Source organism: Silurus meridionalis, chromosome 6 (genome assembly GCF_014805685.1).
Source record: "Silurus meridionalis isolate SWU-2019-XX chromosome 6, ASM1480568v1, whole genome shotgun sequence".
NCBI classification, from domain to species: Eukaryota; Metazoa; Chordata; class Actinopteri; order Siluriformes; family Siluridae; genus Silurus; species Silurus meridionalis.
Window position 1 is genome coordinate 15,639,135 of NC_060889.1, and position 109,425 is coordinate 15,748,559.

At 37.5% G+C, this 109,425-nt stretch overlaps 12 protein-coding genes, 1 long non-coding RNA gene and 1 other non-coding gene across 18 annotated transcripts in view; 7 read left to right on the forward strand and 7 right to left on the reverse strand.

Moving 5' to 3' along the window:
* Positions 1-811, forward strand: part of LOC124388127 — a 1,211-nt gene extending 400 nt beyond the window's left edge. Inside the window, exons 2-3 of the long non-coding RNA XR_006926338.1 lie at positions 19-135; positions 727-811. This is a non-coding gene — a long non-coding RNA (uncharacterized LOC124388127). The remainder of the gene's footprint in view (positions 1-18; positions 136-726) is intronic.
* A 180-nt stretch (positions 812-991) lies between these two features.
* Positions 992-8,726, forward strand: LOC124387519 (E3 ubiquitin-protein ligase TRIM21-like). The gene is made up of 7 exons (XM_046851929.1): positions 992-1,133; positions 1,263-1,348; positions 1,466-1,517; positions 1,608-1,634; positions 1,727-1,753; positions 1,832-2,345; positions 8,116-8,726. The coding sequence occupies exons 1-7, from the start codon at positions 992-994 to the stop codon at positions 8,120-8,122; spliced, it is 855 nt and encodes a 284-aa protein (XP_046707885.1). The 3' UTR covers positions 8,123-8,726.
* Positions 3,865-8,250, forward strand: LOC124388125 (E3 ubiquitin-protein ligase TRIM21-like). Its single transcript, XM_046852807.1, has 10 exons — positions 3,865-3,961; positions 4,049-4,099; positions 4,319-4,432; positions 5,958-6,041; positions 6,145-6,399; positions 6,531-6,656; positions 7,195-7,246; positions 7,327-7,353; positions 7,480-7,506; positions 7,603-8,250. Exons 1-10 carry the CDS (start codon positions 3,959-3,961, stop codon positions 8,103-8,105), a joined length of 1,242 nt encoding a protein of 413 aa, XP_046708763.1. The 5' UTR covers positions 3,865-3,958; the 3' UTR covers positions 8,106-8,250.
* A 1,110-nt stretch (positions 8,727-9,836) lies between the features above and the next one.
* On the forward strand, positions 9,837-14,448 carry mpdu1b (mannose-P-dolichol utilization defect 1b). The gene is made up of 7 exons (XM_046852859.1): positions 9,837-10,181; positions 10,701-10,766; positions 10,867-10,999; positions 11,743-11,828; positions 11,929-12,047; positions 12,159-12,269; positions 13,827-14,448. Exons 1-7 carry the CDS (start codon positions 10,058-10,060, stop codon positions 13,947-13,949), a joined length of 762 nt encoding a protein of 253 aa, XP_046708815.1. The 5' UTR covers positions 9,837-10,057; the 3' UTR covers positions 13,950-14,448.
* Positions 14,449-20,032: 5,584 nt separating this feature from the next.
* sox19b (SRY-box transcription factor 19b) lies at positions 20,033-23,233 on the reverse strand. Of its 2 annotated transcripts, XM_046852574.1 has the most exons (3): positions 23,059-23,233; positions 22,204-22,965; positions 20,033-21,841 (listed from the first exon to the last, which is right to left on the reverse strand). In XM_046852574.1, the coding sequence occupies exons 2-3, from the start codon at positions 22,842-22,844 to the stop codon at positions 21,595-21,597; spliced, it is 888 nt and encodes a 295-aa protein (XP_046708530.1). In that variant the 5' UTR covers positions 22,845-22,965; positions 23,059-23,233; the 3' UTR covers positions 20,033-21,594. The 2 variants fall into 2 exon arrangements, with proteins under 2 accessions (XP_046708530.1, XP_046708529.1); XM_046852573.1 differs by having other exon boundaries at positions 22,204-23,233.
* Positions 23,234-31,085: 7,852 nt separating this feature from the next.
* Positions 31,086-35,864, reverse strand: eif4a1a (eukaryotic translation initiation factor 4A1A). Its single transcript, XM_046852174.1, is given in 12 exon segments — positions 31,086-31,538; positions 31,624-31,703; positions 31,833-31,922; positions 32,159-32,296; positions 32,511-32,654; positions 32,908-33,017; positions 33,392-33,560; positions 33,958-34,097; positions 34,360-34,407; positions 34,410-34,491; positions 34,663-34,708; positions 35,827-35,864. Coding segments are annotated over 12 exon segments (1,215 nt in total). The 5' UTR covers positions 35,850-35,864; the 3' UTR covers positions 31,086-31,393.
* On the reverse strand, positions 33,204-33,345 carry LOC124388180. The gene has a single exon (XR_006926362.1). It is a non-coding gene; the product is annotated as a small nucleolar RNA SNORD10 (small nucleolar RNA).
* A 725-nt stretch (positions 35,865-36,589) lies between the features above and the next one.
* On the reverse strand, positions 36,590-45,597 carry senp3b (SUMO specific peptidase 3b). Its single transcript, XM_046852826.1, has 11 exons — positions 45,441-45,597; positions 43,326-44,057; positions 43,080-43,232; positions 41,446-41,557; positions 41,116-41,263; positions 40,957-41,004; positions 38,307-38,384; positions 37,938-38,075; positions 37,707-37,790; positions 37,402-37,452; positions 36,590-37,201 (listed from the first exon to the last, which is right to left on the reverse strand). Exons 2-11 carry the CDS (start codon positions 44,017-44,019, stop codon positions 37,091-37,093), a joined length of 1,617 nt encoding a protein of 538 aa, XP_046708782.1. The 5' UTR covers positions 44,020-44,057; positions 45,441-45,597; the 3' UTR covers positions 36,590-37,090.
* A 4,451-nt stretch (positions 45,598-50,048) lies between these two features.
* tnk1 (tyrosine kinase, non-receptor, 1) lies at positions 50,049-61,306 on the forward strand. Its single transcript, XM_046850767.1, is given in 17 exon segments — positions 50,049-50,511; positions 53,705-53,757; positions 53,853-53,953; positions 53,956-53,991; positions 53,994-54,041; positions 54,163-54,233; positions 54,318-54,506; positions 55,892-56,044; positions 56,275-56,552; positions 57,482-57,608; positions 57,823-57,969; positions 58,241-58,335; positions 58,637-58,855; positions 58,993-59,054; positions 59,154-59,635; positions 59,816-59,911; positions 59,993-61,306. Coding segments are annotated over 15 exon segments (2,208 nt in total). The 5' UTR covers positions 50,049-50,511; positions 53,705-53,757; positions 53,853-53,886; the 3' UTR covers positions 60,131-61,306.
* Positions 61,307-61,712: 406 nt separating this feature from the next.
* Positions 61,713-72,135, reverse strand: LOC124386800 (phospholipid scramblase 2-like). Its single transcript, XM_046850771.1, has 9 exons — positions 71,998-72,135; positions 69,241-69,308; positions 67,075-67,284; positions 66,532-66,620; positions 66,400-66,442; positions 65,955-66,175; positions 64,359-64,520; positions 63,424-63,585; positions 61,713-63,257 (listed from the first exon to the last, which is right to left on the reverse strand). The coding sequence occupies exons 2-9, from the start codon at positions 69,251-69,253 to the stop codon at positions 63,198-63,200; spliced, it is 960 nt and encodes a 319-aa protein (XP_046706727.1). The 5' UTR covers positions 69,254-69,308; positions 71,998-72,135; the 3' UTR covers positions 61,713-63,197.
* Positions 72,129-77,291, forward strand: LOC124386798 (protein ALP1-like). 3 transcript variants are annotated; one of them, XM_046850770.1, is made up of 2 exons: positions 72,129-72,261; positions 76,258-77,291. In XM_046850770.1, the coding sequence occupies exon 2, from the start codon at positions 76,328-76,330 to the stop codon at positions 77,216-77,218; it is 891 nt and encodes a 296-aa protein (XP_046706726.1). In that variant the 5' UTR covers positions 72,129-72,261; positions 76,258-76,327; the 3' UTR covers positions 77,219-77,291. The 3 variants fall into 3 exon arrangements, with proteins under 3 accessions (XP_046706726.1, XP_046706725.1, XP_046706724.1); XM_046850769.1 differs by lacking the exon at positions 72,129-72,261 and adding an exon at positions 74,602-74,703; XM_046850768.1 differs by lacking the exon at positions 72,129-72,261 and adding an exon at positions 75,507-75,663.
* A 646-nt stretch (positions 77,292-77,937) lies between these two features.
* On the reverse strand, positions 77,938-87,624 carry LOC124386801. 2 transcript variants are annotated; one of them, XM_046850772.1, is made up of 3 exons: positions 87,474-87,624; positions 79,914-80,057; positions 77,938-79,207 (listed from the first exon to the last, which is right to left on the reverse strand). In XM_046850772.1, exons 1-3 carry the CDS (start codon positions 87,598-87,600, stop codon positions 78,519-78,521), a joined length of 960 nt encoding a protein of 319 aa, XP_046706728.1. In that variant the 5' UTR covers positions 87,601-87,624; the 3' UTR covers positions 77,938-78,518. The 2 variants fall into 2 exon arrangements, with proteins under 2 accessions (XP_046706728.1, XP_046706729.1); XM_046850773.1 differs by lacking the exon at positions 87,474-87,624 and adding an exon at positions 80,358-80,518.
* An 8,385-nt stretch (positions 87,625-96,009) lies between these two features.
* phf23b (PHD finger protein 23b) lies at positions 96,010-102,988 on the reverse strand. Its single transcript, XM_046852519.1, has 5 exons — positions 102,184-102,988; positions 100,894-100,925; positions 100,704-100,796; positions 99,103-99,706; positions 96,010-97,413 (listed from the first exon to the last, which is right to left on the reverse strand). The coding sequence occupies exons 1-5, from the start codon at positions 102,209-102,211 to the stop codon at positions 97,220-97,222; spliced, it is 951 nt and encodes a 316-aa protein (XP_046708475.1). The 5' UTR covers positions 102,212-102,988; the 3' UTR covers positions 96,010-97,219.
* A 1,560-nt stretch (positions 102,989-104,548) lies between these two features.
* Positions 104,549-108,636, forward strand: elp5 (elongator acetyltransferase complex subunit 5). Its single transcript, XM_046852014.1, is given in 9 exon segments — positions 104,549-104,829; positions 104,938-104,998; positions 106,692-106,772; positions 106,853-107,064; positions 107,366-107,386; positions 107,389-107,540; positions 107,660-107,758; positions 108,150-108,250; positions 108,436-108,636. Coding segments are annotated over 9 exon segments (891 nt in total). The 5' UTR covers positions 104,549-104,774; the 3' UTR covers positions 108,545-108,636.
* The last annotated feature ends 789 nt before the right edge of the window (positions 108,637-109,425 follow it).

Sequence of the window (109,425 nt, forward strand, 5' to 3'; positions counted from 1 at the left end):
AAATGTCTTTTTCCCCAGACAATGTTATCCAAGGCCCGACAAAGTCTTCCATCAAAACATACACAAGAATCACCAGATAATGCAAGATTTGTACAGTCTGCTCCCTGGAATAAACCTGATCTTAGTAATAAAAAGGTGATCTAAGTGTTTAAACTTGTTTCAGCTGCATATATATACATGACTATGTTCTTGGTCTTAACTTAAGGTATAATATGTAATCCTGTGTTTAGCTAGTTTAACATTAGACTGTCCTTTTATGTACCAAGGTGTGTCTCACATCCAGTAAAAACTTTTTTTTTAACCATGTGGTTTTTGTAAAAGAGAAATTCACATGGTTATTTATTTCCCAAAATAAAATGAAGAAACTATTATCTAAAACTTTTGCTATGTGTCCACAGGAACAGTTTTAATTGCATGATGTGTGCATCATGGCAGATTTTGGTGCTTGATATGAGACTTGCCGCATCAGTAAAACAAATGTTTATTGATTAAAAATAAGTTTATTTTTTTCTTTTCTTTTATATCTGCATGAAGAAAGGACGTCATGAATAAATTTGTGTTGTGTTGAATGTTTTCATTTATATGTTTTATATATATATATATATATATATATATATATATATATATATATATATATATATATCAGCCCTTTAGCTTGATGCTTCATTTTTCTCTGTGTGTTATTTGCTGTGCAATTTTTGTAGTAATGTATTATATCTGCTGTAGCCCAGTCTAACACGAATCCGAAGCCTGGGGGAATGTTTTCAGTTGCTCACAGACATGGCCAAAGAGCTAGAAGATATCAGCAAGGTACAGGCTATTAATTACAGTATACAGCACAATGCATTCTGAATTAGAAAGCAGTTAAAATACAATACATAAGGAATTACAATGAAATTAACTTTCTGACCTCTAGGAAAGAAATAAAAGCTCAGAGGAGGTGCAAAAAAGGTACAAGAAGGATCCAGAAGAAGATTCTGTGCCAGATGATATGGAGAGCAGCAAGAGTCTTGTTCTGTTATGGGCTAAAGAACTGGACAGGCTAGACCTGTCAATAGAAGTGACAAAGAAAGCATTAGTGGAAGCAGAGGTTACACAAATGAAGAATAAAGATGTGTGTTATACTCAACACAGTGAGAGGCTCATGAAGTGGGCACAAGAATTACAGACTCTCACAGAGGTTAGAAAAAAACACTATATAAATATATCAGAATGTGACCTTACATGACTTTAATAATTATTGTGTTTATGTGTGAGTTCAGAATTTAGCTTAATACATAGACATCTAGATGAAGTTCTTCCTTATCTGGAGTTTGTGGTGTGGTCTCTTCTCTCACAGGATACAGAGGTGAGATGATATGACAGCACGAGTTTACAAACTTTTAATATATGCAGAAGTCTGATTGAGACAATAAGTCATTCAATTTTTTATTAAACTTTGAGTTCAATTACATTTTCCCTCCAGGAGCATGTTTCAAAAATATGGCTACCAGCTAAGCAGAGAGAATGGAAAACAAGTAAGAGATTTTTCATTCTTTCTCAGTGGTGAATCTGATGCACCCTTTATTAACTTTATTGATAGTTTTGTTTAACATTTTGTATTCCAGCCAAACAGAAATATATCCCTAATTCAGGTAAGAATGCAGCCTTTCAATAAATCTTTTTAAGATTGATGCACACATCATGATCAAGCCATATTCAAATACTAATCCAATTTTTCTTTCAGTTTGGCAGTGGATTCAGAGTGCCTCAGGTAACAAACAAACAAATGTTTATATATCGTATGAATCAGTTGGAATTATATTAAGGAAATGTGTCATCTCTCTGCCAGTTAATGTGCATCTAGATTCCAATTCATGCCACCCCTGGTTATGTGTTTCTGAAAACAAACAAGAAGTGTATGAATTGCATGAGGCGCCTCGAGAGCAGCAGTTGGATAGTCCTGAACAGTTTGACAAACAACCGTTTGTCCTAGGACTCAACAGATTCTCCAGTGGGAGACACTACTGGGAGGTGAATGTACCAGCAAAAGGATCATGGAGGTTAGGGGTAGCGGCTGCATCTGCTCAAAGAAAAGGCCGCTTTAACGTTGCTCCAGGATCAGGGTACTGGACTATTTGCAGCAGATCTGAGACTCTCCATGCATGCACTGATCCCCCTACCAAGCTGCCGAATTCTGTACCACTTCAGGTGGTTGGGGTTTATGTGGACTATGAGGAAGGACAAGTGTCCTTTTATAATGCTAAAAGCAGGTTCCAAATGTATACTTTCACCCAGACTTTTAGAGATGTGCTTTTCCCTGTTTTTGCTTGTTTGGATGGGAATACTGTACTAAAAATCTCTACATTATAAATTGTCTGTACTTGTTGTAAAGCAAGAACTCACAAGGGCATAATTAACTTCTTTCTTTGTTCTTTGTCCTGCACATGCTGTTTATAAAACATTTTTGTTTATCATAAGATTTTGATGAAGTTTTGTTTTAACATATTTCAAGGAATTCGTTTAATTGAAATGTTTGTGTTTATTACATTTATTTTTTAATCTTATTGTTAACTGTTTGTTTTTTATTTTACTCAATAAATCTCAATATTTATGCTGGTGAGTAGTTAATTTACAAAGTATATATAGAAGTTAATATAAATGAAGGATGCCTTAATTAATTGCAGTGTCTGGTGAATACTGAAGAATTTAACTTTCAACATCTGGCTGTTTGCTGAAATGTCTACATTACATAAAAAGTGGTACAAATCAATTGTGTAGACTATGTTGCAAAGCTTGTTGCTTAAGTGTAACTTTAGCTGACTTTTAGTAACCTCTTTGTTTTGTTCTCTTTGTGTAACCTGTGCAAATGTGACCTGGACAGAATACGGTTTCTCACACTGTGCACATACACACAAACATTAAAAAAATAAGTGAACCAGCATGTTTAAAAGATGTGATCTGTGCTTCAGGGACTTTGGAACCTGCAAGATCATGCTGCAGTCTAAAGAACATTCACTTAGACACTGAAGAGAAGACACTGTAATAACAATGTCTGCAGTCATTTATATAATACAGAGCCCAGCTGGAGACATCCCTACTTAAAAAAATATCTATGACATGTAGGAACAAGATCCTAATGCATAGCTGCAAGTTAGTAATGCATCATTTTGCATGTGATAACCTGACCATTAAATTAAACTTTATATTAAACTCCTGCCACAAAGGTGGATGCACATAATTGTCTAGAATGTCTTTGTATTCAGTATCTTTAAGTACACTTCACTGGTGATAATGACCAAATCGCATGAAAATCCCCTACAGCCATATTCCAAAATCGAGTGGACAAACTTCCCAAACGGTTGAAGGTTATTATAAAAGCAAAAGAGAATAAACTTTATAATTGGATGTTGAACAAACACATGGTTATGATGGTCATGTGTTCGCATACTTTTGGCAGTATAGTGCATAATATCCTGAGCAGCAGCAGTTCCCTGATCAGGGCTTTATATACTGACTAAATAATGAGCTATTTCATGATCTAAAGAGTCTGTTGGACTGACTAACTATGTATCTATCTATCTATCTATCTATCTATCTATCTATCTATCTATCTATCTATCTATCTATCTATCTATCTATCTATCTATCTATCTATCTATCTATCTATCTCAGAATTCCTAATTAATACCTACAACTTTTCTAATTAGATCTTTAAATGAATATCATGACTATGAGGTAATAATGTATTATTTAGCATAAACATGAGAAATTTTGTTTCATTTGTGGAATCTATGTTTATTCTCCCATAGATACAATCTATCTTAACTGTACCTTTGTAATACTGTTGGATCATGCTGTTTTCAAAACCTTTGTACCCATATCATGTGGCATAAAAAATTATTACCCCTTTACTGGCACACACCTTTAGTTCACTGCTTCAGGGAACACTTTATTTCCGTCGTCAACAGAGGAAACAATGGTACGTTCTAATTCTAATCAGTAAAACATAATATAAGTTCCTTTTCTTGTTTAGAATCAGTCTTGAATATATAATCTATTTTTCCAGAGAAAAAGAGGAACATACTCTACGGCAGAGAAGTCATCACCCGTCTCTGCGGTAGGGTTCACTAAGAATTTATTACAGCGTAACGTCCACCTGAATGAATAACATCTAATATTGTGTGTAATGTCTGTGCCAGACTTATAATCATATTTACTTAATAAATTAATTTTCAGATTTAGATGTATTGCTTTAGACTTTAATCTTTGTACGGTTTATTTTCATTCATTATAATTTACTATTGAAAGTTAACAAAATAAAACATTTTTTCCCCAGACAATGTTTCCCATCAATTGGCAAAGCCTGCCACCAGAAACTTCACGGGAATTTAAAGAAAATGCAACAGCAGCACAATCTGCACCCTGGAATAAACCTACTCTCAGTAATAAGGTGATTTCGGTTTCTGAACTTGTTTCCACTTGCATCTATGTATACACCATGAGTGCTTGTTTTTTATACAAATCTTAAATTTGCAAGGTTATGAATTGGCTAGTTGTTTTACATTTTTTCTCAGCTGCTTTGGAACATTTCTTGAATCATCCTTAATATTTGCAAACCAGTAAGTGCATTCTCAAAACAACAGATAACATTGGCTTTCTTGCAAAAGCCTGTACCTTTCTCAAAATCCTTAGTTCATCTCTCAAAAGTAAGTATTTGTGTTAATGAAAATCTCATTCCCATCAGAATGAAAAGTCCTTTTTTTCATTGTTCACAAACAAGATCATTAAAATGTTTAGTCATGTTGTCAGTAAGTTCTGCATTTCTTGATATAAACTATGGTTTGGATTGCAGTGATTGAAAATGCACAAAATTGTAATTTCTTCTGTATGGTATCTATGAATTTCAGCAGCACAAATTCATTTATTTGATTGCATATTTGATTAATATTGATTGCAAGAGACTGGACAGGATACACACTTTTACTGTACTGTACAAGTGTTTGTTCGTTTCTTAGTTGTTCATCCATGTTCAGATTTTATAATTCTTTGTTTTGCTCTGTCTGTATACACTCTCCAATTGAAGGTTCACAAGATTCACCTTTAACTTGTTTTAGAGAACTAGTTGATTATTGGTTGATCTGATGCCGTACACTCTGCTTCATTAGTGATATTTAAGATTCATCTGCACAATTCAGCAATTCAAGAAACATTTAACAAAAAAAAAGTTTAATTATACAATGACTTATACAATGAATCTGATTTGGGGGTTAAGACTATTTAGGTGAAACCAGTATAATATATTTTGATCAACATGAACATAAACAACTAATAATGTAGGAAACAGTAGACAATTGTACACAATTCATTAAATGAATGTACAAAAGCATTCGCAATTTGACAAAGCAACAAGAAATGTTATTATGCTGAGCACAAACGACTAAATGATGTGGAGGTTGAACAAGTAGGTTTGAGAATTTCATTTACGATCTGAGAAACGCTCCAAAGCAACTGAGAAAAACTGTAATCATGGCACAGGTTAAAGGCTTAAACTTAGAACTGGACTTTTCCTCCATTAACCATGGTGTGTCTCAATTCTCATAAACAGTCACATAACAAGGAAATGCAGTAGGTTATTCATTCACCTAAACCTTTATAGCTGATTTTTTTCCTTAAAAAATGAATTTGATCAGTAATGCATTAACTGCCTTTATTCTGGTTAAAATCATTATGTGTACCAACTATAGTAATAATTTATAGTGAGTACAAATCTGTTGTAAAACTTTATGCAAACCTATAGAAAATTCAGATGTTTAAGAATGAACCCTTTTCCCCAAGAGTGCACATAATTACTGTTAACAAAAAAACGTTTTCTTAGTCTATTTAGCTTCTTTTTTCTTTAACATTGTGCTAATATTTATTGTAATAAGCTCTAATAAATAACTGTTTTTAATTGTGAAACTTTTTATCTGCTGTAGCCTGACCTGGTACAAATTCGAAGCCGGAATGAATGTTTTCAGTTGCTCAAAGACATGGCCAAGGAGCTTGAGGATATCAACAAGGTATTTACAGGGAATTCCAATATCCGGGTGTACATGTTTATTTTCACTGTGAAAAGTTTATGTACAGAAAACTAAAACAGTATTATTATTTTTTTAACTACAGGGCAGAAATAAAAACTCACTGGAAAGGCACAAAAAAGTTTCAGGAGAAGATTCTGTGGTGGTTGATGTAGAGAGCAGCAAGAGTCTTATTCTGTCATGGGCTAAAGAATTGGACAGGATTAGTATGTCAAGAGGAGTGACAAAGAAAGCATCAATCGAAGCAGATGTTACACAAATGAAGAATAACAATGTGTGCGATATTCAAGACAGTGAGAGGCTCATGAAGTGGGCACAAGAGTTGCAGAATGTCACAGAGGTTCGAAATAAATGCAAAGTGAAGAATAAAATGAATGAGTATGATCTTAGGTAACTCAGTAGAGTGTGTGTGTGTGTGTGTGTGTGTGTGTGTGTGTGTGTGTGTGTGTGTGTGTGTGTGTGTGTGTGTAGAACTTGAAACTTAAAGATGAAGACTTAAAGCAGATTTTTACACATCAAAAAAGGCTTGTACAACTAGCTGAAGTTGTTCCCTTTCTGGAGTTTGTGGTGTGGTCAATTCTCTCATGTGACTCTGAGGTAAGATGATGATTTTATATATAATCATTATATATTATATGCACAAATGTATTGGGACACCTGACTATTCCAGTCATATGTGGTTCTTTCCAATACTTCTTGGAAGCACACAGTTGTGTAGGATGTCTTATAAATTATAATATTACATTAGATTTTCCATTTATTTGATTTCAAAGATCCAAACCTGTTCTAGCATGACAATGTTCCTGTAAGCAAAGCAGAGTTATTGCAACATTGGTTTACATGGGTTGGAGAGAACTGCTATTGAGTTCTGACCCTCAACCCTACTGAACACCTTTGGGATAAACTGGAATGTGGACTGTACCACAGAGCTCAAACCTCAAAAACAACTTTCCAGAACAGTGCAGGTTATTATAACAGCTAATAAGGACTGAATGTGGACTGGTTTATTTAAAAAGCTCATACAAATCTTATGCTCAGGTCTCCACAAACCTGTGTATATTAAAAATATGTGTATGTATATATATTTGTCACAATAAAAGAATGACATTACATTATAAAAATGTTTTTCTTCCAGGAGGATGTTTCAAAAATATGGTTGCCTGCTAAGCAGAAAACATGGAAGACAAGTAAGAGCTTTTATTCTTTTAAAAAGATAACAATGGATCAGATAGAAGCTCTACTGACAATTTTTACATTTGTGTTTTAGGCAGCCAGAAATATATTCCTACTTCAGGTAGGACCCAATAACTACAACAACAACAGCAATACAATTCATAATAATAATAATAATAATAATAATAATAATAATAATAATCAAGGATCACGTCATATTTGAATACTAATCCTGTTTTCCTTGAAGTTTGGCAGTGGATTCAGAGTGCCTCAGGTAACAAACAAAGAAGCAAACAAACAAACAAAAATTAAATGATAATATATGAATCAGTTGGAATTATATTAATGAAATGTGTCATCTCTCTGTCAGTTGATGTGCATCTAGATTCCAGTTCATGCCACCCCTGGCTCTGCGTGTCCAAGGACAAATTGAAAGTGTATGAACTGCATGAGGCGCCTCGAGAGCAGCAGTTGGATAATCCTGAACAGTTTGACAAACAACCGTTTGTCCTAGGACTCAACAGATTCTCCAGTGGGAGACACTACTGGGAGGTGAATGTACCAGCAAAAGGATCATGGAGGTTAGGGGTAGCGGCTGCATCTGCTCAAAGAAAAGGCCGCTTTAACGTTGCTCCAGGATCAGGGTACTGGACTATTTGCAGCAGATCTGAGACTCTCCAAGCATGCACTGATCCCCCTACCAAGCTGCCGAATTCTGTACCACTTCAGGTGGTTGGGGTTTATGTGGACTATGAGGAAGGACAAGTGTCCTTTTATAATGCTAAAAGCAGGTTCCATATGTATACTTTCACCCAGACTTTTAGAGATGTGCTTTTCCTGTTTTTGCTTGTTTGGATGGGAATACTGTACTAAAAATCTCTACATTATAATATACAGATGTATTTGATCTGTATTGAAAAGTAAGAGCTCCTGCAAGTTCAGTAGAACTTCCACTGCATATATGACTGTTTCTCTGCTCCCAAATCACATGATGATTAAAGGTCTATAGGTAAATTGATTGTGTAGTAATTTTTAACTTGCCTTGTATTTTACATCAAGACAGACAGATTAAATAAGGAGAAGGATATTGCTGTTGTGAACATCATTCAAGAATGCAAGATGGGGAACTGAATGATTATATATACCACTGTTCCTTACCAGTGTAAAATAGAGGTGGACAAACAAGTGTGTAGGACAAATAAGGAAATTATTAAATAGGTACAGAAGTGGCCACAGCACTTATAGCTGTTATTCAGTAAAAAAATAAAAATAATAATAATAATAATAATAATAATAATAATAATAATAATGATAATAATAATACATTGCAGTTACATTGACTAATACAAAGAAGTTACTGTTTTGCACTAGGATGTTAAGACACTAATTGTTATCAATTATGTTAATTAATATATATGATCTGATGCTGTTATTTTCTATACTGCATAATATATCTATATATTTGAATAAAATCTTCTTATGGTTGCAAAATATTTTTCGAAAATATGTTTATTCCGGAGGTGGTTTCGTTTCGTCAGAGTACCATATTGTATGTGTCCTGATATCATGTATTTATTACATAAGAAAACTAAAATCTCTTTAAACAGGAGCAGTGCATATGTGCATGACACTAAACACTTCAGTCATACTTGATGTAAGTTAAAGTAAGTAATGTGGTGAGATATTAAATATGTCAGGCATCTGCAGTCTATACAATATTTATCAAACTCATTTCAGAGAGTAAGGATTCATAATAGCTAATCAGTTTGGGAAAGTAAGGTTTAGGGTGTGATATGAAATTATAGAGCTACCCTGCTCAAAGCTTAGTTTGGTGAGGTATTAGCTGCCAAAACACAGCCTGAGCTGGTTAAACTGGTAGATTCTCTGTGGCAACTGCCTAATTTCTTGATTTATTAGTAAAACAAATAGGCTTTAATTGTCATTCCAACCATATACAGTAGAGTACAGTGGAACGAAACAACGTTCCCTCAGGACCACAGTACTACAGAAGACCACATAGATTAACCAAAAAGAACACAAAACACAGAACTACTCAAAACTCAATACTAACTACAAATCTAACTACACCAACTACAAAACTAACTAGTGTGATTTATAGGTTTATACAGTATATAATTCAGTTTTAGTTGTTTACTAAACAATGGACATTGTCCCAAAGCAGCTTTACAGAGATAAAGAGGTTATCAAATGTTAATGTATATATTAGAGCCTATAAGTTTATTGCCTATAAGTTCATCCCTAATGAGCGATCTATTGGCAACCATGGCAAGAAAAATTTCCCTGAGACAGTATGAAGAAGAATCCCTGAGAGGAAACTTGAGAGGACTCAAATGGAAACCCATCCTCATGTAATGTCTTTTCCTTATATCTCCATCACTGTTAAAGTGTATTGTAAAGTGATGGACGCTTAAATTCAGAACTGTTCATGCAAACTGCACTCCTAAGCCATTGCAGGAGTTTATATTTATTACAATATATATATATATATATTGTTTACGTCTAATAAAAAGGCAGTTAGGTGAAGTACCGGTCTTAACCGCAGAGAGGCAGTAACACCCGACACTGGCGTCTGAAGCCTAAAACATCTACCCGAAGAAGAATAGCCACTCGTCTCTTCTAGCTCAGAAATCCTGCACACTTCCTCTTGATGACTTTAAATCGGTGATATTATAACAGGTTCTCAGTGATGTTGGACTTCGGTCGGTTTCCGGGTCACAGGCTTTAAGACGAGAGATTAATTCCTGCAGTTGGATTATACTGAGAGAAGGAGGAAGGAAGGAAGAGTTTCCAAACACTTTAACACAATGGCGACGAGCGAGAAAGCCGTGTCTGCATCCTTCATGGAGCCTTTCAGAGAAATCCTGGTGAATTATTTAATGCCCGAAAAATGTTACGACGAGTTCTTCCTGAATTTTAATTTTCTACACGGTGAGATGGCTGATCACTTCTATACTACCGTTGTTCAAAAATGGGGGTTTTTCCATGACTTTGAGACGGACGTTTTAAAAATGGTGCACATTGTAATTGTAAACATGATAGAAAAATGAATGAAATGTGTTTTAGAGAGCTCATAGTAGCTGTCACTGAGCTGCAATGTCACTTTTCTGATCCTTGCTAAAGCTTAAAATGGAGAATAAGCCAAATTATATTATATACATTTTCTACACAGTCAAACTATCTAACTATTTTCTTATTTTATAGAAAAAAAAACAACACCGCTTCCAATGTTACATATACTGACTTTAATGCTGTAAGGCTGGTTTGTGTACGCGGTGTGGGTTGGAGGCGTGGCTTTACACAGGGCACGATTTTATTGGCTGCCTCAGGCTCGCGCCCTCCTCTCATCACCTGTGTTCTGAAATGCAAATGATATGATACAGTGATACACACGCACACAATGTCCCTTTATTTATTCTGTCTGATCATGTGTTTGATAATTTTTCACAGTGGACTGCCTGAAGATAATAATTAGCAAAGGGTTAGGCATTGGGATCATCCTTGGCTCTGTACTTGGTAAGCAAAAGCCTCTGCTTTCACTTTTTCATTTTGAGTTTTCTCTTTAATTTCTGTCCAAGTTTTTGTGTTACTTATGGCTGTCCTCCTTGTTCTGCAGTGAAATTGCCTCAGATCTTGAAGCTGCTCAGTGCTAAGAGTGCAGAAGGACTAAGTTTTAATTCTGTGATGCTGGAGCTGCTGTCCCTCACAGGCACTATGGTCTACAGCATCGCTAAAAGCTTTCCCTTTAGGTACGCCTGGATGTCACAGCAAAGACAGTTTTTCCAAAAATAAAAAAAGAAACAACTGTTGTATCTGCTCAGTGATCACTGAACACTGTATGATCACTGGGGAACACTCATTCATTCATTTATCTATTCATTTAACAGCTGCTTCTCTTGCTTAATGTTGTCTATACTGGTAATCTATAAACATTGGTGTTCTAGTCAAAGTTCTGGTGTGTTGATCATAGGTATACTTAGAGATTCAGTCTTTCAATGCTGCTATAGTTAGGGACCTTTATAAAGTCCTTAAATCTTAACGTCGGAATTTATACATTTCATTCATTTATGTATGTATGTGAGGAGGATTGATATAAGTTGTCACACTTACTTTGTTAATGTACAGTGGCAATGTTAATCATTGCCTAACCCTTAACCACAGGGCTGCTGATTGCTAGATGTTTTGGATGAAAATAAAGTTTTGGAAACACCAGCAGTGCCTCTAGCTACACTCATACCAAACCACACTCATTAACATGCCACAAACTTGACAGCGTATATGTATACTGTGTATACGTGTATTTTTCAGCTCGCTTGCACAGATCATCATTATCTTGTGGGAATTTGTAATCCGTTTTGTAATTTGTATGTAATTCTTAATGTAATGTAGGTAATATTTAAGAAGTATAAGAAACATTCAGGGCGTGTGTGTGTGTGTGTGTGTGTGTGTGTGTGTGTGTGTGTGTTCTTTTTACTGCACTTTTTATTTACAGTGCCTGGGGTGAAGTGTTCTTCCTCATGTTGCAGTCATTGGCTATTGGATTTCTTATCCAGCATTATAAAGGATGCACAATGAAAGGTATGAGATGATAATTATTGTTATAATAATAACAATAATTATAATGTATTCATATCATAATTTAGCTCTAATGTGCTCATTTGTTTGTGGATATTTACAGGATTGGGCTTTCTAGTTATCTTTTTTGGCCTGTTGGCTGTCCTTGTTTCTCCTCTCACCCCCATGTTTGTCGTCACCACCATGCAAGCCTCGAACATGCCAGCTATAATCTTAGGACGGGTGGGTGACCAGAATTCTCACTTTTTAACTGAATTATGCCAAAATGTAGTACACTCAACAATATCCAATGACAGCGTGAACTCAGCTTTGTGGGTTTTGTTTGTTTTTTAGCTCATTCAGGCAGGTGCCAACTATAGGAACGGCCACACAGGACAGCTGTCAGCTGTATCTGTTTTCCTTCTGTTTGCTGGTTCTTTGGCACGTATATTCACTACAGTGCAGGTATGTTTACAGAGCACATTTTGTTTATTCCAGCTGCATCTCTTGCTTAATAATGTATATAAAGATGTATGTGAACAGTGATGATTCAAGTCAAGATTCTGGTCTGTTGATTGTAGGTAGAATTGAGTCCAAGAGATTTATTGCTGCTATATTTATGGGTCTTGATGTCTGCAGTCACCTTGTGTTCAGATGCCAGTTTTTTCTTGTGTTTTAAGCGCATATGCATGATCGCTACAAAGCCTATGTTTCAAGACAAGTCAGAGGCTTTTATTGTCATTTCTACTATACACAGTGGTACACAGTACACAGTAAAAATGAGACAACGTTCCTTCAGAACCCTGGTGCTACACTAAACAACATAAAGCTATAACACACAACATAAAGCTACATAAAGTGCATCGAGTGCAACCTAGTGCAGACGAAAAACAGTACAGACAGACAACACAAGACAATACTTTGAATATACAATACCGTGCAAAGAGGACTATAAAAACTGTTTAATTGTGTTTATGAGATAAATCATATAACACTTTAGCCATCTTTATTGTAATCTGTTTCTGGGAATAATTAAATTCTCTGGTTTCTTCGCCAGATTAATTTTGATCTTTTTATTTAATTTTCCGGACTATAAGCCGCTACTTTTTCCCCACGCTTTGAACCCCGCGGCTTAAACAATGAAGCGGCTAATTTATGGATTTTTCCTGGGTTTTTCCCGGTTTCACAAACTTCAAGCCAAAAAACTGAGCCCCATAACATTAGACCAATGAAATTGGCGAACAGGTTCAGGTAAACCAATGAAACTCTTTATATTAAATCAGACACGCTCCCACTGAATCAGGCCGCACCACATCATAAATATGGATGAGGTTCCTCTGACGTTTGACCTGCTGCTCACTCGAACTGTCAACAGGAAATGCGACTCATTTGTCACGCTGAAAACAACCGGGCATGAAAAAACGCACTTCACCTGTGTTCTGAGCTGCACGGCATTGTGAGAAAAGATTCACCGATGGTGATTTTTAAACGCATGACGATGCCAAAAGAAAAAACTCTGAGAGAAATTGTTGTGAAAGGAAGAAGGAAGACAGTGAACAAGGACTTTCTTGGTAGGCTACTGTTTAGGTACAAGTCGTGTTACAGACACTGTCTTTCCTTAAAACCTTTGTAAAGTTCATTAGTTTTAATGTAGACACCTGCGGCTTGTTTATGTTCAAAATAAAACTCTTTGTAAAATTTAGTGGGTGCGGCTTATATTTGCCTGATTGTCCGGAAATTACGGTAGTAAAAAAGGAAATCTAGACATAAATTAACAATGCATCTAAATGGATATATTGCATTAAAGCTATTTTCTTTACCTAAAGAGCATAGGAATGTGGCAGTTTAAGAAAATTGATACCCTGACACTGACACCTTACCCTAGTTTTTGTTTTTTAACAACTATTGCATAATTTTCCGCATTAGGAGTACTTCAGAATTGTTTACTCACACTAACACTGATTATTGCCCAAATGTTTCTCATTTATCTGTTTTGTTTTGTTTTTTTGTATGATTTTGCAGGAAACAGGTGACTCCCTGATGGTTCTTTCCTATATCATCTCATCCAGTTGTAATGGACTAATCGCTGCTCAGGTTCTGTATTACTGGAATGTCAGTCCAGTAGTTAAAAAAAAAGCTGAGTAAAACAGTGAGGAGCTGTGGCACCTAGTGCTCTATGTCCACTCCAGATAACATGCTGCTTTAAGCAACTTGTAATATTGACATCAATGGTTTAAAGCAACATGGTTGCACAGTGTTGCTACATATACACTGTAAGCAAGGAGCAAGTGGAGTGGTACACCTGCAATGCTCTGAAGAGAAGGGTATCCAGCTTATTAAAAAGCATATGAACTGTTGGACCAAAAAGAATCAGAAGGACCCCTTTTTCTCATCAATTGATGATCTTTCCATTGAGTATATAAGATTATAGGTTGCAATACCCATCCTGTTTAGTTTTCCTTCTTACCTTATCATTTATTCGGCTCAGGGAAAGATGTATTTAAATTTTATAAAGCAGTGTAGCATGGAAATGCCTTTTCCTGTTTTTTTTGGGTATGTTGCATATATTCCATATTTGTTTTAAATGATTTATTCCAGTAGCTGCTAAGGTAAACAATTACAAATAAAAACAACAAAAATGTGACTTAAATTTCCACAAAGGTTTTTTGTTCATGAGAAATGTTAGTGTTATTGTGACGATTTTGTCCATTTAGTACAAAAGTTACCTCAGTGTTTTCGTTCAAACGCATCTAAATTGTGAACAGAGAAATGCTCGATATTCTTTATACGCTTCGGAAAGTTTACTGCAAAATGGAATAGAATTCCATGTAGTAATAATCAAATTGAATAAAATGTGGTAAAATATATATATATATATATATATATATATATATATATATATATATATATATATATATATATATATATATATATATATATATATATATATATATATATATATATATATATATATATATATATATATATATATATATAAATAAAGATATCTGAGTAATGCCTTTGCCCTCTGTCCTTGTAACACGCCTGTTTTGCCAGGCATAAAGTACCAACAAAGTGGTGAGTTGGACAAATTGACAGGGTTGTTGGGGGAAAAAAAACATTCTTGGATTAAATTTTCCTTACATTAAATTTGTTAGTTTGTGCGTTTTGACATTTCATTTTAATTCCATTTTAATATTTTAAGTTTCTCTAATGATTTAGTTTTTTGTGTGTGTTTTTTCCCCCTGAAGTCAGTGGGCCCAACAACATGAATTCATTTTCTGAATTAAAATGCAGTTAAACCAAATCCGTGTGATCAAGTCTGATGCATTTTAACACAGAAGACTATGTAGATATTGATGCATTTAACCTGCAGAGGGCAGCAGACTGCCTGCTGGTTTACTAAACACATTCTTAAACTCTACCCTCTATCCTCACAATAGCTTCTGTGATCCCACTTCAAGCCGACATTAATCTCTCTCTCTCTCTCTTTCTCTCTCTCTCTCTCTTTCGCTCACTTCCCCCTGGCAACTTTCACTAGTGTCACACAGTGATGTATCATGAAATGGTATCTTTTTTTTTTTTTTCTTTTTCTTCCAAGAGTTAAACCAACACAGCAATTCAAATCCATCCGCATTGCACAATTTCCCATGCTTAAAAACAAATAGCCATAGTTCTGTCAATACACCTAATCCAGCCAAGATCAAACCTGACAAAACGTGGCATTAGAGTAAGCCACAGAAAGTGTAATGTGTTTTACTTCCGTAAATGAAGAATCAAATACAAGGATGAAACCGAGAGTGTGTGATAGTGAAGTATGTGTTCAGATAAACTTGGTTTTTATCACTTTGTGTTCTTGGGAGGTCTGCTCTTGAGGTGGCTTCTCCAGTACTGAATGGTCTGTCGGCTTTTCTTTCTTTCTTTCTTTTTTTTTTTTTAAGCACAGCTGTTCAGATCTCTTCAGTGTGTGGGCCAAGCGCTTATCTCCCCCCACCTGAGAGTGCATTTTCTATGTACATATCTTATAATCAGTGGAACAAACCACTGCCCTGCCTTTGTTTGGTGACGATAACGGCCAGACATTCGTGTGCCAGACCGGTTTGTCACAGATTTTTTTCTAAGTTCTAAAATTAATCTCTTGTTTTTCTGAACACAGTGAGCACACATGTACATACACACACACTTTAAACTATATAAAGGAGATCAATGGAATATAAAAATTTTAATGAGTACAATTTTTTTTTCATTATAGATCTCTCTCTCTCTCTCTCTCTCTCTCTCTCTCTCTCTCTCCCCCTTCCTCCCTCCCTCACTCTCTACGTTGTTGCTGCAGGACCAGTCTAGTCCTGGGTGTGGCTCATTAGTGTTAGCTGTCAGTCATTCTCTCCACACTTGGCAAACACTATTAGGTGCATTAGCTTTGGTCTAATGTACACATTCTTTGTCAGTGCCTTCTGCAGCTGCTCACCAAGGTGGGCTCTGACCTCATACCTTTAGGTACCGTCAGGTATAAATCTCCCGGTTCAGTCTTAGCCTTTAAAACCAATAATGAAAAATTGAAAGCAAACAGTGTTTACTCAAGTTTTTGCGTAAAAGCTCCAGATTGGTACTCTTAATGAGGCCTTCAAATTAGAATCATGGATGCCTTTCATATATTTTTTTACATCTATCGTGTATATTTAGACCAAAAACCTTGGTTTCACTGCAACTTTGACAGAAAAGTCTTGTTACATGTGGAACTGTCTTATCTTGATAGTAGTTCATCCCCAGCTTGCCAGTGGTGAGGCAAATGAATAGCTGGTGTTTGTGTATGACTCAGTGCCAGTCGTTTGAAGTTGAGTCTCTGTGTTTCAGTGACTTGCAGGAACCCATGTTTCTGATCTGATCACAAACTGTGTTCTAAACAACTACACCACCTCACCAGCTCAACATGTCATCCACACCAATCAGCAGTAACAAAAATGCAACCCTTGACAGCAACTGTTGAGAGATTTGGCAGAAACTTCCCTCCCACGGTGAGGAGACAGGCCTTTGCCAAATATATTCATATTAAGTTTTGCTTATTAATGATGGCTCAATAAGGATGCATACTCTTCTCTTGTTTTTTTTTTATTTTTGTTTATCTTTTTTATGGTTTGCTTAAATGCCAATTGCTGATAGTTATTGATAGTAAGGTGGATGGATGTCCGCACATACCCATATCAGCCAGACATAACAGACGTTATCAGGTCATATCTTTCCCCCTCCTCTTGCAGAGCTACACTGCTATTGCGTGAGAGCGATGTTCAGCTGTGTTGTGTGAGGGTGAGTCAAACATGCATGTGTACAGCGTTGGTGGCATTTCAACCAACCGGATCAGTTCTATTAAAAAGACAAGGGAAAAAACTACGCCCACTCACTCACCTGCGTGCAAACAACATTTCGGGCAGGTCTGTCAACGCATTGTGCAAGTCAGTGATTGAGTAGTTCTCTCTCTCTCTCTCTCTCTCTCTCTCTCTCTTTCTGTGTGCTCTTATTAAAAACCAATAGGTTTACTCTACAAAACAAAGTATTTTGAACTAATCTGTATTTCACATAGTTTTTCACAATTCACTTTTTAGTATGACTGTGTATTAATGTGCCTTAATTATACTTCCTTAGAATAAACCCAGATTGGTAATTACCCTAGTTAGAAATACCCAGTGAATGTGAATGAAAAAAAAGGGAAGGGTGGTGGTGGTGGTTTCAAAGAATGGGACACACTAATTTTACCCTGGGAAAAAAAACTAGTCAGTGGAACCCATATAAACCATTTAATGAGCTACTTTTTTTTATTATTTCAGAGTTTTCACACATTTGCTCTTTCGTAGAGCAAAATGTGTGTGAAATGAGTTTTAATTCATTAGTTGATGGAACATGGAGGGGTGTTGATCTTGATCTTTTTTTTTTCTTTACTGTCCCTTTGGGTGAAACCTCACTGGCATCCCTTTACAAATCAAAGCCTGGGAATAGATAAATCAGTTCATTTGTTAATTATGACTTTTAATGAGCGTGTGAGCAGGAAAATGAACACTGATCTGTCCTTTTAACCTCACCAGGGTGTTTTTTTTAAATAAGTTAGATTTTCCTGTCTGTAATCCCTCAATTGAACAAATTACACTACAAGTACACAGTCACACGTTCTCTTCCCTGTGTGTGTGTGTGTGTGTGTGTGTGTGTGTGTGTGTGTGTGTGTGTGTGTGTGTGTAGTGCGTGCGGAATGGGCGCGGCATGTAGTCTTCCCTAGGAATGCAGGTAAATACGCGCCGTTTCTAAGGTAACTTTTAATGTCGGTTTGCCTGTATACAATATTGGCCCCATATGCGCATAACCTGTTGCAGATAAACCGGAACTCTTTATGGTAATATAAACCGCAGTCAAACCGTTTCATGGACAATGTGTGAACCGCCTATAGTTAACTCAACCGACCCCCCACCCTCCCGTGGCAGCTTCCGCTAATTGTCGTAATCTCCCCGCGCACTTGCTTACCGGCCTGCGGAAACCATGGTAACCGCTTGTTGAAGCCTGGCTGCTTGTTGCTAAGAGATCGTACACGTTATAAGAGAAAATCCTGCTTCCCGCTTTTAGGGCTCTGTTGCGGTACGCACATGTTTGTGGCCAACTTCCAGCTGCTTTATCGTTGTTGTTTTTTTTCTTCTTTACGTGCTGACGTCAGGGATTTCAGGGTCAAATCACGGAGAAGTTGCGTTTCACTGCAAATGGCGTTTAAGTGTTTCATTCGCAATACGATTCAAAACCAATGCGCTCATTTTCGTCGCTCAGGCTGAAATCAACAGCTGAATGAACTCTCATAACTTATAGTGCTTTAGAAAAGTGAGGGGGAGAACATCCGCCGGTGGAACATCTCCATGAGCTGGAGGTTATAGAGCTGTGGATAAACGAAGGCTGGAGGATTTATGCTGTTAAAGCGAAATGTGTGTGTGTGTGTGTGTGTGTGTGTGTGTGTGTGTGTGTGTATCCCATGATTCCTGTGCGCCCTGCACCCCTCCCGTGGGCCTCCGATTAGCCCAAGCGGACTCTTGTATTTCCATGAGAATAGTGGATCTTGGTGAAAGGGTTAAAGTCCGCGGAGGAGAGGGGGGAGAGGACGGCAACACTAATTTTCTGCGCGGCGGGGAGCGCTAAAAAGGGAACAAAGCGATGCAGGGGAGGCGCTGAGGATTGGGCTCCTTTACTATGCACACCTGCGAGCTGAAAAGCGGCGGCCAATCTGCCTCAGACACGGCCAATTACGAGCCGGACCCAAGAGCCGCTTTCACTCCGGAGAAGGATGGGAGAGCGCTGAGGGGGAGGACAGCAGAGTTTTCAAAAGAAGAAAAGAGGAGAGATTTAAATCGATTGGCCCTAAATTATTCGAGCCCTCTGCCTTGTGACGGATGAGTCCCCCTAACTTTCACTGCAAGTGGCTCAGAGAATCCTCCTCTTATCTTCTCTCCTGAGGTTCAATATGGCACACTTACGGAGTTAATCTTGTGCCAAAATAATGTAATAAACAAAATGACCAGATCCGCAAAGTTATAGCTAATTGCAATGCAAAAAAAAAAAATCAAACTGGCAAAAAAAAAAAAAAGGTTTAAAATCGCACGTGCGAATCGGATTGCCCTGCAGATCTCGATTCCTAGAAGTATCTCCATGTGTGCTTTGAAAAGTTCCTGCAGAAATATATATTTTTTAATGTTGTATACAAGCAAAAATATCCAGCTACACAGATGTCTATATTCCCCCCTCCAACAATCTGCTCTCCTGGGAAGTTTTGATCCCCCAGGCTACTAACTGAACCCACTGAAAAAGATTAAAATGTATTTTTATATAATTTATTTGTGTTTACATTATTTCTCCAGAGTGAGAGGAAGAGTGTGAGCACTATATATTCTTACTTTTTTAGGAGCACATTTTACAAAATATGTGAATGATGTCTGTGCTTAGGAAAAGAACCCCAAAATATTCACTATTTAACCATTTATTGTTGTAGCTTTCTATTTTGTATTTCCTACTTTTTAAAATCCCCTGTACATTGTGTAAAGTACATGCTACAAGTATAAAGCACCTTTCTATAAAAGTGTAGCAGTTAAAGATCCTAGAATTAATTGAAAGTGTGTGCGCACGCAAGTGTGAACGAAATTGTCTGAATTTTGGTGAAATTCTGACAGTTATGTAGACCGTGACAAGATTCATACCAAACACAAAGATTTCTTTTACAATTTATTTAACTTTTTTTTGTTTATGCAAAAGACCCTTATAAGGGCCATAAAAACTGTACAAAGGCTATTTACAGACAGTATTAAAAGGACTTTAAAAATTACATTGAAACGGCAAGTTGCACACTCGCCTGGAAGGCAAATGTAAACATTCACTCATTTCATTACTTTAATATAAATTACATTAAAGTTCTTAACTCATTAGTGACCTCTAGATTCCTACACTAAAACTTGTTTGAAAAACGGAAAATGCTAAACTGACAGAGTTAGACCATAATATAACACCCCAAAAAGGCATCATGCTCCGAATTAGCTGCACTTAGCAGGACCTGCATGCTACTATGCCATTTGAATTATGTAAATCTGGCATTATACAAGCAATAAGCAGGCTCCTCATGCACCCAAAGGATGTACAAATTATTTTCAAAAAGATACAACCTCCTTTTCCAGTTTTCACTAGTAAAGCCTCACCACACTGACTCCTAGTCATAGACAGTCATAGACAGACTTGGTCTAAGGCAAGACCTGGTACTAATAGGAGGGTAAAGAACAGTGCATTCAGATTGGTTTAAAAATTAAAAAATAAAAACATCAATCAAAGGGGAATGTCATAGTGCTAGTCTTATGCTAAAAAGTAAATGCATTGGACATTTTATTGCTGAAATGATGGATTTCTTTGTATAGACTACATCCCATGGTAACTTTGATAGTTCATTTGTGCAACTAATGCATACCCTACTCTGTTAAAAAAAAAAAAAACAGTGTGGGAGTAAGGTATTCTTAATTGTCAAATAATTTGCCATGACAACACCAAGATATTGGGATCCTTCCTGTGCTTCAAATAGTAAGCAGAATGTGTATGGCAACTTTTAAAAAGATAATGCTTATGTTTCCTTCTTAAGCTGTTAATTTCAATAACCTGTATTTCACATTACTGTTTAAAAAAAAATAATAATAAAAAAAATAAAAATAAAACTGGCTTACACTACCGTCACATGATTTGAACATCACTGACTATAGTGATCATTAGCAGACTGGATGTTTGTGCTTATATCCCCAATTTTATGCCCCATTTTGGTTTTCGATCATGATTGCCTTTTACTGCATGAATGTCCCCAATCCCTGTTAATGAAGCACAGCATAAAAGGCACACAATCAGATTTTTTAAAAGTCTATGATATGTACAAAGGGAATGTCCTACAAAAAATATTTTTTTTTAAAAAGTTAACAGCCACACAATTACATACATGTCATACCCATCTCTCTCAGGATGGTCTTATGGAAAGAACCTCCAGACTGAATTAATGGTGAAATTCTGGGCAGGAAAAAATGTAAAAATTAAAATAAAAACACAAAAAAAAAGCCTAGAGGAAGGGAAGAATAAATCTACAGGGGGGGAAAAACTGAGCAAGATCACTCAAAGAGGTAGAAAAAGTTCCTATGTGCAACAGGTACTCACAACATCCACCAAGAATCCATACAGATTACTTGTTGCACTACAAGTCTACGTCGTGATCCAGCTGAGCTAGTCCCAGTCTTTTCTCTTCTCCAATTCAGATGTGTGTCAGGGGCACAGTACTGCCCAGATAGTGCTGCTGGACACTTGTGTAACCCCTCTGTGCTGTAGGGTCCCCTACATCACCTCCAGGGATGTACATGCTGATCATGTCCCTAAGGTCACCTTGAACTGCCCCACGGTGGTGGTTTGATGCTCCGGTGGGTGAGTGAGTGAAGGCCTCCGGCTTGACCATAGACATTACAGGACTGGGCTGCTGGGGACTGCTGCTGTAGGACATTGGGCTGAAGGGTAGGGGGGGGGGTCACAAGAGTATGATTAGAAACCAAAGGAAAACAAATCCAGATAATTGTGTGTGTGTGTGTGTGTGTGTGAACAGTTTACAATTATACAGAAATTAAAAATTCAAAAAGGACATTTATTGAGCCATGCAATACAAATTACAAACAAATCTGATTTTAGTACGTGCTAAAGAATTCACAGCTTTGGTTTAACATGCTTTAAAAACAAACAAACAAACAAACAAACTAAGCAGCACTCTGACAGTAAGTAATACTATAATCCTAAATACTAATATATTTAAAAGGATATATTATACATACTTTGAACAAAGTTGTGTGTTTATTGTGATGTATAAGATGAATACCTGTAAGAGTTGGCGCCATTCATATAGGTCTGGGACATGGGCGCTGCGTACTGGAGTGGAAGCTCGTACCGGTGCAGTTGTTGCTGGTAAGCCAGAGCATCACCCTGCACCGCCGCGTAGCCTCCAGCAGGACCCCAGCCGTAGCTGTCCACACGCGGACTTCCACTCTGCGCATGCGCCGCGGCCAGCAGGCTGCCTCCCGGGAGCGGAGGGTACTTGGCGGCGGGGTTGTCCTTTTTCACTGGCGGCTTGCTCTTGCGCCGAGGTTTGTACTTGTAGTCGGGGTACTCCTTCATGTGCGCGGCGCGCAGCCGCTTCGCCTCGTCGATGAACGGCCGCTTCTCGGCGTCAGTCAGCAGTTTCCACTCGGCGCCCAAGCGTTTGCTGATCTCAGAGTTGTGCATCTTTGGGTTCTCCTGGGCCATCTTGCGCCGCTGAGCCCGCGACCACACCATAAACGCGTTCATGGGCCGCTTCACCTTGTCCATGGGGTCCGCGCCGGGCGGGCACGCGCTCTTCGGAGCCGCCTGGGGCACGTTTCCGCCGGCGACGCCGTGCTGCGACATGATTTGGCTGTTTGGGTGAGGATTAGGCTGACCCGACTGGCTCTTGAGCTCGTGCTCCATCATGCTGTACATCATGGTGATCTTCCCACGGAGGCTTGTTCGAGTCAAAAGTTAAGGATCAGCCGAAATAAACTCAAGGCAAATAGGGCGCAGGTGCAGCTTATTGCCTCATGCTATATACACTAGTCGAGTTTGCCTGAACCCAAAAAAATACAAGACAAAAAAACACCTCTAAAGATTAAGAAAACAATAAAAATAAATAAACTTCCACGCGTCATAAAAAGTTTACCATTCCGACGCTTTGATTCGTTAAGGCGATTTTTTCACTCAGACCTTTTTTAAGGTAGTCTGAAAGAGAGAAAAACTAAATCACAGCTACAAACTCTACAAAGCCACCTGTTGAACAGCGATTGACTCTGTGAATAATAACCGGGGGCATGACAAAAAAACACTCTCTACCCGCTCGTGGTTTTAGGGAAAATTGTATTCCACTGATAACCAATCAGAGCGCGCGCTCCTTCCCTCATCTAATTTACATAAAGGCCATGTAGTGCAGGGGGCGGGGCCTATGCGCACTTGTTGCTTCAACTCAGCTGGACTGGGCCGCTTTTTACAGACTATTTATTTAATGAAGAAATAATTATTTTATCCAATCTAATAGAGCCTCGATAGAAAATTTATGAAGTCTCCACATCCACACATTCAATATATTGTCATTATTTAGTGCGTTCCTTTTTTTGTCAGTTCTTAATGCATTGTTCCCACACAAATCCCACAAAAATAGTAGCCAATTGCAAGTTTTCCCCCCTAATGTGATCATCTAAATAAAAACGAAATAGGACACAATTTATTAAACAAAATGCATTTTTTTGCCTAATATATATTCCAACATTGCTGAATTGTAATTTGTAATTCATACTTCAGTCCTTTGATTTGTTTTCAGTTCAGCCGGTCTGTTTCTGTACAACTTTACCTACATTGACTTTTTTTACTTCAGATGTCGATGACATTTATTTTTACAGTCTTTAATCTAACCATGAGATCTCTGACTCATTTTTCTGGATAAAGGATTAAGACATAGGCTGTAAATTGTGTGTATATATATATATAAAAGTACACAGAAAAAAAAATATTCAGGACTAATGATTAAACCTTCAGAAACCTGACAATCAATGCTAATTTTAATCTGCAGACCTGGCACTGTATTTTTGGATATTGCCAATCTGCAAATTGTGCATTGTATTTTTGGACATTTTCCCCAGTACACCTTCTTTTAGTGAAATGCATTACTTTTGCATTGTCCAGAAACAGTGTAGAACAATAATAAATAAAGTAGTGTTGTGCTAACTGTTAACATGCACTTAATAGCTGGTGGAACATGTCTTTTAATTATGGAACTAATTTCATTGAGATGTGTCAGAAGGCCATAACTACACACAAACAACATTCCAACTTAAATCTGTGTGGATCATTTATGATATGTGCATTTCAAGTGTTTCTGGAGGTGTGAGATTTTTAGCATATCAGCCACAACTCAAGCCAGAAGGAAAAGGGTGTGGGTGCAAGATGGTAATTTTTTTTTGTGCAGACAAAGGTGTGTGATGGAGTTTGCAGAAGTATAAGTTGTGAAGTCATTTTAAGATTGACCGTTACACCCTAATGTCAATCAAGCTGTGAATTGTGGGGCTCCACTCTCCCGTTTCCGTATCCAAGACAACGTCTTTTTGGAGTTTTTCCAGGACTATCTTCCCTTTTCTCCTCTCCGCTTCCTCTCTCGCTCTCACTCTCTCTCCTTTTGTGCTCAGATTAATCAGTCTGATTCTGAACAAAGACAACTCAGCAGCTCAAAGTTGGAGCTTTACATTCATAATGCCTCCTCTCACCACCACTCCTACCCACCTCCACAAAATACACACATACACACGTGCACATATACATAGTGAATAAGGCATATATCCTTATGTGTGCATACACATGCAGCACCCCCAGCTGGCTGTGACCATTCTGGTATTCTCTAAAGCCCATGTTTTAGGAGTTGAAAAGTGTAAGTCTTAAACAAGTTGGGACAAAGCTGTTATTCCATGCCGTGCAAAAGAAAAGCACTGATGAGTGGGTTTTAAGCTCTTCTACCAGAGCTATCAGAATGGTATCAACTGTACAAGCATAGCATTAAATTGACAAACACTCCTTCCTTCACAACTGTAACAAGCTAATTTTCATTCCTGTACATTGGAGTACATGATATTTTGACTGTTGCTAGTTAAACATTAAAAATTACAAAATGAAGAGAGAAAACAAATGTTTCATAACTTTTAATAAACTGACCATAAACTTGACTTTTTTCAAAATGTGATTAATAGTTTTTTTAATGATTGAAATATTTTGTTCTAAATAGTGTCCTCAGATCATGTGAAGAAAAAAAGTCAAACCAGAATATCTGAAAGACTCATTTGAAGTGTCTTAGGAAACTCTTGAATGATGCAAGATCATGTAGATGAACATTTATAAAGTAAATATAGTGTTTGGATTAACTGGTTAAATTTCAATGTTGTGATATCAATGTTTTAAACTGGGCTTTAATATAAAAAAAATGCTGTTTATTTTAAATATATAAAAGCTTTTCATTGAATTGATTGACAGCTTGTTGTCCTTTGCACAAAACAGTAAGACTGAGAGAGTTTTGGCACAGATTTTTGTCTTGACCGTTACTTCTCACGTTTGGCATTGTAAAGCCGTTGGAATGGTAGTTTCAGGATCATTAAGTGTGATCACTCTGACACCTTGGTGACTCTCCTAAGTGTGTAATATCACATCTTCTCTCACTTTAGAGGTGCAAATAGTCAGTAGTCGAGTCGAACTACAATCTCTTGTTGGCAGCCTTCACTGACAGTGGCTAAATGCAGATTATAATGGGTGAACCACAGCAAAATTTACATTGGAAATATATTAGTAGAATTTGGAAGTGTTGCTCCTGCTGTGAGAGTAAAACCAGCCAAGGAAAGAGTGACCTTGCACAACATCTACTGCTCCTACATAAGACAGTCATGGGTCATGTAATTGTAATTTAGTAAATTGTTACCATTGGGGAAAAAAATCATTTGAACAATGTTCACACTGTGGTAAAATACATACATAAATTATTAGGTACTTTACTAATAAAGTGCTTTCATATAGACAATTGCATGAACCCTGTATTACTTTCATCAATTTTTTTCCAGTTTTGTCATAATGGTTGAATGGTATTTAAAAGGAAACACAATACTATCTTGTCCACAAAGACTATAAATAATTTAGATTTGTGTAGCATCTGTCTGATCCTATTTTATCCCCATTATAGCCCAGTGTCAGCTGTAAAGTTTCCAGAATTGTAATGGTAAGAAAAAGATTTTGTTATGAACTGGAAACAAATCTGAAAGGATGGAAATGAAGAGGGATGAAATGGAAATGAAGTGGGATGAAAATGAAGAGATGAGGTGCATGATGCATCAGGGAAGCCAGAATTAAGAAGGAAGGATGAGGAGAAGATAAAGAAGCAAACAGGAGCTCAGAGGGGAAGAGGGCTAGTTGGAAAGAGCGCAGTTTGTCCCCGAGTCCTCCCTGACAGGCCAGCTGAATGGGGCTTCTGTTCTCCCTCTTCTCATGTAAATCGGCCCTTCAGTCTTGCAGCCATCCGTCACTGCACAGAAGGAGCCTGGCAGGCCCTTTACGAGCCTCCCACTCGCATAATCCCCTCTGCCACAATTGCGCCCCCAGCAGGGGGGTGAGCTGTGGTGGGGGAGGAGGGATGGAGTGGTGGCAACCATGGGGGTTGCCATCCAGACACGGTGAAAGTGTTGGAAGGGCCACCTACACTGAGGACGCATAATCAAAACAACATCCAACCTGGGGGGAAGGGGTTTCGGGGGGCTCTCTGGGTTTCACTGGAGGCCAGCAATGGTAAGAGCAGAGCAATGCAGCTTTAGAAAACCTAGGACAGGGGAACAGTGTGGAATGAATGAAACGGAGGAAAATGAGACAGGAGTACATGATGCGGGAATTAGCATAGAGTTTCTTTGATGGATAGATGAATAAGACTATGTCTTTGTGAGCAGCACATGTGTGACAGAGGATGGTGGTGGTAGGAGTGACAATTTGACTGAAGTGATCAGAAGTTGTTAGCATGGAATTAAAATGACATACACGCAATGCCACAAAGCATTGGCATGCAGAGAGAGGAATAACACTTTTATAAAGCCAGGCAATGTGCTGGACTGAGGTGCCTTACTTAGTACACTGTCCATTTAACCTTTTCTTACCACAACCCTTAACTGCTTGTCTGCCCCCTAGTGGGCTTTATTATAGTGACCGTTCGTGACTTTTATAAACCAGAATAGATTGTTTTTTTTGTTTTTACACAGGCTGCAACTGTATAGCCTAAACTGATACCAGAATTAACTTGACTATCAAATAATAAAAAAATTTATTCTCTCCATGGTGGGTGGTTGAATGGGTTCCCATATAACTTCTTCTTCTGGCTGCTCCCATTAGGGGTCGCCACAGCAGATCATCCGTCTACATACTAATCTGTCCTCTACATCTACCTCTTTTAACCCAACTACCTGCATGTCTTTCCTCACCACATCCATAAACATCCTCCTTGGCCTTCCTCTATTTCTCCTTCCTGGTGGCTCCATCCTCAGCATTTTCCTACTGATATACCCCATGTCCCTCCTCTGCACATGTCCAAACCATCCCAATCGAGCCTCCCTCACCTTGTCTCCAAAACATCCTACATGCGCTGTCCCTCTAATAAACTAATTTCTAATCCTGTCCATCCTCGTCACTCCCAACGAAAACCTCAACATCTTCAGCTCTGCTACCTCCAGCTCCACCTCCTGTCTTTTACTCAATGTCACTGTCTCTAAACCATACAACATCGCAGATCACACCAGAGTCCTATAAACTTTCCCTTTCACTCTTGCAGATACTCTTCTATCACAAATCACTCCTGCTATCACTCTTTTTCACCCACTCCACCCTGCCTGCACTCCTTTCTTCACTTCTCTAACACACTCTCCATTACTTTGCACTGTTGACCACAGGTACTTAAAGATACCTTTCCCCTGTAGTTACTGCAGGTCTGCACATCTCCCTTATTTTTTAAAGATCAGTACCAGCACACTCCTTCTCCATTCCTCAGGCATCTTCGCACCTTCCAAAATTTTGTTTAACAATCTTGTTAAAAACTCCACTGCATCTCTTCGAAACATCTCAATGCTTCTACCGATATGTCATCTGGTCCAACCAACTTTCCACTCTTCATCCTCTTAATAGCTCGCTCTCACTTTACTTACCTTACTAATCCTATCCACTTCCTGCTTCACCATCTCCACACCATCCAACCTTCTCTCTCTTATTTTCCTCATTCATCGGCTGTTTAAAATACTCCCTCCATCTTCTCAACACACTTTTTACAAATCAACACATTTCCATCTCCATCCTTTATTGCTCTAACTTGCAGCACATCCTTCCCAGCTCGGTCCCTCTGTCTGGTCAATCAGTATAAATCCTTTTCTCCTTCCTTCATGTCCAACCTCTCATACAGCTCCTCGTATGCCTTTTCCTTGGCTTTCGCCACATCCCTCTTTACCTGCTGCCACATCTCCTTGTACTCCTGCCTACTTTTCTCATTACTCTGTGGATCCCAATTCTGTTTCGTCGACCTCTTTCTCCTTATGCTTTCCTGCACTTCCTCATGCCACCAACACATCTCTTTATCTTCCTTTCTATTTCCAGATGTCACACTAAGTACCTTTCTAGTTGCCCAATCATTCTGCACCTCTTCACCACCACTGAGCCTCTGTCTGACCTCTTCCCTGAACCTCACACTACACTCTTCCTCCTTCAGTTTCCACCATCTTATTCTTCTTTCAGGCCTCACTCTCCTCCTCTTCTTCTTCACCTCCAAAACCATTCTACAGACCACCATCCGATGCTGTCTAGCTACACTGTCCCCCGCCAACACCTTACAGTCTCCAATCTCCTTCAGGTTGCATCTCCTACATAGAACATAGTCCACCTGTGTGCACCTTCCTCCACTCTTATACATCACCCTATGATCCTCCTTCTTCTTAAAATATGTGTTCACCACTGCCATTTCCATCCTTTTAGCAAAATCTACCACCATCTGCCCTTCCACATTCCTCTCCTTAAAACCATACCTACCATCACCTCCTCATCACCTCTGTTCCCTTCACCTACATGCCCATTAAAGTCTGTCCCAATCACCAATCATTCTTTCGCAGGTACACCATCTACCACTTCATCTAATTCACTCCAGAATCTTTCCTTCTCCTCCATCTCACAGCCAACTTGTGGAGCATAGGCACTGATGACATTTATCATCACCCCTTCAACTTCCAGAAACTTCACTACACTCTTACTGTACTCTTCCTTCAGAATCACCCCTACACCATTTTTCTTTCCACCCACAGCATAATAAAAAAGTTTAAATCCACCTCCAATGTTCCTGGTCTTACTTCCTTTCCACTTGGTCTCCTGAACACACATCGGCCTTTCTCCTCTCTATCATATGAGGTAACTCTCTTCTTCACCAGTCATAGTACCAAAATTTAAAGTTCCAATCCAAACCTCCACTCTTCTACACTTCTCCTTTCTCTGCTGTCTCTGTAGAAGTCTTCCTCCTCTTTGTCTCCTCCTTCAGCCAACAGTAGCCCAATTTCCACACTGGTGGCTACCAATACCTGTGGGGGTCATTGGTAACTCGGGCCTCGACCGATCCGGTATGATTCGTGATCCGCATATTTGATTTGGCACATTTTAAGCTGGATTCCCTTCTTAACGCAATCCTGCCCATTTATCCGGGCTGAGTGCGCACTGGCTGTGTTTCCATATAACTACTTCTCAGTAGAAAATATATCTGGTGTGTTGTCCAGCAAGAGACACAACACAGCAAATTTGTTTAATCTTTAACACACTTGAGTAAACTGATCAGACATCCACTTTTAAAATCACCTTCAATCTCTGAAAATCTACAAGCTAAAGGCCATCTTGATATGCGAGGTTTAGATTGTATGAAATGCAAAATCACAAACCTGTATGTTATGACTTGTGACCTCAGCAACCAGTGTTTGACATGCCTTTATTTATCCTGTCTACCATCTACACAGCATTCATTTCTATAATTAAAACTAATCAAGGTAAAACAGCATTCCTCCTGCATGTGACGTCATTACAGCATGCCCCAAGCTTACACCAGCAAATTTATTCATCACTAGTATCACATGAATAGTCAGCATGGAAAAGAAAACATCCAAAAAGGTTTGCATGGTCAGTATTTACTTCAACTAAAATACTAACGATTTGGACGGACAGCACCATGTCCTAAATATTTTGTCCCATCAAATGTGATCAGTTTTTATGCTTACAACCTGTATGAGTCGGAGTTTTCCACTAGATAAAGTGGACTGCTTGTTTTGTACCAAACTTTTATTAGGCTTAGAGACTATACCTTGGCATGGTGCCTCAAAGGACTCCCAAGAAAACGTGTTTGACTAGATAAAAAGAAATACCTTTATTTAAGAAATTAAAATAAATACTATACAGAATCCAATGTAGAAAAAGTTTAATACATGGCTTCTGTCTGAAAAAGGTTATCACATTTTAATAAATTCATTTAAAAAAACAGCACTGAGCAATGTAAACTGCACAGCCAAACCTCCGCTCCCACTTCACAAGACAGGTTTCTTTAAACCAGGAAAAAAAAAAAAAAAATTCGTTAGAAGCTCTACATAATCATTTGTGGTTTGGTCCTTTAAAAAGACCCCTCCAATCTCTTTTGGTGAGGTAGGTTACTGGAGCAACACTCCTCAATACAGGACGTACACAAAATCTATACAATACACTATGGGGTGATAATGTCCCAACACCGAGCCGTGTGTGGCATGGGTGAAACAAGAAACGTCCTTAAAAAGACAATGCTACTGCAAAATGGCACTATACAAGTTAAGATGTAAAAACCATGTCCGGCAACAACGCTTATTAATTTAGAAATGTTTCTAACAAATGTGATGGCAGTGTTTTTGTTCAAGCACTACAAGAGGGGAAAACAAAGCACAAAAGCTCACACTCCACCCTGAAAGCACAGAAGATTTAACACTTTGAATGCAAGACAGATCTTTGTCCAAATACCTGGCTGAGCAAGATGAGAATTTTACACTCATCATTGTAAGTTCAGCCATACTTTTCCATAAACTATTAGAGCAGCCACAATGTATGGCATAATGGCATGTCAAATAAACAGGTCCACTTCAACCATTTGGTGCTCAGCTCTTTAGTCAATAGATACAAATATACAGAACAATAAAATAAGTGGATGGAACATGTCAGAGGGATAGCATCACTGCACAAGGCTCACTCCAATTTAACCAATCATTGTTAAATGCTAAAAAGAACACTCAAGAAAGTCTTTTCAAAGTCACACATAAGGCATATTTATGTCTTTCTGTGTACAATGATAATTGTTTGGGCAATGTTGTGGATTTAGAGGGGAAAGGAGCATGTACAAGTCCAGATATATAGGAGACAAAGAAATGAAATGGGAGAAGAATAGTGGGAAGATGGTTTTAGATCAAGTCAGCCACATTCATTGGCATTTCTTCCACAGTGGTGTTGTAGAAGGTCTCAATGTCCCGGAGTGTGCGCTTGTCATCCTCAGTCACCATGTTGATAGCGACACCCTTTCTGCCAAAACGACCACCACGCCCAATTCTAAACAAAATAAAATCATGGTTAGATCCTACAAATCACTTTATTAAAAATATATTTTTGGACCGGTGCTGTGCTCATTACTTGCCTGTGGATGTAATTCTCCCGGTTTGTGGGCAAGTCGTAGTTGATGACCAGAGAAACCTGCTGCACATCAATGCCACGAGCCTGGAGGACAAAGAGTATTAATTTTAAAAATGCATTTCAGCACCACATTGCATATGGCAGGCTTTTAAAAAGTTTGCTTACATGTTATAAGCATTACTATCCATTAACTAACTTAACAGACAAACCTACCAGCAGGTCAGTGGTGATTAGGACACGACTGGAGCCAGAGCGAAACTCCTTCATAATTAAATCTCGCTCCTTCTGATCCATGTCTCCATGCTAAAGAAGAAGAAAAAAAAAAAAGCCAGCTCATGGTTAGTAAAACAGTTCCAAATATATCTGTGTCCATAGCATGAAACAGTCTTCTGCTCACTGTACTGAGTAGACTGGGATGAATATGGACTGCATTTTTTCTTCCCTTAACAGATATAGAACAATGTGCCACTTACAGACACTGCCTTGCCCAGTTGTTAAGGGGGGTGGGAGTTCTTATACACAGGTGAGAATTTACTTACCAAAGCAGACACTGTAAAGTCTCTAGCATGCATTTTCTCAGTCAGCCAGTCCACCTTCCGGCGAGTGTTAATGAAGATAACAGCTTGAGTGATAGTCAACGTCTCATACAGGTCACAAAGTGTGTCCAACTTCCATTCCTAAGACACGATTAAAGGGAGCCAGTTACACAATATGCCAAGTGTTAAGTGAAAAAACAAGTCACTAAATCCTCTAAAAACTTAAATATCTTAAACAGTAACCAGTCCACCTAGATTAAATCAGACCACGTGTGCAATGACAAGTTATGTACACCAGATGGCGCCTTTTAGCTTTACATTCTTACACTGCAGAAGTTATCATAAATTCATTTACCTCCCTCTCCACATTAATGTAGAACTGACGAATACCCTCTAGGGTCAGCTCTTCCTTCTTCACCAAGATCCTAACGGGATCTCGCATAAACTTTGTAGTGACATCCAGCACCTCTTGAGGCATGGTGGCTGACAACAGAATCACCTGCAGGAAAATATACACCTTTTAGCACAACTGAAACTTGTTTTTAATTATTTAATCAAGCAAAAATACAATGGAACAATGAAATGTCAACTGCTTTATAGTCGTGATAAGGGACAGAGGGGACCCAGTCACTGTGGAGAACAGCAGGAATACTATACCAAAGAACTTTTTTCCCTCCACAGCAAAGGTGGCTAGGGGGAGAGGGATCTTTGGCCATCAAAGATCATAATGAGTGTTTGTACATAATTTTTACCTGAATGTCAGTGGATAGCTTCTGGAAAATCTCATAAATTTGGTCCTTGAACCCTCTGCTCAGCATCTCATCAGCTTCATCCAAGGCAAACATCTTAATGTATTTGGGAGCTGATAAAAAGAGAACACCCATGTTTAATGAAATCTTCCACCAAGACAATATAACCTGTAAATAAATTAATAGCAAACTGAAAATATGCTGGACTAGGTTAAACAACGCTGAATCTGCTAACCAATAAAAACCATCATGGTCAACTACTCAAATCATTATAATACTCAATGCAAAATATGGGCAATGCTGTGTTCAGGTCAGTGAAGTCAGATCATGCCTCCAGAGATCCATGAACCCTGTTCACATCTCAACAGAACGTAGAGATGTGGCAGAGGAACACAGGAAACTCTGGAGTCAGTTGACACGCATGGGGATCATCATTACAGCTTTCACGCCCTCAGATATGAATTAGACTGTTGTAACAGATGCTTACAAAGATATCGTCGGTTAAGCATGTCAAAGACTCGCCCAGGGGTTCCAACCACAATGTGGGGCACATCAGCCTGGAGCTTCTGCACCTCGTTACGGACATTGGTGCCACCAATGCAGGCATGGCAGGTACCACCCATGTAGTCTCCTAGGGCAAGAACCACCTTCTGGATCTAAAGTACAGAGAAATCAGTTAAATACAGCATTTTCTGTAATCCATATGGACCAAGTCAAGCTCATAAAAATGTTAAACATTTGGATCAATGTTGCCAAGTTTGTGTATAGCACCCAGTTGGTTGCTATACACAAACTTAGCACCATTGAGCCAAATACTAGAGGTCAAGGACATGAGCTAATGAGCCAGAGCAAAATAGGCCCATTGCAGTCTCATTCTTGAGCGACAGAAATGAACAAGGAGACTGATTTTCCCCACAGATATAAAAAGATATCACTGAGACACTACCATGCCTAACAAATAAGACAGATCTACATTTCTAATCAAGTGCTCAGTGCATGCAGAAGTGTAACAATGTATGCAAATTATAAAAATTACTATGCACCGAGTCTTACCTGCTGAGCAAGCTCTCTGGTTGGAGCCAGGACCATAGCTTGCGTGGCCTTAAGCTCTATATCAATCTGTTGCAGGATGGAGATAGCAAAGGTGGCCGTCTTCCCTGTTCCAGACTGAGCCTGAGCGATGACATCATAACCTGCACAAATACATTTTGGTAATTATTTTGCCAAAGAAGCCTTCCAAAGTCAAAAGGCCTTTTCATTCTGTGCCCATAGCATGAAACAGTCTTATGCTCACGGTACTGAGTAGACTGGGATGAATACAGGCTGCATTTGCTCTTCCCTTACCAGATATAGAACAATGTGCCACAGACAGACACAGTCTTGCCCAGTTGCTAAGGGTGGCAGAAGACCAAATAGCACTATTCCAATAAAACAAGATCGTTCCAAAATACATACCCTTAATGCAAGGGAGAATTGCCCTCTGCTGAATGGCAGAAGGTTTTCAAAACCATAGGCATATATCCCCCTGAGAAGGTTCTCACGCAATTTCATGTCATCAAAGCTGTCGACAATCTCCTTCCAATTTCCCTAAAAAGACAAAAAAATCCTTAGCACAATGCATGCATGAAGCAGGAAAAGAACTAGTAAAAAAAACTGGAGCTATACTGGCAACCAATTAATGAATGCGTATGAAACACTAGCATTTAAAGCTACAGATTAAATTAAATAAATAAATGTTAAATACGGTATTTAACCCACCTCAATGACTCCATCAGGCTCCATGCCCTCGGGACCATTGTCTCTACTGGGTAAAAAAAAAAAAAAGGAGAAAAAAATTAGGTATTTCTAATCTATTCGTTCCAGTTCTTATAACTGGTTCGACATTAGCGAGACCAGAGAGAAGCGCAAATCCAGGAGTGCGAGAGCCACGAAATGGAGGAACACGTGAGACACGTCGCAGGTTCTGCAGAAGGCCCCTTCATGCCAAAAACCAGTTTCAGCAGAAGGGTTTTTGGGCCTCGTTGTATAATTAGTAGTAAAAAAAAACCCACACGATCGTTTTATAAATCAGATCACTGCCATTTTATAGTTAATGTAAACCCGTAGCGTACAAATGGAGAAAACTTAGCTATGCTAACACTTCGATCATGAACACGCGATCAGACTCGTTTAAATAATATTTTACGCCTAAATGAATGAAAATCGGGAAAACTATCAAACAGTTGAATTTGTGATGACTAAGTGAACACGGTGTTAAACCGAGGTGGGGCTGGGTGAGGTTGCGGCCTACACTCCCCCGCACTAACGGACACTTCTCCATTGTCTAGCCGGTAGGCCATGTGCACGAGGCTCAAGGTTTTCGCGATACTTTTCTAATCCTAGTTAACACGAGGCAGATTGATGAACAAATCGCACGATATGATACCAGAGAGCATCGCAGCCCTTTTCCCTCGCGTCAAATGTCGGGAGAAAGTGACTGATTAACCTTCGAGAAGTAAAGTCACGAGGCGACCATGTGGATGAGGCCGTGCCGGCATCTAGCATAAAGTGTTAGCATTCGGCTAGCGACCCGGCAGATTTTAATTTTCCGTTAACCTCACACTGAACTGTTTTTACCTACATATATAGACCAGTGATGATTAGACACGTTGTACAAGTTTTAAAACGCACGAAAATAATAAAGGCTAAAACAAATTTGCGTTTTATGCCAAACCGCGGCCTTCTTCCGTCCATGCTGCTGAGTTAGCAAGCCTACTAAGGGCCACGCCGCCAGAACCTTCGAATTAGTCTGAATTTATCCGAAGCAAAACTCGAATAATCGCTTTAGTTCTTTCGCGTATAAGCAGTATTAATACATTTAAACCAACAGTTAATACATTTAAACCTATTTAAAATGCTTGGTGTATTAAGCGATTCACTCACCTATGTTCATGTTCAGTCGTCATGATTACAATGAAAGATAGAAGGGCGGAAACGTTCTTAATACTGGGCTGTGTCACGGCTTGAAGAATTTTCATTGGAGCATTCGCCTGTCATCAAACCTAGGCTTGGCGCCTATTGGCTGAATACTACGTCGCAGTAAAATAGTTACTGTGACATCACCAGCCAAAGAAGTCCGGCCCAAAATGTAGGCGGGACTTCTATGGCCTCACAGTAAACGTTGACTCAATGATTTCCGACAAACGTTGAATTGCAAAACTATAGTATTATAGCATTAAATAATTTATAAAATAATGATGTCGTATGTATATTATATATATTTGTGTATGTATATATATATATATATAGAGAGAGAGAGAGAGAGAGAGAGAGAGCGCTAGCTAGCTTGCTTGCTTTATGGTCAGGCAATTGAAAGTTGAATACTAATCAGAGTGCAAGGTATTTCGATTAACTTAAAATAATATGTCTGTACTAATAAAAATGTTGAAATAATAATTTGACTATCAATTATACTAGGGCATTCCATTAAACTTAGAGGCACAAACCATAGATGAAATGATGATCGTCACAGTGGTTGTGAACACCACACAGGCATACAGGAGGATAAAAAAAAATAGACTGTGCTGTTTCACCCTTTAAACATCTCCATTTGATCATATTTTGTCATTTTAGAGATCTTCAAAAGTGGTCCAATTCAAATTACAAAAACAAATAAATTATAAAGCAGTGAAACAAACAATCTGCATATTTTCCACAAACTTGTAATACACAAACGTGATAAAGATAACAATATACAGTCAATAGTGATCAGACCAGGCCGACCCATTAGTTTACACAGGACATGGTTTATTGAAAAAAAATAAAAATAAAAGAAATATGATTATACTTGCACATTTGAGTAACATAACTTTTCTCAACATTTAATAAAAAGTCTCACTAGACCATTACAGATGATGAGAAAAATCCAAGAGCGGCATTCTAACCCTCCGGTGAAGCCTTTTACAAGAGTCCGAAAAGGCTGCTACCAAGATGTCAAATCTCAAAAAGGTAGCCATTAGAAAGAAAGAAAAACCTGGCCTCTGACAACCACAAGAAAAAATATCACTGATACAAAACAAAAATATTTAAAAAACTGGGTTTTTTATTAATGTGATATCCTGTTGTATAGTCTTTCTCTGCCTTTTGGGATGAAGGTTTTCAGCTGTTTCTTTTCCGCATCTCTTGCTGCATAACCCTCAAACAGTTATCACAGTGAGAGCTTGCAATGACAGAGCTCTTTGTACATAAGTCTTCTCAGTTTAGGCATATCCTGCTGACTGAAGCTGAATGGCTGCCCCAATGCCAGACACTTACAGTACTAGAATGAAGAAAAAGTGAAAGTTAGCAAGGTGACACAAAAGATGGTGCATTCATTCTGCTGACATATATTTACATTTTTACTCTTGCAAGTATTGAGGGTGGTTTCTAATGGTTTCTTTGTTTCTCTGGGATATGAAACAGCTTTAGAAAATTATACAAAAACACTGAGGAGTGTTGGAGAAGGTTTTCTTAACTTACCTGAAGGACAAAAGCTCCACAGTCGCTGTCATTATTCTGCCTTCCTACATTCTAAATACAAATACATTAATAAATTAACAGCTTGTAAAATTGACTATGTACAGGTCATTTGTCTGGTATCGGTAACACTTTACACCTACTGAATATGTATGTAAACTGATTTAGACAACTCACTTACACGCACTCGCTCACGCCTCACACACTCGCTCACATACACACATGCGCTCACACTCAATATAATTCTCAGAGTTTTGTACATAGAGGTTTCTGGTCAATTGTTCTATAAAACTGCAACTATGACTCACCATTTTGAAAAAGCCCCTCCACCCAGTGAGAAAATCTCTCTGCTGCTTTATAATAGCTTCTGCCTGGAGGTATTTAAAAATATGCTAAAAAGGGAAACAAAAAACAAGTGGATTTGAAAATACAAACTGTTTATATGTTAAATGCAAATTCATGTTAAATCATCCAATAGTGGAAAAATAAACACTATTTATAAAAAAAAAAAAAAAAAAAAAAAAAAGTCAAGCTCGGACCTTGGGACATCGCCGGTTAAGAGTTCGCTGAGAGTCAAAGTAAGTGATGAAACGTTGTTTGATGTCCACTGATACAAGTGACCAATGCACTTCCAGGTGAATGGGAATCAACAGAAGATCCTTGCTGAAGATATCAACCTAAAAGCAACAAATACAATACAACCTTACACACTTTAGGCCCAAATATAGAATTTATGCCAGGGGGTCTCTATGCCATCTGACTTTATCACAGAACAGACAAAACATCTAAAAAAAAAATTAAACAGCTAAATATCACTATTACCGTTTTAAATGGCTTACTAATTTTGTATTGATTTTTAATTCTCATGAATGTAATCCAAGACTGAGTAATGTCAAATGATGTCTTACATTTTTTGTCCACCGTTTTACTCCTTCATAACCTTTAGTTCGCAGCTTATCATAAAAGAAGCTGTTGAAGAAATGGACCTAAAATGCATGGGGGAGAAAAAAAAAAGTTTCTTAAAATTTTTGCACTTAAGGACTCTTTCACCTAATATACAACTCAAACCTCACTCAGTATAGCATTATATTACAAACTATCATATTTACAGTGAGGAAAATAAGTATTTGAACACCCTGCTATTTTGCAAGTTCTCTTTCTTCTGGGGTCTGAAATTGTCATTGTAGGTGCATGTCCACTGTGAGAGACATAATCAAAAAAAATAATAAAAATCCAGAAATCACAATATATGATTTTTAAACTATTTATTTGTATGATACAGCTGCAAATAAGTATTTAAACACCTGCATATCAGCTAGAATTCTGACAATCAAAAACCTGTTAGTCTGCCTTTAAAATGTCCACCTCCACTACATTTATTATCCTAAATTAGATGCACCTGTTTGAGGTTGTTAGCTGCATAAAGACACCTGTCCACCCCATACAATCAGTAAGAATCCAACTACTAACATGGCCAAGACCAAAGAGCTGTCCAAAGACACTAGAGACAAAATTGTACACCTCCACAAGGCTGGAAAGGGATACGGGGAAATTGCCAAGCAGCTTGGTGAAAAAGGTCCACTGTTGGAGCAATCATTAGAAAATGGAAGAAGCTAAACATGACTGTCAATCTCCTCGGACTGGGGCTCCATGCAAGATCTCACCGTGGGGTCTCAATGATCCTAAGGAAGGTGAGAAATCAGCCCAGAACTACACGGGAGGAGCTGGTCAATGACCTGAAAAGAGCTGGGACCACCGCTTCCAAGGTTACTGTTGGTAATACACTAAGACGTCATGGTTTGAAATCATGCATGGCACGGAAGGTTCCCATGCTTAAACCAGCACATGTCCAGGCACTTCTTAAGTTTGCCAATGACCATTTGGATGATCCAGAGGAGTCATGGGAGAAAGTCATGTGGTCAGATGAGACCAAAATAGAACTTTTGGGTCATAATTCCACTAAACGTTTTTGGAGGAAGAAGAATGATGAGTACCATCCCAAGAACACCATCCCTACTGTGAAGCATGGGGTGGTAGCATCATGCTTTGGGGTGTTTTTCTGCACATGGGACAGGGCGACTGCACTGTATTAAGGAGAGGATGACTGGGGCCATGTATTGCGAGATTTTGGAGAACAACCTCCTTCCCTCAGTTAGAGCATTGAAGATGGGTCGAGGCTGGGTCTTCCAACATGACAATGACCCGAAGCACACAGCCAGGATAACCAACGGGTGGCTCTGTAAGAAGCATATCAAGGTTCTGGCGTGGCCTAGCCAGTCTCCAGACCTAAACCCAATAGAGAATCTTTGGAGGGAGCTCAAACTCCGTGTTTCTCAGCGACAGGCCAGAAACCTGACTGATCTAGAGAAGATCTGTGTGGAGGAGGGCCAAAATCCTCCTGCAGTGTGTGCAAACCTGGTGAAAAACTACAGGAAACGTTTGACCTATGTAACTGCAAACAAAGGCTACTGTACCAAATATTAACATTGACTTTCTCAGGTGTCAAAATACTTATTTGCAGCTGTATCATACAAATAAATAGTTTAAAAATCATATATTGTGATTTCTGGATTTTTTTTTTAGATTATGTCTCTCACAGTGGACATGCACCTACGATGACAATTTCAGACCCCTCCATGATTTCTAAGTGGGAGAACTTGCAAAATAGCAGGGTGTTCAAATACTTATTTTCCTCACTGTACAAGGTGGTGCCCAGGAAATGATTTCTCATCATTATTTCTGTTTCAGTGAATGAGAATATAAATATAAAACGTACTGATATTGCAAATGTAAATGTTCTCATCATTAATTATCAGCTGAAACATGCTCCTGGCAGTCTAGAGATTCCTTTGTCTAATATTAGGCATCTGTTTAATGCAGTTCATAAATGTTCCACAAATACACAAATGCTTAATTTCTGTGTAGGTGGAAAATATAATTTTACAGAGTGTAGTGGAATTTCCTCTTTTACACCTCAGAATGGGTTGGTGTTGAGACAAGTTTGTCTCCTGGATCAGACTCATGTATTCTGATCCACAGGCCTTAGTTACAATAAGAAATATTAATTCATTGGTATCAGTATTTTGCCTCTTTACCATTTGTTTAAAAGACAAGACAGAGCTAGCCTTATTATGTTCAACTGCAATAGAAACCCTGGCTGTGGCTCTTTATTTTAACGCTTATATCATGGGTAAACAGAAATTTAGGGTAAAATTGGTCTCTATTTAAGTGGACAACCTTTTTCTAAATAACTCTAAACCACCCAAACCATCTTTGTTTCCATGTCCAGTCTGTTGGCCAAATATCTGGATAGAAATTACATTAAATAATGGTAATAATATTTTGGGTAGTTGTTGTAGCAAGAGAGAGTTCTTATTAAAGAATAGATTTTTTAATAACATTTGAATGCAGATTCCAGTTGGCATTATATAAAGTAATTTTCATAAAGCGGACTGTACAAACCCCCAGGTCCATGGATTCCATCCATTTCTTTTTTTATATTCTTATATTCAAAAGAGTTACTGGAAATAATGGAAAAGTATTTTCATGAATCATCACCTTGTCAGGTACTGAATCCATTACAAGGTCTCCATACATGTTCATAACCTGAAAAAAATGTACATGGTATTCCTTGAGATGATGTGAGGGAATATACAAGTGTGTAAATTTTGAACATTTTATTAAATAAATATATATTACTATAGAAATGCACTATACCTGGTCATTGAGCCAGTTCTGTCCATACAGAGTGCTCAGATCATCCATTGTGAGAACATGGCGCTTGTAGTTAACGCTGAACCCACGTACCATGCTCGTACCTGGGGACCTCTGGTAGGACTGGATTATCTGGTGCACCTCTGCTTTTCTGAAATGACCATGTGTTCATTTGTAATAAATCACTCGTGCAGTGTGAAAAAACTACAATAAGTATATGTACTTGAATTCACTCAATAAATCTAGCTGGTATCTTAGAAAAACAACTCCCCCTCCCCCCATACATTCACTTGTGTATGAATTGTGAGACCATTAAAGTTTGTTCAGCTATACCTGTAAGGTTGAGAGAAGCTCTCACTGAAGATCTCCTGCAGTTGCTCCACTATATCATCAGTGTGTATTGGGATCAGACTGCCATATTTATGGAGGGACTCATCCAAAATGCCTGGTAGAGGATTTATAAATGTTTTACAAATATATAATTCCATACAATTAAAAAATATAATTCCATAAAAAGTCTGAATACCCTTAAACTAAACGTAGAAAGACAAGACATTATAGCTGTTCAGTTTTACCGATGCTTTTTTACAGTAACAAGACACCTAAAATGTATTATAGAGGTACATATACATCCAAAAACCAGAGGGTTTGCAAACTTTGCCCACTTGATTATACATTTAAGAAAGACCGGCCTGAAATGGCAAGTTTTTTCCAGGTATTTAAAATAGCAAAATGATGCTACCAATTACATTTAGCCATCTGTTCCCTTTTGTCCCAACTACAGAAAATGAAGTGAATTTTTTTTTTTGGAGGGGGGGAAACTACCACATTTTCTGGGAAAAGGGATGGCATACATTTTCTCCATATAATGAGTTGAGTAATATGAATAAAAAAACTGAGGCAAATTATTTAAATAAGAAATGTACTATACACTGGACATTGTGTTTCCCAGAGGACCATTATTACTGATGCATCACCTGCTAAACTCTGGAGTGCTCTGGACAGGTAAACACAAAATGTGCTGCAGACTGAAGAAAAAAATGGAGGAACTGGGAGAAAACGGTGAGGGGCGAGAAGAAGATTCATGTTGAAGCTTGTTTCCGCCACAACTTTATTTTCTCGCAATTGCGACTCGATTTCTCGCAATGTCTCACAATTCTGACTTTTTTTAGCCAATTGGGCAGTGCCAGAAAACGTGCATCGTATAAAACTGAGCTTTGGATCTCTCCCTCGAAGGAGGAGACGGAACAAGACAGATGAAACAGAGGAGCCTCGTTGAATGTAGTGAGAATTGAAAGAAAAAAGTCAGAATTATGAGGTAAAGAAAATTCAGAATTACAAGGAGAAAAAAAGTTTTACGTAGTTTATGAAGAAAAATGAAGTTGCAATTGCGAGAAAATACTAATAGGAATTAGGCAAACTTTTTTTAATGTGGCGAAAAAGAGAAAACGAAAAAGAAAAGTTTGGGATCATTTCAAACTAAAACAAAGAAAAACAGTACAGTGCGTTTACCTTTTTTTATTTACAGTAATCTGAAATTAATTTTTATTTATATATTTGTATTTTGATGTAATTATGGCAATTAAATGCACTAAATGGGTTTAGTTTTCACAAACAGATATTCTTATATGCAATTTTCAGAAATAAAATTTAAATTTTTTCTAAAAAGGAAACAAATTACTTGTTAATTTTAAGAGACCCGTCTTATTTTCTCTTGTGTATTTAGTATTGCTCTTAAATAAAGAAAAAGTACTTATATTCAATTACTAGATTAATCGGTGGAAAACCGGTAAAATACACAATGACTAAAATAACCGATAGTTGTTGGAGATCAAGAGGACTTTTTTATTAAAATTGAATTGAAGTGATGGATAAACAATTTTTCAATGTACAAGTAGTAAATGCATTTTAAAGACAGGATATTATTAGATTTGCTGCCAGTGGGTTTACTGAATAGAAATATTTACCTTGGACACAGGACACATGCTCTTTTGTAAGGGCCATCTCCATTCTTTGCATGGAAACTGAGGGAAAATCTTGCCTTTCACTGTTCCCAACACTGACTGCTGTGCTTGACTGGGAAATGCCATGATACCCATTCAAATCACTAAATGAAGCATCTGAAATGAGATCAACACCATTTTATGAGGAACTACATGGATAAGAAAGGTGCTGATAAATGTCATTTGGACTTCATGAAATATTAAACTTACCTGTCTCAATTTCATTTGCACTCTGTGCTGTTAGTCTTGAGCTGTTCAACCCTGGGTCCCGCCTCTGCCTGCTTGGATAAAGATTATACTGACGCCACCGCCTTGCTCGTCTATACCCAAGTGTGCCAACCCACTGTGCCCGCTGCCGCCATGATTTCCAATTCTGAGCAAGCCGAAAGCGAAGTCGTGTTGAGGCTCGAAGCTTCCTCCACCGCTTCAGCCTCTGCTGCCTGAGGCCAAGAAGCCGAGCCCAGAGGGGTCTCTCATGGACATCCATGACTTCGGGTTTGTCTTGCTCCTTATTCGAAGGTGAAAAGTTCTGGTAGTAATGGGCCATTTGTGGCAACGACTCATGTGGCTCATGCCAGTCCCCCATTCCTTCCTCCTCCTCTACTGGAGCACATTCAGAACTGATCTCCTCACCTTCCTCCAAGTGGTCCTCTTCTAAGTCTTCCTCCTCTTCTTCATCAAATCCATCCTCTTCATCCATCTCATCAGTCTCTATATATTCTCCAGTCCACCCCCTTTCTTTTTGACCTACTTTGAAGTCCATAGCACTTTGGGCATTAGGAGGAGAATCAGGGCCCAACAGGTGACCTCCTGCCATACCTCCACCACTGCTCTCATGGCTCACAGTTAAGGAGAGCTCACCCTGCCAGCGGTTTGGAACCAAGCTTGTCCCGCTGTCCCTCATGGTCCACGGGCACCCTGCCACCTGCGCCAGCTCGCCGTCTGCAACAGGCATAGATGCACAAAGCCTCATTGGGTAAATGAAATGATAAAACAATATAAAATAGAGCAGAATGCAATGAAATAGGACTGGCTGAGTGACACTAAAGTTTCCTTCTGATGATGGATCCAAAATGTAAATATCAATACTGTTTGCTTATTTTTTTTAAGCACTGAATGTCACAAATATAATTTTGCTTTCAAAACAAATCACAAATTAATAATTTATAGTTTTTCCTATTTTATATACACATGCAGACTGTTATTTAATACAAACAAGTATTTGTATGGTACGGTACTAATTTAAATTTTTTTTTTTAGTATGTGTATGTGTATTTTTAGTATTTAGTATAGTATGTGCGAGACAACATTGTGGGTGTACTGAAGTACTGAAGGCAGTGATTTTATTCACAATACCTCCAAGTACATTTTACACACACATGTATACTTCAATCAATTACAAAACTGCAATATAGTTTAGTATAATTGTCATATAGTACTCTATCAATAATCACACATTTAAGACTGTGGTTTGTTTTTTTTAACCTGAGATGTTACTGCTTTGGGAATTTCCTGGTTATAACCAAATAAATCAGGATGTGTGACAAAATGATTTATTGCAGACTTTATGCACAGATCCGGGAAGTCTGCAGAATAAAATTAAGAGGCACTCTTTCCCATAGTACTAAAAAATACATTTATTTAAAATAATAAGACATTTAAAAAAAATACACATATAAAAAATGTAATATTGTTGTCAAAGTAGAACAGCTTTTTTTTTACATTTTAAATTTAATAATTAAACTCAATTATTTTTTAAAGCCCTTTTAATCCCCCAGATCAATATGAAAACTAACAGTATATAAAATGTTATGAAGCTACAGAGTCCTTACAGAGATGAATTGTTAATTGGCTTCGACATGTTCGTATTGGTTTCAAATACAGCTTAATAATATAGCACTGGGGAAAAAATCATATCGTTGGACAGAACAAAGAGGAAAATATTACATGAAATAAAGCTGCTTGTGTGTGTGTGCTGAAGCACCTTGTGTAATTCACACGAACATACTAACAGGTTAGCATTTAGCCGCAGCCGAACATGTTTATGAACGTGTCTTCGGTCAGTGCGGCTCATGAAGAAATGACTGATATTTCACATGATGCTATGCAGGTTAAATAATCCCCCTGACTCCTGTTAGACATCCCTTTATAATCCGCGATATGTTTTTTTTTTTGTTCCTTCACTTACTAAAATGTGACGTTAATAAAGCGTGCATAATTAGCAGGCTAGGTGGCTAGCTGGCCTAAACACTTCTCATCACACCGTATCCTTTTTTTTATTTGTATTTTTTGCATTTGATTTATTCATATCGAGATAACACTCACCGTCCGAGTGCAGTTTTGTGTGATTTTCAGTAGATGGGTGTTAGCTGTGCGGTTCACTATATGTATTAGATTTGTCGCAGATTTGGTATGAGGAGAATTTCAGCCCTAATCAATGAAGCCCGTCGCCTTCTTTCAACGAAGCTATGACGCGCCTGTTGCCGAGCCTTTGTTGATGACGTCAGAAACGCACGCGCGCGCACGCACATGCACACACACAAGCCCCCCCCCTCGTTCTCTCTCTCCACGTTCCTCTAGAGGTGATAATGGTGTGTGTATGAGGCTGATTAAGATTTTGTTAAAAAAATCTTAACATCTTCCTTTTACTCCCAACATGCATGGATGGATGGATAGATCATAGATCATGCATGTTGGGAGTAAAAGGAAGAAAATAAATCAGGGATGGATAGATAGATAGATAGATAGATAGATAGATAGATAGATAGATAGATAGATAGATAGATAGATAGATAGATAGATAGATAGATAGAGCAACAAACTTGACTTGATTGATTTGACTAAGAATATTGACAAAAAATAGAGAGTAGACAATTTATTAAAAACTGCATCAAAAGTTTAGGACCATAGCCTTTAAAAATCTGTGCAAGAATATAGCTTTAATGTCATGATCTCCTGATGGAAAAAAAAAAAGCTTTCCGTTTTTGAACGTGGCAGAATTGTTGAGCTGGGACAGAATAGATTTCACCTTCATTGAGCCAGAGGATCCGACAGGATGTCCACGAGGACACAGACTGATCCTCGACCAAATTAAGGCCCTTCCTGATGCTGACTGGAGCCCAATAACTATAAGACAGCATCTGCGAGAGAAGGACTTAAAGAACAAAAAACGTTTTCGAAAGCCACGTGTCCTCCCCCACCACAAACTGGAATTTGCAAGGGAGCACCAAACATGGGACATTGAAAGTTTTCTCGGATGAGAATTTTTTTTTTAACCCTGGATGGTCCTGATGTCTTCCAACGATACTGCCATGACAAGAAGATCCCACTGGAGATGTTTTCTACATGGCACAGTGGAGGAGGCTCCATTATGACCTGGGATGGAGCTTTAGCTTGTGCAGGGGCCTCAAATGGCAGCTGGCTATGTAGACATGTTGCAGCAGGGATCCCTGTTGACTGAGGGCCATTGTCTGTGTGGTTCCCCTGATCTAACTCCCCTTGAGAATGATTGGGGATGGATCGCAAGGGAAGTTTACAAAAACGGACGATCAGTTCCAGACTGTGGATGCCCTTCGTGAAGCCATCTTCACAACATGGAGCAACGTTCCCACCGGTCTCCTGGAAACAGTTGCATCAAGCATGCTGAAACAAGTGTTTAAAGTTATGAACAAGAACTGTGGGGCTACTCACTACTGAGTCCTTTTTTGAGACTTTTAGTTCTGTTGTAGGGCTATAGTCTTAAACTTTTGATCAGCTGATGAACAGCTCATTTCTAATCGTGTCCATTGTCGTCACTCCCAGCAAAAACCTCAACATCTTCAGCTCTGCTACCTCCAGCTCCACCTCCTGTCTTTTAGTCAATGCCACTGTCTTTAAACCATACAACATAGCTGGTCTCACCACAGTCCTAAAAACTTTCTCTTTTACTCTTGAAGATACTCTTCTATCACAAATCACTCCTGCCACTCTTCTCCACCATGCCTGCACTCTTTTCCTCACTTCTCTAACACACTCTCCATTACTTTGCACTGTTGACCCCAGGTGCCTAAACTCCTCCACCTTCTCTATTTCTTCTCCCTGCAACGGCACCACTCCACTGCCCTCCCTCTCATTCACACACATGTACTCTGTCTTACTCCTACTGACTTTCATTCCCCTTCTCTCCAGCACGTACCTCCAGCTCTTCAGGCTCCTCTCTTCTCTAGGCCCTGCTCCCTACTCTCACCACAAATAATAATATCATCTGCAAACATCATAGTCCATGGAGACTCCTGTCTGACCTCATCTGTTAACCTGTCCATCACCACTGAAAACAGGAAAGGGCTCAGAGCCGATCCAACCTCCACCTTGAACCAGTCTGTCGTTCCTAATGCACACTTCACTGCTGTCACAATGTCCTCATACATGTCCTGCACCACCCTCACATACTTCTCTGACACACCTGACTTCCTCATACAATACCACAAATCCTCTCTCGGCACCCTGTCGTATGCTTTCTCCAAATACACAAACACACGATGCAACTTCTTCTGACCTTTTTTATACTTCTCCATCAACATCCTTAAAGCAAATCGTCTGTGGTGCTCTTCAACGGCATAAAACCATGCTGTTGCTCACAAATGGTCACCTCTTCGCTCAGCCTGGCTTCCACTACTCTTTCCCATAACTTCATAGTGTGACTGATCAACTTTATTCCCTGTAGTTACTGCAGGTCTGCACATCTCCATTATTCTTAATCAGGGTGAATATATATATATATATATATATATATATATATATATATATATATATATATATATATATATATATATATATAGTCCATTTTTGTCACACCCACAACATGCATTCCTATTATACATATTAAATGATTTAATCATTAATTGAATTACATATATAATGGGAATGTAACTCACCATTATGCAGAATCAGTGGGAGATTAATCAATGCATACAAAAAGAACTGCAACTAAAACAAGTGCAGGAAATTGCCACAAGCAGAAGATGTTTTTATTAAACACCCTGCAAAAACACTTTTGCTGATTGAAAAATTTTGACAATTTTTTTTAAGAGTTTTAGTTTGATAGTAGGTTTGAGGAACCCTGCATTTACAAAATCTTTGTAGTTTTTGGAAGGGGCAAAGTAAAAAAATTTTATTAGTTGTTGCAAATTGGATGGAAAAATATAAATCAACTGATAAGACATAGTGTGCAGGCCCAACATATGGCAGAGTTAAGTCCGAATTGTAGTTTCACATGTTTGAGGTTATGCATTGTTGTTATTTACTGTGCTTTATGGCTAAAGGTTTGTGGCAACCTAACCATTATACTTCCATATGCTTTTTAAGCCTCTTATTTTAGATTTGGTCCTCTTTGCTGTTATAACACCATTAAACTTTCTGAAAAGGCTTTCTTGGTTGTAGGGATTTGTGCTCATTTAGTCACAAGAGCATTAGTAGGTTCTGAGCAATGTTGAGTAAAGAGGCCTTGGATGTAGTCAGCATTCCAGTTGAGGCCAAAGATGTTTAGTGGGGTTGAGGTCAGGGTTTTGTGCTGGGCACTAAATTTTTTCTTTCAAAGCAAATGTGTCACTATAGAGCTGTCTTTGTGCACTGGGGTATTGTCATTCTCAAACAGGTTTGGGCCCCTTAGTTTCAGTAAAGGGAAATTGAATTGCTACAGCATACTAAGGCATTATATACAGTTGTGTGGTTCCAACTCTGTGGCAATAGTTTGGGGAAGAAACACTAGAAGAAATGGGTGTGATTTTCAGGTGTCCACAGGACTGTCTTTAGAGTTGTTCAAAGATCAACGCAGGTTAAATGTGTTAAACAGATGCACCCATGGTTTCAAGGATCTGTGAATTTCTGGTAAAATATTCCTGGGGTGGTCATTTCAATCATCATTTGATTTGATCTTTACTACTCTGCCAAAGAAGAGTGTCAAGAAAATCAAGTGTAATTCTGATACAGATCATGCCCTGAATCAAAAAAAGGAAGCATTCACTTAAGCACCAATCAGTCAACTCAATCATATCAATTAATTAGCATTGTTAATGAAGAACAATCACCTAATTATATAACAACTATTTAACAAAAAGCAGGTTGTGAATTGTTTGTGCTGAACAGCCTGGACCAGATTTGTCTTTAAATGAGAATATTTAAATCTGTGTAAACCTGTGAAACAGTGCAGGTTGTTCTGCTGTCCATAGATTGATAATATCACAAGGGATATTAGGAAAAGAAATGTATGTCTGCATGGATGCAGACTTTACCAGTGGGCACATGGAAGGTACTAAAGAACACCATTTTGACCATTAAAAAGAAAATAATAGAAAGCAATTACAAATTTAGCACAGCTCATTTAGTGGATGTTCCTTAAAATGGACATTGATTGCTGGGGACTCTGGATCAAAAGTTCTCAGAAGTGCAAAATAAATATTTAATTATTAATTAAGTCACCTGTGTTGGACTCCGGGAATGGATGAGTATAGCTTAAGGCCTAACATTCACTCACCCAGACACATGTAAATGTGGACTGCAAGGGAAAAGAAACATATCACACACAGGGCCTTTCTGTATTAGTCTGAAAGCTGTAGAGAAAAGAAAAGAAAAGGGGGAAGCAGTGAGGAGTAAGAATCTAGTCAGACTGGCCTGACTAGATCCAGGAACTTAGAAACAAAGCATGCAAAATAAAGCTCAAGGAAAAAAAAAATTACTTTTATTTTCTTTCATTTTTGTTTGGTTTGGTTTTTCCCCCCATGTGAAGTTGCAGCACTACCTACAATTCTGATGGTGTAAAAACAACCAATGATTTTTTTTTTTTTTACACAGGATTTATGATTATTTATCCTCAGTGCAACAAATCAAGACAATCAGAAACGCATCTGATTGTTGCTAATTGTATTTTTGTGAACGTCCACTCTGTTACAGTGCAAAGCAAAAACATCTCCTCGGTGGATGTTGGCGGAAATTGTAGGTGTCATGCTCGTTGGACGAAGGTACAGGTGGATGTCGATGGGCGGAGAGCCGGAAGAGGAGGAGTGCACTTGGAGTTTTTGGAAAACTCTGGTTAAAAGAACTTCAGGTGGAATCTCCTGAGCTACTACTGAGCACTGGATTAGTTCCAGGATTCCCCAAAAACTGTCAATAAGGGAAATACTCTGTGTAAGCGACATCAGATCGGACCGGGCACTATTTCCTGCTGAAGATCGCACAGGTTTAAGCCAGGGAGACGATTTACTTTTAAAGGAGAATCTGTGTAAAACAAGCTCGGGAGTGTGACCTGAGCGATAATACTGCAGTCAGATTTAACAAGTTATGGACAGAAGCATACAGGCTGCTATGTAATTCACGAGGAAAGAAGATTTCTCGAAGAAACTCCGACTCTCGATATTTACCTGTAAGTATTTACCTGGTGTAGGACTGAGGGTCGAGGTTGCGTGAGTTTACGTCAGAGCGTCGCTCGTGCGTGACGTTAGCGCTTCCTGGAACCGAAACCGACACCCTTATATGTGTTATAGATCACAAATAAAATTTACAATTTACCCAAAAACCTATATACCAAATCTTTTGATGTACCAAATTAATGATACTTTTATAAAAATAGATCAATCTGTATAGTCTGTATGTATAGACAGCAAACTCTTATGCTGTATATATGCAGTATATAGTCTCAGGAATAACCTTAGCAACATGAATGTAAATACATACAGTGGGTTTGCTGAGGTATAAAATGTCTTTGTTGCCTAACAGTATGAAAAATTATTAAATCCTGGTTTGTAGACACACAATCAATGATGATCACAATAGTGAACACAATTGTGCTTTTTAGTTTTATATAATTTATATTGTTTTATGGTATTAGTGTGTGTGTGTGTGTGTGTGTGTGTGTGTGTGTGTGTATATATATATATATATATATATATATATATATACATTTTATATTTTTCAATAATATACAATATTTTCTACATATCTAACTGTTCACTTTTTTATCAATGCATGGTTTTACAAAACCTATATCAGCCTCCTTAGGTTTCTGCTGCTAACATGGAGGAAATGACAAATACATGATGAATGCGTAATTAAAGCAAAGCACGCGTTGGCATTTGTGCCAGTTCATGCACCAGTTCATATGGGTCACATGTAACAAACACAACTATTTACCAGTTAGGAGTATTGGACAACTACTCTGGATACCTATTCCTATGTTCAGTCAAATGAAGATATGAATCACAACTGATCCCTTACATTAATAATTAATATTTATCAACTAATTATTTTCTTATAAATTTTTGATACCTTGTATCATGTTCCTTATAGATTTTGGAATCAGAAGGACGCATGTAATACCCGGTAAACACTTCAAGACACACCTATTTTATCATAGACCTTCAGAAACATTCACCTCTGCATAATTGCCAATTGTTATCTTGTAAGGGCTTGGCAATGTGACAATATAATATAATTTTTTTAATTCATTATGCTATATTTGTAGATATTTGCATACTCTTATGCCATTTAGAAACTCTGACTAAAAGATTAGATCTTAAAAATGTTTCCCCCCTTTCCCAAGGTTTTTTTTAATGCAACACTGAGTCTGTGCAGGTTTGTTTGCTAACCTTGTGTGTATTATATTTTAGATGTCTGTAATAGATTGTGATTGATTCATTGACATATTTTGGTCACTCATCCTCGATTTATAAAAATAAGGCTTTGCTGTATCTATGAGTAATCATATGGCTTACTAATCAACCTTAGACTGAGAAACTGATTTCACATGTGCATTGTTTCTGTGAAACTGTTTTCTTAAATTCATTAGATTTCCTCTCAGTGTTCTGGGTGTGGGTTTCTGGGTGTATCCCAGGAGAATCTTATTTTCTAAGTCTGTTAGTCTGTGCTTGTCTGAACTGGCCCCCATGTTATTGACTCTGACATGCTTAGTGATGCTTCAACTGTGTTTCATTTATTCATTTAGTAACGGTTGTGTGTGAATTCTTTGTGCGCTATCTGTCATTCTAAATACTTTTTATTTCCTGGGATACTGCCAACATCAACATTTGGTAATTACTGTTTTTTTACACTTATTTTTTAAAGTTACAAATATTTAGGATTTGCCTATACTTCAGGTAGCATTTGCATTCTTTTTATGTGGTGATAAAATAATCACTATGAGATTTATTGTAATGTTTCAGTATCGAATTGTTAAGTGTTAAGTGAATGTTCCAGCTGATTTAAGAAATCAGAAATTCAATAGCAACTTGTATTCCATCAATAACTAAATACATATTGAACATAGTGTTCACACTGTCTAATACTACATGGTGTTTTGGCTGTTTCATTGTGATTCTAATACATTACTATAACTATATTTAATAATAATCATATAGCATTTATATAATTACAGTTATATAGATACAGCTATGTATGCTGTTACTGCCCACGTCTCCAGATACTCCCGCTGCTCCTTTTTAAATTTATATACGCTTTTATTGGTCACATATTACAAAATGACTTTTTACTGAATTCATTATATCTTGCTGAACAAGTATGATAATCAGCCAGCCAGCTGCATTATACATGGATGTTTCAACCTTCCTTATACTATTACAATGAAGCAGAGGTCATTAGTTTTGGGTTATAATGATGGTACTGTTAGTTTTACTGTATTCTGCCAAAAAGCTCTCTGTTATCTGTAAACATAATGTCTGCCTCTTCCCCTCTCTTCTGTCATGCTAACCATCTGTAGGTGAATTCTTCCTCCTGTAATTGTTACTTCTCTTTCTTTCTTTTGAGTCATGTAATTGAAGATATTGTGTTGCAGTTTGTTAAGTGTTCTTTAAAAGGCATGTTGCTTTGGTCAGAACATTATCATTGTTTTTTTGGTAAAAAAAAGGTTAAAATACTTTTAATGTCCGAGTTTCTGTTAGCAGGTTCAGTAACACTTATTACTTTTATTATTATTATTATTAGTAGTAGTAGTAGTAGTATGTGATTATTTTTATTTATATTTTTTAAATCTGCTTTGAATACAACCTTCAAATTTTAGTGTCTAGTGGCCTAGGTTCCTAAACTAAATGTTTTTTGCTGAATGCCTGTCTGTTGTCAGCAGCAACCCAGCATGCCTCCTCAATATAAAAACAGCAGACGTAAAGAATAAGACATTACAAAAACACTGCTTTCACAGCTCTAAAAAAAACAAGAACAAAAAGGTATTTTTTGTAATTTTAAGTTGTCTCTTTAGTTGCAAATATATCATTAATGCATGATGGCATTTAATTATCTATAAGAATAAATGTGCTCAGATTTACGATTGAGGTAAGGTTTTTTTCTGCAGGTTTTAAATAACTCGAGGTTTTATATAACTAACTTAAATAACTTTATATAAATATTTCAAGACAGAACATCATTTCTGTAATTGGCAAGTATGACCCTGGATCTTATTTCTTGTCCCAACTGAGTGGTGGTTCTGGTTTTGTTAGTAATAGCAATATTCATTGTATTGAATATAGAATTAATAAAATTGTTCTAAATCTGTTTTATAGATAAATTATATTTCTGTGTATATTGTTATTTATTTTGTTCTACTGCAGATTTATATAATTCAGCTGCAGGATTAAATGAAAGCTTGTGAATGAAATTTGATGTAAGCTTTTTTGGCCTTTCATATTATATAATCATTGTTTTAAAAATCTTTTATATTTAAGTGTATTTGTTTTATTCAAAACTTTCTCCATTCAGATTGCCTACTGTGTTGAACAGCCATGAAAATCTGATGGATCCGGACACTCAGTTGCTGTACCAGCTTTTAGCAGAAGTGCAGCTGGAGCGTTTTTTCCTGAAGATCGCGATGAACTCAATGTGACGCGTATCGAACACCTGATTATGTCAAGGACACGGATTTGGAACAGATAGGCATCAGAAAACCAGGTTTTTATCTCATATGCTTTGGGTTTCATAAATTTATTTCCATAGGTATTTTAAAGAATATTAAAAAAAAATTTAAAGCTAGATTTGCAAATAAAAACCAAACAAACTGATGTGTCAACAGGGCAAAGACGATTATGGGAAGCAGTCAAGCGATACAAAACAAATGCACGGCCACGATCATGGATGGCCAAGGTACAGTCTTGATACTTTATTATATATTCTCAACATTTATCTCATGGAATTTATACAGAAAATCTTTCAATCATCTTATGACAGGTCTTTACTGGCCGTGGACAAGAAGGAGGTGACCAGTTGAGTGGTGGTGCCCCTGGCCCAGGGCCGGATGTAGTACGAGCTGTCACTTGTCTTATCCAGGACAGTGATCTGGTGTTTGGGGACAGGCTGGGCTCAGGTTCCTTTGGGGTGGTGAAAAAGGCAGAGTGGCATACGCCTTCTGGACGAGTGGTTTGTTTCCTTATTTCTGCTAAAAGTTTTTTTACATTAAGTCATTAAAGTAACTGTGTGTAAATCAATATTTGTATTGGTTTAAATGATAATTAACCATGCTTAAAAAAATCTGGATAAATATAATACAACATTGTTTTGACATTTTGTTCAGTTGTGAAAATGTAAACATCTCGATTATATAATTAATGTAATTTTGTTTAATAATTAAATAATACATGCATAAATTAAATATGCAAACATTATCATTCATTTGACTGTAGAAAAGTCATAGTAAATAACGTTTGAAAACAGACAAGTTACTGTTGTAATAGACAAATGCTATAAAAAGAGAATGGAGCTGAGAAAAAAAGGGAAAAAATATGCATTGGTGAAACATTTGCTGAAAACCACAACAGTGACTAAAAAATGTAGTACCGTAGTTACACTACTGCTGTTATTTGCTGCTTTTAGACTCAGTGTTTGCTCACACCGTTTTAATTGAATCCATGTCTCGAGCGAGCAGATTGCACAACCTGATGCTTGCGAGTCCAGACAGAACAGATCCAGTGCGACTGTCCTGAAGTTAACAAACAGTTTACACAATAGCACTTCATTAAACTGTACCGTTTTCCCATGATACGGTTTACATATCTGTTTTTGTTTACCGTGCTGATGATTCGCCTTCATCCCTGACACCAGTGTGTTTTCTTTTCATGTGCTTGTGCATTACTGTGGTATTTCCATGCCATACAAGCCTCTTTAAATAACCTGCATGTTACAGTTTTGTTGCCTTGGATGACTTGAGACGCACACTTTTTTTCTGCTGCCGGTTGACCTGTACTCTCCACCATTTTGCAAGCGGCTATGTTCTCTCGCATCGCACTCACGCTAACCCATAGCTTAAGCAGCAAACTAATCGATAACGGCATTGTTTGACAATGAATTTCATTATTGATTATTGATTATTTTATTTATTAGTTGTTGCAGCCCTATTTATGTATAAGTTCTTCAAAATCAATTGTACTTCTCAAACATGCAAAGAATATTAACACTAAAATAATACAATTGGTCGCTAGAAACTAGAGGCAAGTGTACCATCCAAACACCAAGGGCAAAACCAACATAAAAGAGACAAAGAGGGTGGTTGTTGACCCATATAAGTTAGGCTGTTAATATAACAATACATGCAGTAATATAAAAATCTAAATTAATAAATTAATTCATACTGAATTAAAGACAGCTGTTTACTTGTTTTGTATGGGCAAGTGAGTCTGAATCCATGTAAAAGTGATGAGCATATGAAATGTTCTGCTGACTACAATTGACAAGTGACTTAAAATTTGGTCTCAGCAGTAGCACTGTAACTATTAAAAACACTGCATTTCTTATTTTCTTGCTTTTAGCTCCCTGTAGCAGTGAAGACTCTCAGAACCAATATGTCTAGGGAGGTGGAACTAGTAACAGACTTTCTGCAGGAGGTCACTACCATGCAGTCTCTGGACCATCCCAATATTATCCGTCTGTATGGCGTGGTCCTCACCCATCCTCTAAAGATGGTAAGTTGTGGTTCCCTTGTGTTTTACTGTAAATGTTAATCACTTGGTAGGCTGGGTTGTAAATGTTCTGGAGTTTTCCAAAACTGTAGCAAAAGGAAACACAGGAACATGTTGTCCAATTATATAACTTTGTTTAATGCTCAGGATTTATAAGGCAAAAACATTTCTAAATGATGAGCCAAGCTATATAAAAAAAAAAAAAACAACAAATTTTATTGTGTTTTCTTAAGGTGACGGAGCTGGCAGAGCTGGGTTCTCTGTATGACATACTCCGCATGCGGCGGGGCGTTTACCCACTAGCTCGTCTGTGGCACTTTAGCACCCAAATTGCTGCAGGAATGGATTATTTGGAGTCACGGCATTTCATTCACAGAGATCTGGCTGCTCGGAACGTGCTTCTGGCCTCCAAAGATATGGTCAAAATTGCAGACTTTGGCCTGATGAGGGGTCTGGGTCGTGACAAAGATCACTACATCATGGGAGCCCACCGACGTATCCCTTTTGCTTGGTATGGAATAAACACTTCTTTTTGCCAAAACATGTTACTGCTGATAACCATAACCCACCTGGAAAATATCAGACTCTTATATGGGTTCTGTGATGTTTATTTTATCCTGCATTTCTCTGGTACATAAATGCAAAAAGAATAAAAAGAGTATAACAAAAATTGATAACTAAACAAAACTAGTCTTGTGTGTAAAAAGGCATTTTAACAATAGCAATGCCGTTTATGTGGAGGCTGAAATATTTCTCCTTGCAAGTAAAAGTCTTTAAGACCTAATTTAGTTTTAGAGTTTTGGGCAATTCCCTGTGTATCCAAAAAAAATGTATGGACAAAGCAAACAATACACACTTTTTTTTTTGCCATAGTATACTTCTTTATCAACAATGGTAGACAGTCAATCAGTCAGAGAAAATAACTTTTTAGGCCAGCCTGTGGTTTGGCAAAAACACCTGGACAGATGTGTCACTTTTATTCTCAGTAAAGTATCTTCGTACATCCTATAATAACATAAAATATCATGTCAATTTAAAGACAATTTTGTTTAAAAATAAATTGTTTACATTTAAATATTTATGATTGAGGGTATTTTGAGTATCTATTTCCATTTTCCAAAACCATTTTTCTTAATGTTTTTATAAAAGTACGTTTTGATTCTAAACATGACATAAATAAGCCTTTCCAAAAGCCTGACATATTCTTGTACAATTTCAAACTGCTGTTCTGTTTTTGTAGGACACCCCTTGAAGCCTTTTTTAATTAATAGCTCTTCTGCCCACTAGCAGTAGTTCTGTGAATTGATTTGATTTTGTGGTTTATGTTAAAATGTAAATTTCTTAGCGGTGTGGGGGCATAGTTATGCATCTACTGAATAGATGGAGATTAAATAAAGTATATATCTCCCTTTCGTGCTTTTTCTCTCTCTCACTCTGTAGGTGTGCTCCTGAGAGTTTGCGTGTGGGCTTTTTCTCACATGCCTCAGATGTCTGGATGTATGGGGTCACACTGTGGGAGATGTTCACTTACTGTGAGGAGCCCTGGCTTGGATTATCTGCTAGACAGGTTTGTGTGTATGGATGTAAGGTGTTTTTCTGCAGGAATTGCACGATAAACTTGTGATATAGAAGCAGCTAATCTGTCAAAATGTTATTACGTCTGACAGACAAGCAAGTTCTATGAGGTTTTCTGTGAGGTTTCATGAGTTGCCTGCATTACGTTACCATTAAAACACCCATGTTCACATTGGTCACTAAAAGCATATTTTGTTCCATTGCAGATTCTGTTTCGTGTGGAGCGGGAGGGAGATCGCTTGCCAAGACCCCCTGACTGTCCTCAGGAGATCTACGGTGTGATGCGGAAATGCTGGGCCTGCAATTCAGCAGATCGGCCCACATTCGCCCAACTAACTACTTTGGTGGCTGAGGTTAGTCCTAAGTACACTTAAGCTATGTATGAAATTGCTCCATCATTTGTGTGTTGCATACTCTGGTGTTCAATATATGTATATTAAATGCAGTAAGTAGATTAGAAGGGTGCATGTGATTTTGTTTCGGAAGACTGTTTGGATTATATACTTCAAATTTTTTTGTTTCAATGATGTGTTCACCATGTTAATATATGTATATATCATATATAATACATGAAATATACAGTATATAATAATATAATGTTCTTACATGCTTTTATATGTCTAGGCTCAGCCTATGCTACTGTGTGCAGCACGGGATTTTGCAGAGCCCAGAAAGCTTACTCTACAGGTCAATGATGCACTGACTGTGATAGAGCATGGGTAAGAAATGGAAGGAAAACCAAAAAAAAATGGACTAGAAATGGGACAGATTAGCTTACCTCAGCCTTTTGAGTCAGCCCTTATTCTTTAGTCTTTAAGCTCTTTGCAAAGACCTCTTTGCAAAAGAGGTTTAGCAAAAGCTCTTTAATAGTTGACGCTTGACAGGAGCTAGAATTTAGGATTTATTCTGTTTCTGACTAAGCAGGGAAACTGGCTTTGATTTAATGCTTGTCTGTGGAAATTTTAGTATCAGTGTTAATATAGATCGTTTTCTATTCACTTTTTTTTTCTTGATACCTAGGCCGGATTTACCGGAGTGGAAGGGTCAAAACCAGAGGACAATGAATATTGGTTGGTTTTCTCCAGCACTGACCACTTCCTTCGCTCCTTCGGTGGGACCATTTAGTCCTAATTCTGGACCTGTTCATATTTCTTCGCCACTCAGAGGAAGCCTACAGCACACTGGACATGGAGACAGCAAACTAGAGCGTATCTGGGGAGCCCCAGAACGACTTGAGGAGTGAGTGATGTGGTTTGATTTCTTTTACCTGTATAACATGGAAGTGTGGTTGATCCAAATTGTTGTGTATGCAGTCCGATTTGTATGTTTTTGCTATGGAGGTTTACACTTGACTAAAAATAATGTGGTCATTACAGCAGTGGAAACTGGAGAACAGGAGTGAGAGAGAGGCAAGAATCCAATCTAAAGAAAATGGCAGGTCAGAACAAAGATACAGTATGTTCACAAATGCTGTCACCAGATACATGATGCCTTGTTATTCCATGCCTTGATTCCTCCTAATTTTTTTTTTTTCTAGGAATGTCCCGCAGTTTAGAATCTGTCTTGGGTGCCCCTCAGAACAAAGCTCCAGGTGGTAATGGTAACTGTGTTCAGCGAGCTAACGAACGAAAACCCGTCTCAGGTGCCTTTGTCATGGACACTCGCAGGTTCAGTGATGCAAGTGGTAACAACCCTCCTCCACGGCCACCACCACCCAACTTCAAACGTATAAAGCATCCAAATATGATTTTTGATCGGCGAGGAGCAGGAAATCCAGGGCCTTGGGCACCTCCTCCATTTCATCCAAATATGCAGTTCCAACCACAGCAGCAGACTAGAGGTTTTACCAATCTAACCAAGATGGCCCATTTGGCCAAATCAAGCCCCCAGCTTGATAGTGACATGGATATGGAGAAAGAAAGAGAGAGAGAAAGGGAACGGGAGAGAGAAAGAGAGAAAGTACAGGAAAGATACCCACCACAACAGACCCAGGTAGATAAGGAAACGATAAAATCACAGGTGTGGACATAATATATATTTTCTTTTTTTTCTTTTCTTTTCTAATAAGCTTACAAATGTAGCTTTTTAAAAATTTTTGTTTTACACTACACTAATAAATACTATAGTACAAAAACAAAATAAGAACAAACCACCAAATATAAATTTTAATCCGCCTGCAAATACGTTGTGATTCCACAGGTTCAGGCAGCAGTACATGGAGTAACTACTGAAGAAGTTCAGAAAGCCCTACAACGCAACGACTGGAATCCACTGAGGGCAGAACAACAGCTTAAGGTAAAAGAAACATTTTTTAATATATAATATATAATACAAATGTATATAGCCTTCACTTATCTACTACTGTGCTCTATTCAGGCAGAGCAACTTTACCACATGAACCAGTGCTCTCGAGATGAATGCCATAAGATACTAGCTCGCTACAATTGGGACCTTCAGCAGGCTAGCCGTTTCATTATCCGCATGGTTACTGAAAAACGCAGTGACAGACCATAGAACTGAGAGGATATATTTCAGTCAGATACCCTTACTAAGGAGATGCTCAGCTCTACACTTGAGGATTCAAAGGGCCTGTGTCAAATGGCAAAAGGGGGCATGACTAAACTTCCTTATTGACCACCACTGCGGGGCTATTCTCTCTTTTGTGGTTGGATTATTCCCGCCTTTTATGGATCATAGTCTATTACCAACTTGAGAAATAGAAGCTGCAGACCTAGTAACATATTTTTGGTAATCAGCGTTGGACCCCAATTTAAAAACCAAAAACAAGGAGCAGGAATCATCACTTTCAAGAAATAAGAGAAGCTTTGTTGCTACACAGTTGTAGCAAACAGACACCACCTTGTCCTGCGATATTACCGGTTTCAAAGTGCAAATTTAGTTTTGTGGAGACTGTGTCCTCTGAGCTAGAACCTGTCTCTACATGCACGAAAAGCTGCTTGCTTATCCAAATCCTAATTTGCAAGTATGTAGCAACTCAGCATTGCCCCCTGCCTGCTGAATGAATTATCCATAATGGACTTCTACAGACTTACCTACAGTGAATCACTCAACATCAGCACTCATGCTAAAAATGAAGGATTTGTTTCAAATGTTGTACTTCAGTATAATTCAAGCAAACGAAATGTGGGGAGAGGGTGGAACAGCAACTGTGGGCTTTGATTTTTATATATAGAAATTGTAGTTTATTCAACTTTTTTGATATGTAATTGGTTTATAGAATAAGATGAATGTGTAGATCTGAATCTGTGCAAGTTAACTGATGCTTATATTAACAAACTCTAGTGCAAGATAACCAGGAAATTGCATCCAAGAACAGCAGTAAGTAGAGAGTTCAACCAATAAACAAAATACTCTAAAGAAAGAGAGCTTAGATGAATGTTACTTAACTGTAAAAAAAAAAAAAATGAACAGGCAATACTAAAAGGCCAGTTATTAACATTAATGCCTTGTTTTTTTTCTAGGTCATTTTACAGGGCCTGGCAACAAAACAAATTTTATATCATCATGATAAACATTAGAGTAACTTTATTTAAAGAAATGTTACTTGGAGGAGCATGCAAGTGATTGAATGTTCCAACTTTTGTATCAAAGTGTGCTGCTTTTTACATGTTCACATGTAGAAACTTTTTTTTGTTGGCTTTAAATAAAATGGCACTTTATATTGCTGTATATATTGTGTGGCCCCTCACCTTCTACAGAAGTAAATTTAAATCTGCATATCATGCAAGCATTTACATTTGCAAATTCATAGAACTCAAAGTATTTGCTCCCCAAAGTGATTCATCCTTTCTATTGTGCATTGTAAAGATTGTAAGTATTAAAACATTTTCTCTTTTTCTCTGGATTAAATGAGCTGAAGTCAGCATTTCCCCCAGCAAACTGCTTTGAATTAAAAAAAAAAAAAAAAAAAAGTACATCTGTTAATCTTTTAAAAAAAAAAAAAAACCTTCAGCCAGTAGGGTGAGACAGATAACATTCCACATTCTTGGAACAGTATGGTGCTAAATCAGATTATATAGGTTGGGTGACTGGTTGCATGACTGGATGGTAGTTGTGCAATAAATACTCCTTTAAATTAAACATTAACAGTCTCATTTTATTAAATCACAGGTAAGTGCATTTTTAATGTTAACAGTACAGTTCATTACACATGCATGTATATTTATTTGGCTAATGTAGGTTTATGCACAGGTATACAGGGACATGCAAATACTAGCATACTTAATTTCTATAAAAGCTTTTGAATAGTCACATATATTTAACTCTGAGCTTAGCAAAAAAATTTAACAAAAATAAAATGGCTTTACTTCAATATGGATGGAAAAAAAAATAAAAAACAGGCACTTTTGAAACATAATATTGGTAGCAAAAATTAGTTTGTGTAAACAGTGTGTTTAGAAGATTAACCACATTTTAAATGACACTCACTAATACTAGCCATCTTACACATGGAAATAAGCTAGAAATCTTTAAGGTACTGGGTGTAGTATTAGTTTAGGTTCTCTTTATATTCCTTCCATTTCACAGTAAAACGGGCACATAAAGCTGGCACAGTAAGGAAAAGGCTACTTCCGATAAACCAAACTTCTGTTTTCTATTACATTTAGACAATAGTTATAATATAAAAGAAGGCTGTGGTGCACTTTTTTCTATGCACTGTGGGTTCTTTAGGCATGTCATCATCCACCACAGGGAATAGAGAATACAGAAAGAAAAAGAAAAGATTTCCAACACTGGAGTGCTCCTTACTATTACTCATTTTTTCCTGACCAACTGGTTCATATTCCAAACTTTGAGAGTCACTGATTAAATGCTTTATGTCTCGGGTTATTATTCAGCTATTCATCTACACTTTATCTACATATCCAGAGCAAATATATATATAAATGCATAGTAAATGAAATATACAATGTCTACTTTATTACTTAGTAATTTCTATAATTCACTAGAAATTAGTCCTAACTAATATTAAAGGTATGAAGTTATGAAATAATGAGGTGTATGTCTTGACCCCCAGACAGGCTCTAGGAGATTAGGGACACAAGTATACAATTTCTAGTTTATTATCTAATAATTTCTATATTATCTAATTTATGTATATGCTATTATTATCTACAACTTTGCAACTCTTAATATTATAGAGCTACAATGTAGCACTGTTATTGTATTTATTGAAGCATACAAAATCTTTGAAAAGATAAAAATGACATTTTATGGTAAAAAAAAAAAAAAACCTGATTTACGTTTGTCTAACACGATCATGCAATAAAAACACATTCATATTTGATATTATTTTTGTGGGATTAGCACAATGTGCTTAAATCAACACCACTGAATACAATACATTCTGAACTATGAAGGTTAAGGTGTGTCAGGAAAATGTCAGGAATGCCACGAGTCCATCACTTTCCTGTGTTTCACACACTGTAGGTCAGGTGTGCAAATAGAAAAACCAAGTTCACGAGTATGACCAATAGGAGTTGGAATAGTGTTATCTTTTTATGACCCAAATACTACATGAGATAAGAGAAATGACTGATTACAAGGCATATCTACTTCTCTAAGAGAAGACAGTGTTGCGTTGGTTAGAGTCTCCCACTTTCTCAAAGAATATGAAATCCTGAAAAGACAAAAGAGAATGTTAGTGTGAGCTTGAATTAAAGCCTGCATTGTGTTCATAAAGGTCACAATGAACAATATGTTTGAATAAATTGGTATATTCTGCTTGTGTACATCGGGAAAATGTGCTTTCGATCACTTGACATTTACACAATGTTACAACTCACAATGAGGAAGCAAGCTCCCATTAGGACAGCTTTCATTTTCACATCCATGTCAACGGGAAACTGGATGCCAAAGTTGTCTGCATCGGTAAATGCTTCCTTTAGTAGTCCACTCCACTGCTTACTGATTCGACCAATGGGTTTTCCTCCATCCTTGCCTTTGAGCTGAGGGAAATCGTGGATACGAATAAGGAGTATAAGCGAATATTTTTAAAAGGTGTAACGCTGAAACTGTATTAGGATGTACAGTGCAGCCGCTTCACTTTTTACACATTGTTATGTTTCAGCCTTATTTCAAAATGGATTAGATTCATTATTTTCCTTGAAACACTACTCTGTGGAGAAAGGAAAATCTTCCAGAAGAACAACCATCTCTGCAGCACTCCACCAATCAGGCCTGTATGGTAAAGCGGCAAAACAGAAGACACCCCTCAGTAAAAGACATGACAGCCCGCCTGGAGTTTGCCAAGAATTGTCTGTGAAGAATTGGAGAAACTGCCCAAAAAATAGGTACGCCAAGCTTGAGGCTGTAATTAGTGCCAAAGGTGCTTCAACAAAGTATTGAGCAAAGGCTGTGAATACATGTGCAGTACATGTGGTTTTTTTTATACATTTGCATGTTGTCATTATGGGGTATTTGTAGAATTTCAAGGAAAATAATTAATTTAATCCATTTTGGATTAAGGCTGTAAAAGAAAATGTGGAAAAAGTGAAGCGTTGTGAACACTTTCTGGATGCACTGTAACACTGATTATTAAATAAGAACCAAATACTTACTGGCTTTATAAATACAGACCACTATTAATAAAAAAGCTACACAATGATAAAGAACTATCATGGTAACAGTATAACTTAAGTTATCAAGTTACCATCAGCACTGTCTATACAACATGTAACATTACCACACAGTACAGTACATCTCCAAGTATTGTACTCACCTCAAAGTTGACATCCCCACAGCAGTTGCAGGCCAAGCATGGCCCCTCCAGTTTCATTAAAGTCTCTTTGTTAGCACCCTTGATAGAGAATTTTGGGTAACAGGGATGCCAGTCTTGGGTCACGTAGCCAATGGTAGTGCCAGGGGGTGCCTGCACTTCCAGCTTAAGGAAATCACATGTATTTATATTAACATTACATCAGACAGTAAACTGAATCTAAACTGTTAGAATAAAAGAGAAGTTTTCCAAAAAACAAACAAACACCCTTAGTTGCATGGCATGTAAAGCAACTAATGACATATAAACATGATGTACTATCTGGAGAAACGTTTGTGGATGCCTGACCATCAGATTTGTATGTGCTTTATGAACATCCTATTCCACATTTAGTTCTTGTTGTAATAACCTCCACTCTTCCACTAGCTATTGGGGTCAGGTTGTAAAGATTGTGCTCATTTACTCAAGTGTATTAATAAAATCGGGTACTAATATAGGATGTGGAGGCCTGAGGTGTGATAAGCATTTCAGTTAATCTCTTTAGAGATTACAAATAAGTTCTTCTAAAGTAATTTTTTGCTAAAGTTTTGTTTGCTGCAATTCGACCAAGAAGGCCTGACTCACACGGTCTCCTCTAAATAGTGGATGTTAAAATATGTCTGCCACTTGAACTCATTTATGTAAATTGTTGGCTGCATATTCTAATAAACGTATTCTCTGCAGCAGAGGTAGCTCACTTTCTTGGGATGGTCAGGCGAGCCTGTTAAAGAATAGCTTGACAGTTGAGGAAATAGCACTTGGGGATTCATTTGAAGTTCTTGATTTTTCGGATGGACCGACCTTCATTTCTTAAATTAATAATAGAATGTGTTTTCTCTCTACTTAAATGAGTGTTTCTTGCCATAATATGGATTTGTACAGTAATTGTAGTATCACTAATAGAGCTATTGACAATGTACACACCCTTCCTCTGCACAAGACAATTGTTGGTCTAAAGCACATTATAACTACAACAATTGTCACAAATTAACTATTGACAAGCGACACCTGTGGAATGCAACCCATGTCAGGTGACTACCTCATGAAAATGATGAGAGAATGCCAAACTGTTAAAAGATAATGTTTTATATTATAGATTGTCCAAAATAACTACAATTGAGTTGTTTAACACTTTTTTTGTTTGTTTACTACATAATTCTATATGTGGTCTTTTTATAGTTTGGATGTCTTCAGTATTAATGCACAATGTTAAAAATAAAGAAAAAACACTGAGTGTCCAAACGTTTGACTGGTACATATTACCATGGAATATTTAATCTGTTAGCATCTTCCTCCAGTGGGAGAGGCAAATGCATCATTAGACTAATCGACATGAGAGAGGCGTCTTAACTGATGCAAAAATATCCATTAAAATAATTATCATATCAAGTTTTAATTCATACTCCCCCTTTCTGGACTACATTCAATCCAGTTACCAGATCACACACCTAAAAGCTGTTAGATCTTTAGGATTCAAAATCTTATGTTCAATATATTGTACAAAACATTTGTAAGAAGTTTTGCGTGCAAAAACCCACCCAAACACACTCATACACTCACCTCTTGCAAGCAGCAGGGGCACCAACAAGAGACACAACGAAAAGGGCGAATTAGCCGAATGACCTCACGGTCCATGTTGTCTTTAATTTTCATGTCAAAACTCCTAATTGCACCACAGCAGTTCCGTGTACAGCAGTCATTTTTCTCTTTGGCCTTGTAAATCTTCTGGCCCAGGCTGTTCTTGATCTCATATTGATTGTTGGTCTCAAAGCCGATAAAAGCTGAGGGATAAATGAAGCAGTGGTAAATAAATTGAACTCAAACAATTGTAATATTTGTTTACAGTCAGACTTATTAAATACTTAAATAAAAGTAGTTAGTGGTTGTTTGCTATTCATGATTTTTCCATTGCCTTATTCAGCATTTCTCTGGAAGAATATCCCGACACAGCTCACATTGCTTTTACTGTAAATAGTCAGGATAACACTGGAATAAACAAACTTACCTTCCAACAACTCAACTTTCTGGTGAATTAGGACCTGGTCAATCTGAAATTGTAAGCGATCATACTTGGTTATTAAATGAGCCAATGGCAGCAAGAGAATAAGGACTAAAAATAATTAGAAAGCAAAACTACCTGTGTTAAATATTCCAGACCTGGTGGTACTCCTACTGGCACTGTTAAAGGTGCTGCTGGTGAATGACTAGCATTTGGAGGAGCATTGCCTAAAAATAATTCAATTAATATTTATTTGTATACCGCTTTTAACAAATGAACATTGTCTCAAAGCAGCTTTACACAGATATTGCAGTGATAAACAATGAATACGAATTTTCTTTATAAGTGTAAGTAAATACAAAATCATCTTTTCTAAATTGCTGAAACAAATTTTGTCCCTGAAAAATTTGTCCAATTAGAATCATATAACAGTGGGTTTTCCACTGAGAAATGGCTTCAAGAAAAAAACAGTTTAGACATTATAGCACATTTAACAGTCTCCTTCAGGTGCATAATAAAGATGGGGATTTTAAGAGAGCCCATTTCTGCTTCATACACCATCAAATTTGCTTTGCACTGATATTAACATTTGTCTAGTATAGTACATTTTCTAGTACATGAAGACAAACAATTCAAATAAGATTCTTCTGACCATCGGAGTCATATTCACTTAATATTTACCTCCATATGTATTCATCTGGATTGGCTGCTGTGGTGGGCCACCTGGGCCTGGCTGGTACATGATTGGCTGATTTGGGTTAGGTTGATAGCCCATATAGAATCCTGCAGGTGGGGCAGGAGCAGGCTCTCCATAACCCGCTGGAGGGTAAGGGAGCATAGAGTCACCCATTTGGGGTACAGGGTATGGAGCCTGGTGTGGGGATGGATAACCTGATTAATCAGAAGAAGAAAAAAAGAAAAGAAAAAAAAGGACAATTAATTCTAGGACACACGAGCTTCACTGTGACTTCACAGAGCAAACAAGACTGTTGTGTCACGTTTAAAGTCACCAAGTTCACCAAGGAAGAGGTAGGAGTGGTTTCCTTATTTCAACGTTTGTTAAGCATGCATTGCATTCTGTGACAGAGCTGACAGATTTTGAGAAGCTTGACTCAAATTATTTTAACGCACTGTTAAATAGCGTTAAATTGTGGTGTTCTGGAAACAGTGAGTGTTAACCCACATGCAAAAGTGTTTCCATTACATGGGTAACTGTCTTTCCAACAAGTTGTACTAAACACACGTGTTTATTGTGATCGCATCACTAATGACATAAGGTGTTTGTCTTTTAATTGTTTTATTTGCTAAATTAGAGTAATTCTTCTATATTTATAAGTTTATAATTCCAACATATTATCTTTGGCTGAAAGTTGTGTATTTTAGACCTGGTAGGATCTGTTGTCTAACCACAAATACATCCTCTTCCCCATTTACATGAATTAACTAAAAAAAAATAAAAAACTTTCACAGTTAAAAAATTATTAATGCATGAATAGAAATTTACATTCTTTTCTCAGGGTGTTTTTCACAGAAGCCACCAAAAATATGATTTTTGACAGCCATGAACTCCTGACTCAAAATACAGTCATCAGGTTACCAAACTTTCCTGAGAAGAGCACAAAGGCTACTAACATGAACCCTAATGGGATTTGAGAAATCACTTGACTGTCACTGCAACATCCAGAATGCACCCAAGTCTGTCTATCTACAAGACTGTTTTCTCACTGGTGACAGGCCTAGAGAGACAAAGCTGTATTGTTCACTCAAGCTGCTCTTCTCAAGCTAAACTTAACAAAAGGTTTTGTGGTTTGTCATGATTTTAATTTAAAATATAAACAGTACAGATGTTGCATCAATGTTTTTTTTTTTAATTCCTTTTGCATACAGTGATTAGATTACTTTTTACTATGTCTTATGATACAAAGGTCTTGAGATAAAGCAAACCACTACTGACAACAGTTAACTAACACAATTATTAAAGAGAGGCTTATGGTTATACATGAAACACTCTGAAGTGCCCAGTTTTTATACTTCACATTGATAAACAGAACAGACTGTGGGTATGTGTGTGTGTGTTCAAGTTCATCATATATCGCTTTTCACAATGGACATTCATCTCAAAGCAGCTTTACAGAATTTAAGAATGAAAGTGATTTACATGTATTTAACCCTGGTGAGCAGCCTGGGGTGACCGTGGCAAATAAAAACTTCTAGATGAATGAGAAAGAAACCGAGAGGAACCAGACTCAAAAGGGAAACCCATCCCTATTTGGGTGATAAATGGTAAATCTTAAAAAAACACAAAACACTGGAGAGTGAGCACTACCATGAATTCCGGAGTGTGTATGATTACGAGTAATGTGCTTTCTACAGTCTTATACAGTCAGTTGGCTTTGTTGAACTAGGAGCTACTAAGCAACTCAAGTGTGTGTGTGTGTGTGTGTACACATGACTCACCACACATGCCAGACCTGTTCTAAGGTATCTGTTCTGAGCCACTAGTCTTTAATGATCTAAAATTATGTAAGTTTATTTATCTCAAAAGAAATAGGGATAAATAAATAAATAAAGCATTTCACTGCACCTTGTACTGTGTATGGTTGCGTATTTGATTCTATTTTTAAAATAAACATTAGTTATTTTTCTATGTAGAGAGAATACTGGAAAACAGTACAATGAACCAAAAAAAAAAAAAAACTGATTGGCATCTGACAACACCAGGTGCACATTAACACAAAGTTAGTACACACTATAAAATAGATTTTTCAAAAGGTCACAAAATCTACGTAATCCAAGATATTACTTTTTTATTGTGCTAATGTTTTTGTCATGGTGTCAACCATTTACCTGGAGCAGACATGTTTCAGCAAGATGTGTAAATGCACTTGACTTCTTGTCCTAGTAGGGACTGGAGTCTGCAATACAGAAAAGGCATTCATTTAAAACCCTTTAAAAGGAAGATAAAACATTTTCACTACCAAAGATTCAGCAGGAAAACACAAGGCAATGTGGGAGTTTAGGCAGGACTGTACTTTTACAGGCTATTTGTGGAAAGCTGGTAGGTATTCCATAATTGGAGCCAATTAAATTCAGGTTAAAACAGGCTGGCTAGACTAGTCAGACAGGCAACTAAATGATTAAAGTATTTCACTAACAATCTCAAAATGTGACTTGGTTTAAGTCTAGCTGTAGTACTCGAAAATCACAGGTGCACACAATGCATAAGAAGCCGTAAAATGTTATTACAGTAACAGCAGCAAGGTTTAGTGTATGAAAAGAGCAATTATTTTCTCCTTTCCTTTCCATAATTAAACTCTACAAGCACAGAGCTTATAAAAAAAGTGGGTAATAAAAGTAATAATAGCTTAAAAAAAATAATACACTTTTCTTTCAAGTAGGCCATGACCCAGTCAAAACTAAGGGAAATTATTTGTAATTAGACCAAAATGATGTGGTTTAATAAAATTCATTTAGAAGCACCATTATCGGGGTGAAAAGTATGTAGGACAATGTTAAATATAAATAAGCCAAATTTCATTGTAGTACGAGACAAAATCTAAAAGGTCTAATCTAGAGAAGGGAAAAGGATCCATTAAAACAGCTGTGTTAATTTCTGCAAAAAAAAAAAAAAGAAAAAGAATTCTAATGTTAATTATAGTCATTTTAATGGAAAATTTAATTTCTTCTGCAGGACTATACTTATAATTTGACTTTTATTGTAGCCATTAAAAGCTTCTTGACTATGTTTTCCTATTGGATACCATTATTGACCTATAGAACACCATTGACTCTCTCTCTCTCTCTCTCTCTCTCTCTCTCTCTCTCTCTCTCTCTCACACATCCAATAGGGACACATCATGTCCTCAAATTCCAATTTTTTTTTTTTATTGGTTTGATTCGTTGGCGATTATTTAATGCTGTACACAAACACACTATGTAATGGAAACAATTTGGTAATAGTATAAATGGTTAACAATGAATAGTTTTAAGCAGTGATAACTGAAGTAATGTCTGGCACTGATCATTGAAATGAGAACGTTTTTTCCAATTCACAGATAGATTCTTACACCTTTCAATAATATACACTTTTGCCAAGACACTACTTTTAGTGAAAAGTAGCTGAAATCTGCTCAAAAAGTTGTCTTGGGCTAAATTAAATCCTGTGCCGTCATCAAATCGCATTTGCATTCTGTCTAATACGGGGCCTTTACATATGTTTGTTCTCCTACTCTGTTTAGATAATGGAACATGCTAAAATAACTATATAGATAAAATATGATAAATAGTTGCAACGTAAAAGGGGCCCATTCACAATTGTAACCACTGGTCACTGCCAAGGTATTTTTACCTTTTTAAATCCTGATTTCTATTACAATTTGGTCATCTGACAAAATCACCAGTTTAAAAGACAACTGCTGGGCTGTGATTCTGCCAATGTTTACATGTAAAATGATCACTCAGACAGAAGGTTTGCCTTAGCAGTGTGAAAAATCTATGACAAACTCAACAAACTGGACTCTTTATAGCCCAGGCAACAGCTTCCCAACCCGAGTCCAGGTAACAGACCCTGGACATATTAGACCTGTATGAAGTTACCAATTTATCCACCAGGGGTCCTGCCATAATTGGCCTCCATTCTCAGTCTTTCTACAGCCCATACATGTTAACGTATAGATACAGGCTTCGTATTGCACAACCCACTCAAAACAAAATGTCCGTCACAGAAACCTGAGGTGGTTTGTTAATAATAAGACCACTTCATATTATTCTAAACAAAATACAAACCAACCACCCATTTGTTTAATTGAATTTGTCCGATAAATGACATTAGAAGGCACGTTGAAAGCAATTATAGTGGCATTTCATAGTGCAGTACATAAATTACAGACAAACCAGATAGACAGAAAATCTCACTCTCAAACGCCAACAGATTTCACACCCTTAAGATGAATGATGCTCATGCAAAAGCTGACAAAAGACCACCATAGATTATAGCAGTCTATGAAGTCACAGAAGTAAAATGTTTCTTAATAACCTTTTTTTTTTTTACTCATTGTTACAAGCAAATAGGTCTTATATCAAACTTTACCAATAAACCGTAAAGAATAAAAGGCAAAAGGCTGTTGTGTTTTATCGGGTCAGTTCCAGTTTCCCCCGCCTGTATGTTCAGTGGTGGGTCTCAGGATGCTGGAGGGGAGACTTCCTTATCTTTATAACACAGAGCACACTCCCGGATCAGATAACTCCATGGAACACTAGTGCAGTTTCTCACGGGTTAGCAGTTAAAAACATCTTATACAATACAATAAAGCTTACAGACAAAAGGATTGAGTGATTAAAAAAACGTTCTCCAGACACGTTTAAACATACTCTTGTACATATTTAACTGCTTAATACCAACTATAATCTGGAGAATCGTTCAGGTTTTTTTAGTTTACTAACTCCAGTCTTATATAACGCGAATATTCTGGTCTGGCTCTGGTTTATTTTCCGGGAAATCCAGACCTCCCCCATGAGAAGATCACTTGAAGAACATTCCTCCTTTACAGACCAGTAACATGCCTGGGTTTTTTTTAAAAAGTGCAGAACTGATCCAAGTCTTACCTCTTACGAAGTGTCTTTAGTAATAGATCGGAGAAGATTATTTGCACCAAACTTCTTAACTGGTGTGGACGTGATCACAAAAACAACAATACTGCGTCTATGATTTGTGCACACGGTGGACCTGCGCTTGACCGATCAACACTCCGCCCCACAACACGAAGGCTTCGCCAACACGCCCTTCCCTTTAAGACTAATTCTCAATTGACTCGGATGCGAGATAGTCACCGGACTTAAATTAACCAACTACCGGAAACATCATATACGGAAGATGATTCTCTGTTTACACTCTCATTCAATAAACTGATACATTTACGCGCCAGACACTTCCGCGCTTTTTTTTTTATATTTGCTTAGTATTAAACACGCACTCATATATACATGCACGCTTTCTAACTATTTCGATTTGTCGATCGCAATAAAGAAATTGCAATAGCATTAAATGTTTTTCAACGTTTTTACAATGATCTTTTTTAACCAATTTGCCAGATGTATTTTATTGGGGGGAAACTGCGCCATCTGCAGGTCGTGCTGAGTTACACTTGCGCGCCTACATGTACTGTTGATCATAACCTTAATTTGCTTCAGTAACCAAAATTAAACTTTTATTTTAGGTTTTAGGTAGGTGGTTTAGTAGGGTGGCTCGTTGTTTCAAGTAAAATCTAGCCTGTTCGAGAAGAACGTGTGTGTGATAAAGAGAGAGAGGGTGTTGGAGAAGAGTAGCGTGGTATTTGCTTTGCAAAATATGGCCACGATAATAGAGAATAATTTAAACCTATTACATGACCCTTGGTGTATAAGTTACATATCTTTCGGAAATGGTAGTAATCAGTCCAACGTTTGAAATACCATGTTCAATAATAATGTTGCTGGTATGGTATTTTCACTGCAACTTCACTGTCTTCCCTGTTCTTTATAAATCTTTCTTTATCTATTTTTGATGCTGCTGGTGGTATTATTTGTCTTTTAGAAGTTAAATACATACCATTTATTTTTTTATTTTATATATGAAAAGTATGTGGTCACCTGACCATCACCCCCCCCTATACATGTCCTTTTTAGAAATCACATTCCAAAACCATGCAAATTAATATAGAATCCTGTTCCGCCCCTTTCCCCACATAGCTATAACATGATCCACACTTCTGAGCAGGCTTTCTACATGGAGTGTGTTTGTTGGATTTTGTGCACATTTAGTCAAAAGAGCATCATTTATGTCAGGTACTGATAATTGCAAATAAGACCTGGCTTTCAATGTTTTAATGAATCCCAACAGTGATCAGTGGGGTTAAGATGAGGACTCTGTGTAGACCACTGGAGTTCCTCCACATCAACTTTTTAAATTATGTCTTTATGAGCTCACTTTGTATCTGCCATGTTTACCATGAAGTTGGAAGCAAACAGTGATCTACAATGTCTTTGTATGCTGTAGCATCAACGTTATCCTTTACTGGAATTAACCCTGTTAGACAACTTTCTCCATAGAACAAGTTTACACTGCTCCAGAGTCCAGTGACACTGCTTCCATAGACAATTTGTATACAGTTTGTAAGTGATGCAAAGGACAAGCTATTTTTAAACACACTTGGCAGGCCTGATATGTGTGTTTCCGTGGTCTGCCACTTTCTAGCAGAATAACTGTTGCTAGAAGGCCCTTCGGTTTCACATTATAAACACTACGTTTTAGCAGATGTAGCAGAAAGAAAATAAAAAAAAACTGGCTTGTGGCAAAGATGGCATCCGATAACATTAATTTACTGAGTGAAAATTTTCTGCTGCCAGTGTTAGCAATGGATATGAATGAAAATATGTGAACTCTGTAATTGGGGGAGGGCTATGCATTATAATTGGCACAGAGCAAATGCAACCCAACACCTAGGTTACACTATTTCTACCACCAAGGACGGTGGTGCTATCATAACGTGGTTGTGTTGCTTTTTACCAACTGCAACTTAAACAAATATTTTGAACATACATTCTATTGCCATCAATGGATGGAGCCAAATACAAGCATCTTTATGAAGATAATCTGTTGCAGTCAGACAGAAATATGCATTTTATAGCAAAATATACACGCACCATAAATTTTTATAAGGACCATCTCTACACCTGCATATTTATACAGCTATGTATTCAATCTCTGTGACTTTAACCATGACATAGATGTTGGTGAAACATTAAATGGTTTGAGTATTTCAGAAACCACTGAGCTGGGATTTTTACACATTATAGTCTCTAGAACAGGGATGCCAAAAAGTTGATGGCAGTTGATGAAGAGATGGCAAAGCTGGCATGTGGTGATGTTTGATTTGGCCAAGCATACCACAGATGAGAATAGGAATAAAGGGGGGATGCCATTTAAAAAAACGTCTTCATGTCTCTCATTTGTATTAGATATGCTGTATTGGGCATTGTACTATATTGTACAAAAATTGGATTGCTTTTATTTTTACTGCACTATAAATTTCACTCAACTAGAACTTAATAAGATTACTGTTTTCTTTTTATTTATTATATATTTTTAATATTATAAGATCATACTTGACTGGAACCATGGCTTTAAATTTAATATGTATGTTTTTAATTTAATTTAATATGTATCCCACAGGTTCAAACATCTTTTTGATGAGTGAGAGATGGGAATGACCAGACTGCATTAACCTGACATGAAGTCTATAATAACTCAAATAATCACTCTTCACAACCACTGTGAGCAGAAAAGCATCTCGAAACACACATCATGTTCATATACTGTATGTATGATGTGCATAATAATAATATCCATAATAACTGAGTATCACAATGTCTGTGAGCCTGGATGTTATTCTATTCTGACCTTTGCTGTCCATACTCAGGGATGGCAGATTGCATCTGTTGTTTCCAGTCAAGAAATAAATGAATACACAAACAAACAAACAAATTAATTAATCAATTAATTAAACAACCCCCAGAAAGGCATACTTTACATACTTTGCAACAGTCAACATGTGTGTGGGTGTGTTTGTGTAAATATATGTACAGCAAATAAATAAAAAATGCAAAGTCTGAGTACACTAATTATATATACACACATATGTGAAATAGTAGTGCAGCTCTATGTGTGGCACAATATGTGTGGAGAATGAGGATATGTGTACATAAGGTATACACAGTATTCTAACGGTGTACTGTGGAGTTCAGTAGGGTGATGGTGGATGGGAAAAAGCTGACCCTGAATCTATTGGTTCTGCTGGTATCTGAAAACAGTTTGTGACTGGTATGTAAATGGTCCTTGATGATGTTGTGGGCTCTGCTGTGGTGAAGGTGCTCAGTGACATGTAGTTGAGTGCCAGTGATGCGAGTACTAAGCAGTTTAGTTCATGAATTTCATGGAATCAGTATAGATCATGAACTTCAGCCCAGTTTTTTTTCTCTCAGCCAAATGCAAATACACCATTCTGCACTTCCTCGTGCAGCCCGCCTCATTCAACTGCTCAGATTTAACGCGGAAGTAAACACCCAATTACGTCATTTCCGACCGCAGCGTGCGCGCGCGTGCGTTTGTGTGAGAAACATGGACGCCTCTATGAGAACTTGCCTCTTGTTTGCTCTCTCAGAGCACAAAAAGCTTATGAACAGATTCCTAGTTCACATCAATGAAGAGGCGGAAGAGCAAAAAAAGCGCACAAGGTGCTGTTTTGTGTTTGTTGTTATGTCGAGAGGGAACGAAGCGGTGTGTTTTTAACAACACAAATCTTTCTTGTTTAGTGGAATGATATAAATGTATTTTATCGAAACACGCATTCGTGTTAGAAAAGCCTTTCTTTATCAAAATTGCTCACGGTAATTAATTAACCATCAAGATTTCTTAGTTTTAGTCAATTTTACTTGCATTTCAAGCCCTGGTTTGTTTTCTTTTGACCAGGAACCTTTAGTATACAAGCCTGTATCCTCTAAACGAAACTCTAAAAATGTTAATTCATATTTATCTTTAATTATAAAATTATACTTTTGCTACTAAAGTCTCCATCTGTATTTACACACTTAATGCAAGCATGGGTTTTAGTCCTCTTATTTATTATTATATACTAATTTGTTTAACTCCCCAACATAAAAGAATGGAGTACTGAAGTTATGTTCAAAGATACTACTGAAGAACTTCCCCATGCAAATATTTCATCAAGTATACATCTGTTTGTGTTTGCAATAAGAAATGGTCATAATGACAATATTTGTACATCAGACAATACTAAATATTAAATGTGTTTTTTTTTCTACTTTTAGGGTGGCAACAGCTGCTATTCTCCGTTCACCGCATAGAGTGACGCTGAAGACTGGAGCGAAATGGGAAGTCATGCTGAACCTGGATGATGACACTTTTTATCGTCCTTTCAAAGTCACCAAAAGACAGTTTGATTTTCTTCTCATGGTCCTGCAGCAGCAGGGGCTGAAACGACAAAAAGCCAGAGGTCAGCCAACAGTACCTGTCAGAATAAAGGTCTTGATGTTTCTGTCATACATGGGGAACCAAAATGGCTTCAGAGACATTTCAGACAAATTTGATGTTTCTGAGTCAACAGCGCACAAGTCTGTTTTGGAAGTGCTCGCCTTTTTTTCCACTCTAGGGCCATCTTTCATTTCCTGGCCAAATGCAAGCAGAAAAAAAACATCCTCTGCTGCATTCCACAAGCTGTGTGGCCTTGACGGAATAATTGGTGCAATCGATGGTTGCCATATCAAGATAAATCGACCAAACATAAGAGGGGGAGACTACATGAACAAACAGTCGTTTTATTCTGTGCGCCTTCAGGGGATTGTTGATGAGAAGGAGCGATTTATTGACATATTTGTTGGACCACCAGGCAGAGTTGATGATGCCAGGATGTTGAGGGCCTCCAGCTTTTATGCAGACTGGCAGGAAAAAATGGGTGAATACACTTTGCTCGGAGACAGCGCCTACACTGACCCATTTATCATCACTCAAAAGTGTGATAATGGTGATCTCACTCAAGATGAACAGCTCCAAAACTCCAGAATCAGCTTGGGGAGAACGGTCATAGACCAAGCATTTGGAAGGATGAAGTGTAAATGGAGGCGGGTCAGAGACCTGCAGAACACGCGTCTTGAAAATGTGGTGATGATTATTATGGCAGCCTGTTTCCTCCATAACATGTGTATAGGTGACGATGAAATGTGTGAGGAGCACCCTGAAGGCTGTCCAAGGCAGACAGATGACCATGTTTAAGCCTGGTTTATATTTTTTATATCTTTGTACTTCATGCTCAAATGACAACACAATTAAAAGTATACATGCATGAGTGTGTTGTCGATAGAGTTGCATGCTACATTTGTTCATTTTATTTTGTTTATTATTATTTTGAGCTTGAACCTGGGACATTATTCAATAAGCATTATTTCCATTTATTTCTGATTTCACAAATGAATCATAAACCATCCTGGGCTATTAACAATCTAACTTTATGTCTAGCAAGGTTTAAAGCTTTAGCTTAGCTGGATGAATTCTGTTAGCCATGCCTTGTACTTTTGCAGTTATGTTGGATGGTAACAGTTCCCAGGAACATCTGTTGCTCTACAGTAGTCATTGAAATTGGTACATCTGTACACAAGCATTCTGAGGGTGTTGTGGTGTCTGGCACCAAGATATGAGCAGCAAATCCTTTAAGTTCTCTAAGTTATGCAGTGGGGCCTCCATGCACCACTTGTACACTATAAATACTCATTCAGAATGAGATCTGGAAAATTGCCTCCTATAAGTCACCTTATGTTTTTCAAACTGTTCCTGAACAAATTTGCAGTTCTGGAACACCATGAGTAGAGTAAACCGGTGCAAAACAGGAACACTCAACAAGACCTCTTCGTAAAAATGCTTTGACCCACTCACAATCTGGACCTTGTCAAAGTTACTCTGACTTCAGGCATGCTTGTTTAGTCCCTTTGATTTAATTAGGTTTAAAACAATTTATTTGTAACATTCCTATTCATAGCATCAAAAAAAAAAAAAATCAAAATCCATCAATATATTCTAACTGTATGCAGACAGCAGATAAAATGTATAGACAGCAGAATAAATTTGACTACACATTAAAATGTTGGCCTGAGATATATACAAATTAAATTGTTCTTAACAGCAGTAACAGAATAAGAAAATCTTCTCAAGACTCAAGTTTGGAATTAATCTTTTCCAAAAAAAAAAAAATTATAATAATCAACAGTAGCCTAACACAAGGAAAAACACCCGGCTATATATTTTGTTTTCAGAATGAGGTCAGGAATTTAACTTGACAATTGGTCACAGTTTTAATAACAAACCCGACTTCTACAGATTTTATTTTTTGGTAACAGCAGAAAATCTGAACAACAAATGAGCATAAAGAACTTTGACATAATGTAAATCTATTGATCATACATTATTGTTTAAGGCTGTGCTAGGACTGAAGAAAAAAATAAGGAAAAACGATAAAGTACTACATGTGGGAAAAAAGGATTCAGCTTATCAGAGCATGTCTGTGTGCACACAGAGAGAGTCACATTTTCTCCAAGAATTTGCACATTAGCTCCTCAAACCCCTTCTGAGCCGATTTCATCTGGGCCAGAATTTCCTCGTGGCGCCGCTGACTAGCCGCCTCAGATTCCCTTAAAAATTCTAGAAGAGTGGAATAGTCCTCTTCTGTCCTTCTCCGCTTGCGAATAGGTTGCGTTGGTGAAGCAGGTCTTGTAGCTGTTTGTCTTGCTGCAGACGAGTCTCTCTGACAGTCAATACTTAAAGTCTTTCTTCTGCGCCCTACTACACCTTGAACCGTCCCAACAGCAGGGAAGTCAATGTCATGATGGCCATCCAGCAGCTCTTCCATCTCGGTGAAAAACTGGAACCGTGTTTTTGTTTGACTGTTTGTATTTGTACTATTATGTTCTAAAACTTTCTTATACCCATCCTCGAGGGTGTACCATTTTCTAGCCACCTTACTTGGGTCAAAGGACTCCATAAAGTGTTTGGAGAGTTTAGCTGCCATATCCATCCATAGGTTTTTCTTTTGGCCTTTGGCTGACTTCAGTCGGTAATTCAGCTCTTTGAAAGTTCTTGGGAGACCTTTGCCATCTGCCTCCAACTGGTTGCGGATCAAATCGATCAGAAAGCGGGTTTGCTCTTTATTAAAAGCTTCATTGAGTGGCAAGTTATCAGTCGCTTGAATTGTTTCCGCCTCCAGGTTGCCTTCTAGAAGAGCAGAGCAATCAGAGATATTAAATTAAAAAAATATTTCTTGAAGAAAATCACATGATATCAGCCACCTTTAATCCAGACTATAGATCTTATATATTGCAACCAGGCACTATTAAAATTTTTATAAATGCCAGCTGCGGCTTACTTTTAAAACCCTAGTCCTGATATTTTGTTCTCATCAGCGCGTTCCCTGCTTACCTCTCAACATCCCGGCTTTATTTTCTTTTACAAATGCCACATGCAGTTTACATTTTAAAACTAACTACAACATCCCATGAGAAGCAAACCGTTTTTATAAATAGCGTTTTACATTATAACGCTTGTGGCGTTGTTTAACCACTGGAAACACAACTCTTACTTTTCAAATATGATTTTCTATATCAAATAAACTGGGATGTTGGAGTGAGTTTTGAAAAGTACACTGCATTTGTAACATCTGTATCAGTATGCTGATACCTGATTGCTGAATATCAGATCTAATGTGTAGAAAACAAAAAAGAAAAAAGATTCTGAGATCTGTGATCTATACATTAACTAGTGCACCTACTGTAAGTAGATGGTCATTGTTCTTTTATTGGAAGGAAACACTAATCACTAGTGCATTGAGTGAGACATTATTGGTGGTTTAGTGGTTTTTGTTTTGGGCGTTCTGAAACTGGGGGAGAGGCGAATATGCAACGTGAAATACATCAGATCTCACCAGTAACATAGACAGTCACTCTCTCTGTCATGTTGTCGTCCATGTAGCACGCTGTGGCTTCGCGCGCTGCCTGGTACAGCTGGTCAGTGAGAGGGATGCTCCTCTGTGTGTCCACGAACAGACTCATTCCACTGTCTGCCAACACTACAGGATGTTAACACATACATAAGATTACAGTCACCGTCCACATTAGACGCCTTTACCTACAGTGAGCAACACTGTTCTACACCATCAACAGAGAACAATAGCACCGAGTGGCGTTAGCAACAAGCTAGCCAGCTAACGTTAGTCACATGAGTGATAACGCTGTTTGTCCCGCACTGCGTGGTCACTGTTTCACATTTAACCTACAGCAATCAAATACTGCTCTAATCTCGATTAAAAGTAGACTTAAAAAATTTTTAATACAAATAAAAAAAGACTAGTTTACTGCGTTCGACTTACCTCGGAAGTAGGAGCTCGGAAATACGTCAATTTTGACCGCCGCATTTTTTTTCAGTTATCCACGCCCCCCTGCCCGAGTTGCGCCGCGCATGCGTACACGTAAAAACGCTTAGGTTTTTGCCCGATTTGTAGGATGCGGCGCTCTCACCGCTGTGGCCTGGGTTCGATTCCCGGTCAGGGAACCAACCACAGCCATTAGGGTTGCACAAGCCAGTGCACTCTTGTGCCGGTCTCAAGCCCGGATAAATGAGGAGGGTTGCGTTAGAAAGGGCATCCAGCGTAAAAACGTGCCAAACAGAATTCTAGAAACGTCTGTGAATTTTTAAAATAAAAATAAAAAACCCCTTAAGTATCACATATATCAGGGGTGTCAAACTCAAATTCACAGTGGGCCAAAATTAAAAACTGGGACGATGTCGCGGGCCAAACACAATATTTATTGAAAAATTGACTGCAATTGTGCATATTTTCCATCTCTCCAGATGTCTAATGTTGAACCCTTTCAAATGGAAACAAACTTTGGTTTTGCATAAACATTGAATCTGGAACAACCAAAGTTGAATATTATAAACACATGAGAAATTAAATTTAAAATAAAAAACACATCAGTGGTATTCGTTTCTTATCTCTCTCTCTCTCTCTCTCTCTCTCTCTCTCTCTCTCTCTCTCTCTCTCTATAGACTTTCTAATTCCTTTATACAGATAGTCGTCGAGTTACGACCTACGCAACTTACGACCATTTGACAATTACGACTACAATGGCTAGCCGCGGCGTACGACAGTGCGTACCAGCTTCCGGGATCATTTCACAGTACTGTACATATAGCCTACTCTACTTGTGACCAAATGTTACGTGTTACGACCGATTTGTCTGTCCCAATCGTGGTCGTAAGTCGACGACTACCTGTAATGTAAATCTTTTTTTCACAGATCAACAACAAAACAACCAAAAATAATAATAATTTCCTTCAATTAAAAAAACAATTTTTCAGCTATTAACAGTCCATGCCTTGGAGTAGAAAAAGTGCATAAAGACCATTCATTCAAGCTCAGTAGCTTCACTCTGATTTACTCTGATTGGTTGAAGTCAGATACCTGCATCTCTTCTTAAATACAAGTGCATCATGTGTGGGGTTTAGTCTCTGAGCTGAGCATCATGTCTGGGGTTTAGGCTCTGAGCTGAGGAAATCGTCAGGATTGAGTGAAGATGTTCATCAGTGAGACTCCTGAGTGGTGTTTTGTTCATCTTCATTAAAGAGAACAGTTACACACACAGATATGTGCTGCTGAACATAGAGAGCGTTTGAGCAGCTTGGGCACAGAGTTGGAGCAGTGTGTCGGGGAGGAAACATGGAAACTGTGCTTCACACACTGAGTCGTAGTTTGACTTGACCGTGTCTTTACACTGGAGTTCAATCAGCTCCATTTGGAGGTTGGTTGGTGCGCTTGCCACGTCAACCACAAACGGATTACTGAATACTTCAAATCTGCATTTTTGGCCGCCCACGCACTAACAAAGCATTCTGGGATTTGTAGTATAAGCGGTGTATGCACTATATACTGGCGGGCCAGCTTTAATACACATTTGATATGATCTTGCGGGCCAAATATAATTACACCGCCAGATTTGGCCCGCGGGCCTGAGTTTGACACCCCTGACATATATGAACATCTATTCAGACCCTTTGCAACAGCACTTGAAATTGCTGCCCATAATCTTGATCGTGGCTGGGATGTTTCTAGACCTTGATTAGAGTACACCTGTGGAAGATTAAATTGATTAGACATGATATGAAAAGGCACACACCTCTTTATTGAAGGCCTCACAGCTAACAATGCGTATCAGAGCAAACACCAAGCCATGAGGTCGAAAGAACTGCCTGCACAGCTCAGAGACAGAATTGTTGAAAAGCACAGATCTGCGGAAGGCTTTAAAATGTTTTCTGCTGCACTAAAGATTGGCAAAAGCAAAATGGCAGTCATAATTCTCAAACAAAATAGGTTTGGGACACCCAGGGCTCTTAGTAAAGATAGGTGACCCAGAACCCGATTTTCACTCCGACCGAGTTTCTGAAATCCTGTGTGAAGATGGGACAAAGTTTCAGAAGTACAAATATCCCTGCAGCCCTTAAATGATCGTGCCTTATGGCAGAGAGGCTAGACAGAAGCCAGGACAAAACCGACTCTTTCTGCTGAGGAGACTAAGGTCTTTTGGAGTGTAGGAGGAGCTACTGAAGACCTTTTATGACTCTTTGGTGGCCTCAGCCACATTCTATGGTGTGGTATGCTGGTGCAGCAGCATCTCTACTGCAGCCAGGAAGAGACTGGACAAGCTGATCAGGAAGGCCAGCTCAGTCCTGGTGAACCCCTGGAGGTTTGGTAGCTAAACTATCATCATTACTGCAGAATGACTCTCACCCCCTGTATGAATCAGTTTCATCTCTGAGCAGCTCCTTCAGGGACAGACTGTTAAATCCTAAGTGTCTGAAGGAGCGATACAGACTGTCTTTTCTCCCTGCTGCTATTAGACTTTACAATCAGAGCTGCTCCCAGTTAACCACTCACCAAAATATACACTGTTATTACTGTTTAACTGTGCAATAATAACTATAACAAAGTTTTTTAAACGACACACGTGCAATAACAATAATTTAAAACAGTGCAATATTACCAGTGCATTATGTTAGTGTAAATATTTACTCGTGGTCTCTTTTTTTCTTCTCTTTGTATTTAAACATTGTGTTGTGTTGTGTATATACTATATTATGTCTCTTATTTTATATATTTGCATATTTCTTTTTCTTTGCTGCTGTAACAGAGAAATTTTCCTACTGTGGAACGAATAAAGGTATATCTTATCTTATCCAAAGGACTGTCGTACTGCGAGAAACAAGATTAATTTTTTGTCTGATGAAACCAAGATTGAACTGTTCGACCTTAATTTTAAACATGATGTCAGGAAGAAAGCAGGTACAATTCCCAATGTGAAGCATGATGGTGGTGGCATCATGCTGTCGGAGGGTTTTTTTGCAGCTGGAACTGGGAGACTGGTCAGGGTTGAGGGAAAGCTGAATGTCATACAGAGATAAAGAGATATCCTCAATAAAAACCTGTTCCACAGCGCCCAGGACCTCACTCTGGGCCAAAGGTTCACCATCCTGCATGATGACAACCCTTATCACACAACCAAGACAAGAAAGGAGTGGAGGCTTAGGAACTTTATGAATGTTCTAGAGTGGCCCAGCAAGAGCCATGACTTGATCCCTATTGATCCATATTGTTCACAGTTAGTGATTAGTCGGTCCCAATTGTGGTCGACTACCTGAAATTATAAAATGTACACTAATACACTATACAAATTAGGGCTGTAACGATTCCTCGAGTAACTCGATGTATTTGATTACACAAATTAATCGAGGCAAAAAAGTTTTTATAGTTGTCAATTTAGCACTGTGTTTCCCACGGACCATTGTTGCTTATTTTATTTTATTTTTTTTATTTGAGTTTGACTTTTTGTGTAAATGAACAAGGACATGAACAAGGAACTTTTCAGAACATAGAACTGAAACGTTATCTCATTAAAAAAAAAAAAAAAACAGGAAAAGGTTTTGTTGTGTTGTATGTTCCTTTATTTAATAATGAAGTAATATCTGTAGCACTCTGTCTGAGATCAGATCTTGGACTGGTCGCATTGGTTTGCGTTGGGTCCCGTGGGAGCGCAGGTGTCTACTTTAAAACACTCTGGACAGGTATCACAGAAGACGGTGCAGAATAAAAAAAATAGAGGAACGGGGAGAAAACAGCGAATGTCGAGGAGAAGATTCATATGAAAGACCGTTTCCGCCGTATGAAATAACAATTTTGAGTTTTTTTTTCTCTTCTCTTAATTTTGCCCCTTTTTTCGCAATTCCGATTTTTTTTGCCAATCAGGCAGCGTCACCTCCTCTACAGTGCCAGAAAACTTTACACATTGAAAATGAAATAGTCTACAATCAATAGAATGACTTGACGGGCCCCTATAATCAAAATCGAACACTACATGCACAAACTATTATATAAAATATACATTTTTATACATAAACATATATGTATATAATATACAGTGGAACCCGGTTATGTCGATGTCCTAGGTGGTCGCCAAAAAGCATCGAGGTAACCGATGATCGAGATAAACGAAACAAAATGGCGGCAGTATATTAACGTGCTTGAAATTTCTTTATGTATATGATGTGCGTTAATAAATGAGAATGTGCATGCACGTTTTTGGAGGGGTTTTTACACAACAGCGTTGCCGCGATTTGTTTTGATGAAGGCATGCTATAAAAATGTACATACGTTTGTTAACAACAAAAGGCATAAGTGCACCTACTAACAGCAGAGATTTACCAGTATACAATACAAACCACCGTCCATTCTCCATACAAACCTTTATTATATTCTCCAACATTATAAACACACAGATCGCTCAAAAAAAAAAAAAAACTGCGACTGCACAGTGCCGTCTCACATTTAGTCCACATGTGGAAAGAAAAGAAAAAAAAAACAGTAACTAAGTTTCTGAAAACTTATGACCATCAGGCTGAAGTAATCCGCACAAACACACAAAGCAAAGTGTCCGAAAAAACTTACGTCCGCGATGCCGAGGGGGAGATAAGCCGAGAGAGAGAGAGAGAGAGAGAGAGAGTGAGAGTTTGTGAATGGAAAAATAGGGAAATTAAAAATACCGCGACCGGCGGTACAGCGTGAAGCCGGAAAAACCCGGAAGATCCAAAACCGAACCCGAAACCAAAACGAGGGACAGAAAAGTCTCAAACGTAACGGCCAAAGGGGCGTGGCAGGTGCTTTCGGCCGCTTTCTCTGAAGCTCCCGGCTTCAACTCCTTACCGAGAGAGCCGTGCTCCTTACCGAGAGAGCCGTGCTCCTTACCGAGAGAGCCGTGCTCCTTACCGAGAGCCGTGCTCCTTACCGAGAGAGCCGTGCTCCTTACCCTGCTCGCCCGCGCCGGTAAGGAGCACGGCTCTCTGGTAAGGAGCGACGCGCGCCGGTAAGGAGTTGAAGCCGAGCGCCGCGCTCCGTTCATCGCATAACATTTAACAAAAAAAAAATGCATATGTGCACTTACTAACAGCAGAGATTCACCAGTATACAATACAACACCTGTAGTATCTGTAAGGTTTGATTTTTCCGCCACTTCATGAGTTCTTCTGCGGCTGCACAGAGATAACCGACGTTAAATGGCAAATTTTTCCCCCCTTGTGCTCGAGATATTAGGGTTCGGCGATCGACATAACCGATAAAAAATGCTTAGAAAAAGCGATAATTTGGCGGTTCCACTTCAAAAAGGTCGACTTAATAGGGTTGTCGAGATAACCGAGGTCGAGATAACCGGGTTCCACTGTACATAGACATTTTTTGCACTTTGCCTGAAGCTGGCCGACAGGGTACTGATTATCACTTCTTTCTTAGAAATATAGTGTACTATTGCGTCCAGGTCCAGATGTTCAATCAGTTTTTGAAGAGTCGTTGTCTTCCTCTTCTGCCGCTTAGTTTCATTACCAGGAGCTGTTGATGGTGCACGTTTTGGGGCTATTTGACTCTACAGTACAGATACTGTATACATTCACTACAGTAGTACAGTAAAGTTTCGCTAAACAACACATTTTATCCGCACGGCAGATAGTAATGTTCCATATGAGAACCCGCAATATATCGAAGGATTACTGTAAGTCATTTACACAGACACTTCTGCACCCACTTCTAAATAATTATAACTTTCTTGTGCCTCATTATTTCTTTTCTCTACTTTCAGTTTTTTTTCCCACATTGTTTAATGTTTAATATTTAATATTGCTGTAGTTTGCCTGGAGCCTCACTTAAGAATTTCATTATACAAACTTTATGTTCATGTGACAAATAATGAATTGAATTGAATAAATTAAAACAACAACTTCTTCTCCCGGCTGCTACCATTAGGGGTCGCCAAAGCGTATCATTCGTCTCAATACTACAGTACTCTGTCCTCCACATCTGCCATCTTTCAAATCGAGGTATTCTCCATCCTCAGCATTTTTTCTACCGATATACCCCATGCCCAAACCATTTCAATCGGGCCTCTCTCACTGTGTCCCCAAAACGTCCTACATGCGCTGTCCCACTAGCAAACTCGTTTCTAATTCTATCCATCTTCATCATTCCCAATGAAGTGTAAATAAAACTAATAAACAAATACAACTTGAAAGTATTATTACCTACTCTGTATATTTGGACCCATAACCTTTAACATATTGCTGTGTATTGTAAATAGGCCACTTATGCACTGTATCGTTTATATGCTATCTGTATTTTATTGTCTCTGTAAATATACTCCGCACAATGACAAAGTTGAATTCAATCTAACAGTAATAACTTGGCAGATGTATGATACGTCACATGCTTATATTCCATTTAAACGTATCAAGCTAAGTAAACTTTATAATTGGCCCAACAAGGAGCAGATGCATATCCAAACCAATATGCTGAAGAACATACGGCTCACAAAGTGACAAGAAAACTATTAGGTAGTGTGGAAACTCTGTAGAGATTCTGATTGATCTTTTCCACCAGAGGTCTTATGTATGTTATAGAAACCCAGATGCAGTACCAATACTTACCAATAGAGGCACCATTTCCCAGTTTCACAACAGGTTAAAGTTTAGGTATACGCACAAACCTCTAGAAAAATAAGTTTGCCACCTAACAGTGAGGTGGATTTTGAATTCAAAGAAATAAACACGCGTCTGCTGGGAAATAATAAAACAAAAATCGGAAATACACGAATTAAATTATTTTTTTCTTGCTGGCCAAAAATAATCACTGTAACTTCTGAATGTAATCATGATTCAGCCACAGTCTTACAAATGTTTTAGCTAAATTGGACTTTTATTAAACTCATTATAAAGTCGTTTCCCCCAGAGCTCCGACCCAAAAGCCTTGAAGTGATTAAACATTGGCCGAAATTACGTTACAAATCTATAATTACAATTTAACAATGTTTCAGCGATGTTTTACAACTGAAAAGATACATAGCAACAAAAAAAGCACAAGTTTGCTCAAGTTACGCAAAGCAGATGTGCTCACCATGGACCGTACGCGGCCATATTGTTGTGACGTCAGACTTGTTTATTTTATCAAATTCAAAGCAAGGTGGATGTTGCCTGAGTTCCCGACATGGACTTCCGACGTGAAAGAAAGTCTCATTCCACATTTCCCTCTCGAAGGTCGTTGTTTTTCCGAGTTCCGAGCACAATGGAAAGAAACTTTGTAACGAATTCTTTAGACGTCAGTGGAGGAGAAGTGCGCCATCTTCAGGTCGTTCATAGGAAAGACTAATAACACGCTCACAGCCTTAATCATAGTCACCCACTAAAACATTCTCATGGCAGTACAAAGAGATCAAATAGGTTTAAGAGCACTATGTAACTAAGATCATGTTAGAGAAGAGTTATTATCACTTCAGTAAGCTGTACTGTACACAAATCCCAGACCCACACTGATGTACTATGCACATCACAGTACTACTACATTTTACTTAATGTATATTTCAAGGTCAGTGAAACTAATCAGAAGCATCACAATAATAATAATATATAATATATATATATATTCTTCTATGAGATACTTCACTAAGACCTGAGCATTTCTATGTAATTCATTTCAGTTTTATTTGTTGTTCAACAACAGATATTTTCACAAATCAACTTTTATAAATATATATATTTTTTTGTTAAAGAGGTTTTAAAAGTTGGATGTTTATGTTAATGTCTATACGTTTGTTCCCTATAAGTTTAATAGTTCCCTAATGAGCGAGCCAGTGGTGACAGAAAAACTCCCTGAAATGGTATGAGGAAGAAAGCTTGAGCAGAACCTGACTCAGAAGAGAACCTGTCCTCAACTAGGGGCACTGAATGTCCGTTCATTATGTTTTCATCATTGTTAAGGTGTACTGTTCAGTGATAAGCACTTAAATGCAGAACTGTTCATGCAAACTACAGTTATTGTAGCAGACTGATTATTTAAAAAAACAGTCCAAATCCATTCTCTTAGTTCTTGAGTAGCTTAGTAACTTAATGAATCATTTTTATGAAACTCTTCATGTATAACAATTCACAGTGGCTTGTGAGACAGGAACTGGACAAGAACACTGGTAACTAGTAGTTCAGGAGGACATTTATTCAACACAGAGAAAGAGAGAAAATGAGAACAGAAGGTTTATAAGGACTGATAAATAAATATAGTTAAGTTTTCTCATTGATAAATAAAAGTTAAAGACACTGTACTGTGTGATCAGTGTGTAAGTAGGGACTCTGGTAATACAAGCTATGGTAACATACCTAAAAGGGAGAGATAGGAATTTTTGGTTTAAAGGATGGCACACTTGACTAAATAAATATGTTTTCAACATAGACTTGAACAATGAGACAGACTTTATTCACAAATAAATCATATGACTAATTACTAAAAGGTGTATAATAAACGCCTTATAATATATTTGTGATTAATAAACTGAGTTATTATTTTAAATGAATATGTTAAATGACTCCCAAAACTCTAAGCACACATTCATAGTTTATGGAAATAGTATGGAAAGAAATGAAATATAATAATAAAATGAACGATTTAGTAAAATAAAATTGATTTATTCATTTTTCATAATCGAACCATTCAGGGGAAAAATTATTTTCCCAGCCGACAAAAAAGACTTACTGGAATCTCATAACAGCAACACAACTACATTATCATTAAACATATTTAGTATCATTACTCATGCATTTTCATATTACAAAGACTTTTTGTAATATAAAAAAAGATTTTTCTATAAATTGTATTTCCTTTTTTCATAATGTTTTATATGTGCTTATTAAATGCAATATTAAAACATTAATGTAATTTTCTTGGAAACAATTTAATTAGAAAGATTAAGCAAATGTTCCATATTAATTTTGCCTTATTTTTAAAGTTTTATTGTGATAACTATTTGTAACAACCATACAACATCTACCATGTAACGTGTAACAAGATAAGTAGCTATGGCTGGAAATGTTAACCCTGCTATATTAATATATGACTATATTACCCATTATTTATATGGATAGTACCAGGATTGCTATTTTGCTGTAATAAGTAAAATCATTACAAAAAGCAGGAGAAACTATATGCTGAGACTAATGGATATACATTTGATTTGATTGGAGAACATAAAAAAACATTTTTAATAAAAAAAAAAAAAAAACTTTTATTAAATGTACTGCCTGTAAATATAGATTTCATATATCGCATAACAATAATTAACTTCTGACAGACATTTATACCATCCATACTTTTCAAAGTAAATTAAAATAAAGTAAAGTCTTAGGCACTTGTGAAAAAATGCTGCAGTGTGAGAATGCTTTCAAAAATAACAGTGTTTATTTATTTTTATCCATTAACAAAAAAACAAAACAAAATACTATATGAACAGAAAAGTAATACAAATCAAATTAATCTTTTATGTTACTACGTTTTGGCTTTCAATTCATACTTTTGCACACTTTGTACACATGCACAAAGTCAGGGATTTTGTAGGATCAGAGTCATATCATAGCTCCACAATAAAAACAAGGCTAAGCGACGCAACTATGCAAACACTGGGGTGCAGGAGAATGGCAGCTGGACTAACTAGGTGCTCTGGACTAACTAATCAAAAATTTAAATATTTGGCAGGAGGCAAGTTGTTTGCTGAAGGGCTGAAGAGCAGTACAATAATGAGCGTCTGCAATCAACAGTCAGGCATGGTGGAAGCTACTGCAAGCTTGGGGCTGCATTTTTGCAAATAGAGAAGATTTGGTCAGGAATAATGATGTCCTCAATTCTGAGAAATACAGGCACATATTTATCCATCGTGCAGTACCATCAGGGAGGCGTCTGATTGGCCCAAGTTTATCTGCAGCAGAACATCGACCCCAAACATACAGCCAATGTCATTAAGAAATTTCTTGAGTGTAGAGAAGAACAAGGAGTCCTAAAAGTAATAGTTTTGGCCCCTACAGAGTCCTTATCTCAACATCATTGACTCTGTTTGGGATTACATGAAGAGACAGGAGGATTTTAGGCAGTGTTCATCCACAGAAGGTCTGTAGTCAGTCCTGGAAGATGTTTGCAACAAACTACCTGCTGAGTTCTTTTAAAAACTGTGTGCAGGTGTTTCACAAACAGCAAAAAGAATTGATGCTATTTTGTATTTACTTTCCATTTTTTTAATTGTTAAAAACAAACTTACATTCTTTGTATATATATATATATATTTGGAAAACAGTTTGCTGAAAAAAAAAAAGTATTTATTTCCCAGAGACTTTCAGGACATCTTATAGAATATGGAGAATAATATTAAATAATTTCAACACTTTTGTCAACAGTCTTATTGAGTCATATAAAAAAAAGATTTAATACAATCAAAACTAAATAATACTAAAAAACAAAAAATATGATGATATTGAGTATATTGATCCATAACATATACAAATCAAATAAAATTTTATTTGTCACATACACATACATACAGGGTACGACATGCAGTGAAATGCTTAATTTATTTTATATTATACTTATTAAAAACTATTATTACTCTTATTATTACTATTATACTATTAAAAACTATTAAAATAGTTAATGACTATTTACCAGGTTTAAAGGACACTCATTTTACTACAGTTACACACACACATGCACACAGTACAAAAAGAGAGGTCTTTTTCTAGAGAGAGATTAATATTGAAGCATGAGCTGGAGCCAGAATATACTCGCTCATGAGTTGGATGCCTACCTAAGATAAACCTAATTTCATAAAGTATGACTTTATGACTATGACAAACTAGGCAATAGTAATACAGAGTGAAGTAAGTAATAGATAGTCTGAATGGAAAGCAAAGCAAAATGTAATGGAAAATAGAGGGAAGAGAAAAGGATAGATGTTTCATTTGAAGTCTAAATTCTTTTCCTTTTTTTTTTTAAGGGCATGAATTCTATTTTTATAGTAAATTGTTAATAGTAAATTAAATTTTTATGTTACTTGAATTCAATCATATTTCATTTTAATTTGCTTCTATTTTTTTTATTATATTTTCATTATCATATGATCATTTTACTAAACGTCGTACTGTAAATAATTGTGTATGCGACAAATAAAATCTAAATTTAAATCTAAAGGTTTGAAAAACACAGCTCAGTACACATGCATTTATTTAATGTGTAACATTATATTTAAAATATTTACAATTGTTAATTTAATGGTGATGTCTATTGGTTTATTGCTAATTTTTAAATAAAAATACAATAATGTACCTTTAAAGTGCCATGTAATAGGAATCATTTAGTCATGACATGATCTCATTTATAATCTCCATAAAATGTTATAGATTTACAAGATTATGAGAGAAATAAAAATCACAGAAATACATTAAACAAAAACTCCAACAAATAAACAAAATGTATATCTAATACATACTGAATATTCATTGTTTGAGTCACGCATTAAGGCTATAAGCAGTACTAAACATGAAATCATCAGTCATATCAATCCCGATGGACACAGTAATGAAATATGATCTATAGAAAATGCAGTCTTGACTAGACATGCTCTACTGGCAAATCCTGTTCTATATTTGGCTCTGCTGATCGTTCGGGGTACTTATAGGGCAGAGACCAGGAGGTGGGCGACGGCAGGGACGATCGCGGTACCAATTAGAGTACTCGGCGCCATGCATCTGAGCTCAGATTGTGTTGACAGACTTCTGGGCGGGCACGATGGGCATTTGTAGTACACCGAGTTTATTTACACCGTCCTTTATCTGTCAACGACCTCTCAGTGTTTGGTGGTCCCACAGGCCAGAAATAGCATTAATTAGGACAGGGAGGGAAAAGAGGAAGAGAGAAAACGTGTGGAGCCGCTGGTAGGCCATCAACAGAGGTCTACAGGGGTCTCGACCTCTCTCTTCCCCCGTGTGTGTGTGTACGCCTGCCAGTGCTACCATCCCTTGTGGATGATAAGGATTGAATCCAGCAATGAAATTGGCAAGACAACATTATCAGATGCTTTTGCTGACCACACACAGAGTCATCCAACTGCACATCCCAACGCTCTTCAGAAGGTGTGCTGAACACTATGTAACAAATATTATGAAACAAATAAGAGTATAGAGTCATTGGAATTTTTCATTAAAATCTAATAAATAAAAACAATAGCAATATGAAAAAAAAATACAAATACTGTAAAACTCCAAGTGCAGTATAAATCTCTTTATTTATTTAATATATACTTCCACTACATATAAAAGTCATCAAGACTTTATAAAAAGTCATAAAAACACTTTCCAAATGGTCCCAAATATTGAAAGTTTGTTTTTTATATTTACTTTTAAAGTCAATTGATTCATCCATTGAAGAATTTTTTAACCATCTTCCCATGAATTTGAATGAACCAAAACAACAATGACTGAATATTTTTTGTGCATGCTGCAATTTAGATTTTCTTTTCTGTATTATTATTAAAACAGAATGCAGTAGATATACAATAATTTTGTAAGTAATGTGCAGATTTACAGTTCATAATTTTTTCCATCCTTCAAGTTAATAGGGGATTGGGGAATGCAATTATTATAATAATAAAGTAATTACAATTATATAATGTATAAAATTGACATGTACAGAAGAAAATTTGTATAAAAGATATATTTTATGAGTCAAGTTTTACTACTTACTCTACTTACTCTAAACCTACATATATTTCAGAATATATGTTATGGGGTTTTTTTTTTGTTTCTTTTAGGTTTTAAAATTGCAGATTTTTCTTAAACATGGAAAATGTTTTCTGTCAATTTTTGTGTTGCTGGTATTAGAAATATCTAAAGATATTTGTTATCCATCATTTTAAGAAAAAGCTTTAAGACACAACGCAGATTTTGAATATTAAAATACACTTATAAATGGCCATTAATAAAACTATATTGTAAAAGTTTTGCCAGATGCACATCCTGATCTCTTATTCATTTTTTATTTAGAAAAAAAATTTAGTTTTGAGGAAATTAGTTGATTCTTGGTGTCGAAAAGTTTCAAAATAAACTATTAGGCGCCACATTCATAACAGAAAGTCATTTAGGAAGGGTTGCACTTCCTTAAAACAACCCAAAAAACGTCCTACACCGGATCCTCACCAAGCATGATTGAAGCTATAATAAGAATCAAAGACTTTTCTTTGTATGCACTCCTTTTATGTCCCTCTTGAAAAAAGTAAAAAAAAAGATTTGTCTGTTTAAAAATAGACGAGAATTTTATATATATATATATATATATATATATATATATATATATATATATATATATATATATATATATATATATATTTTAAGGCAAAAAGGGGGAGTGCATACAAATAAAATCTTTAATATCTAGTTTGAGAAATGGTGGTGGATCACTGATGTTTTTTGGTGCTACTTGTTGAAAGTTGGCATCAAGATTCTGCTAATACCCAGGATATTTTGGGTCAAAACCTGGTTGCTTCTGCCAGGAGATTTAGGCTAAACTGTATCAACATAAAGTTATTATTTCAATTCTATATCCTAATTGGCACAGAAATGGCTGCAGTAACACAAATGAGTGTTTTAACTGTTATCTCAATCTCTGAATAGAAAAATAACAGAGGAAGAACATGGCTATAAATATAAATTTAAAATGCAGATTAATTGACAGTAAATAATGTAATATTATTTAAACTAAAACTAGGTGATGTCTCCATATGTGTAATCTAAAACATAACTTTTGCTTAATTTTTGAATTATTTATATTTAATTCTAGAGTTGACTATAGCTGACAGTCAATGTTTATATACGTGATTTTCAGGATCTTGGCACTGTGCCCCAATTTAAATTGTTCTGAAACAAAATTGCTGTCCTCAAGGTCGTTGTTTACTAGCACATTCTCATTTGGGTTCATTCTGCTTGAACTGATGGGTGGGTGAGTGAATTCACCTCACACATACACACACACACACACACACACACACACACACACACACACACACACACACACGCCCTGACTATAATCATCCAGGCATCCTCTGCACATATAAACCCACCCCATCTTCATGTCTACAAATACCTCAATGCTCACTGCAACCCTACAGAGAAACAGCATCACTGAGACCAAGAAGCAACTTTCCTGCTGAGTACCAGTTCCTGAACATCCACTGTAAAGGTAAAGCGGGAAATCATTTCATTTCACTTTCTGAACAATTTAGCACTTCAAAATGCCCTTTATGAGCATAAAAATGCAATATATTTCTATATTTGTACTTTTCATGCTATTCATGCTGACCATTTTTGCACTTTGTAACTGAAGAATAGATTATAAAATGTCAATATTGTTTCGCACAATGTAGATTAAATGTTTGATATTTTGTGGGGTTCGTTTCAGATGTTGCACAAAAGTTTTCTGCCCATCTTGGCTCTGTGCTTTTTAATGGATGAGGTTTATTCCTTCCTGCTACCAGACAGGCTACAGCTGAGCAGAGTAAGTTCAACAAAACATCAGCTTTCATGTAGATTTATATATTTTAAAAAAATAATTAAAAGAAATGAAATTTTCTCATTATTAATCAAATCAAAGTTTTCAACACTAATGAACAATTGCAAGCAATTAATGAAACACTCTAACCCTTACTATCACCATTTTTCCTCTATAGAGCAGCCACAGGTTGGCTCGGGATCTCTCTTCTCACCTGTCGGAGCTCTCTGATCTGGTAGAGATCTTTCCTGATAACGGCGGGGAAATGACCCGTGACTGGGAGCCTAACCCAGTTCGATCCTCAGTTGCTTTCCCTCTCCCTGCAGAACGCATTTCAACATCTCACACCAGCACACAACATCGCAGGAACAAAGACAAGAGGTGAGGAAAGCAGTGAACAAAACAATGGCTTCACACTGTTACTCTGGAGCTTCTAAAAACAATGTCGGCTCATAATGGATTGTTAGTTGAACAAATCAACAGTTGAATGAACCCAAAGTCCACACTCAATTTCATTCATTTTGCTTTCCTTCCTGTAGGGTGAGAGTGACTGTTCCCTTGGACCGCATTGGCAGCTTACACTTACCAGGCAGAAAGAGCAGAAAGGTGAGCATTCGCATGTAAACCCGACTTTTACATTTTATTAAATTCTTTACATTGTATCTAAATTTGTGAGAAGAGACTTTTCGAACTATATTGTTTTTTTCCCTTCAGGATGAACCAGAGGAGCAACGAGACTAATCCCACAGCACTACCACAGGACTGATCTAACATGCAGGTGTAAAGGGACAGATTAAGCCTAGTCTTGTAAATAACAGCTACATGAGATTACTAATAAAAACACTTCAATCTAGGATTAGGCTTAATGTGTGTTTAAAAATGTATATTTAACAAGTGCATTTCTTTTGTAATCTATTTATTGCTATTTAATGTCACCCTGTAGTGGTATGCAAACTGACAGACACTGTACTTGTGTGCCTCAATAAAATAAACTAACAAAAAAACATGCATTTTATCATTATTCATTAACGGAAAATGTTTGCTTGTGTTACCTTTTTAAATAATAATAATAAACTTTGGATAGGATACCCAATAAAGAAAAGGCTTTATTTCTTAAGGTACAGTTAAAGAAAACATCAGATGCCAAAAATATAACATTTGCTTGGCTTTTCCTCTTTGTTTTCATATGTACAGTTCTGAAGGATATGGTATTTACAGAGTAAAATAGAAGAGGGGTCTATGTTCTGAAATGTCATTAAACCCCTCACAGGAGGAAAAAAAAAAAAAAAAAAAAGAGCGAGAGAGACAGACATTAGAAACAAAATATGCCAACATAAACTCTTTTCTGTACACAAGAAGATCTACTCTCTGAACTGAAGCAGCTCCACAACCACTAACTCTCAGGGTGTATGTGACCTTAACCAGATCTTATACAAGAGATTAAAACCCAAATTAAGCTCTAAAAAAAAATTATAATAATTACAACTAAACTGTAAATTGGGAGTGTAAAGTGATCCTCAACACTCAGGTGGCAGTTGCAAAGCTCTTAAACATCATTCATTCGTCTCAGAAATCTTCCTTCAAATTAAACGAAATTAGTTGATGCACGATTTCGGACCTTACGCTTGGTAAGACTCCAGCAGTGCAACCAATGGAAATGTTCCAATATGAAAGTTCCAATTTCAAGTCCAACATAGGATGTTCCCCGCAACAGAACGATCTGGAGTTGATAGTTAAGTGCTAGTTAGTGACAGGACTGCAAAGGCGCCGACATGCACTGAGATTAAAAAATTAGTAGAAGAGCTAATCATTTAATAAAGCATATCTGTTAATATCAAGTATCATGTATTTGAGAGCAAAACTGAAATGTGTGAGAAAACAAGCAACAGAAATTACAACCTATACACTGACCGCTTCTTCAGGCAAACAGACAAACTTTAGATTCTAAGGATCTGTTTCCTGAAAGGCTTTTACACCACAATACATCAAAATCATCACCATCTTTTAGCTCTTCTAGAAAGCCAGCACTAAACACTCCCTGATGATCAGACTGAACTGGCACACAGATCACACTCAGTAAGAGTCACGTTTGTTTGTGTACAAACATGAAGAAATTTCCCTTGTGTTATTAGCCGTGTATATGATTGTCAAAATTCTGTAAAGAACTGATGCGCGAGGAGGTGGGAAGGGGGGGACTCAAAAAGACCATCCCAGGTCAAAAACAGTGTTTTTGTCTCATACTTTAAATGGAGGACGGAAACAATGAGCTTCTGCTGAATCCGGCATCTTCTCTAACTCTCTTTTTTATTGCCCGATCGCCTCGCGTCCCTGCATTTGTGACAGTAGAATATGTCTGGGACGTTGGATTTCTTGATTTTGGCGCAGGACAGATGCACCCATATGCTGCACTGGTTGCACTCGATCATGGGTCGTCCGGCGAACGGCTTCCCACAGTAGCAAGTGATCAGATCCCACGAGTCGTCGCCTGCAGGGGGGAAAATGGAAAGAAAGTGTTAAAACTATAGCTAGAAGAAGCTGTATTGTCGGTACAGTACAGTAATTAACAGGCACACAAGATGACTGTGAAAAACGTTAGTCCTCATTAGATGTGCGTCAGTATTTCACGTGTTAGAGTTGACTCTAGCTGTGACATTTGGACATGCTGCTGGTTTCCCAATATGAAAAGTCAGAGTGTCAGTAAAACAGATCTTTACTAGCAAGAAGGTCTGTTGAGCTTAGCAATAGCAACTGGCAAACCACAGAGCACCAGAGTAGGTTTCAAGTGGAAAAAAATACTATTGATTACATATGATTTACAATATATTCTACTATCCAAACTTTGAGAAACTATCTTCTCGTTTTTAGTCTCTTACTCCTATACCATGTATTTAATTTACACCAATTAATCTACATGAAATCAGACTGGTTTAATACCCTTCATCTCTCACCCATTCCTGTCTCGTAGGTTTTATCTATTCACGTTTGTATGAACTTTATCTTTGTGTATGGATGCACCACTGTGGCACCTGAATGCTATTCTTTATCATTTACTCTGTATTCTGGAAACATTTGACTAAATCTTGATGGAATGTTCATGTACTTTTTTAAATGTATTATTATTTTCAAGTGACAATGAAAGCTACTTTGCTGCTATTGACACCACATCAACACTACTGATGTCACCAGTTCTTTGTTAAAGAGCAACAGGAATTTGATGCCAAACTTAATTTTGTCAACTAAGAACTGGTTCTTTATGGCTGCAAACCACAGAATGGTTTGAGATTAGACACGTTGCAAGGAGAAACTGGCTATTAATGAAGAGCAAAAGCATTAACAGGTCTACAGATTGCTAAAACCTGCAGAGCCTTAAAAAAGAGTAGAAAAATTCCAAAGCAAACAAAGAAAAGATGACCAAATTCCTCAAGAAAAAAAAAACTTTCTCCTTTTATGAGCACAATGATATCTGTAAGGCTAGACTAGTCATTTTTCAAGACTCAAATATTTGTCTGGTGTTTCCACAGGAGGATTTGAATTCTCATTACTACCAACAATGCTATGTTCATTACTGCAATACAGAACAAATCCTCTAGGTGGCAATAACGCACTAATATTGTGAAGTAATAGTGGAAATAAACATCTGTACATTTTTCACAGAAAGCCAATAAAAATGTGTTTGCTAATTTAAATTAAAGGAGTTGCTTTAGAAATTGTAATACATAGCCTTTGATTATATAATAATTATAGTAATTAACCAAAACACATAAACAAGCGCTCTCGGGGGGATGTGCAATTATTTTACCCCATTCATTACGTTTCAGGTAACCTGCTTTTTTTTTAAGGGTTAGAACAGCTGTGGCGTAAATGAATTATACTTCTGTTGATTACAAACCCAAGCAAGCTTGTTCCAAAATATTGCAGATGGTTACATGGTCACATGACAGTCTTCCCAGAGGTTGTGTCTGGGTGGATCCCAAATAGCTCACAATTTGAACATATAGAGCGCAATATTATTGCTTCGCTCATGTTGTGCACTTGCACTCAGCACAATAAATTATTTATATCCAGCTGTAAGAATTTCTAATGACTATCAAGTTTATAAGTAGAAAGAATTCTGAGGATGAATTTGATCTCCTGACTTTTTTCATTTTCAACATTCTAAAATAAAAGCACTCGCCTGATTCCACCATTATATCCTCATCTGCAATCCACGTTTCGCCTTCGCTGGAACTCATTTCAGCATCTCTGCTTGCTTCGTCGCGCTCCGACTTCACCAGGCTGGGTCTCTGGGACTGCAGTTCTCCCGGCTGATCTGCGTGCTCCTCTCCGTGGCCGAGTCCGGTCTCAGACTCCGTCTCGCTGAGTGCAGAGTTCTTAAGCTTCTTAAGGCTTTTGGGTTGCTTGGAGTTTTTGCTGCGCTTGATTCGTGCGCGTTTTTCTCCGCTGCTACTGCTGCTGTCTCCTGCGCCTGAGCCAAGAGAGAGGCGCTTCAGCTTTTTGTCTTTCTTGCGCTCCGCTTTGCTGCTCGCTTGGCCCTTGTAGAGAGAGTCCTTTAACCTCATTTTCTCCAACAGGGTGCTGTCGGAAGGTAGGCGCTGCATGGTCTTGACACTTTTGTTGGCGCGGGCTTTTTGCACAAAAGTGTGAATGGTGTGTAGATCCGAGCTGCCATCGCCCCAGCTCGGAGACATGTTCGAACTGGCACCACCTCCCACTCCACCGTCACCTGAGGTGCCAGAGCTGTGTGGTGAACTGGAGGACGCTGGAGACCATGGTCTTTCCTACAAAGGCAAGACAAGACAAGAAGTTCTACACAGATGCAAATGTAAACACCTAATAAAAGTCACAAAAAGGTAAGATTCTAAGGGGAACAATTCTTGTGGCTTAAACAACTACCCATTATAAAACCTGAACAAAGATGCTTGCGAGAGTGCGTTAAAATCTAGCAGTACACAATGTTTAAGGTCTGCAATTTATTGCAATCTCATGCAAGTTACAGGTGCCCACGAAGCATTGAATGTTTTCCAAACCCTCTCTCAATTTGTGAGTTTCTTTTTTACTCATTTATTATTATTTTTTTATCCCTGCCAGTGTTCACAATTATTCTTGGGGTATTTATTATGCATCAACATAGCAGGTCTGTTGCAAGTCCTTCTCATCTGCATGACAGTTGTTCAGCTGTACTTGGTGTTTCTGTTTTATACGTGTTTATGTTATACTGTTACATTCTGGTATTCTGACCACTGTGAAAGTCGAAATAGGAAGTTACATTACAAATTCATTGTTCAACACAGTGTGATCTCGCACACTGCAAAGAAACTCTATACCAGAGGTACTCAAACGTTTTCCTTACAAAGAGCCAAACATGAATTTTGATTTATTTTCTCTCTCAAATGTTGCACACTTTTCATAATATTTAAAATTAAAGAAAACTTCACTGTACAATGAACTAATGGTGAAACTTACAGTACAATGAAAAACAATCCAAATGTATCATACAATATATGTTAACGCCTAATACAGCTATTCTAATGAGAAACATGAAACTGGATCTTATTCCTCTAAAGTTCTCTCATATGCCATTTTCCCCCTTTTTCCTCTTCTCATGTATGGCGCTGGTGAACCAAATCTAAGGTCACTACAGACCATCTCTATCCCACAGGCCCTAGTTTGGGTATCTCAGGTGTAAAACTAAAGCTGGGGGCTTTTCCCCCTGACCAGGTCTCACCTGCACAAGTACACACACACACACACACACACACACACACACACACTCACCTCTTTAGGAGACGGGATATAACCAGCGTATGCCAAGACAAAGCTACAGAACTTGTTGAAGTCTTCCACAGTCCTCTTTCGTCTCTCTGGTGGCTGAAAATGACATTTGTTTAGGTTGAAATACACTGAAACTTACAGATAAACACAACAACACGAAGGGGTTTAAGGATGTCAGGGTGGTGCTGCTTACCAGAGGCTCCGCTTTGCGTTTCAGTAATGAATCTGTAACACAAAAAAAGAAAAGACACAACATGAACTAGGAGCAAAAAACAAAATGCGAGGGAAATAAAACCACTGTAATAAATAAACATGCGAGTACGTCTGCGTCATTTAGTGTTGTTTTGATATTATTATTATACACTTGTTTTTTTTTTAATAAATCCGGGCAGGGCGCGTGCGCTGTGGCGTTAGCCGGGCAGCTAAAGCAGGACATGCTAACAAAACACAGACGCGGTCAGTCCGCCTCAAGTCCACATGAGCCTCGGTTTCATCTACATCTCAGAACCACAGCGGGACATTTTCACCTGAACGACGTGTCCCTGTGTGTGGTGGACACGCAGTGTCGGACAAAAAAAGGACAGTATCGCTGTATAACACATGGCGAAAATCTGATCTCCTGAACAGACTCGACAAAACGACCACGTCTTTCCAAAACCAGTCCTGCAGCTCATTAAACCAGCAGGGTTCGATCTCATCTGTTTTATTTCCAACCAGAAAACGAAATCAGCTCCAATTTCTCCTGCTAGGACCATAGAGCTTGACAATAAGCGCTAGCGGGCTAGCCGGCTAACTCCCTTTACTCCGGCGCGTTAGCATGGGCTACACAGTCACTCTATACACCGGTGAGATCTCAGGGAATGTCCTCACTACTGATGTACTCGATAAAACTGAAGTAAAATAAAACAAATAAATTGAAAAGAGGGTCTTTGATTAATCTGGAGACGTCGATGAAGAAGAGGAAGAGGAGGAGGGACCGTTGGGTAGCTAGCTCCGGCTCCAGCTAAGCTCCATGAACACCGCGTATACAAACGAACCTGGGGTCAGTGAGAACATCGGTTTTTTTTGTTGCTCTAAACAACTAAAAAAACACGACGATTTGTTAAACTCGATCAACTTTCCTCGCTGCTCGGTTGGGTTGGGTCGAGATCTCGGTCTCTACAGACCAGGGCTAACACCGACCCAGCCTGCTACTCCAAATATAGGACGCTAACGAGGGATGGAACCAACTGTCGCGAATCCAGGGAATTTAATAGTCGCCGATTTTGACCTAAAAAATCCACATAAAACACAATTAAGAGCCGTATTTTTGTGTGAAGAGACACCCGACTCGGTGTCTAGCTCGAGGTTGAGGTAGCATGCTACCACGACGTGGCTAATAATAACCGGCTAACGCGAATGACGACAAATAGAGCAGCCGTGAGAGTGTATAGGAGTCGTGATTTCTATTAAAAACGAAGAACGTGTGAGATCTTTCCCCTACCTTGGTGCTCAGACATTATTTCGAGCATTGTCACCTCAGCGGTGATGTCCGCTCAACTTCGGTGGCTCTGAGCAGCGTTGATTCACCGGCTGTGTGCGAGCCCGAGAAAAGCGAACGCACTTTTTCCCCCCAAACCACAAAACGCTCGATTTTCTTCCTCCAAACGAAGTAAATATCAAACTTTTCTTTGTTTTTCTATTTCAGAAATGTCTCGATGGGCTTATTTGCTCTCAAATCGACTTCGATCTGCTCGATGGTGAGCTAGCCTGAACATTTCCCCGTCTCATGGCGTTGCATAAATACGCTGAAGCCCCGAGAGGGACAGAGGGCATCCTGCAGTCCGAGGCACGACTTCGTGTCGCTGTGTTTCCTCTCCCAATCCCCGATCTATCCCGATGATCCAGACACCAAATATTTGCTCCTTTTCTTTCTCATTAGAAGTGGAAAAACTTCTTCTAACTCCGTGTGCGTATATCCGCCGCTGCGCCTCCCAAAGCGCTCGATGTCAACTGAGTAAAGCCCCTTGCGGCTGATCCCGGCCGTCGCACAACTCCTCACTCACTATGGCCTTATGGGAAATGTAGTTTCGTACTAAAATCGGTGAACGCATAGGTTAATATTTTGCAAATCATAGTGTTACAGAATAAATAGATCAGGACTGGAAAATGGAAAAAAAAAAAACCCGCGCATGATATCTATGAGAACTGATATGAAGGCAAACCTATAAAAGGGTAAGCGCGATTGAATGCTCGAATCTGATTGGTCAGGAGGTGATGCGTTGCGTTTGTGTAACTGCGCGCCTCGGACAGTAGTTCCGGCTGAAACGTGAACGATGGGCCAAATATCAATGCGCGTTCTATAGTAAACGCTCATACACATTTGTATATGTAGTATAAATAATAAAACTAATAATAAACAAATAAAAACGTGTAAAAACGTGTAAAAAATGGTCGATGCCACTTTTTTTCTGTTCGAAGATTTCTTTTTACATTTATGAAGAAAGTATTTGTAACTTTGCAACAGATGCACAGGATCAGCACAGGATGTCATTATAACAATATTCGTATACAAGAATAAGAATCATAAATAAATATAGAACATTATAAACAATTGTAATGATCTTTATGTACAATTTCTAATGAGTACTATTGCACAAGCGCTGCGATACTGTAAATTGTCTGTGATTCGTCAGTGCAACAGTATGAGTGGTGATGTAATATTACTTTTATCCAACAGTACTGTATATTTAAGAAAATAATATGCCATTTTAGATACAGTATGGACAACTATTTTGTTCATTATTGCTCTGTAAGCAAACAAACAAAAAAGAGTGTTGTGTGTTGTAACACACAGACTGACTTAAGAGTCTACAGTAACACATTTTTAGTGTAATGGACATTTAAAGAATATACATTTTATTTAGCAAAAAAAAAAAGAGAAGTACACTGACTTATACTAAATATTAGCACCAGACATCAGCCATCTTAGAACAAAGCTTATCCAGTCAAATACAAATAAAAAAAACTAGATATTACCATGAATTTTTACAATTTTGTTTTAACCCTTTAATTTGATTGTATTTCGTATTTCACTGGCCATGTCTTATCTTATCTGGCCTTGTCTTGTCCAGCAGACACAAAACATTACTATAACGTTTGCATTTGTTGCAGCTTGGTAATTTTGAGAAACCATTTTACATGTATATTTTCATCACAGAATTTCTCTTTGTCATACAAAAAGCATTAAGCAAAAACAAGAAGCCCTCTTTTTTATTGGGGACTTAAATCCTACCGTGACACTGTTACTACCCCCAGCAACTGCAAAGCCCTTAAGACTATCCAACTTTGTCACTGTTTTATTTATTTTTTGTTGCAAACTTTAATATGTAACTCTAGTTTCTTTCTCAAACCTCCGGTATCGCTGTAAATGTTTTTGACTTAATTAAATAAAAAAGGAACCAATTTCTTCATCTTCAGACATTGTTCTTTTTTTGGTAAAAAAATTCAGTGCTGTTCCAAAAATATTCTGAAAACATTAAAGCAAATAATTGTAATATCATAGATGTACAACAACTGAGAGTAAACCTTGCTAGAGTTGTGTAACTAACCTTCTAGGAACATTCCTGAAATGTTTTATGGTCTCATAATATGACGTTTGTTTTTGTAAATACAAACAAATGTTCTAGGAATGTTCCCATAACGTGGAGTTTAAATTATGCATTGAAAGCTTGTTTGTGTGTATTGATTCTTTTTGTTGCTCAAGAAAAGAAAAAAAGAAAAAAAAAAAAAATAGAAACGTGGAGCCATGTTGTCTCTCGTGTAGTCTCCCATTTAAGGGCCTAAACTACATCGTAAACTCCCGCACACTAGGGGCGCTATAGACACTACAGTGAAACTGTTATGAGTCCGGAGTTTAAACGAAGAACACAAGCAACACTTTGCTGATTGTCTTTGAATCAAATACAACCAAAAGGTTAATTTATGTAGGTAGGAATTGTTTGTGCAAGTGTAGAAGCAGAGCAGTAGATTCAATTCAAGTAGATTCACATTACATTACTGGAGCATATTATTTTTCGCACTGTACCATTCATCATGCTGTCAGAGGTGTTCCAGGGACCGGAAATGGGAGAATTCATTATAATTCGAGGTAACAATATAGAGAACAGTTTTAAAACAGTTAAATAGTTAAAATTATATCTGGATTCTGCTCTGAACAGTTATCTCAAGTTTTTTTTGCATGCAATTTCTCTTCCAGACACAGCTTGTTATTCTGGACGACGCCTGCTTAAATATTACATAAACAGCGCCTTAAAGAGGTAATGACTTTTATATAAGGTTTAATAAACGAATGTTTAATGTCCAGTAATTCACTTAAGTATGTGTATCACACAATACATATGCTACATACAATGCTTATAGCTCAATGACTCCATAAATTATACTTTCACCATGGGTCAAGTCGATTTTTATTGTTAGTCACATACAGTGAAACGAAACAGCTTAAGACAACAGAAATTACTGTTATATAACACAAAACTACAGAAATCTTATCAGACACATGTGCAACATTTAGTGCATATAAAACACCATAAGACAGTAAACACAGAGACATTGCAGCACTGACCAGTACAGATGATTTGTTTGTGCATATGAAATGTCCATATAATAGTAAAAATTCTGTTCATGTAGACACTAAATTGTTTTAGCAGTAATTTGTGCAAACAGTTAATGAGTATGTTTCTGTATGAGACAGGCCAGGCCGTTTGTAATTTGTAGTCAGATAGCTTGCAGAAAGAAATCGTTTAGCCCCCAGGACGTGAAGGTCTGAACACTGCGTTTTCTCAGAGGGCAGGAAAGTAAAAAAAATTGTGATAAGTGTGCGTGATCAGCTGCAAAGCCACCAGCGTGCTGTGTAAATGTCCGTGATGGAGGGAAGAGAGACCCCGATGATCTTCTCTGCTGTCCTCATTATCCACTGTACGGTCCTGTGATCCAAAGGTGCAATTCCCAAACCGAGCAGAGATGCAGCTGCTCTAGATGCTCTTTATGGTCACTTTGTAGAACAGAAAAAGCTCGACCCTACTTGGGTGACCACAAAAAATGTAGTAGCAGGACTAATTCCACTTTGGCAAGTGGCTTTACTGAAACAAAACAATGTTTTTCCAAGATTAAGATGCGAGACAAAACGGAACTAACTTAGACTAAGCAGACATAAAGGTTGTTACATAAATTCCATGTATGTAAATCTGTGCAAACAATGTAACAGTACAATAAATGCTAAAGAAACGATTCATAGGCACAGTGAATAAGTGTTTTGCTATTCAGTACACAGTTAGTGTGGAATCCAAGTCATTATTTAAATAATAATAATAATAATGTTGTTTAGCAGCATTTTTTAAACTGTCTTTAGCAGCTGTTGAAACAAAGAATGTGAGTCATTTTAATGAAGGTGGAATGGTGTGAGAGGTGAGAAATGGTGTTAATTGAGTGTGAGAGTGCTTGGAGAAAGAAACTGTTGCACAGCCTGTGCGTTAGAGCCAAAATGCCTCTGCACCTTTACACAGAATGGTGTGAAATCAAGCTGGGCCTGATTTCTTTATATCTAATACTCTAGATGCATGCATGCAGTGTTCTTTTTGTCTAGTGATTGTGCAGAATCCCCACTGAAATGTGTTGAACTCAGTTTGGTCAGATATTATATTTTTGAAGAAATGCATTTATCTAATCTATCAAATTTAGAAAGAACATGTCAAATAGTTTACTTGATTATCCCTAGCACTCCACCCTGCCTGCCAAATGCCCTTGAACAAGAAACTAAAAGTAGATAGATTAAACACGCGTCGTCCATGCAAAGTACAAATGACAAAAAAGACAAACATTAGAATTGTTAAATGTATTTGTTTTTGCTGAATTATATCTATACAAAATTTTATGATCTATTATCAAATCTGTTGAAGTATTGCTTTACGTATAAACTGGGATTAATTCTGTTTTGTTTTCATTTCTAAGGGAGGAATCGGTCCACGTTTTGGGGTTTGATGTACCCGAGCATGAATTGCGCGCAAAATTGGACAGCAGTCACCTGCATTTGTAAGTCTATTGTCTATTTGATTTTGTTTTGTATACCGTAAGCGATGAGCAGTGATCAGAGCCATTTTATCTGTTGCTAGGCTTCACTTTCATAATGCACACATCGACCCGCTTGGCTGGACCAAGCAGTCGTCGTTCACAGTGAAACATTTCAGCGCAACAGAAATCACACGCCGACTTCAGGAGACACAAGATGCCAAAGCTTCTATACTCGTCATTGACTCATTATCTTGGGTTTTAAGACATCATGACACGGTTACTGTCTGTCAAGAACTTCAGAAGCTCAGGAAAGGTTCGTCTTCTCAGCAGCACACAAGTATTTTAGTCTCCATCCTACTTTTTTAACTGCTTTGCATCAGTGTATGAGCAATGCAACCTGGTTGTGCAAAGAAAAAAAAAAATGAAAAGGTGTTCTGACACATGGTGAATATATTTAGTGAGGTTTTATATATATATATATATATATATATATATATATATATATATATATATATATATAATAATGAAGTATTTCATGGATTTGATCTCTTTCTTTAACTAGACTGAATAGGCTGATGACTGATAATGGTAAAATGTCTCTCCTTTATAAGCAGGTGGCTCTGTAAGGATGCTTTTGCTCTCCTACACATGGATATTCACCAGCAAGGAATTGTGGAATGTTTAACCCACTTAGCAAGCACTGTCATTTCTGTTAGACCTGTTAACAATACACGGTATGCTGTGGCCACAACATCACATCGTAAAAAATCTAGAAAAGTGATGCAGAAGGTAATTATATTGTTTTTTATTTTTCATAAATTAATTGTAGATTTTTTTATTATTTCAAATTTTTTTCCATTAAACGACGTGTATTAAAAAGCTGATGACATCATTCTTGTTTCCTTAAGGAGGAGTTTTTCAGTTTAACAGAGGACTTAAAACTATCAACAGAGATTAAACCAAACCAAACTGGAAATGTTCAGGCAGACTTACACACCAAGTCTGAGGTGAAATCTTTTTGTTTGTTTCTAAAGCATATTTTTTTGTGTATGTACACTGTGGTCAAAGGTTTCTGGACACCTAATCATTACAGCCTGATTGCTAAACATTAAGGATTCAGTCACAAGGGTGTTAGTGAGAAAACCTGGTTTACAATAAACTTGAATTCTACCACAACAACTCTAGCAAGCTGTGTCTCTGTGGACTTCATTTTGTGCACATAGATTTTGTCCTGCTGAGATGTATGGTCCAAGCTGTGTCGCAGAAATTTGGGGAAAACAACAAACATGGGTGTAATGGGCAGGTGTCAGCATACTTTTTGGCCATTTAGTGCAAGTCCACCTAGTCCTGGATGTGAACATGTTTTGCAATGTGTCTTCTGTCTCTTTTCTCTTTCAGATGGATCCAACATCAAATTTGACCTTTAATCTTTGTTTATCTGAGGTTGAAAGAGCAGAAAAGGAAAAGGTTGCTCTACCCTTTGTCTTCAGTGAAGAAAAGTAAGCTAATTAGTGATTAATCTTAAATGTAAAAACTAATACCACTATTTCTACGTAACTCATTATTTTACTGGTACATAAAACCAGTTCTTTTAGTATCGTTGAAAAGAATTCAGGTAATGTGTATGGTATGTCATTATGTTAATATAATCAGTGCTCTTTCCGTTTTTTGCTCCTTTAAACAGAAAGTCTTCTCTACTGAGGCCAGGCCGGGGTTCTGGGCGAATCATGTATGAACCCGATTCCAATGATGATATAGATGACGAAGACCCAGATGATGACCTTGATGTTTAAAAGGTCCCCCTTAGCCCATTGATGGAGACTTTCTGGGTTCTGCACACCGATATTGAATAAAAAATAAACTCAATTTAAATGTGCGGTCTAAACATTGTGCTATGGTCAGAATGACAAAACCAGCAATACTGCACATTATAGTGTCTTCTAAACTGCTTGTTAAAAGGGAACAAAAAACTGACAGCGATTTATATTTTTGACGTACTACTTTGTAGGCAGGGACTCTTATTTCACCCACAGCAAGAAAGTGTGTCTCTATTTGTCCATAAACACAGTTCAGAATAATTCTGATACTGGCAGTCTGTGATTACAATTCTCAGATGTCTGGAGCCCAAACATGTCCCACCAAAGTTTTTATATTTATTTATTTATTGTTTGCAATATCAAAATAATTTTGATATTGAACACATTTTTCGCATTTCTTCTTCATTTAGCTATATTTCAACTTTGCTTGCTGTTATGAGCAACACCTAAGGAAATTTCTAATTAGCACATTTTTACATTTGTTTGGTTAATTGAGTTGGACACTATTTTTACCCATATATATATAATTTGCATAAGCAGTTACCTGTTCAAACTTTTCGCTTTGCATATTATGGGATTAAAATACACTCCATACTGATCATGAACAATAAAGTCACTTTTTTTTATTCCAAAAGAAAAAGGCATACAATTTAATAAATGTTTATTTAGCCATTTAGACTAGACTTTTTTCCCCATTGGACTATTTCCTATATTGTGTTATATTTGTATATGTTTATAAGAAACAATAAAGTGTAATAAAGTCATTTAAATATGTTTGCATAAGCCATATCTTAACGGAACTCTTTCACCATTTTTCATCATTGTCATATTCTCACGTAAATGATCACCTACAGTGT

Excerpts from the sequence above, each read along its gene's own strand:
- LOC124388125 (XM_046852807.1), top strand. Across the intron at positions 4,433-5,957 it reads AACCTACTCTCAGTAATAAG|CCTGACCTGGTACAAATTCG; the intron begins GTGATTTCGGTT and ends TATCTGCTGTAG. Across the intron at positions 6,042-6,144 it reads AGCTTGAGGATATCAACAAG|GGCAGAAATAAAAACTCACT; the intron begins GTATTTACAGGG and ends TTTTAACTACAG.
- LOC124386801 (XM_046850772.1), bottom strand. The coding sequence starts at position 87,600 with ATGTGGAATGAGACTTTCTTTCACGTCGGAAGTCCATGTCGGGAACTC. Across the intron at positions 80,058-87,473 it reads ATGGCCGCGTACGGTCCATG|TGTTGGCAGACAGTGGAATG; the intron begins GTGAGCACATCT and ends AACATCCTGTAG. Across the intron at positions 79,208-79,913 it reads AGTGACTGTCTATGTTACTG|AAGGCAACCTGGAGGCGGAA; the intron begins GTGAGATCTGAT and ends CTGCTCTTCTAG.
- sox19b (XM_046852574.1), bottom strand. The coding sequence starts at position 22,844 with ATGATGTACAGCATGATGGAGCACGAGCTCAAGAGCCAGTCGGGTCAG. Across the intron at positions 21,842-22,203 it reads AATGGCGCCAACTCTTACAG|CCCAATGTCCTACAGCAGCA; the intron begins GTATTCATCTTA and ends CCTACCCTTCAG.
- mpdu1b (XM_046852859.1), top strand. The coding sequence starts at position 10,058 with ATGGCGACGAGCGAGAAAGCCGTGTCTGCATCCTTCATGGAGCCTTTC. Across the intron at positions 10,182-10,700 it reads GAATTTTAATTTTCTACACG|TGGACTGCCTGAAGATAATA; the intron begins GTGAGATGGCTG and ends AATTTTTCACAG. Across the intron at positions 11,000-11,742 it reads GCTAAAAGCTTTCCCTTTAG|TGCCTGGGGTGAAGTGTTCT; the intron begins GTACGCCTGGAT and ends TTTTATTTACAG.
- LOC124387519 (XM_046851929.1), top strand. The coding sequence starts at position 992 with ATGGAGAGCAGCAAGAGTCTTGTTCTGTTATGGGCTAAAGAACTGGAC. Across the intron at positions 1,134-1,262 it reads TGTGTGTTATACTCAACACA|AATTTAGCTTAATACATAGA; the intron begins GTGAGAGGCTCA and ends GTGTGAGTTCAG. Across the intron at positions 1,635-1,726 it reads GAAATATATCCCTAATTCAG|TTTGGCAGTGGATTCAGAGT; the intron begins GTAAGAATGCAG and ends TTTTTCTTTCAG.
- LOC124386798 (XM_046850768.1), top strand. The coding sequence starts at position 75,548 with ATGGACGCCTCTATGAGAACTTGCCTCTTGTTTGCTCTCTCAGAGCAC. Across the intron at positions 75,664-76,257 it reads GAGCAAAAAAAGCGCACAAG|GGTGGCAACAGCTGCTATTC; the intron begins GTGCTGTTTTGT and ends TTCTACTTTTAG.
- phf23b (XM_046852519.1), bottom strand. The coding sequence starts at position 102,211 with ATGCTCGAAATAATGTCTGAGCACCAAG. Across the intron at positions 100,926-102,183 it reads AATAATGTCTGAGCACCAAG|ATTCATTACTGAAACGCAAA; the intron begins GTAGGGGAAAGA and ends TTTGTGTTACAG. Across the intron at positions 97,414-99,102 it reads GGATATAATGGTGGAATCAG|GCGACGACTCGTGGGATCTG; the intron begins GCGAGTGCTTTT and ends TCCCCCCTGCAG.
- LOC124386800 (XM_046850771.1), bottom strand. Across the intron at positions 66,621-67,074 it reads CCAGATGAATACATATGGAG|GCAATGCTCCTCCAAATGCT; the intron begins GTAAATATTAAG and ends AATTATTTTTAG. Across the intron at positions 66,176-66,399 it reads GAAAGTTGAGTTGTTGGAAG|CTTTTATCGGCTTTGAGACC; the intron begins GTAAGTTTGTTT and ends TTTATCCCTCAG.
- senp3b (XM_046852826.1), bottom strand. The coding sequence starts at position 44,019 with ATGAGGGACAGCGGGACAAGCTTGGTTCCAAACCGCTGGCAGGGTGAG. Across the intron at positions 41,005-41,115 it reads AGAACTGGCTCAATGACCAG|GTTATGAACATGTATGGAGA; the intron begins GTATAGTGCATT and ends CATTTTTTTCAG. Across the intron at positions 37,791-37,937 it reads TTAACCGGCGATGTCCCAAG|CATATTTTTAAATACCTCCA; the intron begins GTCCGAGCTTGA and ends TTCCCTTTTTAG.